At 47.9% G+C, this 144,179-nt stretch overlaps 1 protein-coding gene across 1 annotated transcript; it reads right to left on the bottom strand.

Moving 5' to 3' along the window:
- Window positions 1-34,510: 34,510 nt before the first annotated feature.
- Window positions 34,511-80,144, bottom strand: LOC123350547 (butyrophilin subfamily 3 member A2-like). The gene is made up of 16 exons (XM_044989177.1): window positions 80,075-80,144; window positions 78,091-78,438; window positions 76,280-76,564; window positions 52,555-52,656; window positions 52,272-52,328; window positions 51,199-51,225; window positions 49,153-49,179; window positions 48,357-48,383; window positions 47,302-47,328; window positions 45,997-46,023; window positions 44,426-44,452; window positions 43,621-43,647; window positions 42,063-42,089; window positions 41,351-41,386; window positions 38,926-38,952; window positions 34,511-34,602 (listed from the first exon to the last, which is right to left on the bottom strand). Exons 1-16 carry the CDS (start codon window positions 80,142-80,144, stop codon window positions 34,511-34,513), a joined length of 1,233 nt encoding a protein of 410 aa, XP_044845112.1.
- Window positions 80,145-144,179: the final 64,035 nt, after the last annotated feature.

The raw sequence follows: 144,179 nt of genomic DNA, 5'->3' as shown, positions 1-144,179 counted from the left end.
TGTAATGGGGCCTGAGCCTTCCGCTTGCCCCGCTTCCCCTGCACTAAGGACCAGCCCTCCATGGCATCATGCGGGTGCTGGCTAACAGGGGTCAGGTCTGGGGGCAAGGGCGATGGCTCAGAGACTCGGGGAATCAATGGAGGGGCAACAGGAATGAGGGAGGAGTCTCCCTGGGGTGGGCCCTCTCCCACGCCCAGCGATATCTCCGCCCCACCCTCTTCCACAGCGGTGGACTGAGAAGGAGGAGGGGCAGTTTCAGGTGCCGGGCGGCCAGGGGCACTGGCGGTGACAGGGCTGGCACTTTGCCGGGGCTCGGGGGTCCCGGACGCTCCTCCGTGCTGGGCCAAGGGGCAGTCCCTCCGGACGTGCCCCATTGCCCGGCAGAGGTAGCACCGGGCCTCCCTCATCAAATAATGCACCCGATAGCGGGCTCCCTGGTAGGGGACCACAAAGGACCCCTCGAGCGCCTCTCCGTCACGCGCCGCCGGCGGCAGTTGAAGCTGCACTTGCCGGCGGAACGAGAGGACGTGACGGAGGGCGGGGTCCTTGCAGCCCAACGGGAGAGGGCTGATGACGGAGATAGGGCGCCCCAGGGCAGAAAGGGCGGGCAGCAGGGCGGCATTGGGCAGGAAGGGAGGGACGGAGGTTAGGAGTAAGCGGACCCCCAGGTCTTCCAAGGGCTCTAGGGGCACGAACACGCCCCCCACCACCAGACCAGTCTCTACCTCCTCCTGGGCGGCTGCCTCCGATGCCAGGAAGAAGACCACCCTCCCGTACATTTTGGAGGCCGCCACAATGGCCGTGGGCCCCACCACCCTCGCCAACGCCCGCACGTAGGTCTCCACGTGGGGCGAGGCGGGCACCAGGAGGCAACGGACACCGTGCTTCCTGGTCAAGGTGGGGAAGGGGCCCCGGCCACTATAGATGGAAGTGGAAGCGGCGGTCGGAGGAGCAGCGGCGGGCAGGGGGGCTGCTGCCACCTGGGCATAGGCCCTGGGGGCCGGGGGAGGGACACCTGCGGAACTGGTAGAGGGAACAGCAGGGAGGGATGCCGTGGCCGGTAGCGGGGCCGTGGCAGCGGGGGTAGTCCCCGCCATGGAGGGCTTGGTCTTTTTAGCAGGGCCCTTACCCTTCTTCCCACCCTGACCTTTCCCACCGGCTCAGGGGGCTCCCCCCGAATCGGAAGGGGCGAAGGACATGGCAGCAGCGGACGTCTCCCCGGTACTCGCTACTGCAGGTGCCCCAGCGGGGGCAGCGGCAGGTAGACCGGCAGCGGCGGTCGAGGTAGAGGCTTGGGGAACGGACATAGGGGTTTCCGGAGGAGGGCTGGTGGCAGCATCGCGAGGAGTCTCCCCCGCCGTGTCCCCCGCCATAACGAGAGCGGGGAGGGGGACAAACAGCGAGGGGAGGGGAGGGAAAGGAGGCGACCACCCCTCCCCGCTAGGCTGCAGGCAGGGGAGGAGGGTGCCAGAAAGGGAAGGCTAAAGGGGCGAGGGGAGCAATCAAGGACCCAGGGGCAGGAGGGTGGCAGGCCACCGACCCAGAGGGGAATTCCGGCTCCTCTAGCTGCACTAGGGGATCAGGGGGGCTAACAGCATAGGGGGCGCAGTAAACAAGGGCAAAATCAAATGGGGGAAGAGCACAAGCGCATGGAAAGGGGCATGGGCGCACGAGGGGAGGGGCTAATCAGGGCTGGGGAAGCACAGGGAGGGGGGAAAAAGTTGAGCTAGGAGCGGGGCAGAGGGACCACGGGGCTAGCTGCAGGGCCGGGGCAGGACAATCAGGGCCACAGAGGAAATGGTTGGGGCAGACAAATGTGGCAAAGGAGAGGGGGCCAGTCCTAGGGGGTGGGGGTGGGGGTGGGGGTGGGGGTGCGCCCACGGGCACTTGTGCAAAGAGTCAATGGTAGCAGGCTGCTGCTGCAGGCCCAAACGGTGGAAGTGGGCGTGGTAAGCCAGGCGAGCAGCTCAGTCCCAGAGGCAGGAGGCCGAAGCAGAAGGAAAACTGCCAGTGGGGGCGGTGGAGGGGGCAACGATGGTGGTGAGGGCGAAGGGGGACACGGATGGACCGGGGGCAGGCTCCACGCCACACCCCCGGTGTCCCAACAGACACAGTCCAAACCCCCACCACAAGAGCACAGTTCGAAAAAATACTCAGTCCTCAAGTGCCCCCTCCACGGTGGTCTTCAGAGTCACCATGAGGTCCTCTAGCAGCAGGCAGCACTCTCCTTCTCCTCCTCCTCCTCGGGGCTCCAGCAGCTCCCCAGAAGCAAACACAGCAGCTACAGCAGCTCCAGGCGGTGGTCTGGTGGCCAGGCAGGAGGGACCCCGCTCAGAAGATGGTGGTGGTGGTGGAGCCCTCAGCAAGAAGGGCTGGAGTTGGGGTCCCTCACTCCCCTCCTCTGGGGAGCAGGCCAGCAGCCCCCCCCCAAGGGGCTGTGGGTGGAATAACAGCAGCAACTGAGATGGTCCTATTAGTATCCAGGAAGTGGGCGGGCGAAGCCCGCCCACTGCTAAAGGACCTCCCCCCAGCCTAAGGGGAGGATCCACAGGTCCGGGACACTAACTAAGTACGTGGGACAACCAATGAAAAAAACAGGAGCGGGAGTGAGGTCATAGGGCTAAACGAAGGGAACCGGATGGGGACACCGAGCAGAGAACCCCGGACAACGCCCACTGCTCCTCGAAGGCGTCAAGGGAGCCAGTGGACGCCGCCCAGAGGAACTCCGCCCGGATGCGTGAACGGATGGAGGAGCGGAAATAGGCCCCACAGTCGCAGGAAGTCCCATCGGCCAACCTCCTCTCTCTGGTTTTATAGATGGCCAGTTTGGCCAGGACTAAGAGGAGGTTGACAAGGAGATCCCGCGACTTCGTGGGGCCACGGATAGGGAGTGCATAGATAAACAGGTGAGGGGAAAAGTGCAACCAAAAACGCAACAGGAGATCCAAGAGGAGCCGGAACAGGGGCTGCAACCTGGCGCACTCTAAATAAACATGCGCCAGGGTCTCCTTCACGCCGCAAAAGGGGCAGGTGTTGGGGACAGGGGTAAACCGCGCCAAGTACACGCCCGTGCTCACGGCCCCATGAAGGAGCCGCCAACTGACATCCCCGGCGGGCCTCGGGACTAGGGCAGAATACAGACTGGCCCACCGGGGCTCCTCACCCTCGAGAGGTGGCAGGAGGTCCCGCCATTTCGTATCGGGGCGGGACGCGAGGGTGAGGTAGTGAAGCGTGTGGAGCACGAGCGTGTACAGATGTTTTCTTGGCGCGGTCTGAAACAAAACCGGCTGCAGATCGGGCAGCCGGCTTGCAGTGAAAGGGCGAGGGGGGTGATTGGGGCCACGGGGCAGGGGCCCGATAAAAAGATCCACAGGGCCCGGGGTGGAAGGTGGGCGGGGCGTGCCCTCTCGCAGGACCCGGTCGAGGTAAACCCGAGCAGCGGGCAGTAAAGCGGCCGTCACCTCCTGAAGTACGCGCCGGGGGGTACGAGGGCTGGAGAGCCCCATGCGCTGAGCGAGCGTCAGGGGATCCAGCCAGTCTCCCCGGTCGTAGTCCAGGAGGTCTCCGACCCTGGTGACTCCTGCCAAGACCAGCCTCTGGCGCACCGCGGGGGACTCCGCCACCTGCACACGGAGCTGGGGGTTGTGTAGCAGGGGCTCCGCGAGGAGATCGACCCCCACGGTGGCCGCCACGGACCTGGTCGTTGAAAAGAGCTTCCAGGTCCGGAGGAGGTCTTGGTAGAAGACCGGCAGCCCAGAGAGGTCTCGCGGAAGACCTCTCGGATGGAGAGAAAAGAGCTGCCGGTCGTATCGGAGCCCTCGGAAGCGACGGAGGAAGGTGTGTGCCAAGACGCTCCACGCCGGACTACCCACACCGTACAGGAGCCTCTGCAGGGCCTGGAGGCGGAAGACGTGGACCTGAGTGCGCAAGCACTTCAGGCCCTGCCCCCCCTCCTCCAGGGGCAGGTGGAGGACCCCTGCAGAGACCCAGTGCGTTCCTGGCCAGAAGAACTCCAGAACCGCCGTCCGGAGGTTGGCCAGGAAATCCGGGGCCGGGACCAGGGTGTTGAGCCGGTACCAGAGCATGGACAGGACTAATTGATTCAGCACCAGCGCCCTCCCTCGAAGAGAGAGGCACCGGAGTAGTCCTGTCCATTTCCGGAGCCGCGCCCTCACCCCGCCCTCTAAACCATGCCAGTTCTCCGGCGGAGACGGATGCGTGGCAGAAAGGTAAACGCCGAGATAGAGCAGCGGACCCGCGCTCCACCGGATGGCCTGAAGCGCGGGTGGGAGGGAGCTCGCCTGCCACCCGTCCCCTACCACCAGGCCAGAGCTCTTGACCCAGTTGACCCGGGCGGAGGAGGCCGCCGAATAAATGGCCTGGCAAGCCTCCACCCGCGCCAAGTCGCCCGGGTCCTGGACCACGAGGAGCACATCGTCGGCGTACGCCGACAGGACCAGCCGCAGCTCCGGCTCCCGGAGCACCAACCCCGTCAACCTCCGACGGAGGAGACAGAGGAAGGGCTCGATCGCCAGAGCATACAGCTGACCCGAGAGGGGGCACCCCTGCCGTACTCCTCGCCCGAAGCTGACCGGCTCGGTCAGGGTCCAGTTGAGCCTGACCAGACACTCCGCGGAAGCGTACAGCACCTGGAGAAAACCCACAAACTGGGGTCCGAAGCCTAACGCTTGCAGAGTGCCCAGGAGATACCCGTGATCCACCCTGTCGAACGCCTTCTCCTGATCCAGGGACAGCAGGGCGAACGACAGACCATCCCTACACCCTAATTCCAGAAGGTCCCGGACCAGATACAAGTTATCAAAGATCGTGCGGCCCGGGACGGTGTAGGTCTGGTCCGGGTGGACCACGTCCGCCAGCACGGACCCTAGCCGAATCGAAATGGCCTTCGCAACGATTTTATAGTCCGTGCTGAGGAGCGAGATGGGACGCCAATTCCGTAAATCGCGGAGGTCCCCCCTCTTCGGCAATAAGGCGAGCACGGCTCGCCTGCACGAAAGAGGGAGGACCCCGCTCCGCAAAGACTCGGCCCAGACGGTGACTAGGCCTGGGCCGAGGACGTCCCAAAACACGCGGTAGAACTCCACGGTCAGCCCGTCCATGCCCGGAGATTTATTGGTGGGCATGCGACGGAGGGCTTCCGAGAACTCGGCCAGAGTGAGAGGCAGCTCTAGCCGGTCCCGGTCGCCCGCGCTGACCGTCGGGAGTCCGTCCCAGAGCACCTTGCAAGCGTTAAGATCGGTCGGATCCGGGGAGAAAAGAGCCGCGTAGAAGGCCCTGGCCCTCCCGCAGATCTCCGCCGGATCCGTGAGGGGGGTGCCGTCCTCCGCCAGGAGGCAGGTGACGTGCTTTTTGGCCCCCCTCCTTTTCTCCAGGGCGTAGAAGAAGCGGGAGCCGCGATCCATCTCCCAAAGGAGGCGGATGCGGGATCGAACAAAGGCACCCCGGGCTCGATGATCCTCGAGGGCCCGGAGCTCCTCCCGCTTCTCCCGGCACGCTCCGCAGAGGGATGGATCCTCGGGGCTGGCGGCCAGACGCCTCTCCAGCTTCAAAACCTCCCGTTCCAACTGCTCTATCGCCGCATCCCTCCGTCGGCTGGCGCCCCGGGTGTAGTCGCGGCAGAAGAGCCGGGCGCGCACCTTCCCCAGGTCCCACCATCGCCGCGCCGAGGGAAAGGCGCGTCTCTGCCCTCGCCAGGCCAGCCAGAACTCCCGGAAGGACGCCACGAAGCCCACGTCCTCCAGCAAACTATTATTAAAATGCCAGTAGGCCGGCCCCGGCCTCTCCGCGCAGAGAGAGGCCGTCACGGTGGCAAGGTGGTGATCAGAAAAGGGGGCCGGCCGAACGCTGGAGGAGTGGGCTCGTGAAAGGTGGAAACGTGACAGATAAATGCGGTCCAGCCGGGAGTGGCGCGACCGATGGGCCTCCACCCGGACGAAGGTGAAAGTCGAGACGTCGTCCGGGTGGTGGTCGCGCCAGACGTCCACCAGGGAGTGGCGTTCGACGATCTCCCGGAGGACGTCCGCTGCGGCCGGGCACTGCTCGGTCCCCGAGCGGTCCCGTTCCTCGAGGGTGGTGTTAAAGTCCCCGCCCAGGACCAGGCACTCACGAGGATCCAGAGAGCCGAGGAAGGCGGACGCCTGCCGATAAAAACGCAACCTCTCCGGGCCCGATGTCGGGGCGTAGACGTTGACGAGATTAACCACAAGCCCCTCCATGCGGACCCGGAGGTGCAGCAGGCGGCCCGGCACAGCCTCGGCGACCCCCAGCACCTCGGGCCGTAGGTCGGGGGAGAACAGGGTCGCCACTCCCGCCGAGCGAACCGAGAGGTGACTAAAGTAGACCCTGTCCCCCCACTCCAGCCGCCAACTAGCTTCAGCGGCCGGATCCGTATGGGTCTCCTGCAGGAAAACCACAGAGTACCCTCCGTCCCGAAGGAAGGAGAGCACCTGGCTCCTGCGGAGACCCATCCTACAGCCCCGGGCGTTCAAAGTGGCAAAGATGATCGTCGCCATGAGGAGTGCTGGGGGGGATCCTCGCCGGCAGACACGCCCACGGCCTCCGTCGGGCCGCGCAGCAATCCGTGACCAAACCCGTGGGTGAGTAGAGAGTCACGGAAGAAGCAGACCCGCCGGTAGGCCGCGGCGGCCTGCTTCCCGGTCCCCTTACCCTCCCCCATGAGGGCCTTTGCGGCCCGGAGGATTAGATGGAAATCCCCCCACCGCTGGAGCGCAAGATGGACTTTGTTACGGGAGCCACGGACGTCCTCAAGGAACGCCCGCAGCTCCTCCCTCAGCGCATGGGGGGGCGGGGTAACGGATTGATGACCGTCCCCCAGCGGGGCCCCCGTCACAGCCCCGTGGCCCACCAAGGCGGGCAGGCAGGGGGCAGACCCTCGACGTGGCGTCCGATGGGCCGACGCCACGCGGCCCGCCCCGCTTCCCAGTTCAACAGGGGGCGGCGGAAGGAGAGCAGCAGCCCCTGATGGGTCAGAGCAGGGAAAAACAACTAAGGCGGCACCCTGGGGAGTATCCCGAGGGGCGGCAATGGCATCACGGGAGGTGGAGGGGACAGGAGTAGGGCCAGGGGTCGGTTGGCCCACACCCAAGAGGGACACCCCCTGGGAATCGGGTCCGGGCAGCGGGGCATCGGCCGTCACCTCGATGGGCTCGGCGGCCGTCAGCGGGGTGCCACCCGCAGCCGGGATGATGGAGGATCCCAGGGGACCCTCAGAGGCAGGAGCAGAAGCGGCAGTCAGGGGAGGGGAAACCGGGGACAGGGGGACCGAGGTGAGGTCACTCAGATCGAGGCCCGCTAGTAAAGGGTCGTCCTCCCCCTGCGTAACCGGGGTCAGACCCAGGGCCTCGATCTCCTCGTAGATGGAGGGGAGATCGCCGTCCGCCACCCCGGGGCCCTCCCCACCAACACCCAAAGCGACGCCCACCTCAGTCCTCGCGGAGGCTGCGGATGGCAAGCGGGCAAGAGGGGCTCCTTCAGAAGCTTCCTCGGGAAGGACCCCTGAGGATGGGCAGCGTCACCGTCCGGTGCTGCCACGTCGTGCCCAGCCGGCACCACAAAGCGGGTGTCATCAGGGGGCAAGGCGGAAGGCTCGTCATCAGAGACCCCCTTCCTGCTCTTCCGGGGGGGTCTCCAAATCTGAAAGATGTAATGGGGCCTGAGCCTTCCGCTTGCCCCGCTTCCCCTGCACTAAGGACCAGCCCTCCATGGCATCATGCGGGTGCTGGCTAACAGGGGTCAGGTCTGGGGGCAAGGGCGATGGCTCAGAGACTCGGGGAATCAATGGAGGGGCAACAGGAATGAGGGAGGAGTCTCCCTGGGGTGGGCCCTCTCCCACGCCCAGCGATATCTCCGCCCCACCCTCTTCCACAGCGGTGGACTGAGAAGGAGGAGGGGCAGTTTCAGGTGCCGGGCGGCCAGGGGCACTGGCGGTGACAGGGCTGGCACTTTGCCGGGGCTCGGGGGTCCCGGACGCTCCTCCGTGCTGGGCCAAGGGGCAGTCCCTCCGGACGTGCCCCATTGCCCGGCAGAGGTAGCACCGGGCCTCCCTCATCAAATAATGCACCCGATAGCGGGCTCCCTGGTAGGGGACCACAAAGGACCCCTCGAGCGCCTCTCCGTCACGCGCCGCCGGCGGCAGTTGAAGCTGCACTTGCCGGCGGAACGAGAGGACGTGACGGAGGGCGGGGTCCTTGCAGCCCAACGGGAGAGGGCTGATGACGGAGATAGGGCGCCCCAGGGCAGAAAGGGCGGGCAGCAGGGCGGCATTGGGCAGGAAGGGAGGGACGGAGGTTAGGAGTAAGCGGACCCCCAGGTCTTCCAAGGGCTCTAGGGGCACGAACACGCCCCCCACCACCAGACCAGTCTCTACCTCCTCCTGGGCGGCTGCCTCCGATGCCAGGAAGAAGACCACCCTCCCGTACATTTTGGAGGCCGCCACAATGGCCGTGGGCCCCACCACCCTCGCCAACGCCCGCACGTAGGTCTCCACGTGGGGCGAGGCGGGCACCAGGAGGCAACGGACACCGTGCTTCCTGGTCAAGGTGGGGAAGGGGCCCCGGCCACTATAGATGGAAGTGGAAGCGGCGGTCGGAGGAGCAGCGGCGGGCAGGGGGGCTGCTGCCACCTGGGCATAGGCCCTGGGGGCCGGGGGAGGGACACCTGCGGAACTGGTAGAGGGAACAGCAGGGAGGGATGCCGTGGCCGGTAGCGGGGCCGTGGCAGCGGGGGTAGTCCCCGCCATGGAGGGCTTGGTCTTTTTAGCAGGGCCCTTACCCTTCTTCCCACCCTGACCTTTCCCACCGGCTCGGGGGGCTCCCCCCGAATCGGAAGGGGCGAAGGACATGGCAGCAGCGGACGTCTCCCCGGTACTCGCTACTGCAGGTGCCCCAGCGGGGGCAGCGGCAGGTAGACCGGCAGCGGCGGTCGAGGTAGAGGCTTGGGGAACGGACATAGGGGTTTCCGGAGGAGGGCTGGTGGCAGCATCGCGAGGAGTCTCCCCCGCCGTGTCCCCCGCCATAACGAGAGCGGGGAGGGGGACAAACAGCGAGGGGAGGGGAGGGAAAGGAGGCGACCACCCCTCCCCGCTAGGCTGCAGGCAGGGGAGGAGGGTGCCAGAAAGGGAAGGCTAAAGGGGCGAGGGGAGCAATCAAGGACCCAGGGGCAGGAGGGTGGCAGGCCACCGACCCAGAGGGGAATTCCGGCTCCTCTAGCTGCACTAGGGGATCAGGGGGGCTAACAGCATAGGGGGCGCAGTAAACAAGGGCAAAATCAAATGGGGGAAGAGCACAAGCGCACGGAAGGGGGCATGGGCGCACGAGGGGAGGGGCTAATCAGGGCTGGGGAAGCACAGGGAGGGGGGAAAAAGTTGAGCTAGGAGCGGGGCAGAGGGACCACGGGGCTAGCTGCAGGGCCGGGGCAGGACAATCAGGGCCACAGAGGAAATGGTTGGGGCAGACAAATGTGGCAAAGGAGAGGGGGCCAGTCCTAGGGGGTGGGGGTGGGGGTGGGGGTGGGGGGTGCGCCCACGGGCACTTGTGCAAAGAGTCAATGGTAGCAGGCTGCTGCTGCAGGCCCAAACGGTGGAAGTGGGCGTGGTAAGCCAGGCGAGCAGCTCAGTCCCAGAGGCAGGAGGCCGAAGCAGAAGGAAAACTGCCAGTGGGGGCGGTGGAGGGGGCAACGATGGTGGTGAGGGCGAAGGGGGACACGGATGGACCGGGGGCAGGCTCCACGCCACACCCCCGGTGTCCCAACAGACACAGTCCAAACCCCCACCACAAGAGCACAGTTCGAAAAAATACTCAGTCCTCAAGTGCCCCCTCCACGGTGGTCTTCAGAGTCACCATGAGGTCCTCTAGCAGCAGGCAGCACTCTCCTTCTCCTCCTCCTCCTCGGGGCTCCAGCAGCTCCCCAGAAGCAAACACAGCAGCTACAGCAGCTCCAGGCGGTGGTCTGGTGGCCAGGCAGGAGGGACCCCGCTCAGAAGATGGTGGTGGTGGTGGAGCCCTCAGCAAGAAGGGCTGGAGTTGGGGTCCCTCACTCCCCTCCTCTGGGGAGCAGGCCAGCAGCCCCCCCCCAAGGGGCTGTGGGTGGAATAACAGCAGCAACTGAGATGGTGGTGGGGAAAATCTACCAGCCAGCCAGCAAGCAGATAGCAGAGAAAGGGGGTGGGGGGTGGTGTCTAGCCCAGCCAGGAGAGCAGCCGGAGCAGCAACAGCAGCAGCGAGGGCCCAGCAGGAACAGCAGCAGCAGCCCTCTCCCTACTGGCCTCTACAGCAGAGAAGTCAAAGGGAGGTCTTCTGGCCACTGGAGACAGAGGTTTCTGTTCCCTGAGTGACCAGAGCAGGGTCTGCACTAGAGTAATCAGGAACCTGCTAGAACCAATTAAGGCAGACAGGCTGATTAGAACACCTGCACCCAATCAAGGCAGGCTAATCAGGGCACCTGGGTTTAAAAAGGAGCTCACTCCAGTCAGGTGTGGGGGAGCCAGAGGAGAGGAAGTGTGTGTGAGGAGCTGGGAGCAAGAGGCGCAAGGAGCTGAGAGTGTGTGCTCCTGGAGGACTGAGGAGTACAAGCATTATCAGACACCAGGAGGAAGGTCCTGTGGTGAAGATAAAGAAAGTGTTTGGAGGAGGCCATGGGGAAGTAGGCCAGGGAGTTGTAGCTGTCATGCAGCTGTTACAGGAGGCACTATAGACAGCTGCAATCCACAGGGCCCTGGGCTGGAACCTAGAGTAGAGGGCGGGCCTGTCTTACCCCCAAACTTCCCAACCCCTGATCAGACACAGGAGAAGTTGACCCAGACTGTGGGGAAGATCACTGAGGTGAGCAAATCTGCCAATAAGTGCAGGACCCACCAAGGTAGAAGAAGAATTTTGTCACAGTACATACATCATGCTGTGTGATACCTTATAACTGTAGCAATTATACCCGTTAACCATCTGAGAAGAGAAAGCAAGCAGGTGCCCCCGGGCAATCTGTCTGTGCCGGGAAATACACAGTGAAGGCAGGGAACTGTGCAGCCCGGAAATAACCTGGTGAGAAGGGACAGAGAGACGTGGGTTTCTATCCAAGAGAGGTGATGGCTGGGGAGCCAGAAGCTGGAGATTGACTATTCTTGCTGGGCTGCTGAGGGGAGATACAAGTGCAGTTGCCCTGAACTGTGACAGTCATAACTGACCATCCCCACAAAGGGACACAATTGTGAAATGTGTTGTGGATGAGGTGCCATAAGGACAGCTGGTGTTCTTAATCACCAGCTCCCATGACCAGTATATCATCCAACACTGAGTTCCAGGAATATCCTTTTAATATCTAGTAATGTATTGTCTTCTAAACTAAACAATTGTAGAGATGTTATAACATTCTCAGTGGACCCTATGTTGTCACCTGCAAGCTAATGCATCTGAAATCCTCTGGTATTGTTGTTGTGTTGTAATTATTGTGCATTGCTCATGGACTCCATATTTCAGTGTGAGCCCCCATTGTTGCAGTTCCTACAGGTTTTGTTCTTAAGCCAACAATCAGTTGTGCTGTGAGTCTGTTTTCCAAATGAAAGCACCCAGTCTTTGTGTTAGCACTGTCCATGTTGTGCTTTCCGCTTGACTGCCAGGTTGTTTATTGCTCAAGTCACATGATGTGATTGCAGCTCCATGGCATCTTCAGTAGCAGATTCCATTGATACAGCATGTTCTAGCAAATGTTGTAGGGTCCAATCAGCCTCACTCAATAACTGGTTTGGATTCCTTCATTTTCCTTATTGCACAATAACTCTCCACACTGGTCATACTCTGTTAATATCCTTAAACCAGCCACATATTCAGGAATTGTTTCATTTTCTTTTTAATTTTGTTTATAAAATCAGAAACACTCTGCAATTGCCAGTGGCTTTGGCGAGAGGTGATTTTGGACAATTTCCATAATCTCAGCAAATGTTCTGTTTGCTGGTTCAGCAGGAGCTGTCAGGCTACACAACAGGTTATAGGCTTTAGTCCCCATTATGCTAAGTAAAACTGATATATTTTGCTCAACATTGATATCATTAGCTATCACTAAGGATACAATTCTGTAATGGAGGCCACATATTCCATGACTTTCCAGGACATCCATGACTTATTCCAGGGAAGGGCTGGAGCAGCTGTCAGTGTCCTGCAGTCAGCCCCGGTGCCACCAGAACAGTGGTCTCTGGGCTGCTGGAACAGCAGCCAGGAGTCAACCCTGAGGCCGCCGAAGCAGCTCGCCAGTTGGCTGATGGACAGAGCAGCAGTTCCCAGCCCCTGAACCAGAGGGCCCTAGGCTGAAGCAGTGGGCCTCCTGGGGCTAGATCAGTGGTGGGACTGGAGCAGCTGCTGGAGGTCAGCCCCCAGCAGTGCTCTGTTAGTCTCCCCAGCCCCGGGGTATTTTTAGTAAAAGTCAGGGATAGGCAGTGGGCTTCAGAGAATTTTTGTTTATTGCCCAAACCTGTCCCTGACTTTTTTACTAAAAATACCTGTGACAGAATTTTAACCTTAGCTCTTATACTCTGTTCCACTCACCCAGCACAGCTCAGTGGAAGACTGACTCATTTTATCAAACAAGTCAATTTTCCTCAAACAGCCAGACTTTTACAAACCTTTCCCCCGCACTCTGAATGATCCGTTTTTCTCACAGTCCCAGTGGCTGCAGTTTCCTTTTAGTCTAGAACTCTGCAGTTATTCTCTGTTCCACTGTACTCTGGGATTGGGCTTCCCTCCTTGTTACCAATCATTGTCATCTGCTCCTTACAAAGCCAAAACAATATATATTTTAAAAAAACAGGCACAGTCGATTCCAAATAAATGAGTTTACAAAATCTATACCGCCTAGGTGTATACATATTGCTGCTCTGACCAGTTTTTGCCAGTTTCTAGTTCATAGACTATGGTGACCACAAACAGAAGGCTCATAGACTATTTAAAGTGATATTGCTCTATTTCTACAAGCTATTCAACTGCTAAATAAAAATACTTAGGATTTAAAAGGCTTTTGGCCAGTTTCATTGGTCACAGTTTCCTGAATGGAGGATCAAGAAGGTGCCCAGTCTAGGAATGGACTGAAGGGTGATAAGTAGATGGTATGGCTGAGTTACTATAGTCAGATCCCCATCTAAGAGTTGAAGACTCATAAGATTCTATCCTGAGACAGGTGAGAGCAAGAGGTCTCAGGGTGGGAACTCTCAGAGGGACTGGGAAGGGGACAGAGGTGCAGCTGCCTTGTAACTATGACAGTAAGTCCTGTGTGGCTGTGTAGAGGGATGGGGGGTATTTTATATTCCCTTACCCTGCTGTGTAGTTACACAGGCCAGATGGATTTTTCTTTCATTAATATCCACCCAGCAGCTCCCATGGGACAGTTTTTGTCGGATTGCTTAAGGATTTTCATGCTCGGTAAATGGCAGCTGAGCTCTTGAAACTCTTGAAAACCTAATTGTGGGCACTGACTTGTATTGAAAATCTACAACACAAATATCCTTTCCTTAGCAGCCTAGTCAAATAACAGTATTTGTCAGAAGTAACAAAAAATCATTTGTTGTTGAAAGCAAGTAATTAAGATGGCAGCTCACAAAGTACAGAGTAAAAACTACAGTTTAAAGTTTATTGGAGGGAAACTTGATGTCCTTTGTTCACAGCCATAAAATGAATAACAGTTCTGTTCTAGAGACGGTACCACAGAATTAATAGAGAGGCAAAATGTAATTCAAATTCATTGATGGGAAATTGGATTTCAAAGATACAGTGGGATAAGTGAGTGACGGTGCCACTTTAAACTCATTCATCTTCTCTCATAGAACAAATTCCCATTGATTTTTTTTTGTGGGAATTTTTACAGAATGGATAAACCTCTCCTGAGAATGAACAATCATTAAATGTGAACAACACAGACATGTCAGTTATATTGAAAAAGGTCACCTGCCCTCTTGGTAACTAAGGTAAATTCCAATTTTTTCGGGCTTTTTTTGCACCATGACCTGGTGTAGGAGGCTAGGGAACCACGGAAGATTTTGTTACGGCCTAGTTTAGGCAGTTCCGCTTTCTCAGCCTCTGGTTATTGTAGGACACAGCATGTTAGTTTTAACCTGCTGTAACCGGCTGGAATTGCTGCGTGGCAAGCCCCTAGGCTGTTGGCCAAGGGGGCAGCCCCGGAGGGTGGAGAGTTCCTATTGCATTATGTATGAGCTGGTTTGCTGTTGTTTGTATAAATATGAGCATGTTTTGTGTTTGCTTTTGGACTCCGTACCAGGCTGAGCTCCAGGGCGCTGGGTTCCCCACCTCCGTGACAGCAACGCTTGGAGTCCCCGTTGCGGATGTGTCACTTTACTTTCATTAAAGCCAATAACTCACAGTGACTGTGGGCCTTGTTCTTACAGAGCACCCTGGGAGGGCCGAGGCCCCCCTGGAACACAACACCTGGGTCTGTGGATCTGTTTTTGCCCAGTAATTTCTCCCATTCAGACCCAGAGCCCAGAATCCGTCTTTAGGGGACAGGGAAGGTTTTCCTTTTCTCACCATTGATTTTCTTGCTATTCCCAGGTCCCAGTCAGTGCTGCTCACAACGTCCACCTCCCAATACTGCTTTCCAGAGAAGAATCCTTCAGAGCCCAACACAGAGACAGTCGAATCAAACCTCTCTGGATTTGATGGAACTTTTTGAGGTTGGGGTTCATGAATAAATTTCTTCTTATCCTCAGAAATGGAGAGATTGGGTTGGGCTGTGTCTGGATTAAGAGTGATGTTGTCATAAACAGATAGTTAAGGGTTAAGGTCTCTTTTACCTGTAAAGGGTTAACATGCAGTACCTGATGACCACCTGACCAAAGGACCAATCAGAGATAAGATTTTTTCAAATCTCTGTGGAGGGAAGCTTTTGTCTGTGTTCTTTGTTAGTTCTCTTTTTGGATCTAAAAGAGACCAGTCATGTCTCCAAGTTCTCCTGGAGTAGTTTCTACTATTTAATAGTGAGTATTAACTAGAAAGGTGGGTTAGTCTTATAATTTGATTTCTATATTTGCAATTGTGTGTTTGCTAAAGGAAATTCTTTATTCCTGTTGGCTGTTACTTTGCTTTCACTGAGAAAGAAAGGGGGAGGGGGGATTCTCTCCAGAACTTAGCAAGGTTATCTCCTATGAGTGTCCAGCTTGGGCTCATAGAGATTCTGTATTTTCTTTTTGTTCTCTTAATAAATTCTTTTCTTTTCTTTGGACTTGGTTAATTCCTTCTCTTGTGGAGATTCAAGGGAAGGGGAGGAGGGAAGAGTGAGTTCCTCCTGGGGGTGATTCACAGAGTTGAATCGGTGTACATCTCTCCAGAGTGGCTAGGAGAGAGGGAGGGGGGAAGTGGGCTGCTTCCCTGTGTGTAGAGATTCAAGGAGTTTGAATCAAGGTATCTCTCTCTCCGGAGCAGGCTGGAGAGAGTGTTGCCAGCACAGAATGCTTGAGGCAGCAACAGTGGTTCGTTGCCCGGTGTGCTTTGCTCCCAATAAACACACCAAGGTGGAGAATGCAGAAAAAGTTTATTTGAGCCCAAATAAGGTGCAAGGGAGACATAGCAATCTCAAATCCTGCACACAGACATAAGCTGTGTGTCTCTTCTTATACATGACTTCAGCTAGGCATCTCTATTACCCCCCATTACCTACCCCCCTTCTACCCTCTAGTCCCCTCCCATATAGTAGACATATTGTATAGCTGGCGATTACATTAAACAGATTAAATCATTCTTGACAGCAAACAATTCATCTCGTTAGTAACTTTTCAAGGCTGTTAGGTTGGTTTACTTTCAGATTTATTACTTTGCTCCCCCTCCCCTCCCCCTAAGCCAGATACAAACAGGCTTTTAGTGTTGCACTGATAAGGAGCAGTTACACATTCCATTCTCAATTTTGACTCGCAAGGTTAATCAGAGTCCAACATGGAAACGTTTGGGCAAACATAGCACCAACCTGGGCTCATTCAGGCCTGGTACAGAAAGGCTTCATTAACACTGTGGTTTTCCACCCTCCTGTGTTACCTAGGGCTATGCCTAATGACACCAACAAGAGGGAAGAGGAGGGGGGAGGGGAACTGGCTGTTTCTCTCTCTCTGGTGAGATTCAAGGGGTTTGAATCTGGGTTCCCCAGGGGAAGCTTGGGGGACAGGCAGTGTGTCAGACACTTTAACCTGACTGGTGGCAGCGACAAGGAGACCTACCCTAGGATTTTAGGGTGGGGGAATACATGCTGGTCCTCACTTTGAAACCCCCCAGTTTCAAGTGAGGGTGCAGACCATGACAGATGTTATCTGCAAAGAGAGAATTTAAGAAACCCTTGTCTAATTGCAATATAAACTGAAACATGGGAGAAATGGCTTGTGGGTCAATCCCTGCTGTCCTTACTCAGGCAAAATGCCGACTGATAACGAGTTTTGTTCTATTCTGACAATTTGGTTACACTGAAGTATTTCAGAGATTTGATATTTGATTGACCATGTCTCAAAAATGGAAGGGATCCTGGAATGTTTATCTTATTGATGTTCAAATATATTTTGCCAGATTCTGATATAAGTTACACTCATTGAAGGAACTGAATGGAAAAGGGCTGAGATGAAATGGAGTAGGGCCTCAGATTTCATCTCTGTGATCGCAATATGTTCTGTTCCTAGTTTTTTAAAATATGTTTTTTTTTTTATTACCAGGAGAGATGTGTATTCTGTTACCTGCATAGGTGTGAGCCCTTCTCCACTCTGAAATCAAAGTAAGAAACAACAGACATTGAATTCAAAGAGGCACATACTAATTACTTGGTTATCTTTGTGCAAGAATATTTTTATCTCTCTTCCACTCATCACCCTTAAACTCACTCCCATCTTGGTTATTTTCACCTTTGGGCAGCAGAAATGCCTCAGGTTGAGGATAACTGAGGATGTCAGACACAATAAAGAATGATTTACTTGTGCAGAAAAGAGAAAGTAAAGCACATTAATGGTACACACACACACCACACACACACACACACACACACTGGTTATTGTACTTTTTTGGGGACCATTTGTGGCTCTTGTGGAATCACCAGGTCCATTCCATGCTTCACTCACTTCTCAGCTTGAGACAGAGACAGCAGATCACTAGGAAATATGTGTGGTGAGGCTGGCAGTGTTGGGGACTTCACTGTCTCTCCCTGAAGCTGCTGGCTTCCCTGCTATGAGAGAGATGAAAATGTGCTGCAGCAACAAGGGAGCTAGGAGAGGAATGCAAGAGAAAGCCTACTCCCTCCAAATAACCAAGATGGAAGTGAGTTTAAGGGTGATGAGTGGAAGAGAGATAAAAATATTCTTGCACAAAGATAACCAAGTAATCAGTTGTTTGTGTGATAATGTTGTACCTGTACTTACTGATATTTCAACTGAGTGAAACCCTTCAAAGTCTAATTGACTTAGACCTGCCAGCTCTGTGGGATTTCAGATGGCCCCTAATTTGCCAGGTCTATGGGATTTCCCCATAAGACCTGAGTTTTCAGATGTTTCTGTAGAGTAACCCCACTATGATTGGCTACCAGCCCAATTCCTTTAGCTTGTAGCCAGTCAGAGCTGCTGCACACACTGAGATGAAAAAGGCTTCTCCCTTCCCATTTCCTTGTCCCAAAAAGATGGGAGTGTTCTTGAAGTTCTCAGCCCTTTCATCACCATGCCTGCTAGGAAGGTGTCAATCCATGGTGGCTCTGCTACTCCTCTCCCCTCTCTAGCTCCACCAAGCCCCTTAAGTCAGGAGTGGAAGTGAGGAGATTCCCTCTCTACCAGCCCCCCAAAACATGCAGTTGCACCAGTCAGGCCTGGCCAGTGTAACAGGCTTTGGAGAGGCTCCTACATCCTTCAGATTGGCAGGAGTGTATGTCTGCCCTCCCCAGGCCTCAAAGAGGGCAGGAGGGTGGTGGTGGAAAAGACAAAATTGACAGGTACACCAAAAAATCAGCCAGGGTAACAGACAGTTCATATTTTGAATGTGGGACACCCACACACAGTCACTTTCTCAAAGGGTGTGATTCTACTGCCATTGTTGATGTCATTGGCAAATTCCAAATCACATCTTTGGAGACATGTTGTCAGGGACTAACTCCTTTCAAAGACATATAAGGACTGATTTGGGGTGAAATTAATCTCTTGACAGTGAGGAAGCACTAGGATTATGCAGCACGAGATACTCATGTATGCCCTATTTTGAAGGGATAGGTGGGGTTTTAGTAACACATAGCCCATTGCATAAGTGAGATTTGCACCCAATGGAAGCGGGAACTGGTCTGTAGCATTCATCTGTCCATCCTAGCAATCCCTCTATATATGACCTCTCAGACCTCATCCTCAAAGGAAACCTGCACAACACTTTCAAAAAATGATCCTGGGAGCTTAAATTCATAACTTTGCTGGGCACTAAAAGTCCTGGTCTTAATAAAGACACTGGATTTATGGCTTATTACAAGAATCTGTAACCTAATAAGCTCCCTTTTTATCGACTGCAGAAATGTTAATGGGCCTTTTCACTTTGAATGGTCTCTTGCACTGTGTGTTAACCACTTATGCTAAACAATTTGTTACACCTTGTATTTAGCTGTGACACTCCCAGACCTGAGGAAGAGCTCCGTGTAAGCTTGAAAGCTTGTTTCTCTCCCCAATAGAGGTTGGTCCAATACAAGTTATTACCTCACCCATCTTGTCTCTTTATTCTTTTTACTCATTCTGGTGATGCACAGGCATGGGCCAGAAGCATGGCATTGACTAGATTTAGAGGTGGCCTAACTAGGTCCAGATCATTCCATCAACTCATTATCGGCAGGTCCTTCCGGTCCATAACTCTGTGCATGGTCCTTTAGAGCACTGGGAGGCAGTTTTGGTCCTGAGTCTGCAGTTAGTTCTAGGTGAGTGAGACCAGTAACCCTGCGGAGTCCAGCTGACTGCAGTGGAAGTCTGAACAGGTGTGAAGGTTGACAGCAGAGATCCCATTGCAGGATAGGGGACATAGGGGGAGAAAATGAAGGAAGAGGATCTCTTTAGCCACATCCTGAAGAGGTCTGGAGCGATTCTGCTGAGAAGGTGTGACAAATGTGGATTTTCTATAATATTTTCATGACTGATATATGTGGAAGTGACTCCTTTGATTTGGGATTGCTACCCAGTGGGTGCAGAAGAGTTAACATGCTGCTCCTGGGGCAGAGCAGGAGACATGAGGTGTGTGTGTATCATGTAACTGTCTGGGGTGGTATGAACGGGTCACTGAGGACAGGCTGAAACTGACCCATATCAACAGAGGATCTGGGAAGACAAGGGGAACCCCAATTATTCAATAGCTGGCACCTAATGAATGGAAGTTCCAGCAGGTGGAATGCGTGAGCTCCACATGGCTTTGCAGAGGAGGACTATGGACCAAGAGGTGACAGGAGGTGAGGTGAGGATAAGGCCTAGACTTTAAAGAGACACAGGACCTCATCTGAAACTGGGAGACAAGAGGACAGAGATACAGAGAGGAAACCACGATGCTTTCTTTAGCATCAGGGTTCAAGGGAGCCCTGGCTTTGTCAGTTTGGACAATGTCTTAACCTTTAAATATCTATGCTAACCTAACAACTTCCTGGTGGTGTGTTCCAGCTGACTAATAAACCCTATTCAGTTTTGAAAAGGCTGCAGGTGTCATTTCAAATACTTGCTGAGGTGCCAACAGAGGTTTAATTTGGTGGTCAGAACTCCCGGTATGAAATAGGAGGGCTGAAGCTTCTTGTGCTGCCTCAGTGGACAGGGAGAACAATAGATTGTCTTCTTTATAAAAGCCTATATTTCAAAACTGTTATCAGGTCTCTCCTCAGGCTTCTTTTCTCATGACTAAACCTGCCCATTTTTGTTAACCTTTCCTGATAAGTCAAGTTTTCTAAACCTGTTTGTTGTGTTGTTCTCTCCTGGACTCTTTCCAATTTGTCAACATTAATGCTGACAAAGAGGTTTAAACCATATGTGTGTGTGTTTGAAGAAAGCAACTTTCTACAATTAGCAACCTAATGTGGTAAAATAGTTTGAAAATTAGCAAAACAGACAAATCTCTGCTTCCAGAGGGATTCACTCTGTTAAAAGCTCAGCATTCCCATACAGCACCTCCTTCAGCTGCAGTGGCAGATGTCTTCAACTGGCATCCAAAATATCTATTTGCCTGCACCTTTCTCTTCTCTCCATATGACTGAGTGAGATTTGACTTGCCTAAAGGGCAAATAGGATTCTGGGAAACCTTACCTTCTTCATTTTCTTTCCCATCTCTATGAATAGAAAGAGAGAACATTTCTCATTGGTTAAACAGAAGTGCTTCTCAGCTCGATGCTCACACACATTTACTCTCCCAATGTGCCTGATCTTGAACCCATTCAAGAGATTAATGGCAAATTCCAATCTGACACCGTTGTGAAGTCCATTCTAAAAAATTCCCAACCAGACTCAACTCCCAACTGTAAAACTTCCCCCATTACTACAATAAAGGAAATCCTGAGCATTACCACTGCTTTAGAGATCCTACATGTTACTTGTTTCTGGAGTTCAAACACATCCCATGAGATAGATTAAAAAAAAAGATTATTGGAGAAAAAACAATTTTGCTCCCATATTTCTAAGAGTAAGTTCATCATATCTCTTTATACATATATTTAAAGGGGTGGTGGGTGGTGGCTTTCCACAAAGGGGAATATGAAAGGTGGCTGAGGCCTGCTTTGAGACACAGATTTCAGGGGGAATATCTTGCAGACCTGGAATTAAAATGGATTCTTGTACATTTGCTGAATATTTTGGACACACAGAAAACAATAAAGAAACAACAATGGCAAAATATATTGAGGAGGAATCCATTCAGGGTTCCTTTTTTCTGCCATGATGTTTATTTCTTACTGTAGCCTCTTTGTATGGCACAAGGGGACTGGCCCCATGGGTCTCCCATTTTCCTAACCACCAGGTTACAGAATAAGTCTTATTTTCTCTCTCTCTCTCTCTCTCTACTGCCCAGTAACTGTTTGTTTAGTTATCCAAAGTGCACCAGGAGAGATTGAGAGAGCACCATGTTAGAGTATCCCTTAGCACAGTGGTTACAACACTCATCTGAAAGGTAGGAGTCCCCGGTTCAAATCCTTTCTCCCCATTAGACAGAAGCAGGAATTGAACCTGTGTCTCCCACATCCAAGGTGAGTGGACTAACCACTTGGCTAAAAGTAATTAGGCAGTTGCTACTATCCTCTCCTGTGGTGTTTCTTGCAACAAACAGCTTCTGTACCTAGGGGCAGGTCTACACTTAAAAAGCTGCAGCTGTAGCACTGTAAGGAAGATGCTCTAGGGTGATGGCAGAGAACTCTTGCAGGGGTATAGTTAATCCACCTCCCTAAGGCTATTTCTACACTAGAGATCTTACAGCTGCTCCGCTATACAATGCAGCTGCACTGCTGTAAGCTCTCAAGTGTAGATTTCCTACTTCAGCTGGAGAGAGCTCTCCCATCAATGTAATTAATCCACCCCCAATGAGCGGTGGTAGCTATGTTGGGGGACACCAACACCCCTGAGTGACATACGTTATACCAATGTAAATGGCAGTGTAGACATAGCCTATGAGAGGCAGCAGCTGTGTCAGCAACAGAAGCCCTTCCCTCCACATAGTGCTGTGCACAGAGGGTGGTTAGGTCAGTTTAACTACATTGCACAGAAGTGTGGATTATTCACATGGTTGAACAACGCAATAATACCGATGTCAGTCTGTAGTGTAGACCAGAACTAGAGCTGGCTGCTGATTGCAAACAGACATTAACAACTCCCTGAAGCCTGGACTTAGATGCATCTTTGTGAAAGGAGTGGGGTTTAGCACACAGCTTTCTCATTGGCATCCCCCATTGTCTGACTTAGGCACCTTCAAATGGGTTCCATAAAAGCCAGCATTATAGGCATGGAATTGCCTATTTCTCCACAAGCATTGTGCAGGGAGCTTAGTTGTCTAACACAGGTTTAAGGGGATCCCATTTTTATCCCAGTGATTTTCTAGGTGCCTAAAAGTCAGGTTTTGTGATGCTCAGGGTACGTCTACACTACGGGATTATTCCGAATTTACATAAACTGGTTTTGCAAAACAGATTGTATAAAATCGAGTGTGCGCGGCCACACTAAACACATTAAATCGGTGGTGTGCGTCCACGGTCCGAGGCTAGCATTGATTTCTGGAGCGTTGCACTGTGGGTAGCTATTCCGTAGCTATCCCATCGTTCCCGCAGCCTCCCCCGCCCCTTGGCATTTCCGGGTTGAGATCCCAGTGCCTGATGGGGCAAAAATCATTGTCGCGGGTGGTTCTGGGTAAATGTCGTCAGTCACTCCTTCCTCTGGGAAAGCAACGGCAGACAAGCATTTCGTGCCTTTTTTCCCTGGATTGCCCTGGCAGATGCCATAGCATGGCAATCATGGAGCCTGTTTTGCCTTTTGTGACTATCACCGTATGTGGACTAGATGCTGCTCACAGAGGCGATTCAGCAGCGCTACACAGAAGCATGCTTTTGCTTTGGCATGACAGCAGAGATGGTTACTAGCCATACTGTACCATCTACCATACCATAGATTGGTAATAAGATGGTCATGGTTACTGTAGTAAGAGGAGGCCCTAAGATATAAACCTTGGTATCAGAGGCCTGGTATGAGGCCGGAGGCCTGAACTAAAGTAATGGTCAAGACTTTGCTAACATAAAGCAAAGTTAAGCTGTGAGCCAGAGGCAGGCCCTGCTCACAGGAGCTGGCAAGGAAAGGGCTGATGCTGCAAGAAGATCAGTACCTTTTAGGTACGTAACATTCACATACTTGCACATTCCACACAGATAACAAGGAACAGGCTGGCCCATCCCAATGACAGGGGCAAAAGGGTAAAATGATGAATAGAGTTGTTTTGTTCGAACCAACATGTACAAGGTAGAAGGCGGCACCTTAATACGTAGAAAGGTTGTAACTTGCTACGTAGAGAGGTTGTACCTCAATACGTCAGGTGTGATGTGTAACTTGTTTGTATCGGTGTATAAGAATGCATCCCTGGGGAGGTGTCTTTGTCCGGCCGTAGGGGGAGTGGAAAGTCCCGCCACTAAGCCGGGTCCTTGCCAAGAGGCACTTTCTCGTAGTATGCCCTGAATTAGGCTAAGAAACCTACAGGGAACTGCAATTGTGTCCGAGGTCGCAATAAACCTAGCCCGATGTGGCTTTGCATCTTACTGGACTCTGTGGTCATTGGGGATTCTCGTCGGGTCTGCTGTGTCAGCTTCTGCAGAGCTGGGGCAGCACACAGAGGGACTCACACACGCAGCCGAGTGATATCAACAAGGAGACAGCAGAGCACCACACCGGTACCGCTCTGACAACAGTTACCAGTCCTTTTGCACTGTGCCATTTGCTGCTGTCATAAGTGCCCCTGGCCAATCAGCCAGGGGCGCAAAAGCCAAAATTGGGAATGACTCCCTGAGTCAATTCCTCCTTTTTGGTATCTAAAAATAGAATCAGTCCTGCCTAGAATATGGGCAAGTGTACTAGAGAACCACTATATCATAAAACCAGAGAGCACAGCTGCTCTGTGTCAGATCCTGCAGAAATTATGATCTGTATGCTATTCACAGGAGGTGTTCCTGCAACAACCCCACCTGTTGATTCCGTTCTTCCCCCAGCCTTCCTGGGCTACCATAGCATTGTCCTCCCACTTGTGTGATGAAGTAATAAAGAATGCAGGAATAAGACACATTTTGTTAGAATGAGTGGAAGGCAGCCTCCAGCTACTATGATAGTCCAGACAGGACAGTAAGGAGTGTGTAGAAGAGAAGCCCAGCATCCCTCTGCTAATCCAGGGGCAATTGAATCTTCTTTTTACACATGAAGGGTGGGGGCTGATGGAGCTCAGCCCCCTGTTGCTATGATGAGGATGGTTACCAGCCATACTGCACCATCTACCAGGAAAAATTAGGGCCAGGTGCCCTCAATTGACCTCACTGATGCTAGTCAGCATGGTTACCAGTCCTTTTGCACTGCCCCATGTGCCAATAGGCTGATGATGACGATGGATATCAGTCTTATTGCACCATCAGCCACCCATGGCGGGGGGGGGGGGGAAACAAGGATATTGGTGTTGAGTGCTGCAGCATCGCATCTATCTGCGGCATTCAGTAAAGATAGGGTGACATGAAAAAGAGTCAGCAGAGGATTGTTTTCCCTTTCACTTCTGGGGGTGGGGGGGGGTTGCGTAAATTGCCAAGCTATGCCCTGACCCATCGCGGACACTGTGTTTGGCCCTAGAAGCATTTGGAGCTCAGCCAAGAATGCAAATACTTTTCGGACACTGCAGGAACTGTGGGATAGCTTGAGTCCTCCAGTCCATGAGCGTCCATTTGATTCTTTGGCTTTCCGTTACGCTTGTCACGCAGCAGTGCGCTGAGTCCCTGCTGTGGCGTCTGTCTGGAGATTTTTTAAAAATGTTTTTTAATTCGTCTTCTGTAACGGAGCGCTGATAGAACAGATTTGCCTGCCCTTACAGCGATCACGTCCGCATGGTCCATGCAGGAGCTCTTTCTTTATTTTGATTTTTAACTGCATCACCACACGTGCTGATCGGAGCTCCATGCTGGGCAAACAGGAAATATTCAAAAGTTCGCGGGGCTTTTCCTGTCTACCTGGCCACTGCATCCGAGTTCAGATTGCTGTCCAGAGCGGTCAGTGGTGCACTGTGGGATACCGCTCGGAGGCCAATACCGTGGATCTGCGGCCACACTAACCCTAATCCGATATGGTAATACCGATATTAGCGCTACTCCTCTCGTTAAGGAGGAGTACAGAAACCGGTTTAAAGAGCCCTTTATACCGATATAAAGGGCCTCTTAGTGTGGACGGGTGTGGCGTTAAATCGGTTTAATGCTCCTAAAACCGGTTTAAACGCATAGTGTAGACCAGGCTTCAGTGTCACAACCCCTCTGTGGATACTTGTGTAGGTACAAATTAATAAACCTGTAAGTGTAAAGAGAAGATTTGTTAAGCAGAGGCCTAGGAAGAGAGGCCTGTGTGAGATATGCATATTAACAATCCCCACCAGTAATGGATGTCTCAAGATTTCTCTGACCATGAGGCGCATGGGTCTGCACAAAACACAACAGCCTTATGTTCTACAAGCTCCTCCACTAATGAATAAAACTGGCAGAAACTAAATCAAAGAAGAACTTGCACAAGCCTGGCCTGCAGAATGGCCTGCTAGCAAACCTTGTGGCCAAACAAGGGCTTGCCTACATGAGCACTGCTTTACTGCATTATATCTGAATTCGTGTTATATCAGGTTGCGTTATATTGGGGTAGAGGTGTACATAAGAATTAATATCCAGTTCCAAAAATCTTAGGGGTTTAGAGAGGGTCCCATATGAGGAAAGATTAAAGAGGCTAGGACTCTTCAGCTTGGAAAAGAGGAGACTAAGGGGGGATATGATAAAGGTATATAAAATCATGAGTGATGTTGAGAAAGTGGATAAGGAAAAGTTATTTACTTATTCCCATAATACAAGAACTAGGGGTCACCAAATGAAATTAATAGGCAGCAGGTTTAAAACAAATAAAAGGAAGTTCTTCTTCACGCAGCGCACAGTCAACTTGTGGAACTCCTTACCTGAGGAGGTTGTGAAGGCTAGGACTATAACAATGTTTAAAAGGGGACTGGATACATTCATGGAGGCTAAGTCCATAAATGGCTATTAGCCAGGATGGGTAAGAATGGTGTCCCTAGCCTCTGTTCGTCAGAGGATGGAGATGGATGGCAGGAGAGAGATCACTTGATCATTGCCTATTAGGTTCACTCCCTCTGGGGCACCTGGCATTGGCCACAGTCGGTAGACAGATACTGGGCTAGATGGACCTTTGGTCTGACCCGGTACGGCCGTTCTTATGTTCTTATGTTATGTTCTTCTTGACCTGCCCAACTGCATGAACAGAGGTATTGTAACATCTTAGGCTTTGGCTTGACAACAGAATGTCATTTGTCTCCTTGTAAATCTATTGAATGAACTTGAATCCACACACAAATGTTGCAAATAGCCCTCCACACCACAAGGGGGTGGCATTAGTCATTTGGCTTCACAGCTGCCTTATCTCGTGAATCTCCAACAGTTCACTGGTTTAGAATCCCCTCTTACCCTCCTTGGCCATACCTCTAAGCCATCCCCACCTCCACAAACAGTCCCCTACTTCTGCCCCTGCTTTCCATGCCAGCTTGGGACTCCAGCACCCTGTCTTGCTGAGCCAGACATGCCAGTCTGCTCCAACACAGATGCACGTGCCCCCAAATCTGCAGGTTTAATTGAAAGCAAGTTACAGAAGTGTTCCTGTCTTTAACACTCAGAAGCCCAACTCCCAGTAGGGTCCAAACCCTAAATAAATCTGCTTTACCCTGTATAAAGCTTATGTAACCCTTCTGCCCCTGTGAGTTGGCAGCAACAAGGGCCGAGTTCAATATCCAGGGGTTCCGTTTCAATAACGCAATGCAAAACCGTCTGGAGCCCCCACCCAGTGACCTGGGACAATTACATACCACCCCCCGGGTGCCTCTAGGAGGCAATACTTCCCCTCTCGCAAGCACAGAGTCTGAGTGTAGCAAAATCCTTTTAATAAAAGAGGGAAACAATGTGGCGTCATATTGGGGAAACACCACAAACAGGATTCATAACACAAACCATGTGCAAAAGATCCACTCCCAAGTAAGTTTGGCAGTGTCCTTTCCCCTTCAGGGCCTGAAGTCCAATCACCCCAAAGTCCAACAACCCAAAAGTCTCTGTCCCTGGTCAGTGCCACCCCAGAGTTCAAAAGTTTATCTGCAGAATTTTACCCCACCCCAGCCTGGGTGGAAATGGGGGGGGCACACACAGGGTGTTAAGGGGCCCCTTACGTGGGCCAGGGCCAACTGCTCCGCCTCTCCGTGGAGTTCTGCTGCAGCCTTCACCACAACCAACTCCACTCCATCAGGTGCACCACTCCTCCAGCCAACCCATGAGCTGCTCCAGCCATCCCCACAAACCGCTCCACTCTGCGGTCTATGGACTGCTCTAACCGTGCTGCAAACTGCTCTGCTCTGCTAGCTGCTTAGTGATAGATCTTCAGGCTCCCTCACTAGTTAACACAGCACCAGCTCAGTAAGTTCAGCTCTTAATGATTTCAGCTTATAGTAGGGGAGTTCCAGTGCTGGTACACCATTGGCCCAAAGTGAATTCAGCTCAGCAGCCTCTAGGTAGATTCCTAATAGAATCAAAATTAGCTCTGTTTTTCAATGGGGGGGGGGCAAGGGCAGGGAGAGGCATAATTGGAATTCCAAGCCCTCAAAAGGCACCTATACCATCAGGTACACATACCAGCCCCCAACCTCTCTCAGTTCACTGGGCTTTGGAACCCATGTCCCTTGTCTAGCAAGTGCTACTTAGTTGATGGTGAGATCGTCTGTCATAGAACAGGTTCATAGTCCCTCATTCACATAATCAGGGTAACAACACTTTATTCCTCCTGCCCCAATAACAGAGAAATTGAGGATCCCACAGCTGTCAAAGTGACCATTTTAGGCTGCCATGGGCTATGCTAGGCGGGGTGGATGTGCCTGTGCAAACAAGATCAGCCCCTGAAATTCTTTTCCACACTCACCATAATTCACCACCAGATGTCAGGGTAGAGCTCACCCAGACTCTGCTTACACCTATACAAGGTAAACTAATGAATTGTTCACCCTCTATAACACTTATAGAAAGATATGCACAGCTGTTTGCCCCTCCTCCCAAGTATTAATACATACTCTGGGTTAATTAATAAGTAAAAAGTGATTTTATTAAATTCAGAAAGTAGGTTTTAAGTGGTTCCAAGTAGTACCAGACAGAACAAAGTGAATTACCAAGCAAAATAAAATAAAACACGCAAGTCTAATCAAACTGAATACAGGTAAAACCTCACCCTTAGAGATGCTTCAATAAGTTTCTTCACAGACTGGACATCTTCCTAGTCTGGGCCCAACAATCACGCACACTCCCTGTAGATACTGTCCTTTGTTCCAGTTTCTTTCAGGTATCTTTGGGGGTGGAGAGGCTGTTTCTTTAGCCAGCTGAAGACAAAATGGAGGCGTCTCCCATGAGCTTAAATAGACTTTCTCTTGTGGGTGGAGACCCCCTCCTCACTTCTATGCAAAATCCAAATCCAAGATGGATTTCTGGAGTCACCTAGGCAAGTCACGTGTCCATGCATGACTCACAGTTTTTACAGGTAGAAGCCATTGCCTGCATGATATCTTGTATGTCTCCCAGAAGACTTCTAATGTGGATTGGAGCATTCCAAGATACTTTACATTGTTCCTTAAGTGCTTCTTGATTGGGCACTTAACTTTGTGAATTCCTTTCTAAAGAAGCCGACTAAATGCCTTACAAAGCTTACTTAGAAATCAAACAAGTATACAGGCAATATCCATAACATCAAGTACAAAAATGATACATGCATACAAATAGGATTAATAGATTCAGTAGATTATAACCTTTATATAGATATGTTACATGGCATATGTAGCATAGAACATATTCCAGTTATGTCATATATATTCATAAGCATATTTCCATAAAGCCTTATGTGGGGGCACTGTCACAACCCTAATCTCAACTCTCCTAGAATCAGCCCTGCTCCTTGGAGTGCCTTGAAATTTGGTGTGCCATATAGGGGAGCTGGCTCAGTGACAGATCCAAATTTGGGGTAATTTGATCAACAGGTTTCCACAATACAGCAACCATTTAGGGCTTGGCTACACTTGCAAGTTACAGTGCAATAAAGGAGCCCCGGGTGCACTAGTTCACTACCCACAAGGCACTAGTTCACTACTGACTCTGCAGCTACAGCGCCGCTGGTACTCCACCTTGGCAAATGGAATAATGTTTGGTGTGCCTCTGCTGGAATGCTGTGGCGCCAGTGTGGATGCCCTGGTCCTATAGTGCACTCTGATCAGCCTCCAAAAGGGTCCCTCAATGCCTGTGCTAGCCACTCTGGTCATCAGTTTGAATTCTACTGCCCTAGCTTCAGGTGACCAACTGCCAGACCTGCCCTTTAAATTCTCAAGGGACATGATGGAAAGGGGCCATGACCGGGACGCAGTGCAGTGCAGGGTTAAAGTGAAGGAGCTGTGGATTGCCTACCACAAAGCCTGCAAGGCAAACCGCCGTTCCGGTGCTGCCCTCACAACCTGCTGTTTTTACAAAGAGCCGGACACGATACTTGGGGGCAACCCCACCTCACGGGGCATTGGGACAGGATCCAGAATGCCCCGCACTCACTGTCCCCTTCACACAAGCCACAGCACCAGAATGGGAAGAGGTGCTGTGTGGGATAGCTGCCCATAATGCACCGCTCCCAATGCCTCTGCAAGTGCTGCAAATGTGGCCACACCAGTGTGCTTGCAGCTGACAGAGTGAACACACTGCAGCGCTTTCCCTACTGTGCTGAACGAAGGCAAGTTTAACTCACAGCGCTCTATATCTGCACGTCTAGCCATACCCTTAGAGAGCCACTGAAACTGAACCAGTGCTGATAGAAGCAGCTCCTGGGTTCAGCTATGAATATCCTCATTGCTGATCCTGTCCTGACACTTGATATGAAGCAGCTGATAAAGATAATAAGAATAAAAAATGTCTATCTGCCATTCTTCAGCCTTCCTCGGATCCCATGTTTCACAGCAGTACTGCAGGGTTGATATAATAACCATGGTTCTATATCTTCTCACCTTTGTAGCAAACTTATGGCAACTTCCCTACAGATCCAGCTAAAGATCCCAAAACATAACAACAGCTGCAGATATATGAGTGTCTGCATGTTTTGAATATCCTCCAGCACTGACCGTGATGCTTCCCAAATTTTGCAACTCCATCAACTGGACATCTGTTATGTGGGAGTTGGGAACTGGCCCAATTCCGATTGTCTGATTTGGGTTGCACTTGCTCAATTTCTTATATGTGAGTTTACACATGTTTCTTTTGAGAGTTTTCCACTTTCCCTGTCCTCAAAAGACTGCTGAGTGCCTGTGAGTGGTGGGGAAATGCCTATAAAGATGACCAGGACAGTTTTATTTTAATTTATCAGAACCAGAAATATCAGTAGAACCTCCGTGGGCCTTGAGGCTCAGTTTTATTTAGCTTAGAAAGGGACACCTAGACAGATTGAACTCAACCCTGGTTGCTGCCATTGGCACTTGCCAGAAAACTCACACTTTCTTTTGTATACATAACTGGTCCCTTAGTGTAAAATTTCAGCTCTCTCTAAATTTGCAGTCCTCTGTTAATATCCTTAAATCAGCCACATATTCAGGAATGGCTTCATTTTTGTTTAGATTCCATTTATGAAAACAGAAGTGCTCTGTAATCACGAGTGGCTTTGGGGATAGGTGATTTACTAGAATTTCCACAGTCTCAGCAATAGAGCTGGGCAAAATTTTTAAGCCAAATCATGTTTTGGCGAAATATGCAGATTCAGCATCACTGAAACATTTCGTGAATTTGTGTTGGTTTTACTGAAGTTTTTCAGTCAGAAGAAAAATTGAAAGATGTTCTGAAAAAAATAAAATAAAAATGTTTCATTTTGACACTTTCTAAAGAAAATGTTTCAATTTTTCAGTTCAAAACAACTTTTCATTTTAAAAATTCCTTTAATTTAATATAAAAATTGCACAATTAAAAATGGCTAAAATCTGAAAAGGAGCATTAGGATTTTGTCAAAGAAAGCAAAATGTTTCTTTTGACTCAAAACCATTTTTGGGGGGGGAGGAGGAGGAATTTTTGGAATTGCCAGTGTACCAAAAAGTCTGTTATGCACACATCTCCAGGCAGCAGATGTTTTGTCTGTGGGTTTAATATGAGCTCTTAGGGGAGACAGCAGGTTATAAATTTAAATCCCCATGACACTCAGTACAACCACCACCTTTTTCTCATCATCTGAACCATTAACCATTATATAAACTTCCAGTCTTTCAAAAAAAGGGGACTGGTCCTTTAATGAGCCTGTAAACAATAGCAATTTCCTAAAACTGCCAGGTGTTTTAATGGTTTTCCCCACACTGAGCAGTTTCATGCCCAGTGGATTCAGTTTCCTTTTACTTCTACTTTCATTAGGCCTCTCCAGTCACTCTCTGTTTCACTGTATTCCTGGATTAGGATCCCAGCCTCATTGCAATTTATTGTGTCTATTGCTCTTTGCATAACAATTGCAGTATGGAGAAACCACATGGCATAGCTGGATCCCAAATAACTCATACATAATGCTGCCCTGAGTGGTTTCTGGTTGCTTCAGATTTATAGAACATAAGGAGAACCACCAGAGGGCTCACAGAGAATTTAAAGGGACACTACCCTATTATTACATACAATAACATAGGCATATCAAAGTAATATGGCATTGCCGACCCAAAAGGTTAAAAAAAAATCACAAATACATCCCCTCCACACATAAAAACAACAAACAAACAAAAACAAACAAACAAACAAACCAAACAACCTCACAGGATTAAAAAACAAAACCCACATTTTTTGGCCTGGTTTCTGGACTCCCCACCATCACCCATGTGGGTGACAATCAGTGTTGCTAACACTCAGATATATATAGTGCGTAAGATGATTTTGTCCCTGCTGCAGGAGCGCTTGCCAGAATATCCAGCTGAGATCAGTTTTCACACACTGGTGTAAAGTGCTTCTTTACGGTGTAGAACTTCCAGCTTCTCCTAAAAATCAGAATAATTAATTCTGTGCTTCCTCCCAGCCCCACATCAATTCATTTTGTGCTTCCCAGCCACACAGCTATACCATCCCCTCCATCTCTGCCCATTCCCCACACATCTTTTCTGTACTCCCCACCTCCCCAACTCCCCTGACCAGCTCTGCTCCTCCTGCAGCTGCAGATGTTCTACGTACCCCCAAGCACCAACCCCACTGGGAGTTCTTGGTCACACGGCACAGACTGAAGGGGTTTCTAGAAGTTGTGCTGTTCCAGACCTGCTCTCAGCGTGACATACAGCCAGCATAGGTTATACAGTGGGCACTTGACATAGTTAGTTTACAGGGAGTACCAAAAATTAAATATGGTATCACTTCCAGGGTGTTATTCTGTGTGCATGGAAGAGACACAAATCAGTGAGGATTTTCCTATTTTGCCCAGCGCTTTATCTGAGAAAGACAAAAGTGAACTTTTCAACAGAGGAACTTATTTTAATGTACAAGTTGAGACAATTGGTCAAGTTAAGAGAATAATTTCCCAGAGTGAGAAATCAGAGTGGACTTACCGAACTGAGCCATCAATTCATCTGAAAAAAAAAAGTGATTATTTTTTTAAATAGGAACTGATTTTAGTGTCCAAATTGAGATAATGGCTTAGTTTCCCAGAGTGAGAAATCATTCTGCCTGACCCATTGCCATTCAAGTTCCCCGATCCCTCCCCAATACTAACTGTCTGTCCCTGCCAACAGCCCCTGTCCAGAAAGAGAGTCACAGAAATGCAGCAACATTTGAGATTTCACTCAGTAAATTTCCTTCTCATGAGGGTGCCAGGCTGACATCCATGGAGTTGGAATAATCATTCTTTGATCCACAGAAAATGTGGAGCATGGGCAGGGACCTCTCACAGCCCCGCCAATGTGCTTTCACCTGCCCTGGGGAGATGCCTGCTAAGTGTTGAAGAAGAGTACAGACTCCAGGACTTATTCAGTTCTAGATCTGAATTCTGAGGCCTTAAATGCGGTTCTCTCTCTCTATGTATCGCCATAGATTCATATATTTATATGGAGTATTTGGGGCAAATGGTGGAGCAGTCAGAATGGTGGTCAAGGTCCAGTGGAACCCTGCAGATCAGAGCATTTTCAGAAGCCCCTTAGGCTCATGCAGGCAGTGGGATGCCTCAAGTCTTTAGTGCCCCTGATAGTCCTTTGAAAAGCCCCCGTGACACAGATGCTGAGTCTTTGAATGTCAGGGACAGGGCATAGCAAATCTGTGTTGGTCTCTCGTGTTCCCAGTCTAGCTCTTCAGTGGTGCTGGATGGCTTCAGGGCAAGTCTGCAGCTTTGTATGGCCTGTGTCTCACTGAGGAAAGATATCACAGTCTCAGAGACTCTGAAGTTCATAGATTTTGATATGGGGTGAGGGAGCCTCTTCCTTTGATCTTTGGCCTCCCTTTCCTGCTACTTCCTTTCCCTATGTTGTACCTGCTGCCTCTTGATGCTTTTGTCCCTGTCTCCTACTAGTCACCCAGTGAATTCCTGCCCTGAAATCCTGATATATGAGCCCTGGCCCTTTCCCCATCCACAGCTCTACTTCTTCAACCCCCAAGAGCAGGGCTGACTCCCCTCTCCTTTCCCTGATACAAGATCCTGTCTCTTTCAAATGTATCAGTGTGTGAATGCATGAGAGAGGGGGATGATTTTCCTTATTGCTGGGCTCACTGTTTTAAGGGTGCACAGACTATAGAGCAGCCTACAAAGGGCTGCTGCATGCACCCCCTACACTGCACTGTGATGGAATACACCCCAGGATTCACTCCCAACACACTATTGTAATAATAAAAAAAATCTTGTAAGGTATCTTTTGAAAAAACATATAATTTCATAGTCAATATTATCCTGATCAAATGTGAGTGGCAACATTTTACGTAAGGTTATAAGATTCCCCTGTAAGATGTCATTAGCACATGTTCCACACATGTAAATATGTATATATCCTGTTGATCTTCTCTGAGTTAAACTGCTGAAAAATCCATGCGGACTTACTCCTCCCCATCTTGACAAATACTGAAAAAAAAGAAACTCATCGAAGTGTCAGCACTTTGCTTTATCCAGACTATGTCATTATAAAATCTAACCTGATTTTGTCAAATAGAAATTATCCTAAATTATGAGCTACAGAAGAACAATACTTTGGGGATTTTTACTAAATAATATTAAAACATTATCACCATACACTCCTATTATGGAGGCATACTAGTTCCAAAATAGTTAAGGGTTGAGACTTTTCTTTAAAAGGTGATTTTTCTAACTGCTCTAAAATCCAAATATGATGTTGATGGTTCTTCTATACCTTATCTGTATTTCCTGGTTGTCAGATGTTTAAGTATAATTTGCATGTGACAATGGTATGGAATGGAATGGTATGAGACACTATCTGCATTCACAAAGTCTTTGGTCAGTGAATAGTGCTCTTCCAGCAGTAGGTGTCACAGTGTTTTATAAAGGTGGGTAAGAAATGTTTAAAACTCAGTGGTTGGAAGTGTTCCACTCCCAGGCTCCGAGAAAATGTGAAAGGTGTTTTCAAGAGATAGGGGTGACTGGATCTTGGGTAGTAATTGGTAGATTGTCCTCAATCAACTTGTCAGAATAAGTGTTTCGAGGAGACAGAGTGTTGTGGGGATGACTGAGAGTCATGTGGAGAAGAAAGATGGTGGAGGTGGCTTACACCCGAACCCCTTGTTCGTCCTTCTCCACTGCCGGCTGGGCATAGAAATGCCCGTAATGTTGTGGACTACACCGTCTCGTGGTTTGTGCTGGAGAATGCAGGCCCATGGACTTTAGTGTTACCCTGGGGCTTTTTAGGCCATGCAGTCTGGCATCAGTTTGCTCTGAAAATAGCAAGTGTCCCTCAAACAGCAGGTCCTGTAAAGTTTTTTGTACTTCCTGCAGGGACCCTGATGCATGAAACTATGAGCTCCGTCACTTGGTGACTGCTGTGGCCATAGATCTAGCTGTGGAACCCCTGGCATCCAGGGCTGCCTGCAGAGAGGCCCTGGTCACTGTCTTGCCCTCCTCCACAAGGGCTGAGAACTCCTACTGACTGTCATGGGGAAGTCTGTCCTTGAACTTGTTCATTGCTTCCCACATGTTAATGTCATAGCAACCCAGCAGTGCCAGCCGGTTCGCTATGCAAAGTTGAATCCCCCTGTTCAAGCAGGCTTTCTTGCCCAGTAGGTCCAGCTTCTGGGGCTCCTTCACCTTTGGAGCGGACCCTGTCTGGCCCTGACAGTCCTTGTTAGCAGCCACCACAAGTGATCCAGAAGGAGGCTGAGAAAATAAAAGCTCACATCCCTTGACTGACCCAGAGTACTTCCACTCTGTCTTCTTGGCAGTAGGAGGGAGGGAGGCTAGGTTCTGCCAGAGAGTCTTAATAGGTCCCATAATGGCCTCATGGAAGGGGAGAGTGAACTTTGCAGGAGCCGCCACCAATAAAAATTGCCAAGAAGCTGTCAGAAGGCTCTTGACAACTTCAGCCTGCAGGCCCAGATTGGATGCCACCTGCTTTAATAAATCATGATGGGCCCTCAGGTCATCCTGTGGCAGGGATGTCCCTTTCACCATTAACTTGTCATCCGGTGAAGACGAGGAGGAGGCAGGCACCTCCAGAACTCCTCTGTATCCTCCCTGCTGGCACTCATTGGTACTGGTTTCAGTACCAGTTTTGGTACCAGGATGCCTCCTGGGCTTGGCAGTGAGCACGGTGCTGAGGCCAGTCCCACAACGGTACTGGAGTCTGACTCCATTGTATCACAGTGTGGTACTGGCGGTACCCTACTCTCAGAGTATACTGAGTAGGAACACCTAGAGATTGTGCTTTGACCTGGGGAAACCCGCACAGATTCCAAAAAGGCCACTGCACCAGAACCAGCCCCCTTGGGCTCAGGGACCAAGCGATCTGGGGGATCACGGCTTGCAGAGCATCAGATGACAATGATGGGAGGTGTGTGTGGTCTCGGCTGTGGTGGTGAGGAGCCAGATCCAGAGTCTGATTCCAAAAAGGAGAAGGAGGAGCGGGGGGATCAAGGCGGCACCGACCCTCCCAGACCGGAGAATGACGTCATGGCGATGCATCGGGTGATTAGGGGATTCCCTGGAGAGCAGCCTTGATACCGGCCTGAAGCTGGACTACATCTCAGAGCTGGCAGGCGGTGCCTTCAGTGCTGCTTCTTGTACCCCTGGAGAACCGGGTACTGGCAGAATTAGTATGTTTCTAGCCGCTGCATAAGCTTCCGGGGTGGATGGTACGACAAACTGGTAAGCACGCTGGCGGGAAGGGGGTCGCACCTGCCTTCACAAGGTTTGTGGTGCCGGCGCAGATGACTGTGCCGGTGGCTACCACAGTGTCAGAGAGGGAGAGTGGCCCAGTGTAGGTCTCGCCTGTCCCTGTCCACGGGTCTTGCCTTGTTCCTGTCCACTCTTTTATCTCCCTTTGGTGCAGGAGAACGGCTCTTCTCACGGTGCTCCCAATGTTACTTCTTGGGCACTGGAGACAAGGACCAGTGCCGTGAGCTTCTGGCAGTGTGAGGTGTGCTGTGCACTGAAGTTGATGTGCACAATGTTGAGTCAGATCTTGGCTCAGAGGCAAGACTCAATGCTGCCTCCATCAGGAGGTCTTTCAGTCTCACGGCCAGGTCTTTCTGAGTACGTGGTTTAAACTCACAACAAATCTCACAGTGATCTTTTCTGTGGCCTTCTCCCAAATACCTGGAACAGCTCAAGGAAGGATCACTGTTGAATAGAAGTTTCAGAGAGGTAGCCATAATAGTCTGTATCAGCAAAAACAACGAGGAGTCCTTGTGGCACCTTAGAGATTAACAAATTTATTTGGGCATAAGCTTTCATGGGCTACAGCCCACTTCATCAGATGCATGGAGTGGAAAATACAGCGGCGACGTATAAATATGCAGCATATGAAAAGATGGGAGTTGCCTTACCAAGTGGGGGGGGGTCAGTGCTAATGAGCCAATTCAATTAAGGTGGAAGTGGGCTATTCTCAACAGTTGACAAGAAGGGAGGAGAATTCACTTTTGTAGTTCTAATGTGTTCAATGTAATCAAGGTGGCCCATTTCAAACAGTTGCCAAGAAGGTATGAGTATCAGTGGGGGTGGGGGGGGCGGGGATTATTTTTAGTAGTGACCCAGCCATTCCCAGTCTTTATTTTGGCCTAATTTGATGGTGTCCGGTTTACAAATTAATTCCAGTTCTGCAGTTTCTCATTGGAGTCTGTTTTTGAAGTTTTTTTGTTGAAGAATTGCCACTTTTAAGTCTGTTACTGAGTGTCCAGGGAGACTGAAGTGTTCTCCTACTGGTTTTTGAATGTTATAATTGCTGATGTCAGATTTGTGTCCATTTACTCTTTTGTGTAAAGACTGTCTGGTTTGGCCCTCTGCCATGTACATTGTGGAGCCCTCTGCCATGTCCTGTGGAGCCAATGGCAACTGTTGTAACTACAGTAACCCTCAGGGAGAGGGCACTGGACTGGCTCAGCATGTGGAAATGCAAGAACTGGGGAAATGCAAAGCTGAGCCTCACATCACCTCATTTGTACATTACATTTGGCGTTGAGTCTTGTACTCCTTCGCTGTAGCCAAAATACAGGTGCATAAATCAGAGTTTCCCCAGATCCCTAGAGGCCTTAATGCTCCTGCAAGTTGGATTCTGTCACATAGCAGGCCATGCTAATGCCACGTTTTATCATTGAATCATAGAAATTTAGAGCTGAAAGGGACCTCAAGAGGTCATCTAGTCCAGCTCCATGAGCTGAGGCAGGGCCAAGTCAACCTAGGCCATTCCACCAGGGGAATACGAAAGGTGGCCGAGGCCTGTTTTGGGACACAGATTTGAGAGAGAATTTCTTGCAGACCCAAAATGAAAATGGATTGTTGGACAGAAAAAATATAGTAAAAAAGAAACAACAAAGGCAAAATATATTGAGGCGGAATTCATTCAGAGTTCCTTTTTTTTCTGCCATGATGTTCATTTCTTAAGTTTACACTTAAAAGGCTGCAGCTCTAGCACTGTAACAAAGAGGCTCTAGGCTGATGGCACAGAGCTCTCGCAGGGATATAGTTAGTCCACCTCCCTAAGGCTATGTCTACACTAGAGATCTTACAGCTACTGTGCTATACCAACGCAGCTGCACTGCTGTAAGATCTCAAGTGTAGCCACTCTACACCAACAGGAGAGAGCTCTCCCATCGACATAGTTAATCTGCGCCCAATGAGCGGTGGTAGCTATGTTGGTGGGACACCAACACCTTAGAGTGACAAAAGTTATACTGACTTAAGTGGTAGTGTAGACATAGCATAAGAGGCAGTAGCTGTCTCAGTAGAGGCCCTCCCCTCCACATAGCACTGTGCACAGGGGGCGGTTAGGTCAGTTTAACTACGTCGCTCAGGGATCTGGATTATTCACATTGCCGAGCAACATAGTAATACCAAGGTGAGTCTGTAGTGTAGAGCAGACCTAGAGCTGGTTGCCAATTTCAAACAGACATTGACACCTCCCTGAAGCCTGGACTTAGATGCCTGCCTTTGTGAGAGGAGTGGGGTTTAGCACACACCCCTCTTATTGGCATCACCCATTGTCTCACAGCCCTTTGAAGCATCAAAGTTATGTGCTCCAAATACAACTAGGGGATGGACGTGCTGATTATTGGAGCTCACATCTGGGATCTGGTCTTGGCAATAAAGCATGGAAACATGAGTCTGACTCTGGTTTCTTGTTCATCTCCACTTGCTGGGAAATGGCCCAGAAGAGCCTGTATTGCAGCAGTCATCTCTAGAAAGTAGCTGACACACTTATCCTCCATCAGAACAATGTGTTTGGCTTTGAATTGTCAAAGACCAGGTGACACCTGTCTGTCTATCCAGACATGACAGCACGTTACCCCGTGTTTGCTGCAGAGAGCTCACAGTGCTGCCAAGGGACTGGGGTTATTGTAATGTGATTTGTATTTTCGCCCAAACTTCACTCAGCCCTGCCCTGCAGTGTTGGTGCTTCTGTATCTGCTCAGCACCGTGTGTGGCTGGGATCCTCTGCCCAGGGACTCTAATGGGGAGGTGGAAAAACTTACCAATTGTCTTACGCAGCTTGCCACACTCTGGGGAGAGAAGAAAAAGAGACCATCATGGGTTCAGAAAGAGTCATTTGAGCAGAGTGAGATGGATTTAATTCAATCTGTGGGCATATGTGCACTGCATCAGGTAGTGAGCTTCACATTTTGGGCATGCAGATTAGCTGTAGCGCCGCTCAAAATAGTGTGCTGAAAATTGCAGAGTAGGTGGGGGCAGCATGTGCAGCAGTTTGGGCTTGCTGCTCAAGTAGAAGCCTTCTTGGAAGCCCTGTGTACCAACTCAGATGGCTACCCTGAGCTACAGGCCCTGTACACTAGCCACACTGCTGCTGTTAATGCGCTAGCTCACGCAGAGCACAGGGAAAATTCACAAGCTACAACAAAAGATAACCTAACATATTTCCTTACTATTACTTACTATTTCTGCTTAGTTCAGATATGGCTTAGGGAGATGTATTTTCCCTGCCCTGGTTCCTTGCTGACTTGGAGAGAACAAAGGAACACCAAAACAAAAACCTTCCCTCACAGATTTGAAAGTCTCTTCTCCCCTTATTGGTCCTTTTGGTCAGATGCCAACCAGGTTATCTGAGCTTCTTAACCCTTTACAGGTAGGGAGGGATTTTATGCTACCCTTAGCTGTATGTTTATGACAGGCCTGCACTGCTGCAGCCTGTCACCCAGCCTCAGACCTCTTATTTCTGTGCCATGCCGAATCCCTTTGTGGTTCTGATTTGCAGAAGTGTGTAACTCTAGGGTCAGTGGCTGGCAGGCATTTAGCTGGGGAATGGCTCTGTGTCGCTGTGAGCCCCTGGAGTTACTCTTCACCCTTAGAGATGTGGGGTCAGGTTCTGTCTCCGCTCCCAGTGGAACAAGGTAGGCAGTGGCTGCCATCAGAGTGCACCTCACAAAGACCATATAGAGCATAGAAGGGTTTGGAGGCTCTGGTCATTTGAGGCCCAGGTCTAGAAGAGGGGTGGGGAAAACAGGACAGGACTAAGGAACTGAGGGCTGGGATAGCAGGGAAGCTGTGGGTGGGGACTGAGGGATGCCAGCAGAGCTGGGGCTGGGGAAGGAACCCCAGGCCTGGAATACCAGGGGCCTGCAAGCAGCGGTGGTGTTTTCCCCATGGGGACCCCCTTCACAGATCAGATCTGGGCCCCCTACCAGTCACCTGGCTTGTATGGTGTGTGCAAGGTCACGCTGTGCAGAGGACACCATTCAGAGTCCTTGGCAGCATTGCACAAGATGGAGCTGCTGACACTTGGCAAGTGAGATTTGGCTTTCAGGGGGCTCCTCGGTGCCTCAGGGTTCCCTGCAAGTGTACGGCTTGCATATGCCTAATCCCACCACTAGCTGCAGGTCAGGACTGAGGGTCACTGGCAGAGCTGTGGGGCTGGAGAGCCCAGGGATGGGATAGCAGGGGGCTGCAGGTCGGGATTGAGGGGCCCTGGAAGACCTGTGTATACGTGGGAAACCAGCCACTGGGATAGTAGGGATTTTGCATATTAGAATTGATGTCTATCCATATAATTGCATGGATGAAATTTGTCCAGACCCTCATCAAGTCCCACTAATCCATATGCACTAATCTCACTCTGTCATTAAGGATGATACTCAAACGTGAGATGCAAAGACTGTAGTGTTTGAATATTTCCAGGGGTGGGGGAGGTGATCATGAAGGTGACTGAAATCCATACATTGTGTGTGCTCATTTTCCTATCATATTATAGTCTGAAAGCACACGTTTACGAGGGTGTAGCAGGGTGGACCCTGCTCCGGGGTTTTAAGGGGTTTAAAATGTGGCCTGACAGAGCTGAGCTGATTGGGGAAGTGGCTGCAGCTGGGGGCCACGCCCCAAACTGAGGAGCAGGGCCTTATAAAAGGCCAGATCAGCCAGGAAGCCAGAGAGTCTCTCTCTGTGGTTAGAGAGAGATGGGCCTCGCTGCTTAGATGCTAAGATAAGTACCTAGGGTGAAGCAGGACGGGGAAAAGGCTGAGGGGCTGGGGAAAGCTCCAGCCTAGGAAAGCCCCAGGCCTGCGGCCTAGTACAGGGCTAAGAGGTACTGGGATTTGCAGGGGGCAACCTAAGGATAGGTAAAGCAGCAGGTCCGAACCCCGTTGCCGGTGATGAGAAGGCTGACACTGCAGTCTGTCCCAGGATATGGGGCTCGATAGTGACTGAGCAGTAGCCATTCTGAGGCAAGTGGGGATAGCGTGGTGGCGGGGGCTCCCCTGAGAGGGGGAGACCCAGTTAGAGTAAAAGGGGCACCGGGTCCAGGGAGGGACACGGGGCTGAGAGTAAAGCAGGTGGATCACCAGCCTGCAGAGGGCGCTCCGGACTGGAAAAAGAGCTAAGTTGCGGAGTAACCAGTAGGAGGCGCCGCAGGGGTGAGTCCAACCGTTTACAGAGGGATTATACTAGTACCTGATTTCAACTTCTTGTTCTCCTTTTCCTGAGACTCTGAAATGGCAAAGAGAAAAGACACAGGAGCTGTGTGATGCTGTGTGCCCCATAACCACTTGGGTTAGTTACAGACACTGCACAGCCTCACTCCCAGCCCCAGTACAGGAGCCAGCAGCTTCAGTAGGAATGCGGCTGGCGGTTAGTGATACCGACCAACACAGGAGCCCTTGGATTTGCAAAGCATCTAACCTTGATGGAAAACGTGGGTCTGGATCCCAATACAGCTCTGACATTCTCAACCCTTCTGTCTCAGGGGAATTCCTTTTCTGTGTTACTAACAAGCTACACACTCCAGGTGTAAGTAGGGGATGGACGTGCAGATGATTGGAGCTCACATCTGAGATCTGGTTTTGTCAACAAAGCATGGAAATATGAGCCACGTTCCAGGGAGTGGCCCAGAAGAGCCTGCGCTGCAGCAGTCATTTGCACAAATCGGCTAGTCCCTTTCTGCTGCATCAGAACAATGTGATTGGCATTGGATTGTCAAAGGCCAGGTGACACCACATCTATCCTGTGTCACGGCGCTGCAGTGGATCTGGAGTGATTGTTATGTGATTTGTATGTTTGCCAAAACTTCACTCAGCCATGCTGTGCAGTGTCTGTGTCTGCTCAGAACCATGTGTTGCTGGGAGCTTCTGCCCAGGGGCTCTGTGGGGCAGTTGGATGAACTTACCAATCCTTTCACGCAGCTTGCTGCACTCTGGGGAGAGAAGAGAAGGAGACCATCATGGGTTCAGCAGGGGTCATTCTGAGCAGAGTGTCATGAGGCTGGAGTGACGGAAGCTCCCTAAAAGTGGGGGGCCACCTGCAGCCGTACCGTGGACCCAACCCACTGTGGCACCCCTCCCCCTGCAGTCCTGCACTTGTCCTGCCCCTTTCCCTGAGCCCCCTCTCCCATGTACTACCCAATCCCCCTGAAGACCCACCCTCACACTGCCCCTTCTCCCCAAACCAGTGCTCTTGCACCACCCCTTCCCCCGAGACCCCATTCCTGTGCCACCTCTTCGCTCGAAAACACACCCCTGCACTAGTATGAGCATTCCATATGAATTATCCCAGAATGCCCGGACCAGCATTGACCAGAGGCTTCACTTGACAAGGGACTGATGATAGATGTCTTGAAGCCGAGCCCACAGGCTCTTCTCACCCAGGAACTTCCAACCCACCTCCCACTGACCTGCTGACAGGTGCCAGAACTACAACCTCAACTTTCTATTTAAACCAAGAACAGGAGCAGGATGTTGTCCATGCAAATAGGCTTTTCCTTGCCCAGTTCTGCTTCCCTTGTATTTCCTGCTCCTACCCCCCACTCCTATCTTCTGGCAACCTGACTCTGCTGCTTTCTCACACCTGACTCTTGTTCCAAACACAAGGCCTGACCACCATGCCCTGGTCATGACACTCCAGCAGAGCTAGCACGAGTCGGCTACCTGGGCTGAGACGCTCGCTCCTACCTACAGTGTAGACGTATCTGATGAGCCAAGAGTGTCAGAACTGACAGGACGTGTCAGACAAAACTGTTGTTAATGAACAAGAAGACAGGGTCCCAGATCAGCCCTGAAACAGAGCTCACAAATTGACACTGGGGGAAGCACCGCCAGCAGGTGGCACTGCCAGGAACAAGGGGAGGGAGCATCACACCAGAAAATGTGTCACATAGAGAGAGGCCTTCACTGCTGCAGCCTGTCACCCAGCCTCAAACCTCCTCTTTCTAGGCTGTGCAATCCCTTTGTGGTGCTGATTTGCAAAAGTGTGTAACTCTAGGGTTAGTTGGGGAAGGGTCCATGGGGCTTTGTGGTACTAGATTTACTCTCCACCAGTAAAGATGTGGGGTCACATACAGTCTCTGCTCCCAGTGGAACAGGCTGGGTGGTAGGTCCCATCAGAGTGCACCTCACAGAGCCCACACAAAGCACAGAAGTGTTCGGAGGCTCTGTTCATTCGAGGCCCAGACCTAGACTAAGATGGGGGGAAACAGGACAGGACTGAGAAGCTGAGGGCTGGGATAGCAGGGAAGCCAGGGTGGGTTGGGGACTGAGGGATGCCAACAGAGCTGGGGCTGGGGGAGGAAGCCCAGGCATACAGCCAATTCTGCCGCTTTTTTTACTTCCAAGGGCAGGGAGGGATGATCATGAAGGAGACTCAAGTCCATACATTGTACAGGGGATTTTTCTTTATTGTGACAGTGTGAAAGCACAGACACACGTTAAGTAGGGGGTTTAGTGAAGTACCTGCTTCAAAGGCCTTCCTCTCAGCATCTGAAATAGAGAGGAGAAAATAGTTAGAGACAGAGACAGGCTCCATGTGATGCTGTGTGCCCCATAACAACTGGGGTTAGTTACAGACACTGCACAACTTCACTCCTAGCCCCAACACGGGAGCCCTCAGCTTTGATAGCAGTGGGGCTGGTGGTTAGTGTTACGGACCAACACACAGGAGTCCTGGGATTTACAAATCATCGAACATTGATGGAAGACGGGGTCTGGATCCCGACACAGCTCTGACATTCTCATCCCTTCCATCTCAGGTGAATTCCTTTTCTGTGTTACTAACAGGCCTTCGTAGCAATAAAGCTACGCACTCCAAGTACAACTAGAGGATGGACGTGCTGATTATTGGAGTTCACATCTGGGATCTGGTCTTGGCAACAAAGCATGGAAACGTGAGTCTGAGTCTGGTCTATTCCTCATCTCCACATTTTTGGAAGTGGCTCAGAAGAGCCTGCACAGTGGCAGTTATCTATAGAAAGTGGCTGGCCCTCTCCTGCTCCATCAGAACAATGTGATTGGTATTGGATTCTGAAAGGCAAGGTAACACCTGTCTATCTATCCAGACATGAGAGCAGGTAACCCTTTGTCTGCTGCAGAGAGCTCACAGTGCTATGGTGGGACTGGGGTGACTGTAATGTGATTTGTATTTTTGTCCAAACTTCACTCAGCCCTGCCTTGCGGTGTCAGTGTTTCTGTGTCTGCTCAGCACCATGTGTGGCTGGGATCCTCTGCACAGGGGCTCTGCCAAGGAGGTGGATGAACTTACCAAGCTTCTTACGGAGCTCCTGACACTCTGTGGAGAGAAGAGAAGGAGACCATCATGGGTACAGCAGGGGTTGTTCTGAGCAGAGTGTCATGGGGCTGGAGAAACGGAAGCTCCCTACAAGTGGGGGGCCACCTGCAGCCTTACCATGGATCCAACCCACTGAGCCACCCCTCCCCCTGAAGCCCTGCACTTGTCCCGCTCTTTTCCCTGAGGCACCCCCATGTGCTACGCAATCCCCCTGAACACCCACCCTCATGCTGCCCCTTTTCACTCAGCCAGTGCTCTTGCACAACCCCTTCCTGGAGGTGCCTTTCCCACACCAACTCTTCCCCTGAAAACACACCCCTGCACTAGTATGAGCTTTCCATAAGAATTATCCCACAATGACCAATACAGCATTGACCAGAGGGTTTCACTTGGCAAGGGACTGATGCCACATATCTTGAAGCCTGACCCACAGGGCTCTTCTCACCCAGGAAGTTCCAGCTCACCTCCCACTGACCTGCTGACAGTTACCAGAACTACAACCTCAACTTTCTATTTAAACCAACCACAGGCCCAGGATGTTGTCCATGGAAATAAGCTTTTCACTGCCCAGTTCTGCTTCCCTTGTGTTACCTGCTCCTTCCCCCTGACTCCGATCTCCTGGCAACTTGACCCTGCTGCTTCCTCACACCTGACTCCTTTTCCACCCTCTAGGCCTGACCACCCAAGCCCTGGTCATGATACTCGAGCAGAGCGAGCATGAATCAGCTACCTGAGCTGAGAAGCTCGCTCCCAGCTACAGTGTAGATGTACCTGATGAGTCAAGAGTGTCAGAACTGACAGGACGTGTCAGACAAAACTATTGTTAATGAACAACAGACAAGGTCCCAGATCAGCCCTGAAACAGAGCCCACAAATTGACACTGGGGACAGCACCTCCAGCAGATGGCAGTGCCAGGAATGAGGAGAGGGATCATCACACCAGAAAACATGTCATCTAGAGAGAGGCCTGCACTGCTGCAGGCTATCACCTGGCCTCAAACCTCCTATTTCTAGGCTGCGCAATCCCTTTGTGGTGCTGATTTGCAAAAGTGTGTAACTCTAGGGTTAGTGCTGGCAGAAGCTTAGCTGGGGAAGGGCTCAGTGGGGCTTTGTGGTACTGGATTTACTCTCCACCCCTAAAGATGTGGGGTCACATACAGTCTCAGCTCCCAGTGGAACAGGCTGGGTGGTGGATCCCGTCAGAGTGAACCTCACAGAGCCCACATAGAGCATAGAAGGGTTTGGAGGCTCTGTTCATTCGAGGCCCAGACCTAGACTGGGAGGGGGGGGGAACAGAACAGGACTGAGATGCTGACAGCTGGGATAGCGGGAAGCTGTGGGTGGGGGACTGAGGCATACCAACAGAGTTGGGAGTGGGGGAGGAAGCCCAGGGATACCACAAATTCTGCAGCATTTATTACTTCCAAGAGCAGGGCGGGATGATCATGAAGGAGACTCAAGTCCATACATTTTACAGGGGATTTTTCTTTCTTCTTACAGTGCAAAAGCACAGACACATGTTAAGTAGGGGGTTAGTGAAGTACCTGCTTCAAAGGCTTTCCTCTCAGCATCTGAAATAGGGAGGAGAAAAGAGTCAGAGACAGAGACAGGTGCTGTGTGATGTTGTGTGCCCTATAATGACTGTAGTTAGTTACAGACACCCCACAGCCTCACTCCAGGCTCCAGCACAGGAGCCCTCAGCTTTGATAGCAGTGGGACCAGGGCTGCCCGGGGGGGGCAAGTGGGGCAATTTGCCCCAGGCCCCGGGCCCAGCAGGGGCCCCCATGAGAGTTTTTTGGGGCCTCTGGAGCAGGGTCCTTCGCTCGCTCCGGGGGCCCCGGAAAATTCTCACGGGGCCTGGGTCCCCGGAGCTTCTTCGCTCCTGGTCTTCGCTGGCCGGGGTGTCCTTCCTCTCCGGGACAGAAGGACCCCCCACCGCTGAAGCGGGACCCGCCGCCACAGTGCAGCCGGGTCTTCAGCAGTAATTCGGCGGCGGGGCGGGGGTCCTTCCGTTCCGGGACCTGCCGCCGAAGTGCCCCGAAGACCCGTGCTGGGGGCTGCACTTCGGTGGCGGATTTCGCTTCGGCGGAAATTCAGCGGCAGAGGGCCCCCACCGTGGGTCTTTGGGGCACTTTGGCGGCGGGTCCCGGAACTGAAGGACCCCCCACCGCTGACTTACCGCCGAAGCAGGGGCCCCCTGCTGCCGAAGACCCCGGGCCCCTGGAATCCTCTGGGCGGCCCTGAGTGGGGCTGGCAGTTAGTGATACATACCAACACACAGGAGCCCTGGGATTTACAAATCATCTAACCCTGATGGTAGACGTGGGTCTGGATCCCAATACAGCTCTGACATTCTCATCCCTTCCGTCTCAGCCCTTTGGAGCAACAAAACTATGCACTCCAGGTATAATGAGGGGATGCATGTGCTGATTATTGGAGCTCACATCAGGGATCTGGCCTTGGCAACAAAGCATGGAAGCCTGAGTCTGAGTCTGGTCTCTTGCTCATCTCCACATTTTCAGAAGTGGCCCAGAAGAGCCTGCACTGCAGAAGTCATCTATAGAAAGTGGCTGCCCCCTCCTGCTCCATCAGAACAATGTGACTGGCATTGGATTGGCTAAGCCAAGGTGACACCTCTCTATCCACACATGAGAGCAGGTCACCCTGTGTCTGCTGCAGAGAGCTCAAAGTGCTGCCGTGGGACTGGAGTTACTGTAATGTGATTTCTATTTTTGCTCAAATGTCACTCAGCCGTCCCCTGCAGTGTTGGTGTTTCTGTGTCTGCTCAGCACCGTGTGTGGCTGGGATCCTCTGCACAGGGGCTCTGCCAAGGAGGTGGATGAACTTACCAAGCTTCTTACGGAGCTCCTGACACTCTGTGGAGAGAAGAGAAGGAGACCATCATGGGTACAGCAGGGGTTGTTCTGAGCAGAGTGTCATGGGGCTGGAGAAACGGAAGCTCCCTACAAGTGGGGGGCCACCTGCAGCCTTACCATGGATCCAACCCACTGAGCCACCCCTCCCCCTGAAGCCCTGCACTTGTCCTGCCCTTTTCCCTGAGGCACCCCCATGTGCTACGCAATCCCCCTGAACACCCACCCTCATGCTGCCCCTTTTCACTCAGCCAGTGCTCTTGCACAACTCCTTCCTGGAGGTGCCTTTCCCACACCAACTCTTCCCCTGAAAACACACCCCTGCACTAATATGAGCTTTCCATAAGAATTATCCCACAATGACCAATACAGCATTGACCAGAGGGTTTCACTTGGCAAGGGACTGATGCCACATATCTTGAAGCCTGACCCACAGGGCTCTTCTCACCCAGGAAGTTCCAGCTCACCTCCCACTGACCTGCTGACAGTTACCAGAACTACAACCCCAACTTTCTATTTAAACCAACCACAGGCCCAGGATGTTGTCCATGGAAATAAGCTTTTCACTGCCCAGTTCTGCTTCCCTTGTGTTACCTGCTCCTTCCCCCTGACTCCGATCTCCTGGCAACTTGACCCTGCTGCTTCCTCACACCTGACTCCTTTTCCACCCTCTAGGCCTGACCACCCAAGCCCTGGTCATGATACTCGAGCAGAGCGAGCATGAATCAGCTACCTGAGCTGAGAAGCTCGCTCCCAGCTACAGTGTAGATGTACCTGATGAGTCAAGAGTGTCAGAACTGACAGGACGTGTCAGACAAAACTATTGTTAATGAACAACAGACAAGGTCCCAGATCAGCCCTGAAACAGAGCCCACAAATTGACACTGGGGACAGCACCTCCAGAAGGTGGCACTGCCAGGAATGAGGGAAGGGAGCATCACACCAGAACACGTGTAACAGAGAGGGGATTTTCCTTCCTTGTAACAATGTAAAAGCAGAGACACACGTGAAGTAGGGGGTTAGTGAAGTACCTGATTCAATGGTCTTCCTTTCAACATCTGAAATAGGGAGGAGAAAAGAGTTAGAGACAGATACACACTGAGTGATGCTTTGTGCCCTATAACCATTGGGATTAGTTACAGACACCCCACAGCCTCACTCCCAGCCCCAGCACAGGAGCCAGCAGCTTTGATAGGTGTGGGGCTGGCAGCTAGTGAGACTCACCAACTCACAGGAGCCCTGGGATTTGCAAAGCATCTAAGCTTGATGGAAGGCGTGAGTCTGGATCCTGATGCAGCTCTGACATTCTCAACCCTTCTGTCTCAGGGGAATTCCTTTTCTGTGTTACTAACAGCCCTTTGGAGTATCAGAGTTACGCTCTCCAGGTACAGCTAGGGGATGGACGTGCTGATTATTGGAGCTCAAATCTGCAATCTGGTCTTGGCAATACAGAATGGAAATGTTAGTCGGAGTCTGGTCTCTTGCTCATCTCCACATTTTCGGAAGTGTCCCAGAAGGGCCTGCACTGCTGCAGTCATCTACAGAAAGCGGCTGGCTCCCTCTGCTCCATCAGAACAATGTGATTGTCATTGGATTGTCCAAGCCAAGGTGACACCTGTCTGTCTATCCAGACATGAAAGCTATAACCCTGTGTCTGCTGCAAAGAGTTCACAGTACTGCTGTGGTCACTGTAATGTGATTTGTATTTTTGCCCAAACTGTTCACTCAGCCCTGCCCTGCAGTGTTGGTGCTTCTGTGTCTGCTCAGCACTGTGTGTGTCTGGGAGCTTCTGTCTATTGGCTCTAATGGGGAGGTGGAAAAACTTACCAGTTGTCTCACGCAGCTCCTGGTACTCTGGGGAGAGAAGAGAAGGAGACTATGGTCGTTCAGTGTGGGCTGTTCGAAGCACAGTGATGTGGGATTTTTCCCAACTCTGGGTACATCTCCACTGCAGATGGAAGCAAGCTTCCCAGTTTGGGCAGCAGACATGTGTTAGCTCTGCTCAAGCCAGTGAGCTAAAAGCAGCAGAGTAGCCAGTGGCAGAGCCGCTGATGAGGGGTGGGGGTCAAAGGGCGCAATTGCCCAGGCTCCGGGCAGCGGCAAAGGCAGCCTCGTGGGCGTGTGGAAGCCCTGGCCATGCCAGAAGAGCCCCCATTGACTGTTCTGCCCTGTGGCCTGGAAGTGCTGTCTGTGGGCCTGGCCAGGAGTAGCACATGCAGCAGCTTGGGCTAGCTGCTCAAATACAGACCCGCTCAGAGCCCCTTGGTATGGACTCAGGCTGCTACCCTGAGCCACTGCCCCTGCGATCCTAGCCACACTGCTACTCTCAGTGCACTAGGTCAAGTGGAGCTAGTTTGTGTTTAGCTACTGAGCTGGGAAGCTCACTCCCAGCTCCAGTGTAGACGTACCCACTGAGCCAAGGGTCACATCAGACAAAACTCTTGTTAATGAACAACAAACAAGATGCCAGATCAATCCCTAAACAGAGCCCACAAATTGCCACTGGGGGCAGCTTATGGGACTGCAGGGAAGAAGGGGAGGGAGAGTCACACCAGAACTTGTATCACATAGAGAGAGGCCTGTACTGCTGCAGCCTGTCACCCAGCCTCTGACCTCCTATTTCTGAGCTGGGTAATCCCTTTGTGGTGCTGATTTGCAAAAGTGGGTAACTCTAGGGTCAGTGGTTGGAAGGAGCTTAGCTGGGGCAGGGCTCTGTGGGGCTGTGTGGAACTGGATTTCCCATCCACCCCTAGATACATGGGTCAGGTCCTGCCCCAGCTCTTGTGAGAACAATGTGGATGGTGGGGCCCATCACAGTGCACCTCAAAGAGCCCATATAGCCTATATAAAGTGTATTAGTGTTTGGAAGCTCTGTTTCTTTGGGGGCCAGGCCTAGATTAGGATATGGGGAAACAGGACAGAACTGAGGAGCTGAGGGCTGGGATCGCAGGGAAGCTGTGGGTGAGGATTGAGAGATGCCAACAGAGGAGGGATGGGGGAGGCAGCCCAGGGATGAGATGTGTGTGTGTGTCGGGGGGGGTGCGGTGCAGTCAGTGGTGGTGTTTCTCCTAAGGGGACTCCTTGCAAAGCTCAATTCCAGGACCCCTTCCCCTGACCTTGCACATATGTTGTGTGCAAGGATGGTGGCGGAAGTAACAGAACTGGACAGGACTGAGGAGCTTGGGGCTGATGTAGCAGGGAGGCAGTGGGTGGGGATTTAGGGGCACTGGTGGTGCACTGGTGCTGTAGGGAGGCAGGGAGGCAGTGGGTGAGCACTATCGGGCAGTGGTAGAGCTGTGTGCAAGTGGGGAGCCCAGCATTGGGATAGCAGGGATTTTGCAGGTCAGAACTGAGATGTAACCAGAGACCTGCATGGAGGAAGCTTGCCCAGCCCCTGGCTCAGGGCTTGTTTATACAGCCCTGTAGTCTGGCCTGTGAGGGTCGATTTGCAGCAGACACAAAAATGCTGCGCTGTAACTGAACATTGAACGGTACCTAGTTGGTCCTCTTCAGATATGATTATAGAAATGTAAGCTAGGGGCCTTTCAGTGCACACCCACTGCATCCACACGGGGTTGTTAGTTACCAGGCAGCGCTTTGGTGTGTGTTGCTCTTCACACCCCCGTAATCTGACCTGTTGGGCAGTGTAGACATAGCCTGAGTCCTGCCATCATATATGCATTAACTTCATTCTTTGTTGCTGAGGATGATACTGAAATGTGAGCTGCAAACGCTGCAGTGTTTGTTTATTTCCATGACAGGGGGAGATGATCATGAAGGTGACTAAGGTCCCTACAGAGCATATTGTGATATTTCTATCTCATTATAGCATGAAAGCGCAGATATATATTTACTGGGGGTTTATCCAAGTACCTGACTCCCAGGTCTTTTTCTCAGTCTCTGAAATGGGGAAGAGAAAAGAGTTAGACCCAGAGACACACACTGTGAGGGGCTGAACACTCCCTAATGACTGGGGTTAGTCACAGACATCCCACACCTGCACTCTCAGCCCCAGAGCCAGAGCTAGCAGGTTTGACAAGAGCAGGGCTGGTGATCAGTGATATACAACAACAGGCAGGAGTCCTGGGGAGTTTCTCACTCCTTAGCCCTTGTCTAAACACACACGAGAACCAGGTTAACTAATTAGGTTTGAAAACACGCCTTGAGTTAAACTGGTGCAGGGCTGTGTGTAGCGCGGGCCTTGGGCTGATGCCGCAGGGCTAGTAGACCCATGGGGTGCGGTCAGTTACTCCACAGTGATCCCTCTGGCTAGTTACAGAACAGCACGGATTGCTAGGGGGAGTCCCATGCAAGCCTCCCCAGCTGGAGGAATGGTGGCCACAAGGGGGCATGGCAGAGGGCAAAGGAGGTGAAAGAGGGGGAGCCTCAGGGCTTTTTCTGGCTGTGACTGCCGGGAGAATCCCAGTCACTGCGCTGGCATGTTATATCCATTCTCTGCACCTTTCATCTGTATTTCCCTGCATGTGTGTGCAGTGCCCAGCAGAATGGGTCAGCACCAGTCAGCTCCATCATAGTTCAAACCAATATTGTTACTAAATATTGAAAAGTTCACAGTGGAATACATTAGACATGTGGACTTTCAAAAATGGCACTGCTGTGTCTATTAGCACAGCTCAAGAGAATGAATGTCACAGATTCATAGAGTATAAGGTCAGATGGGACCATCAGAACATCTACTCTGACCTTCTGTGCAACACAAACCAGAATCTCACCCACTTTCCCCTGCACCAAGCCCAATAACTCAGATTGGCTACAGCAGCTTCCAGAGAGTTGCCCAGGCTGGATCTGACACCATCAAGAGAAGGAGAATTCACCATGGAGAGGAGGAATTACTAGACTGAGACATCTCAGCTCCATCCCTGTCATTGCACTGAGCTCACGAGTAACACCAAGCAGTCACAGAGCTCACAGAGCAGCAGACCTACCAAGATTTATCAGAGTCTCACATTTAGAGCGTTTCTTCTGAGAGGCCTTTCGCTTCGCTGTAAGACAGAGAATCGGACATTGCAGTGAGACAGGGAAGGAAGGGGAAACACTGAGCAATACACTAATACAAGTGGAGCCGGGGACCCCGGTGTGTTTGTTAGTTTGGTTTATTTCCTTAAAACCAACACAAGTTAAATATCTGAACAATAAGACGTTCCGATGCCCCAGCCCAGTGCCCTCTAGGGCTGGGCTCTAAACATGCAAATAACACATTCCCATTACCTGCATATCCAAGATATGCACAAACTCCAGCAGCAATGAGAACCAGAGTGAACATCACCCAGAATGCAGCCAGCCAGGGAGACACACGGGGGAAGACATCTCCTGCAAACAGAGATCACAGTGTGTGAGGAGCAAGGTCTCCGGGAGCTGGAGAATGGGGTTTGCCACTGGGTTGGACACCTGAGTCCCAGCTCAGGGTGCCCAGAAAATCACAGGAATAAAGGGAACATCCCCTCTGTCATAGGTTTCACCCCCACTCTGAACCTTAGAGTATAGATGTGGGGACATGCATGTGAACCCCCCAGCTCAGATCTGGTCTGGCTGCCACCACCCAAATATTTGAGTGATTTGGAAAACACTGTCTTCCCCCCAAAAACCTTCCCCTCCCTGGATAGCCTTGAGAGACTCCTCCACCAATTTCCTCATGAACACCGATCCAAACCCTTTGGATCTTAAAACAAGGAAGAATTGCTCATCCCCTCCCCCTTTTTTTCTTCACCAATCCCTGGTGAGTCCAGATCCAATCCCATTGAATCTAAACACAAGGAAAAATCAATCCGGTTCTTAAAAAGAAGACTTTTAATGAAAGAAAAGAAAGGTAAAAGAAAAACCTCTGGGAGACAGCATACAAGCTGATCTCACAGACAACAGATTCAAAACATAGGATGTTCCCCTGGGTAAAAACCTTAGTACACACAAGAATACCCAATTTGATTATCCCCCTAATGCCAAGACAAGTTACAAAAAGAAAATAAACATAAACCTATTTATTTCCTTCCTTAATACTCACTACTCTGGTAAGAGGCTGATTCCTTGATCTTTTCCACTCTGGCCAAAACTGAAACTGACCTTAAACAAAGGAAACTTCCCTCCTTCCTTTTGAAACATCTTGTCCCCCCATTGGTTCCTCTGGCCAGGTTTCAGCTAGGCTAGGTGAACTTTTTAACCCTTTACAGATAAAAGAGGCATTAACCCTTAACTATCTGTTTATGACACCCTCCATTCTCAAATCACAGTCACAAATGGGATCCACTGAAACTGGAGAAGCCAGCGCAGCATCAGTTACAAGAACCAGGACTCTGCTCTGCCCAAATCTCTTCTGTTGCTTCAAGCCGACAGCCAGAGGCTCCGTGCCCAGCCTGCCCAGCCCTGCCCGCGCCAGCTGGCTGTTCGGATGGTCACTGACACACAGATCCCAGTTCTCAGTCACCACCTCCAGTCCAGATACGTTCAGCAGAGAACAATTGTTTTCTTAGCTGGCCCCAGTGTGTTATGAGTTCATGGATTCATAGATGTTAAGGCCAGAAGGGGACATTATGGCCATCTAGTCTGGCCTCCTGTATAACCCAGGCCAGACACCCTCCTCCATTGTTCCCTGCATCCAGCCCAGAACTTCTGATCCAGCCGGAGCGAATCTTAGAGAAAGAGACACCCAGTTTGGATTGAAAGATTCCAAGTGATGGAGAATCCACCACATTCTTAGGGCAGTTCTTCCAATGATTAATTCCCCTCACTGTTAAAATCTGCACCTTATGTCCAGCCTGAATTTGTCTAGCTTCAACTTCCAGCTGTCAGATCTTGTTCTGCCTTTGTCTGCTAGATTAGAGACCTATTGACTGTCAGAAATCTCCTCCCTCTGTAGATACTTTCAGACTGTGATCAAGTCTTTTAACCTTCCTCAGAGAAGCTCTATAACTTTAGATCCCTAAGGGCCTTCTCTTGGATATGCTATGTCAGGGGTTTGCAGTCTATTTACCATAGTAAGCCACATATGCTGCTTTCTATGTGTTATGTGGGCTGCATCCACCTGCTCCTGTCTGGGAGGGCTTGAAATCAGCCCTGGCAGAGGGCTGTGGCAGAGAAAAGCTGGGCTCATGAGGAAAGCAGCCACAGATGTAGCTGTAGCTGGACCCTGCTAGAAATATCCCTGTTGGAGGATGATTCCACATTACAATTACTTTAAGATCTATCAGTTAGCAAGTTTTTAATCCATTTACTCTGGGGTTAGAACAATGAGTTAGTACAATGACGTGGACTGCACTCTCAGCAAGTTTGCAGATGACACTAAACCAGGAGGAGTGGTAGATATGCTGGAAGGTCAGGATAGGATACAGTGGGACCTAGACAAAATAGAGCATTTGGCAAAAAGAAATCTGATGAAGTTCAACAAGAACAAGTGCAGAGTCGTGCACGTAGGACGGAAGAAGCCTATGCACTGCTACAGACTAGGGACTGAGTGGCTAGGCAGCAGTTCTGCAGAAAAGGACCTAGGGGTTACAGTGGACAAGAAGCTGGAAATGAGTCAAGAGTGTACCCTTGTTGCCAAGAAGCCTAATGGCATTTTGGGCTGTATAAGTAGGGGCATTGCCAGCAGATTTAGGGACATGATCATTCCCCTCAATTCGACATTGGTGAGGCCTCATCTGTGTCCAATCCCAGGACCAACCTTTGGGGCACTCCGTTTGAAACCAGCTGCCAACTAGACATGGACGCACTGAACACTACCCTTTGAGCCTGATGGTCTAGCCAGCTTTCTATCCACCTTAGAGTCCATTCATCCAGCCCATATTTCTTTAACTTGCCGGCAAGAATACTGTGGGAGACCATATCAAAAGCTTTGCTAAAGTGAAGGAATAACACATCCACTGCTTTCCCCTCATCCACAGACCCAGTTATCTCCTCATAGAAGGCAATTAGGTTAGTCAGGAATGACTTGACCTTGTTTAATCCATGCTGACTGTTCCTGTGCTCATCCAGCTTTTTTAAATAGTCCCAAACCACTTCTTTATCCACAGAGGACTGGTCCAGGGGCGGCTCTACCAATTGGGCCACCTCAAGCAGTCATGCCTGTGGGAGGTGCACTGGAGCCCCGGGAGCAGCGGACCTCCCGCAGGCATGACTGCGGAGGGTCCGCTGGTCCCGCGGCTCCAGTGGACCTCCCGCAGCTGCGGAGGGTTCGCTGGTCCGGCGGTTCGCTGGTGCCTGCGGGAGGTCCACCCGAGCCGCGGGATCAGCGTATCCTCCGCAGTCATGCCTGCGGGAGGTCCGCTGCTCCCGGGGCTCCTGTGGACCTCCCACAGGAATGACTGCGGAAGGTCCGCCGGACCCGCCTGCTGCCCTCTAGGGAAAAAAGCGCCCCACGCGCACGCTTGGCACGCTGGGGTCTGGAGCCGGCCCTGGACTGGTCACCTCCTCCCCATACTGTGCTGTCCAGTGCAGCAGTCTTGGAGCTGACCTTGTTCGTGAAGACAAAGGCAAAAAAAGCATTGAGTACATTAGCTTTTTCCACATCCTCTATCACTAGGTTGCCTCCCTCATTAAGTAAGGGGCCCACACTTTCCTTGACTTTCTTCTTGTTGCCGACATACCTGAAGAAATCCTTCTTGTTACTCTTCACAACTCTTGTTAGCTGCAACTCCAAGTGTGATCTGGCCTTCCTGATTTCACTCCTGCATGCCTGAGCAATTTTTTTTATATTCCTCCCTGGTCATTCCTCCATGGTCATTTGTCAAATCTTGGATATTAGGAAAAACTTGTAAGTGTCATTTTGTGTTTAAGATCAGCAAGGATTTCACTGTTAAGCCAAGCTGGTCGCCTGCCATATTTACTATTCTTTCTACACATCAAGATGGTTTGTTCCTTCAACCGCAATAAGGATTCTTTAAAATACAGCCAGCTCTCCTGGACTCTTTGCCCCTCATGATATTCTCCCAGGGGATCCTGCCTATCTTTTCCCTGAGGGAGTCAACGTCTGCTTTTCTGAAGTCCAGGGTCCGTATTCTGCTGCTCTCCTTTCTTCCTTGTGTCAGGATCCTGAACTCAACCATTTCATGGTCACTACCTCCCAGGTTCCCATATACTTTTGCTTCCCCTATTAATTCTTCCTGGTTTGTGAGTAGCAGGTCAAGAAAAACTGCAACTAGTTGTTCCCTCCAGTACTTGCACCAGGAAATTGTCCCCTTCATTTTCCAAAAACTTCCTGGATTGTCTGTGCACCGCTGTATTGCTCTCCCAGTAGATATCAGAGTGATTAAAGTCTCTCATGAGAACCAGGGCCTGTGATCTAGTAACTTCTGTTAGTTTTTGGAAGAAAGCCTCATCCACCTCATCCCTCTGGTTTGGTGATCTATGGCAGACTCCCACCATGACATCACCCTAGTTGTTCACACTTCTAAATTAAACCAGAGACTCTTCCGTTTTTCTGCAGTTTCATATCAGAGCTCTGAGCAGTCATACTGCTCTTTTACATACAAAGTAACTCCCCCACCTTTTATGCCGATGGGACATTGTGCCTCGTTGTGACAGTTGTAAAAAACAGGGGTGGGTGCACCCATAGAGTTTTAAATTCTATCCTCAGTAGTCAAATCCTTCATAAAAAGAGACCATGTTTATAGATTCATAGATTCTAGGACTGGAAGGGACCTCGAGAGGTCATCGAGTCCAATCCCCTGCCCTCATGGCAGGAACAAATACTGTCTAGACCATCCCTGATAGATATTTATCTAACCTACTCTTAAATATCTCCAGAGCTGGAGATTCCACAACCTCCCTTAGCAATTTATTCCAGTGTTTAACCACCCTGACAGTTAGGAACTTTTTCCTAATGTCCAACCTAAACCTCCCTTGCTGCAGTTTAAGCCCATTGCTTCTTATTCTATCCTTAGAGGCTAAGGTGAACAAGTTTTCTACCTCCTCCTGATGACACCCTTTTTAGATACCTGAAAACTGCTATCACGTCCCCTCTCAGTCTTCTCTTTTCCAAACTAAGCAAACCCAATTCTTTCAGCCTTCCTTCACAGGTCATGTTCTCAAGATTTTTAATCATTCTTGTTGCTCTTCTCTGGACCTTCTCCAATTTCTCCACATCTTTCTTGAAATGTGGTGCCCAGAACTGGACACAATAATCCAGTTGAGGCCTAACCAGTGCAGAGTAGAGCAGAAGAATGACTTCTTGTGTCTTGCTCACAACACACCTGTTAGTTCATTCCAGAATCACGTTTGCTTTTTTTGCAACAGCATCACACTTGTTGTTTCATATTTAGTTTGGGGTCCACTATAACCCCTAGTTCCCTTTCTGCCGTACTCCTTCCTAGACAGTCTCTTCCCATTTTGTATGTGTGAAACTGATTTTTCCTTCCTAAGTGCAGCACTTTACATTTAGTAGACCCGACTTACACCTGTACCAGTCTCTGTTTTGTGGGTGGGCTGTTGGCCTTTATGTCTGACCGTAAACCTACGGACGCAGAATTGTTAGCGGGGGTGATAAAATTGCATGGGAAACTGGGGTGGTCAGATCAAAAAAAGATTGTGCTCAGTGACATAGCAACGTTTGAGCAGCATTTAGGAGTCAACATACAGGTGGTGCTTTATGCGGCGAAAGGCAGATGGGGCTTTTTTAAAACAGGGGACCAAGTGTACCCCAAGACTTTTTTCATCCTGTTGCACAATGAGCATTACTATAGGGTTCTGAATGCAAAAATGTTGTTCGGTATGAAAAATTTTTGTGAGTTTTGCCACACGGTGTACAACCACAACAACTCTTGCAGGCATCGTTGCTGCCTCTGTTTGAGCACAACGTGCTCAGACAGTCTGGGCGTGCAGCTGCGGTGTCCTAGTTATAGACTGTATTGTCAGGCCAAAGAGTGTTTAGACAGAAACATCGACTGTGCATCGAAAACACCAGTCGAATGCCTGTCTAAAACTTTGTGTGATAAGTGTCAGTCTTATATAAGTGTCACAGGTGTAAAGGGAGGCGCTGTAAGCAGTGTCAGTGTTTGATTGTTGGTGATGTAGACAGCCACCTCTGTTTTATGGACAGCATTAAAAAGCCCGAATCATCAGAAAAGTATATTGTTTTATTATTTTGAATGCACGCAGGAGACTGGGTTGCACACGCCCAATTACATTTTTGCTATTCCCCTAAAGCCAGAAAAATCCTGGGAATTTAAGAGTGACGAGTGTCTTTCTATATTTGTTAAGATTTTTATTGGCAAAAAGTTCTAAGACTACACATTCCTAGTGCACAATTCCAAAGGTTATGATGCGTACTTCATCGTTAGGCAGTTATTGAAGGAAAAGATGTGCATAGAACTAATCACTCAGGGTAGTCAACTAATGTGTGTGGAAGTTAAGGCCCTGGGCATTAGTTTTATAGACTCTTTAAACTTCTTGCTCATGAAGCTTAGCAAGCTCCCACAGACGATGGGGTTTGAAGGGTGCAAAGGGTATTGTCCACATATTTTTAACACTTTAGAAAATCAAAATTTCATGGGGCCTATGCCCGGTGTGGAGCATAATGGTGTGGAAAACATGATGCCCAGGGAGAAAGCAGAGTTTCTCGACTGGTATTGAGATCACAGATATGAGATCTTTGACTTAGAATCATAAAATCATAGAATCTCAGGGTTGGAAGGGACCTCAGGAGGTCATCTAGTCCAACCCCCTGCTCAAAGCAGGACCAAACCCAACTAAATCATCCCAGCCAGGGCTTTGTCAAGCCTGACCTTAAAAACCTCAAAGGAAGGAGATTCCACCACCTCCCTAGGTAACCGATCCAGTTCTTCACCACCCTACCAGTGAAAAAGTTTTTCCTAATGTCCAACCTAAACCTTCCCATCTGCAACTTGAGACCATTACTCCTTGTTCTGTCATCTTCTACCACTGAGAACAGTCTATATCCATCCTCTTTGGAACCCCCTTTCAGGTAGTTGAAAGCAGCTATCAAATCCCCCCTCATTCTTCTCTTCTGCAGGCTAAACAATCTCAGTTCCCTCAGCCTCTCCTCATAAGTCATGTGCTCCAGCTCCCTAATCATTTTTGTTGCCCTCCGCTGGACTCCCTCCAATTTATCTACATCCTTCTTGTAGAGTGGGGCCCAAAACTGGACACAGTACTCCAAATGAGGCCTCACCAGTGCTGAATAGAGGGGAATGATCACATCCCTTGATCTGCTGGAAATGCCCCTACTTATACAACCCAAAATGCCATTAGCCTTCTTGGCAACAAGGGCACACTCTTGACTCATTTCCAGCTTCTTGTCCACTGTAACCCCTAGGTCCTTTTCTGCAGAACTGCTGCCCAACCATTCGGTCCCTAGTCTGTAGCAGTGCATGGGATTCTTCCGTCCTAAGTGCAGGACTCTGCACTTGTCCTTGTTGAACCTCATCGTATTTCTTTTGGCCCAATCCTCTAATTTGTCTAGGTCCCTCTGTATCCTATCCCTACCCTCCAGCGTATCAACCACTCCTCCCAGTTTAGTGTCATCTGCAAACTTGCTAATGGTGCAGTCCAAACCATCCTCCAGATCGTTAATGAAGATATTGAACAAAACCGGCCCCAGCACCAACACTTGGGGCACTCCACTTGATACTGGCTGCCAACTAGACATGGAACCATTGATCACTACCGATTGAGCCCGACCATCTAGCCAGTTTTCTATCCACCTTACCGTCCATTCATCCAGCCCATACTTCTTTAACTTGCTGGCAAGAATACTGTGGGAGACTGTATCAAAAGCTTTGCTAAAGTCCAGAAATAGCACATCCACTGCTTTTCCCTCATCCACAGAGCCGGTTATCTCCTCATAGAAGGCAATTAGGTTAGTCAGGCATGACTTGCCCTTGGTGAATCCATGCTGACAGTTCCTGATCACTTTCCCCTCCTTTAAGTGGTTCAAAACTGATTCCTTGAGGACCTGTTCCATGATTTTTCCAGGGACTGAGGTGAGACTGACTGGCCTGTAGTTCCCTGGATCTTCCTTCTTCCCTTTTTTTAATAATGGGCACTACATTAGCTTTTTTCCAGTCATCTGGGACCTCCCCCGATCACCATGATTTTTCAAAGATAATGGCCAATGGCTCTGCAATCTCATCGGCCAACTCCTTTAGCACCATCGGATGCAGCGCATCCGGCCCCATGGACTTGTGCTCGTCCAGTTTTTCTAAATAGACCCGAACTACTTCTTTCTCCACAGAGAGCTGGTCACCTCCTCCCCATACCGTGCTACAGCGTGCAGCTCTCTGGGAGCTGACCTTGTCTGTGAAGGCAAAAAAAGCATTGAGTACACTAGCTTTCTCCACATCCTCTGTCATTAGGTTCCCTCCCTCATTCAGCAAGGGACCCACACTTTCCTTGACTTTCTTCTTGTTGCTAACATACCTGAAGAAACCCTTCTTGTTACTCCTAACATCTCCGGCTAGCTGCAACTCCAAGTGTGATTTGGCCTTCCTAATTTCACTCCTGCATGCCTGAGCAATACTTTTATACTCCTCCCTGGTCATTTGTCCAATCTTCCACTTCTTGTAAACTGTTTTTTTGTGTTTAAGACGAGCAAGGATTTCACTCTTAAGCCAAGCTGGTCGCCTGCCATATTTACTTTTCTTCCTATACATTGGGACGGTTTGTTCCTGCAACCTCAATAAGGTTTCTTTAAAATACAGCCAGCTTTCCTCGACTCCTTTCCCCGTCATGTTATTCTCCCAGGGGACCTTGCCCATCAGTTCCCTGAGGGAGTCGAAGTCTGCTTTTCTGAAATCCAGGGTCTCTGTTCTACTGTTCTCCTTTCTTCCTTGTGTCAGGATCCTGGACTCAGCCATCTTATGGTCACTGCCTTCCAGGTTCCCATCCACGATTGCTTCCTCTACTATTTCTTCCCTGTTTGTGAGCAGCAGGTCAAGAAGAGCTTTCCCCCTAGTTGGTTCCTCCAGCACTTGCACCAGGAAATTGTCCCCTACACTTTCCAGAAACTTCCTGGATTGTCTGTGCACTGCTGTATTGCTCTCCCAGCAGATATCGGGGTGATTAAAGTCACCCATGAGAACCAGGGCCTGTGATCTAGCAACTTCTGTTAGTTGCTGGAAGAAAGCCTTGTCCACCTCATCCCCCTGGTCTGGTGGTCTGTAGCAGACTCCCACCACGACGTTACCCTTGTTGTTCATACTTCTAAATTTAATCCAGAGACTCTCAGGTTTTTCTGCAGTTTCATACTGGAGCTCTGAGCAGTCATACTGCTCTCTTACATACAACGCAACTCCCCCACCTTTTCTGCCCTGCCTATCCTTCCTGAACAGTTTATATCCATCCATGACAGTACTCCAATCATGTGAGTTATCCCACCAAGTCTCTGTTATTCCAATTACCTCATAATTCCTTGACTGTGCCAGGACTTCTAGTTCTCCCTGCTTGTTTCCCAGGCTTCTTGCATTTGTGTATAGTCATGTAAGATAACTCATTGATCATCCTGCTGTCCCAGTATGGGGCAGGAGCCCTCCCCTCTTGCACTCACCTACTTGTGCTTTCTCCCGATAACCCACTTCCCCACTTACCTCGGGGGTTTGGTCTCCTTCCCCCGGTGAACCTAGTTTAAAGCCCTCCTCACTCGGTTAGCCAGCCTGCTTGCAAAGATGCTCTTCCCTCTCTTCGTGAGGTGGAGCCCGTCTCTGCCTAGCAATCCTTCTTCTTGGAAGACCATCCCATGGTCAAAGAATCCAAACCCTTCTCTCTGACACCATCTGCGTAGCCATTCATTGATTTCCACGATTCGACAATCTCTACCCTGGCCTTTTCCTGCCACAGGGAGGATAGACGAGAACACCACTTGTGCCTCAAACTCCTTTATCCTTCTTCCCAGAGCCACGTAGTCTGCAGTGATATGCTCAAGGTCATTCTTGGCATTATCATTGGTGCCCACGTGGAGAAGCAGGAAGGGGTAGCGATCTGAGGGCTTGATGAGTCTCGGCAGTCTCTCTGTCACATCATGAATCCTATCCCCTGGCAAGCAGCAAACCTCTCGGTTTTCCCGGTCAGGGCGGCAGATAGATGACTCAGTCCCCTTGAGGAGAGAGTCCCCAATCACCACCACCCTTGTAGAAAGGGCTTGCATATTACTGTCAGCAGGATGTCAAAATTTTGAGACAGGTTTGTATCCTATTCAGAAAAGAAATTATGAAAATGATGGAGATGGAAGATATAGTGGAGAAAGAACTTGGTAAATTCACCAAGATAAAACTGTATAGATCCATTCCGGTACATAACGCTGGCATTGTCTGCATGGCTATGTACATGTTTAGGTTTTTGGAGCCTAACATGGTAGCTCTTCTCCCTCCAGACAACTATCACAGGCAGAAAAAGAGATATTCGACCCATCTATTCAGTGGCTGCTTTATACCTCTCATAAAGAAAATATTCAGGTAGGGAACGCTTTACAGGAGGGGGAACTACAAGTAGGCCTCTCCTTTTTAGACGTTTATGCCCATGTAGACAGAGAGCTTGCAGATTTTTTAAACTGAGCCCAGTTGCTCCCTCCTCTCATGCCTAGGGATGTTCTTTTTTGGGGGAGGACAAACGCTATCCACCTGTATTACAAACCTGGGGAAGAAATTCATTATTATGATTTTACCAGCCTGTGCCTTTTCATAAACAAAACCAAAGAACAGCCTATCAGACACCCCAATATAGTTTATGACAACTTTGGACCCCTTGCAAATTATTTTGAAATTGCAAAAGTTAAAGTGTACCCCCCCACGAGGCCTCTTTTTCCCATTGTTATCTGTCAGAGTGGGTGGCAAGCTTATGTTCCCGCTATGCCGAACCAGTGCAGAAACCGAGCAGTGGGAGACATGCACCCACCTATACTGACGAGGAGAGGGCCATCCTGGGGACTTGGTATATGGTGGAATTGAACATGGCCATAGCGAAGGGGTACACAGTGCCTAAAATCAATGAAATCTAGCATTTTAATGAAAAATCTGATGAACTCTTCTCAGAGTAGATAAAATTACACCTCCGCCAGAAACAAGAGGCTTCAGGTTATCCCAGCTGGTGCACAGATGAAGAAAAACAAAATAAGTAGATTAACAATTTCTACTAGAAAGAAGGCATGTGTTTACACCAACACGAGATCAGGTCGAACCCCGCTAAATGCCAAATTGCTAAACTGTTTTTAAATTCTCTGTGGGGTAAATTCGGCCAAAGAACAAACCTACCCAACACCAGCATCGTGAGACACTCTGATGAACTCTTTCAGTACTCGTTTCCCGCCCAGTTACGAAGTTTCAGCCTGCAAGTTTATTGACAATGAAACAGCATGTGTGTCTTGGAAGCATGCAAAAGACAGGTACTCTGTCTCTGGCCATACCAAAGTCTTCATAGCCTGTTTCACCACCACTTATGTCCGCTTAGAACTACACAACCTCCTAAACAGGTTGCAAAAGTGATGCCTGTACCACGACACTGACACGGTGACATTTGTGAAAAGGGAGGGTGACTGGAATCCCCCTCTGGGGAATTATTTAGGGGACCTCATGAGCGAGATCCCGCCCGATGAACACTTCACCGAGTTTGTGTTGGCAGGCCCGAAAACATATGGGTATAAGCTGTCAGGAGGAGAGGCCTGTATGGAAGTCAAAGGTATTACCCTAAATGTAGCAAACTGTGAAAAGATCAACTTTGAAAGATCTAGTCCTGGACGATTGCAGATGCCTGCAAGAAAACACCAGCAAAAAGATAGAGGTGCAGCAGCCCTCTATTGTAAGGAACAAAAATCAGTGGCAAATAGAGACAAAAACCCTTAAGGAAACACAGAAAGTCATTTACAACAAGAGGGTCCCTGGAGAAGGGTTTAAAACCCTGCCCTCAGCTTTTAAAAATGGATACAAGGTGGAAACACCCGTTTTCTGCAATTCTTGTGGGGCCTAGCAACTGTGGGAAAAATTACCTTATAAAAAATGTGTTGGATAATGCCAAACAAGCATTGTCTGTTATGCCTGAGAATATTGTGTGGTGTTACAGTTGTTGGCAACCTCTGTATAAACAACTGTTCTATAAATATCCCTTTATCAATTTTGTGGAGGGGCTGCCTGATGCTTTTGACTATGACCGTTTGTTTCCTACCAATAAAGTAATCATAGACGATCTGGTGAACTGTGCTTGTGAAAGTGATGAAATCAAGAAAGCCTTTACCAAGTACGTGCATCACAGAAACCTGAGCATTATGTATATAGTTTAAAACATATTTTGTCAGGGAAAAAAGAGTCACACGATTAACCTAAACACAAAGTACATGGTTCTGTTCAAAAATCCTAGGGATAAATTACAAATCGCTATGCTCGCTCGGCAAATGTACCCCGGCAAAGCTCAATCCTTTCTAGAAGCTTTTGAGGATGCTACCAAAAGACCTTATGGCTACCCGGTGGTGGATTTAAATGTTTCCACACCAGAAGCTTATAGACTAAGAACTGGTCTTTTCCATCCAGACTGACTGGTGGTTTATACTTTGAAAAGAACAACAGCTGGGTATAAAAAGAGATGATTTTTTGTCAGCCCCCTTTTTAACAGCTGGGGTTGCTGACTGAAAACATGTCCAGCTGGGTGAAGAAAAACCTGGTCCTTTTAAAGTTACTAAGCAAATCATCCCTGCAGTGAAGGAGGGCTATACTGTGTTCAGCTTCTGATGATTTAGTAGCGGCCATCTCAGAAATAGCGCTCAATACATACCTTTGACACAGAATCAAGTGCACGTGCTGAAAAAGAGACACACGCTTATCAAAACTTTGTGTAATAAAGAAGAAATAAGAAAGAAGCATCTGGTGAAGCAGTCTTGGGGGTTTATTGGACCTCTGTTAAGTTTTGCTATCTCTCTGATAATGGGGCTTTTGACTAATTGATAATGGAGTATGGAGAAAAAATTTACCCGGTGCCCAGCTGCCAATTGGAGCAATTAAGGGCTACCCCTCCGGCAGAGGAAAATATCAGAATGACCATAACTCACTTACTGGATGCTGAAATGAAGTCTGTTCTTCAAAGAACTAACTTGGCCGAATACGAAAAGGCTAAACTTTACAGAGCGGTACTTCAAAGCTACCTAATGTACGTGAAGCAAAGCAATGCAGATAAAGGGAAAATAAGTCTGTTTCTACCAGAACAGGAACAGAGTGTGACTGCCAAACCCCCAGAAACACCAAAGACCTCACTCTGTTGCTCAGGAGGTGATGAATAATGTGAAAAAGTGTTATAAGAAAAATGCATTAGTATTGCTAAATAAGCTGGGACAAGATAAAAATATCTCTTCATGGAACGATAGAGGGGCTTTTGTGTACAAAGTTAATGGTTCAAACATGCTCAACTTAGTCAGGGCCATCACCCAGACGTGCTCTGTTCCTAGCAGACATGTACTTAAAGGATGGGATGTGTTTATGAATGCCATGGTGGAACTGAACGTACCATCTTCAATCATGGGCAACACAACCAACAGAGATCTATTGGAACACCTGAAGGCCTTGACCACCGACACTGGGGTGGATCGAGGAACCGTGGCCCCTTTTTTGCCATTTAAAAAATGAAAATTGGATAAAAGATCTCTATGGATCAGTGTGTAATGTTTTTCTCGTACTAAAATTTTTAAAACTGGTAACATTTTGCTTTAAATAAAGCATTTCTATACTTTTTAAAAACAACAACAACAAAATCTGTGTATTTTATCTGAATTGGTCATTGTTGTTGTTGTTGTTTTTTAAAAGAACAAAAACCCACCAAACATCAATTGTCTTTAAACCCCTCACTTGGAGTGCTTTATTGGGTAACATGGCTATGAAAATCATTGCAAGATACACAGGTCTGGGCTTGTTGAAACATGTTTTGAGCAAGGCTAGGCATGCCCAAGAATTTAAATTTATTTTTTACAAAATTCATCACAATCCAGTCATTTTGCACTAAGTTGTTAGAATACAATTTTAAAATCCGGTCAAAAGATAAACCCTTACTCTGATGATGTAAGGAAACCATGCAGTGATAGCCGCAGGCAATGGAGCAGGGGTCTTGTAATTGTCTATTGTGAAACACGTCTGTGATATTTTTGTTTAAAAATTTCATAATGCTTTTAGGAAACAACACACTGTTTGGGGAGTGCCCGTATGAGTCAACTCTCCAAGGTTACGCTCTGCCAGATACAAGGCGAGCCAGTGTTCACCTGGTTGGTTGTGTGGATGCGTGTTCACCACCAAAACTAGGAATTTCTGAGACAGCTTGCCTTCAGGGAGCCAAGTGCAAGGGAATATGTCTAAGAAATTCTTTTTTGTGAAAGGGTCAGTTGATAAGACACATGAGAGCTGCACAGTGTTCATATTCACATGTAGTCAAACAGAACGTTTCTCCTCTGATTTATCTCTATAATGCTGTCAAAACCCCATGCACAATCATATTGTCGGTGATCATTAAAGCCTTCCCAAAACGTATTTCTGCTCTCAGGTTCCTGGTTTTAATCAGGGCATAGTGATCAGCGCATTCCTGGTCAGGAGACAGGTCAAAGGCAAACAAGGTGTAACCCTGTGCAAACTCCTCACAGTCGATTAATAGAGAACAATCTTTCATGTGTTTACCATCCCTCTGTACCAAATTCATGTATTCTCTCACACAGCGTCCTGCCTCGAAGTCCGGTTGCAGAGGCTTGGTTGGTATCTGTTCACCATCCATATACAAGACCATAAAATTAATATTGTGATGTTTAAAATGAAAGGGATTTTTAGTGTAATTAAAGGTATCATTATCCACAAACCCTAGGACAAGCATTTTGGGTAACTGTCCCAAGAACAGGTTCTCCTGGTTATTGACCCTGCTGCCTGCGGGGATGCTAAACACTTTCATTCCCACACGGTCCATGGGGTAATTAGCATTAGCACTAAGCAGGGCCTCTGCGTGCCCCAGACGGACACTTGGGGACAGCCATACTTTCTTCACAAAAAGGGACGCTGATACAATGTGAAGTTTAGAGCCTTTACTGCGCATCAGTTTAATTTTCACATCCACTCCGTTCAACAAAAGTTTTTCTTGAAAAAAACAGGTTGCAGTGTAGATGACCCAGCACCTCTACTATCCTGCTCTGGGCCGTCAGCTTTGCATGCCTCACAAACCCTAGATTCCCTCCATCCAGCTCCGTTTCTTCGTGTTGTCCGGCAGTGTCTTTGTAAAACAGGCTGGCGATAAATTGTGTTGCAAGGGTGTCAGCGGTGTAATTGAGCGCCGATTCTATAAAGGCCCTGTAAGGGGAACAGTTGTTGCTTTGACTTATGGGGCGGTCTCCCAGCATGACATCCAACTGACTGAAAATAGAGGCCATGGGGTAATTCACCAGACCCACCTCAGCATCCTTGGTGAGTTCCACTCCATCTCCTTTTACAATCTTGCAACATACGTACAGCAGCGTGTTGTTTAAATCCATATAATCTATGCCATTCCCTGCTATAAAAAAGTAAATGGGGGCACACTCTGTAATGGCCGATAGAGGCGGCACCCCGACGTAGATGCTTTTCCTGATGCTGGTCTGCATAGGGGCTATTTGGAACAAGTCTAGTTCGGATTTGGTGCACTCTTCAGACCCGCAGTGAACAAAAGCCATGTTGATTAAAATATGTCTCTTTTACCGAATGGAAAGCGTCTTCTCTTTCACCCAGGCTTCCTGTTGGACTTTCGCTTATGGCCGGCCCTGTGCGTCAAAACCCTTCTTTTAAAGGGTTTTGAGGGACCAGTGCATTGCGGGTATGACACATTTCTCTTTTTCTTCCTCCTTTTAATGTAGATCAGCCCCGATCCTTCCTGTGAAGCTGTATTCCCCACCTTCTCCAGAACAGTGCGGGAGATGTGGCCTACCACTTCTTTAGTATGTTTTGAGCGGCGTTTTTTACGTGGGGTTTAATAATCTCTACCCCTGTTCTCAAAAGTGGTACAGCTTTTCAAAAGAGGCTACGGAACATTCCACCCATGCCAGCCCCGTACATCACGGGGGCCCCATGATATTCAGAAAGGGCGTATCCAGCCTGGGTTTTGTAATAGTTCCTGTAGATGGTGGGGTCGCTGTAATTTTTTACGATTGCCATTGTAGTGTTTTGCTTTTTAGAAACCACGCTCTCTCCGCGGACGCAGATGCAGCTTGACGATCACCTTGCCGAAGTGAAATAAGAGGTGTCTGTTCTGATCTGTCTTTATTTCAATGCTGATGGTGTCGATGTAGTGTTTACTGACAGGGACGTAATGAGGTTTATCATAGGTGATGGTGACAAACTCGTTCCTTCCTCGGACAGGAATGCAACATAACAGGGGAACATAAAAGTCCCCCACAAATTGGTGTTGTATAATATCCATGTACAGATACAAGGAGTTAAAACCCTCTGTGATATCTGCCGAGAAGGGACATTTTTGGACATTGTGTTTGGGGCCCAAACCCAGAATATTAGCTAGCTTCCCAATGGTAGAAAACATATACGTAAAATTGGCAGATTTAAGTCTAACTTTTCTACTCACAAGGGTTGTAGTTCATGACCACCTCAGGCAGTCTGGGATGACGAGCCATGGTGCTGTTCATATGATATAGTAATTCGGATATGGTCAAGTAATAACCTCGTCGTAGCGTGAAATTCCACGTCATATCACCAAAAGTGACTTTGAAAGGGTTGTCTTTGTTGATAGTGTTCCAGCTGTGTGGGTATTGTATTTCCACTAACCCCACCTCCTAGGAACCCGGGACATCCAAGGGCTTAATTAGCCATATTGTAAAGTTCGAGCTGGTGTTTTGGGGAAAAACTGCAGAGCTGGCATTGCTGGGCAAAGTAAAGTAAAAACTGCCAGCACCCATTTCTCTCTGTCTATGTCTTTGCCGGAGAAATCTTGTTGCTGTTGTTGTTTGTGATTAAATGTCACAGAGTTGAGAAACTCCCACCCAGATGTTAAACTTATCGGGCCACCCCAATCATTTCACCAGTAGCTGCTTTTTTCTTCCTTTTCCTTTCTCTGCTGGGAATTTTTCAATCCTGTAAATCGTGTTTTGTTTGGGATTTACTTTTTGTAATTCTTCAGGGTAAAAGATCCAGTAACTGTCTCACCCTCATAATCTTTTAATCGGTATACAGGTCTCTGCCCCCATTAAGGCTTCATCCATTATGAATATCTCATTGGTAAATGTCTGTTCATAACCTCTTTCAAAAGTGCATTTGGTTTCAGATAATCTCATGTGGTCACCTTTTCTAAGGCCTGGTCTACACTAGGAGGTTATGTCGAATTTAGCAGCATTAAATCGAATTAACCCTGCACCCGTCCACACAACGAAGCTATTTAGTTTGACATAGAGGTCTCTTTAGTTCGATTTCTGTACTCCTCCCCGACGAGGGGAGTAGCGCTAAATTCGACATGGCCATGTCGAATTAGGGTAGGTGTGGATGGAATTCGACGTTAATCGCTCTGGGAGCTATCCCACAGTGCATCACTCTGTTGACACTCTGGACAGCAGTCCGAGCTCGGATGCTCTGATCAGCCACACAGGAAATGCCCTGGGGAAATTTGAATTCCTTTTCCTGTCTGGCCAGTTTGAATCTCATTTCCTCTTTGGACATCGTGGTGAGCTCAGCAGTAGTGGCAGCGATGCAGAGCTCTCCAGCAGAGAGTCCATGCAATCTCAGAATAGAAAGAGGGCCCCAGCATGGACTGACCGGGAAGTCTTGGATCTGATCGCGATGAGTCTGTGCTTTCAGCGCTGCGCTCCAAAAAATGGAATGCAAAGACCTACGAGAAGGTCTCCAAAGCAATGGCAGACAGAGGATACAGCCGGGATACAACGCAGTGCCACGTGAAAATCAAGGACCTGAGACAAGGCTACCAAAAAATCAAAGCGGCAAATGGACGCTCCGGAGCCCAGCCCCAGACATGCCGCTTCTACGAGGCACTGCATGCCATTCTCAGTGGGTCTGCCACCACTGCCCCACCAGTGTCCATCGACTCTGACGATGGGATAGTGTCGACGGCCGGTTCTTCGGCGATGTTCGCGGACAGGGAAGATGAGGAAGGAGATGAGGAGGACAAGGCAGTCGACAGCGCTTACAATGCTGATTTCCCCGACAGCCAGGATCTTTTCATCACCCTCATGGAGATCCCCTACCAACCCTCCCCGGCCATTAACCAGGACCCTGAATCAGGGGAAGGATCAGTCGGTAAGTGCTTTAAACATGTAAACATTTATTTTTAATGGAACAGGAATCTGAACTATGTGAAAAGAAGGTCAATATATATGGGGATAGAACAGAAATCCTCTTGGGAGACCTCCGAGAAGCTCTCCTGCAGGTAATCAAAAACCCTCCGCACGAGGATCCTGGGGAGAGTGTCCTTATTGGGTCCTCCAAGGTAGGACACTTTTCCGCGCCAGGCTATCAGCAGGTACTCTGGGAGCATTGCCTCGACGGGCATGGTGGCATAGGCCCCTGGTTTGTGCTGGCTTTCACGCAGCATGCGGTCTCTATCTCTCTCAGTGATCCTCCTCAGGGTGATCTCACTCAGTGCCTCCTGCATTGAATTAGGGGCATGTTAGTATTGGGAGTGCTTGACTGTTCCTTTACATAACAATAAGCAGCGGTTTACAGCCACGTGGTGGAGTCAGTAGAGGGGCAGCATACAGGGATCTTTCCCGGGGACAGCCGCAAGAGGGTGGAACAGGGGCAGAGTTCATGCTTTCCCGATTGTCGGCAGCAGGAACTTGCAAACGCTGTGACCATTGCTTTGAGCATGAAAGGAGGGCACTGCTATACATTAAGTTTTAAGCAGCCAAAAGTCTATGGCTTACCATGCCTGCCTGCTCCACGGATTCTGCTGTCCTGCCCCGCTTGTCTGATCTCCACTGCAAGACCCCAGGCAATGAATGCGAAGGCCGAAAATTCGAACTTGTCCTGAGTGCGCATGAGATAGGTGATGTGCATGGTCTTGTTCACAGAGACAGACTAGACTATGTTCATTGTTCGCAAAAATGTATCTTTGTAAGGAATTCACTCCCTTTTTCCCATCACACAGCTGCGACTGTCTCCCGACCTACCCTGGCTGCCCCCTCACAGAGGCTGGCGCAGATTAGGCAGCGAAAGAAAAGGACACGGGACGAGATGTTCGCTGAACTTATGGGCTGCTCCCGAGCCGAGGCAGTCCAGCAGAGCCAGTGGAGGGAGACCCTCTCTCAGTACCAGCGCTCACACAGCGAACGGGAGGACAGGTGGCGTCAAGAGGACCAGCAGGCAACTCAAACACTGCTTGGACTAATGAGGGAGCAAACGGACATGCTCCGGCGCCTTGTGGATGTTCTGCAGGACCACAGGCAGGAGGACAGAGCCCCCCTGCAGTGTATCTGCAACCGCCCTCCCCCGCCACAAAGTCCTATACCCCCCTCACCCGAAGTAACAAGAAGGAGGGGCGCCAGGGACTGTGAAAACTGTCACTCCACCCCTGCAGAGTGCTCAATTAACAAAAATCTCTCATTCCCTAAATTTTGAGAAGTCCTTCCCTTCCTGACTCACCCAAGCCCCAATTCCAGTTTCATCCCCTAACTGTCTAGTTGATTATTAAAAATACTGTGCTGTTAATTACTGTTTCCGTCATGTTCTTGTACTGAAGACTGTGTTTGAAGGGGGGGAGAAGGGGGTTGGTAATTGCATAGGACAGTCACCTTTACCAGGGTACAGACACGGGGGCAGGATCAGCAGCAGGTCACACACATAGTGCAGTCAGTAGGCACCCTGGTTGGTCTGGGAGGTGGTTTTCATGTTTTGTGTGTGGTGGGGGTGGTACGTGACTCTGTGGCATGGGAGGGCGGTTACAGACCTTATGCAGCGGTCCTTGTCCTGGACCACAGAGCCACGCAGCAGGGGAATCTGTAACCGTCCTCCCCCACCACAAGGTCACATAGCCCCAGCACACAGAGTTCCGAAAAGGAGGGGTGGCAGGCTCCGTTGAAACAACCAGTCCGGCACTGCAGACCGCTCTAGGAGCAGGAGCCTGTCATTCCTTGAGTTCAGAAGCGGTCTTTACATCACTACACACCCTACCCACCACAGTCTGCGTCCCAGTTTCAACCCTTTACCGCGAAATCAGTAATAAAGAAAACGTTGTTAAATTAACAATGTTCCATGTATTTTATTTTTAAACGTGTGTTGGAAGGGGGGAAACGGGGTGAACGGGGTATGTAACTGCAGAGGATAGTCAACAGTAACTGGGTAAAGAAACAGGGGCAGGTTCAGCTTCTCTGTAAAGAAACTGAACAGTCACAGGTCACGCTGCTTGCTGAGGAAACTTGCTTTCAAAGCCTCCTGGATGCACAGTGCTTCCCGCTGGGCTCTTCTAATCGCACGGGTGTTTGGCTGAGCATAATCAGAAGCCAGGCGATTTGCCTCAACCTCCCATCCCGCCATAAAGGTCTCCCCTTGCTCTCACAGAGATTGTGGAGCACACAGCAAGCAGCAATAGCAATGGGGATATTGGTTTCGCTGAGATCCGAGTGAGTCAGTAAGCTCCTCCATCTCCCCTTGAGATGTCCGAAAGCACACTCCACCACCATTCTGCACTTGCTCAGCCGGTAGTTGAAGAGTTCCTTGTCACTGTCCAAGGCGCCTGTATAGGGCTTCATGAGCCAGGGCATTAGCGGGTAGGCTGGGTCCCCGAGGATCACTATAGGCATCTGCACATCCCCAACAGTTATTTTGTGGTCCGGGAAGAAAATACCTTCGTGCAGGCGTCTAAACAGACCAGAGTTCCTGAAAACATGCGTGTCATGAACCTGGCCCGGCCACCCGACGTTGATGTTGGTAAAGCGTCCCCTATGGTCCACCAGTGCCCTTACACATGCGAAAGTTTCGCAGCCACTGTGATTCATCCCAGACCTGCAGCACTATGCAGTCCCACCACTCCGTGATTGTTTCCCGGGCCCAGAATCGCCGTTCCACAGCATGAACATGACCCATTGTCACCATGATGTCCACGGCGCGGGGTCCCGTGCTTTGTGAGAGGTCTGTGCCACTCTCACACTTCATGTCCTCACCGCGTTGACGGAGCCTCCTCGTCCGATTTCTCAGCATCTGTCTGTGAAAAAGGTAGATGATAAGGTGCGAGGAGTTGACAACGGCCATAACTGCAGCGATGATCGCAGCGGGCTCCATGCTCGCAGTGCTGTAGCGTCTGCGCTGTCAGTGACTAGAAAAGTGTGCGAACAGATTTCCCGCCGGCGCTTTCAGGGAGGGAGGGCGGGAGTGACGGTTGAATGACGACAGTTACCCAAAACCACCCTCGACACATTTTTTCCCCCAGCAGGCATTGGGGCTCGCCCCAGAATTCCAATGGGCAGCGGGGACTGCGGGAACTGTGGGATAGCTGCCCACAGTGCACTGCTTCCAATGTCGACGCTTGCCCCGTTAGTGTGGACTCACAAAGTCGAATTACTGTCCTTAGTGTGGATACACAAATTCGACTTTGTAAGGTCGATTCCACAAATTCGAGTTAAATTAAATCGAACTACTCTGGTAGTGTAGACATACCCTAAAAGGGACAACAACGGGTTTTATTTTAAAACCATCTCCGTAAACTGTTTTCCACACCTTCAAAGAAGTTGAAGGGTTAACATCAGTAGGTCTGGTATGTATACTTCTGTGAAAGCTCTGGTTGTAACTCTTTATAAAGTCAGGTAACACATCAATGTAGCGAAAGGTGTTATGGGCTATATCTCCACATCCTAGTTTTTAAAGTTCTGTTAAATTGCTCCACAACCCCTGTTTTGACTTCATTATTAGTAACAAAATGGTGAAAATCATGCCACTTTAACAATTTGCTTAAAGGTTTGTTTAAAAAATCTTTCCCCCAATTGGTTTGTGATTTTTGAGGCATGCGACCTTCGCTGAAAATAGCTTTAAAGGCCTTGGATACCTCACCACTCATCTTGTCTTTTAGGCCTAAGGCCCAGGCATATTTGGATAGAATGTCTATCACTGTTAAGATGTACTTAAAACTGCTGTTGTGTTTGGAGAACTGGTGCATATCCACCAAATCTGCCTGCCATTGTGCATCCACATCTGAAACAATGGTCTTGTTTCTTTTTAAACATATTCGAGCCAGTTTTTGTGAGTGTGAGCATCCTGGTCTGAAAGCCAAGCTGTTACCTTTCTTCGATTTAAAGTTTTACTATGCTTTCTGGCCACTTGAAAAAAGGGTTCATCCCGCCGAAGCTCCCAACTTCCCAGGGGGTGTAATATATTTTCTTTAAAGAGCTATCTGTGTAGACATGACTGTTACTGGTACCGTCTTTTACTAACACAAGTATGGAGGGGGACACATTAATTAATCGCCTGGTTTAACACAACCTTTTACAGCGGCCTGTAAAAATGGACGCCATGACCCCTACCATAAGGGAGTCTGAGCTGGTTCATTCTTCCATTTTGTTCTTTTCCGGATTTTCCTCTTGAGATCTGTGTCTCAGACATGAGCAAAAACAGCAGATGCCTGATACGTTTATTCCCACAGGACTACTGATGTGTAAGCTCTCAAAGGCCTCTAGAAAGGCATCGTCGAGCTGTTGAGAGATTTTAGGAAAAGAAACAGTGTAATCACCCCTTTGCTCGTTTTTAGATTTACACAATCCCAGGTCGGTTCCTAACTCCATTACACCAGATCCTCAGCCATCACTTTTTAATCATTCATTTACCTGAGCAACATCTTTTCCGTTCACTTTGTCCGCCGGTGACTCCTCCAAGCTATGATTGCCTTCCACCTCTATGGGGGTGGACAATGAGAGGCTGTCACACTCATCAGGGTGCCTCACAAGGGTTTGAGTTTCAGGGATTGGGTTCCTGCATATCCATTAATGGTTGAGTTAAAGGGCCCTCAGCAGAACTGTCGCTCAGGTAGCGCTTTATCCAAACAAGTCCAAAGGTGCTCAGGGTTAAAACAAAGTCCAAAGTTTTCACGGGGATGGTGAAGGAGTCCATGTTTCCATGATTTCTAAAACACCTTTTCTTAGAGTTTCCAGCCTCTTCTGCCCAGCGCTGGAACTTATGATGTGACGGTGTTGCGCTCTGATTAGCAGAGAGTCCTGGGAGGAGTTCTTAGAGGAGTCACAAGACTCTCTTCTGGGCGGTTCACACCATCCCAGAATCTGACCTATTTTGGTCAAATCTGCTATTGGAGTGGTCCTATATGACCAAAATCCATCACGATTGGTAGACGGCGGTGGGAGGAGTTCTTAAAGGGGTCACATGACCCACTTCCGGCCTGGTCATCCCTTCCTGAAACTCCCCCCCCGATTGGTCAAATCTCCTCTCGGGGTGGTCCCCAGTGACTGAAACCCCTCCTGATTGGTAGCGGGAGGTGGGAGGAGTTGTTAGAGGGTTCATATGATCCATTTCTGGACGGGTCACCCCACCCCGAAATTCCCCCTGATTGGTCAAATTTTCTCTTGGGGCAATCCTACAGGGGCAAAACCCATCCTGATTGGTAGAGGGCAGTGGGAGGAGTTCTTAGAGGGGTCACATGAAACACCTTGCTTCTGGTCATGTGTCCACCTTGACCCCGGAAGTAATACCCCCATGGGGCTGGACTTCCAGTAACAGGTGGGCAGGGTTTAAGGGGTCAGGAGGTGGGGTTAGGGTTTGATTGATGGTAGGGCCCTTATATTACTCAGTGTCTATTAGATCTGCCCAGTTACCTTTATCAACCAAATGTGTCATCTCCTCAAAGAATGATATTGAGTTATAAGACTCAGCCTAGCTCCTGACAGGTAGTTTGTCCAGAGAACAGAAACCTCCATTACTAATGGCCCCACAGAACAGGTTAGAAGGACAGTTCCTGTCTCAGTATGAGAAATAGGCCCTAGCCAAGTGCAATTCCCAAGAGACCCAGTGCCCCTCCCCCATTCCCATGATGAGTTCTTCTGCATGGGGGGACTGACCTGAGAGGTGAATGGCAGATTGTTGCACAGTCTCCAGCAGGCCATTCCGCACTATGCAGCTGATTTCTTCATTTTCTTCCCGTTCTGTGACCGTGACGTGACTCACAACACTATACAGGTTCTCTCTGTCCTGAGTCATGCTGGTCACAATCTCCATCGACAGGTTCTGCCAGTTCTTTCCAACCCACTGGAGTTCGGGTTTGGGGAACCAGCCTGTGGATCTACAGGCCAGTCCAATCCCCTGGTCCCGGGGGCCCAGCACATCAATGAACACTGGAGCCACAGCTGCAGGAAAGACAGAGAGTGCGCGTATCAGGAAATCATGTCTTTGGTAGCACCTTGTGATTCCCCAGCTACCTCTGGGTATAAGGGCTGGAAAGCTCCATTCGCCTATGTGCAAAGCCTCCCTGGGTCCCTCATACTGATGACTGGGGAAATTAAATAATATAATCTTGCATTTCCATAGAGCACTACGTAAGAACATAAGACCAACCATACTGGGTCAGACCAAAGGTCCATCTAATCCAGTATCCTGTCCCTCGACAGTGGCCAATGCCAGATACTTTAGAGGGAATAAGCACAACAGGAAATCGTCAAGTGATCCTTCTCCTGTCACCCATTCCCAGCTTCAGGCAAACAGAGGCTAGCAAAACCATTCCTGCCAATCCTGGCTAATAGCCATTGTAGGACTTTCTCTCCACTGTTTTCTGCAGCCTAAGAGAGGAATTGTTCACAGAGATTTCTGGACCTGATGATGAAATGCAGCCACTTCTGGGGTGGAGCCCAGCAGCTGTCAGGATCCCTTCAGTACAGAGCAGGAAGTGAGAGATGGTGACCCCACCTACATCACTGCTTGAACTTCTCCTATGCCACCCTCCTAAATACTGTTCCCTCTAGTGTCCTTCTCTCACACTGATAACAGTGCCCCAAGCCAAGCCATACTCATGCTTGAATTTTCCTCTCCCAGTTCTGCACACAAATCTCTCCCTAAAAGCGCACATGTCCTGCAGAATCTTTGGACTAGGAGCCACCAAAGATGGGAGATGATTTAAAACAACCTCTATGCTCTGCATTATTGCGGAGGGAGGAGGGAGACTCACCTGGGGCTTGACATTTCTGAACTGTATTGTCTGGGGCTAGGTTACTCAGGCCTTGGCTACACTGGCGCTTTACAGCGCTGCAACTTTCTTGCTCAGTGCTGTAAGCTAATCCCCATGGGGAGGTGGAGTACGTGCACCGCTGGAAGAGCTCTCTCCCAGTGCTGGCGCCACGACCACACTCACACTTTAAAGCGCTGCCGCGGGAGCACTCCCACAGCAGCGCTGTACAGCTGCAAGTGTAGCCATACTCTCAGTGAGCTAAATGGGCAGAGACCATCCCTTCCATTGCCCTTGTGCAGCACTGAACATGGGGTCAGTGCCCAGGAAAAAACAAGCAACATCCCAGCCCTTGGAAACCGCAGGGGGAGTTTCATGGAGACCAAACATAATTATCACCTGAGCTGGGATTTGGGCAAAACATGGGGGTAAAGGTCCCACTCCCTCGAACAGCATCACCATGAGCATGAGTACGGAGTGCTGTAGCTCTCTGTCTCATTGAAAAGAGATTGTTTAATGCAGCACTGATCCTGCTAGCACCACAATGGGGTCAGCGCTGAGTGTGAGAGAAGAGCGTCCCCTACAGAGTCCTGGACACCACTTCCTGCAGCTCAGGACCCTACTGCCATGCTGGGCTCAGTTTGGGGGCAGACCTAGTGTCAGAGGAGGCTCTGGCTGCCCAGACACACAGTGACCCTTAGTGCCATGTCTCACCTGCGACCTGTAACTCAGTGGTGGCTTCACGGCTCCACTCTGGGTTCCTCACAAAGCACTGGTATTTCCCAGCATCCACCACTAGGAGCCGTTTCAGCTTCAGGGAGACGTTCCCGCTGCTGAATTCCTGCAGGAACAGCTCCGTCCGGGTCTGATAACTCTCCCCCGACATGTCCTGGGGACCATCATCTGAGTACTCGTGAACTGGGATAAATCCTGATCCAATTTTCCTCCACCGCACTTCCATGCTGGGCAGCCGGGCCGGGGGAGAGAGCTGGCAGGGTAACACCACATCCCGGCCAACTACCCCCACCACGGGGTGCAGGGAGCCAACCAGGGAGAACTTCTCTGGAACAGAAAACCCCAGGAGCAGAGTGACTGAGAGGAAAGAGGAGAGGGCATCTCTAAGCCAGGGCCCACCAGTTACAGACATAAAGTGAGTGAGAGGAATGGACGTCACTGAGCTAAATACAAAATTCCTTCAATCATGAGTCACACGTAGTTCAACTGAGTTACTCTCCGGGCAAGTCTACCCTACGGCGCTACATCAGCATAGCTGCACTGATAGAGGTGCGCCACTCTAGCACATCTGGTGAAGATGCACTGTGCCAACAGGAGAGCAATGTAAGTTATATCGACTTGGGGTGTTGTGTAGTGTGCCCTCAGTGTGAATGCAGGGCAGTGCAGCCAGACTACAGCTGACACAAGCTAGTCCTCGATTGCTGTCCTACAATCCCCCAGAAACTCCTCCAAAGGTGCCTGTTTTGCAATCTATCTACATTCTATTAGCAAGGGGTGGCCCCAGTGGGAAGCCACCTGCCAATTCATAGCACCCTGCACAGCCCCATTGCACCCAGTTATGAGTTCTTTCCACTGCAAGCAACTTCTTTGATGAACGCATTTCTGATCCACATAGCCCCACAATGACTGCTGAGAAGCCACCTCAGAGGGCTTCTGCCTGGCCCGAGGGTATCAGGTCTTTGATGGCCCTTTGGGACAATGAATGTCCCTTCCATGGACTCAGTACCTGAAACAGAAACTGGCTCAGATAGAGAGTTACTGTTCTCAGTATTGGTGTCTGGTGGGAATTAATCATCTGAAGGTGAGTTATGTCTGTAACAAAGCAGTTTCTGAAGGATCTCCACGGTCATTTGTCACACCATGCAGCATTTAGAAGAATTACTGTGGAGCTGCAGCACCTGATACTGGCTACAGAGGGAGGGATTAGGGTGAGATTTTCAAAGCCACCACAGAGATATTGATACCAGCATTCCCAGCTCTTGGGCTACTAAGTGTTTTTCATAAAGCCCCAGCTCCTGGAGGCATGTGTTTCTGTGAGAATCTCAGCTTTCATTTAAAATAAAAGTCAGTTTCTAGCTTTAGTGGTTGAAGAGAAAATATTTAAAACTTGACTCGAATTTGACCAAAGGTTCAAAAAACAAGAGAAATAAGAAAACCCCAAAAGGTGATTTTTTTTCCCTTTGTTTTTTAAATCTTATGCTTGTTTAGTCAATCTTCTGATTTTTGAGGCCTGACACCTGGCGTTTGAAGGTTTGGGCAACGCTGCAGCTAATGCTAATGGGAACTGGGCTTCCCAATCCCTCAGGCAGCTGGGAAGATCTCAGCCTTGCAGGCCATAAGAATCCAGGTTCCCAGTGGTGCCTTTGGGTCCCATGGCAAGACAGGAAGGGATCAGTGTCAGGGGGCTCTGGGATCCTCTCTCAGGGGCAGCAGGAGCTGAGTGACTTGATGCAAGATCCAACAATCCTGCCGACTACCGCTAGGATATGCCCCTGTCACCCCAACATCATCCCTTCCCCACAGCTTCCTGGGCCTGACCTCTACAGGACTATGGCAGTCGAGGAGTGTGTGTGTGTGTGTGGGGGGGGGGTCATTGAGCCTCTGATGCCCCGACCCCGGCCCTGCAGAGGGCAGTGTACATGGGGAATAGAGAAAGAAATAATTGGGATTCAAACATTTTTACCAGAGAGAGAACATGGTGCCAGGAGGAGAATCCTCAGGCTGTACACACAGAGCCGCCACTGCATCACCATGGGGACACCCCGGGCAGAGACCTGTGAGGAAACAGCAAGGATGGTTAACACTCCCCAGACTGTGTGAGGGGCCGGCAGTGCAGGAAACATGCCCCATCCATCGCCGGACCTGACCCACTCTGCTCCCAGGCAGAGCATCTCCCCAGGGACAGGAGAGGATTTCACCCCTCCCAGGTTGCTCTGTTTCCTGCCCAGGCATGGCACTAGGAATTTCCACCCTCAGGAAGTGCTGTGTATCCACCCCCATTTCCTCCCCTTGTCGGTTCTCTGACCATCCATTGGTGCAGGTGCCCCCTGATACCAGTGCAGGGTGAGCCTGCAGCAGAGCAGGGCCACTTACAGGTAACCCCAGTGGTACCCACACCGCTGTCCCCCCTGCAGAAGGGGCCTGCTCTGTGCCTGCCTCCACCTGGGACAACACAGCAGATGTGTGACCAGGGGCTCTCCACAGCTCACTGCATAGGGCTCTACAGCGTGAGCTAAAGAGCCAGGCTGTGTGGCTGGGGCTGTGACAGACTCACATGCTGTGTGGATCAGACCCAGAGGGGACCCGTCTCACACCCTGGACAGTGGATGACATCTGGGCACCTTTTGACGGGGTCAGCTTGGCCGGAAGCCACCCGCCTTTGTAAGTGACACTGCCAAGTGACAGGGCAGTGGCTGTCACAGACACCAGTGGGCACTATCAGATACCCACTCCCCTGCCCTTGATATCACTGGAACACCATCACAGATCACATCAGTAGACATTGCAAGATACACTTTGGGGGTCAGCAGGGTCCATCACAGCTTTGCTCAAAGCCTCAGGCCTCCTGCCTCCAGTTCTCCGGCCTGTGTACAGAGGGTCAGACTGGATGGACACAATGGGGTCTTCTGGCCTTAACATTTGTGAATCTAATTCTGTTTCACTTCCAGTTCCCTCCAAGTCCACCCATCATGTTCCTGGTGCATTGAAAACTGTATTGGAACTGTAAACTGTCACTGTGAATGGGGGTTTTCCTGGTCCTGCTCGCAGGCAGGGGGCTCAGTAGGGAAATGTGTGATCTGAGTCCAGCAGCAGGCAGTTGTACACAGAGCAGCCTAAAGGAAAGTGGGATGACCTTGGCCTCTCTGCGTTAGAGAGCAGCCTGCTTTGTCCCTCTCTGTTTTGAGTCCTTCTGTGTTATTGTTCCGGATTATCTAACTCAGGAGTGGGCAAACTTTTTGAGCCGAGGGCCACATCTGGGTAGAGAAATTGTATGCAGGGCCGGGGCAGGGGGTTGGGGTGCGGGAGGGAGTGTGGGGCATGGGAGGGGGTGAGGTGTGCAGGAAGGGGCTCAGAGTAAAGGATTGGGGCAGAGGAGGGGTGTGGGGTGTATGAGGGGGCTCAGGGCAGGGGGTTGGGGTGCAGAAGGGGGCTCAGGGCAGGGGTGCAGAAGGGGTTCAGACTGTGGAAGGGGGCTCAGGGCAGGGGGTTGGAGCGCAAGAGGGGTGCAAAGTGTACGACAGGGGTCAGGGCAGGGAGTTGGGCTATAGGAAGGTTGTGATGTGCAGGCAGAGGGCTCAAGGCAGGGGGTTGGGGTGAAGGAGGGGTGCGAAGTGTATGAGGGGGCTCAGGGTAGGTAGCTGGGGTGTAGGAGGGCTGCAAGGTGCAGGCAGGGGGCTCAGAGCAGTGGGTTGGGGTGCACAGGGTTGCAGGGTGCAGCAGAGGTTTACAGCCTGCCCCACTGCTGTGTGGAGGCTGCCAACCCCATCTAGCAAGGATTGTGTGTGTAAACGGGGGAAAGCTCTGGGGACCCATCCCCCACTAAGCACCTCTGTAATGATCTTGGGATTCACTAAACAAAAAGCAGTGAATGAGAGAGGAATATAACTTTTATTATAAACAAACTAGAGCATATTTGTGATGATGTGCTGTGCACTGTCCGCCACCCTGCTTCCAGACACGGCTCAAAATTCCTATATTCATAATACTGTCTCTTATGAGGGAGCATCTCTAAATTACAATTTGGCACAAACATATCTCTACATCTTCCCTCTTTAAAAAGACCCATTAGCCGTTTATATGTGTGTACATAAGAGCTAACTATCTAATAACACTTACATTAAATTCTCCATCCAGCTAAGTAAATTTCCATAACCCTAATATGTCAATGACTTAGAGAGGAAAGGTTACCAGCATTTCACTCTGGAGTGAGTTTTTACCACTCACTTTCCTCAAATACCCCTTCTCCAGGCAGGTTAGCACATCTCTCAGTCTTTCGAGGTGTTTAATCACCCTCTCTGATCTTCTCAGTATCAGCCTTTCAGTACCGTCTTAGTTGTTCTCTTCTTGCTTGCCAGTTTCTCCTTTGTCCATTGATGATAAATGACCAGTCGATTGGGAAATGCCAGCGTCCACATCTACTGTCAATGTTTTGGAGCTTTCTGTGATTTCTCTTAGATCCCTTCAATTACATCAAAATATGTTCCCTTGGTCTGCTTGGGCTACAAAAGATTTTGAATGCAGCTGTTCTTTAATGGCAATCCCTTGGCCCCAAGTATTAGAGACGTGATTCCCCAGGTACACTCCATCAACTGGGTTAAGAGATGGAAGATCACAGGCCAAAATAATATTTCTGCTTCCACTTCTGATTTTCGTTTATCTTCTATATGGATTCATTATGATGCAATTTCAGCAAATTATCCATGATTAGTAAATTAGATCTGATCCTTCTTCCCATTAATAGCTGTGCTAGAGAAGAGCCATTTTCCAGAGATGTATTTTGGTAAGCCAATAGATTTATGCAAATCAACCCCACCCTTGAAAGTCTTTTTCATACGGTTCTTTACCATCTGTATAGGCCTTTCCACCTGTCCATTCGATTGGGAGTAATTTGGACTTGATGTTTTGTGATGAAAATCTCAATCTATGGCAAATTGCTCAAAATCTGCATTGGAAAATTGCGGCCTCTTATTTCTAAAGACTTCATCTGGAATTCTACATCTGGAGCAGATTCCTTTCATGTCAGCTGTCACTGACTTACTATTACATACTATACTATTACTATTATAGTAACCTACTATCCCATCTATCACAGTTAGTTCATGTCTGCAACTCCAATAGTCTCTCATACTTGGACAGCAGCTGTTTATTTCTCCAGGACACCGTTTAATTATCACTTCTTTAAGGATCTCCATTAATTCATCTTTCTCCATTTCCTCTCTTATTTGTTGCAGTTTCCTGTTCAGTACTTGAATTTACATTTCAATCAATCAGATCTACATAGGCTTGCAACTCTATCTCTAAAGTCTCAGTCAGTGATTTGGATCTGTATGCCACTGGTTGCCAACAATCCTCATGCTACTGTAAACTAACTGCACCTATCCCAGACTGTGAAGCATCTGTTCAAATTTTAATAGGGCTGCCTGGAGCATAGAACTGCAACACCCGCTCTTGTATCAGTTGTTGTTTCAAAACTTCCCATGATTCCTCCCGTTCTTCACCCCAGTACCACTGATATTTATTTTCTAGGAGTTGCCTCAAAACTGATGTTTTTGTAGATTAGGTATGAATTAGGGCTGTTGATTAATTAGTTAATTCACACAATTAACTCAAAAAATTAATCATTTATCACAGTTTTAATTGCACTGTTAAACAATAGAATACCAATTGAAATGTATTAAATACGTTTGGATGTTTTTCTACATTTTCAAATACATTGATTTCAGTTGCAACAGAATACAAAATATACAGTGCTCACTTTATTTTTTATTACAAATGTTTGCAATGTAAAAATAACAAACAAAAGAAATAGTATTTTTCAATACATCTCATACAAGTGTAGTGCAATCTCTTTATCATGAAAGTGCAATTTAAAAATGTAGATTTTTTGTTACATAACTGCACTCAAAAACAAAACAATGTAAAACTTTAGCGCCTACAAGTCCACTCAATCTGATATCTTGTTCAGTCAATAGCTAAGAGAATGAAGTTTGTTTATATTTCTGGGAGATAATGCTGCCCGCTTTTTATTAACAATGTCACCTGAAAGTGAGAACAGGTGTTCACATGACAGTTTTGTAGTTGTCATTGCAAGGTATTTACGTGCCAGATATGCTAAACATTTGTATGCCCCTACATGCTTCAGCCACCATTCCAGAGGACGTGCTTCCATGCTGATGATGCTCGTTAAAAAAAAATGTTTTAATTACATTTGTAACTGAACTCCTTGGGGGAGAATTGTATGCCTCCTGTTCTGTTTTACCCACATTCTGATATATATTTCATGTTATAGCAATCTTGGATGGTGACCCAGTGTATCAACAACAGACTCTGGCTGTCAGAGGGCAGGATCGAATGGGGGACTTCAGGAGCTTAGTGCATGAGCTGCTACTGCATAAATTAACAGGTAAGTGGCTCTTAGCTAAGACTGTTGAGCAGAGTCATTAATCTGTCTAAGTGATCTCCATGTGTCTTTAATGTGTTAATTAAATTTGACTGAATTCCTTGGGGGAGAATTGCATGTCTCCTGTTCTGTTTTACATGCATTCTGACATATATTTCATAGTATAGTAGTCTTGGATGATGACCCAGCACGTTTGTTTTAAGAATACTTTCATTGCAAATTTGACAAAACTTAAAGAAGGTACCATTGTGACATTTCTAAAAATAGCTACAGCACTTGACCCAAGGCTAAAGAATCAGAAGTGCCTTCCAAAATCTGAGGGTATGGCTATACTTGCAGCTGTACAGCGCTGGGAGTTAAACCTGTCTTTGTACAGCTGAGTAGGGAAAGCACTGCAGTCTGTCCACACTGACAGCTGACAGCGCACTGTTGTGGCCACATTTGCAGCATCTGCAGCGGCATTGGGAAGGGTGCATTATGGGCAGCTATCCCAGCGTTCAAGTGGCTGCAACATGATTTTCAAAAGGGGGCGTTGGAGTGGAGTGTGACTGGGAGCATGAGGGAGAGAGAGAGAGTGGGGTTTTGGAGCCGACATTGTGTCAGCAGCTGCCTTGCAAGTTCCGACCCCCTCCCTCACCCCCTCTCACTCACTGAAAACAAATAGCATCTGTTTTTTCCTCACAGACCATATAAGCAGCCACTCTGAAATGGACACCCGCCTCCCTCCCGCATGCTGCTTCTCTCCTCAAGCCCCCTCCCTCCCCCTCTCTTCAAGCATACACTAGCTGTGGGCATTCCAAAGGAAGCCCCCCTGCCTCTGCTCATTCACTGCAAACAGGAGCTGTGTTTTGTTTTTTGATAAGCAGCTCCGGGAGCCCGGAGTTCACGACAAAACAAAGAGTGGAACCTTTACTTAAAAGGATTATGGGAAGCTTCCAGAGGTCAGTCACAGCGTACTAAGATTATTTCCTGTTTACACTGGCACCCCAGTGCTGCAGGAGCAACGCTATGCTCTTTATTCCTCTCAGGGAGGTGGAGTACAAGCAGCGCTGTAGCCACAGAGATACAGCGCTCTATGTGCCTTGCCAGTGTGGACAGGGAGTGAGTTACAGCGCTATAAAGCCACCAACAGCGCTGTAACTCTCAAGTGTAGCCAAGGCCTGAGAGGTACAAGGTGTGGAGCATGTTTTCAGAAGTCTTAAAAGAGCAACATTCTGATGTGGAAACTACAGAACCCAAATCACCAAAAAAGTAAATCAACCTTCTGATGGTGGCATCTGACTCAGATGATGAAAATGAACATGCATCAGTCCACAGTGCTTTGAATCGTTATTGAGCAGAACCCTATCATTAGCATGGATGCATGTCCTCTGAATGGTGGTTGAAGCATGAAGGGACATATGAACCTTTAGTGCATCTGGCACATAAATCTCTTACAACACCAGAGACAACAGTGCCATATGAACGCCTGTTCTCACTTTCAGGTGACATTGTAAACAAGAAGTGGGCAGCATTATCTTATTTGTCTGAGAGACTGGCTGAACAAGAAGTAGGACTGAGTTGACTTGTATGCTCTAAAGTTTTACATTGTTTTATTTTTGAACACAGTTTTTTGTACATAATTCTACATTTGTAAGTTCAACTTTCATGATAAAGAGATTGCATGACATTACTTGTATGAGATTAATTGAAAAATACATTTTTTGTTTTTACAGTGCAAATATTTGTAATAAAAATAAATATAGTGAGTACTGTACACTTTGTATTCTGTGTTGTAATGGAAATTAATATTATTATTCATAATCATTAATTAAAATTAATAGCATTATTATGTTTTTAATCATGTGATTAACAGTGATTACTTTTTTAAATAACTAGACAGCCCTAGTATGAATTTTCCAAGATGATTAACTATTCCCAGGAATCATTAGTCATTATCCTTGACTGGGGATGTGGCATCATTTCAATGGCTGACATCCTCCTCTTATCAGGTTTTACGCCTTCATTGGAAATAATATCTTGAACAAAAGTCAGTTCTGTTACCCTGAAAACATGTCTCCCTTTTTAGTTTCAAAGTTGCTGCTCAAGTTGCATCCAAGTCTTCCCACAGTCTACAACTATTCCCCCACTTTGTTGGCCCCCAGATGATGTCTTTTCAGGCTGAGCAGAAACACTGCCCCATCTCGAGTGAGTTCTAGCTCTTAGCCAGCAGGGCAGTACATAGTCCTACCAAAACTGGTTTCAGCTCTTTAACATAACAAAGAGGTGCCTAATGAAGCTTATTTAGCTTTTTCTTTGAATAGCGTGGGGGTGGGGGGGGAGAGGGAAGAAGAGAAGAGAGGAGACAAATAGGTTAAATCAGCCTAGGGAGAACTCTTGGGAAGGGTTTGCAGTCTCCCAGCTAAGACATGGGTCCTCAGCTCTTTTTTCCTAGGGCTCTGCCATTTGAACCTCTGGCTTAATGAGGTTCTTTCAACTGAGGGTGAACCCCTCATTTGGGACAAGTTAAGCACGGTCCAGCTTTCCTGTACTCCCACAATAATTACAACATTGGTAACCATATTTCCCTACCCCTACATTCAGTACTAAACTGATTTGTACCCAACACCAGCCAAAGTTGATTACTTGACACCGCTCTATCTGCTGAATATGTGAGCAGAGCAGGATCAAACTGTATTTACATCAACACACCCAAAGTCTCTCCCACTCCCAGCTAGCTGTCAAGGAAACATTCATTCAGACCCTGCTTACAGGTAAAAAATTGGTGTCTCTCAAAAGTCTCATTCCTTTTTGGCATGCAATGTTCTTCAAACTTAAAGGTGTCATGAATATCCAGTGTTTTCTCCCCCAAAACATGGAAGAACATTGATAATTTCAGCAAAAACAACAAGGACTCCTCATTGTTCTGGCCGATACAGACTAAAACGGCTACCATTCTGAAACCTGTCACTGATGATTTCACTTTGTCACTTTCCTCCTCTGCCTCTGTGGCTGCTAAATACAATTCAAATCTCTGTTGGAATGTCTCTGCTACATTGCCTGAAAATCGCAGACTGGATGGAGGTTGTGACACATCCATTTTTAACTTTGTTCCCTTCTTAAGCTAGTCTGGCTATTATTGTGCTCGTAAAACATATAAAACCTTTTATTTCTTCTCTGTTTCCTGCTTTACCTGCTCTGCTTGCCTCGGCTTTCAGTTTCAAACACAGGAATTAACCTCAAAATGACTTCTGCAGTCTCTTTCTCAGACAGCACTTCTGACACCAAGATCTCGGGATTCATTAAACAACAAACCAGTGTGTAAGAAAGGAATAAATCTTTTATTTAAAACAAACTAGAGAGCGTCTGTTGGGAACTGCTCTGCACAGCTACACTGTGTTCTACTGGGCCCTGCTTCCAGGTGCTAGCTCAAAATTCATAATACTGTCCCTCTAATACTGACCTTTGAAAATTATATTCCTGCACAAACATATCTCTACAACCAACACCCCGCTGCTGAGGGAAGAAGTGAGGATGAAGGGGAAAATCCTTGTTGATGCCCCAAGCTTTCTGGGGGTAGAGGAGGCCCATGTGCTGGCCCTGTCTCTCTAGAAGAGGAAGGGAAGGACTCTACCATTGCTACTCCAATGGCTAGGGGGCAGGTCTATGGGGGCCCCATGTCAGGAAGAACCCAGGGCCTGGCGTTGTCTTAATCCAGCCCCACACTCTGCAGAGTTCCTGGCCCTTCCTATCTCCAGCCCAGCCCCAGAGCAAAGGGTGAGCGTAGGTTCTGAGCCATTTTATTACCTGTTTGCTCTTGTGCAAAGCGGGGCTCTGGGAGAGTCACAGATCTGTGTCATGGCAGGCGCTGAGCATTCTGGGAAGCTGGAGAAAATGGGGAATTTCTGACAAAAATTTTCTGTTTATTTAAAAGTTTTCCCAAAGTCCTCCAATATTCTGACACCATGATTAAAAAAAACAAAAAACAAACAAAAAAATAGTTTAAACAAGAATGGAAATACAATTAAAATAAAATGCAATCATAATAATTATTTTTTAAAATTCAGTTCTTAGTCTTTTCCTCTTTAAACATTTTTCATTCCAACAGAGTGGAATCGAAATGAACATTTTTTGTTATGAATTATTTTCTTGAAAATTTTCACATGAAATGAAATTGTTTGGTGAAAATATTCCTATACTTTTGAAAGCCATTATTCATTAGAAATGGTTTTCATGAAACATTCTTGACCAGCTCTAGTTCCCTGCTTCTTTACAGGGCTTTGTTCAGCCTAATACCAGAGGGTAAAATACTGAAAAAGCACCTAAGTCCCATTGACTCTCAATAGGAGTTAAGGGCCAGATCCACAAAGGGACACAGACAGATTAAGGGCTAGCTGCTCTGAGAGCACCTACCGGTTCAGACCCTGCCCTAAAGACAGCTGAGAGCAAGTCTCTCTCAAAGACAGGGAGAGCTGGCATGTGGTAGAGTCTGAGGTTGAAGAACTCACCTGCCTCAGATTTGGGGCAGGAATTTGACCCCAGGTTAGGAATGGTCTCTCACTGTCTGTATGTGCAGCGCCCAGCACAGTGGGGCCCTGATCTCAGTCAGGGTTTGTGTAGCGCTTGGCACAATGGGAGCCCAGACCTACATAAGGGTCTGTGCAGCACCAAGGACAATGAGGTCTAGATCTCGTTCAGAGTCTGTGCAGCAGCTGGCACAGTGGGGCCTAATCTCTGTTGTGATCTGTGAAGCATCCAGCACAATCGGGACTCCAACCTCAGCTGGGGCCTCTAGGTACTATTGTAATACAGATAATAACAACCAGGGAGATGCCTGAATTCTGGGCCAATGACCATCCCCACCCCACACACACACTTCTGGCCTGGCAGCATCTCCTCTTAGGGGCTCAGTGGAGCAGGGTGGGGCAAGGCTGTGTGTATGGTGACCATATTTTCCCAAAGGAAAATGGCACACCCCACAGGCTGGCCTGAGGACCCCTCCTTCCTCCATGGGGCCAGCCCGAGGTCCCCCGCATGGAGTGTGAGGCCAGCCTGAGCCCTCCCTGCCTCCTGCCCATGCAGTACCAGTCTGAAGTCTTCTGTGCACGGGGCCGGCCTGAGTCCTCGCCCCACATCTGCGCATGAGGCTGGTCCAAGCCCTGCTGCTGCCTGACTGCATGTGGGGCTGGCCGGCCTGAGCCACTCTCCCTAACCCTCCCTCCAGCGTGGGGCTGGCATTGCCACTCCCTCCTCCATTCCTCCAGGCCCCGCTAGGGGTCACACCACACTTTTTGGACAAAATTGTGCATTTGTCCAGTTTTCTCTTGCCAAGTGATGATCAGTCAGCAAGAGAAAATGGGGAAAATGTCCTGTTTTGCCAAAAAATTCAAGATAGCTGGGACAGGGCTTAAAAGAGGGATTGTCCTGGCCAAAAACAGGACATATGGTCACTCTTGCTGCAAGGCCCTTTTGAAGAGGCATCAAATCACCCATGCACCCTATCACACCCTCTGGGTAAAGGCCATAAGGAACCCCAGCTGGCCACACCCTGCAGTGAGGGGACAACGGGCTGAGCAGTGAATCACACCCACCATCGGGGTTTGCCCAGCACCGATAGGAGGTGGGAACAGCTTGTGGTATGGGGGGATTTGTTTTTGGGTGGCAGGAGAGTGAGCAGCCCCTGAGAGTGAAGGAAAGGAGGCAATAATGGGGAGGGACCTACCTTAAGGATTCAGCATGTCCCAGGAGATGCCATGCAGCAAGTAAGGAGCCTGGGGTCCCAGCACAACACAGAGCGCCCAAGGAACTAAATGGCTGTTCTGGGGAAGACGGGGAAATGGGACCCGGAGCTGTGTGTGAACTCTGACCAAGGGAAAGTGAAAGCACCAGGGCACCTGTCACACATTAACCTGGCAGAGGTATTATCTGGCCAGGATCCAGGGCAGGTGTTTGGTTATCTGTGGAGACATGGTGAGCTGTGAGGAGTTTGTGACATTGGGTTACCCATTCATCTTCCCATCACTCAGGAAGGGGGGGAGGGATAGCTCAGTGGTTTGAGCATTCACCTACTAAACCCAGGGTTGTGAGATCAATCCTTGAGGGGACTGTTTAGTGATTGGTCCTGCTTTGAGCAGGGGGTTTGATTAGACAATCTCCTGAGGTCCCTTTTAACCCTAATAATCTATGATTCTAGAAGACCCATTATAATTCAGCACTGAGTGCTGATATTCCTCTGCTCCTGACTCCCATCCCATCCTCTTTCCCCACCACTAAACTGCCCTTCTTGTCCAAGCCTTTGCAGCACTGTAGGGGCATTAGCAGGGTGGGACATGCACAGGAGACAGTAGCCCAGGGGTCTAAGGTTCAGTGCAATATAATGCAAGTGAATTGAAAGTGGGGCAGGAAGCACAGAGTAGAACAGCCCCTGTGACTCTTAATGAGGAATCACTGTGACGGTGGGTACAAGTGCTTCTATATGGGGTCATAAGTAGGTTTCAACCCAGAATCTGCCAGACCACAAACTAGGGTGACCAGATGAGGGAAAGAAAATATCAGGACACATGGGGAGAGAAAGTGGGGTGCAAAAAAACAAGTTGGTCCTGCCAGCAGAGCAAAAAAAAAAAAACAACCAATCAGCACTGCAGGTGGATATCAGGACATGGGACAAACCCTGAAATATCAGGATGGTCCCAAATTTATTGGGACATCTGGTCACCCTACCACAAACACAGGCCTCTGCCATATGAGCTAAGGAACAAGCTCTGTTATCACTTCTTATCTGTTTATCATTTGAATAACCATTGGATGGGATGCAGTGATTGAACCTAGATCCTACAGAGCAAGATACCCTGTGTTATTATCACCTACTATTTCTGCCTGTAGCCACCCCATAAACCCAATTCCTGTTTCTCTCACTACAGGAGCCCAGAGATCCACGCTGGGCTAGCAGGGGTTATACGGATACAGCTCATCCTGTGTCACAGCCTGGTTTATAACTGGCTGGCTGTGCGATTCTGGGAGTGTGTGTGTGATCCAGACACATCCTGCCCAAGGCTGATGGGAATGTTGGCCCAGTGACCAGCTTGATGCTGGGAAGGGAGGCTGCTAGGGAACGGTTGTCAGCCCTGGAGTCCTGCAACAGTTCAGTGTCCTCCAAACCAGTCATTTGCAGGGGGAAGTCTTCCTGAGAGCTGAGACTCTTCAGAACCAGGGAATAATTCACAGGCAGGCTCTGACCCTGACCCTGGTCCTGGTCCTGCTCCCCTCCTGCTGCCCCATCCCTCCCAGTCACCCACCTCTGGGGTGGATCCATGCCGCTGGGCTGCTCTTATGGAGAAGGTGGATGAGGATGAAACAGCTGAACCCTCCCGTGAGGCTCCTGCAGGACCTCACCTGTCTCTGAGACTCAGCCAGCGGGAGCGTTGGGATCTCTGTATCCATTGATCTGGGGTCTGGCCAGCACACAGACAAGAGAGCAAGTTTCCCACCAGGCCCATGTACACATGCCCTGATCTATATTTGACTCCAGAACATCAATTCAAAGCTTCTCCCAGGTGTCACTGGGGATCACAGCATCCTCTGGGCTAGAGGGGAAAAGCTCTCATAGATTGTTTAGCTAGTGCCCGTTAACCCCTAAGAGGTCACAGGGGCCTCCTGTAGGACAAAGGGCAGGATGGAGGATTGGGAGGTGAAAGATGGTTTTTTTCCCCTGTGGAAAACTGAGATGAATTTCCATTGAAACTTTCAACAAGAACATTTTAACTTTTAATTAGAGCTGACAAGTTATTTAAAAAAATAATTGTGATTAATCGTGTGATTAAAAATATTAAAATATTAATTATTGTTTTACAGTTAATAATACAGCACCATTTATTTAAATATTTTTGGTTGTTTTCTATATATTCAACTATATTGGTTTCAGTTATACCACAGAATACAATGTGTACAGTGCTCACTTTATATTTATTTTTATTACAAATATTTGCACTCTAAAAATAAAAGAAATAGTATATTTCCATTCATGTAATACAAGTACTGTAGTGCAATCTCTTTATCATGAATGTTGAACTTACAAATGTAGAACTATGTACAAAAATAATTGCATTAAAAAATAAAACAATGTAAAACTTTAGAACCTACAATTCTACTCGGTCCTACTTTAGCCAATCTCTTAGACAAACAAGTTTGTTTACAATTTGCAGGAGATAATGCTGCCCAAGTCTTGTTTACACCTGAAAGTGAGAACAGGCATTTGCATGGCACTGTTTTAGCAGGCATCGCAAAATATTTACGTGCCAGATGTGCTAAAGATTCATATGTTCCTTTATGTTTCAATCACCATTCCAGAACATATGTGTCCATGCTGATGATGGATTCTGCTCGATAACAATTCAAAGCAGAGTAGACTGACGCACATTCATTTTCATCCACTGAGTCAGATGCCTCCAGCGGAAGGTTGATTTTCTTTTTTGGTGGTTCAGATTCTGTAGTTTCCACATCCGAGTGTTGCTCTTTTAAGACATCTGAAAGCACGCTCCACACCTTGTCTCTCTCAGATTTTGGAAAACACTTCAGATTCTTAAACCTTGAGTCAAGTGCTCTATCTATCCTTAGAAATCTCACATTGGTACCTTCTTTGCATGTTGTCAAATCTGCTGTGAAAGTGTTCTTAAAACAAACATGTGCTGGTGTAACCCCCACACCTCCTGGATGTGGTGTTCTGTCACATCTAGTGGCACCAAGACCACTTAGAGAGAGACATTAATGACTCTGCTCAACAGCTTTAGCTAAGAGCCACTTCACTTTTAGATCATGCGGTAGCGGCTCATGCACTAAACTCCAGAAATCCCTGGTTTGATCCTGCCCATCCACAGCCAGAGTCTGTTGGTGTTACACTGGGTCACCATTACTATAACATGACTGCTATAACATGAAATATATGGTAGAATGCGGGTAAAACAGAACAGGAGGCATACAATTCTCCCCGGAGGAGTTCAGTCACAAATATAATTAACACATTGTTTTATTAATGAGCATCATCAGCATGTAAGCATGTCCTCTGGAATGGTGACTGAAGCATGAAGGGGCATACAAATGTTTAGCACATCTGGCACGTAAATACCTTGCAATGCCAACTACAAAAGTGCCACGTGAACACCTGTTCTCACTTTCAGGTGACATTGTTAATAAAAAGTGGGCAGCGTTATCTCCCAGAAATATAAACAAACTTCATTCTCTTAGCTATTGACTGAACAAGAAGTCGGACTGAGTGGACTTGCAGGCGCTAAAGTTTTACATTGTTTTGTTTTTGAGTGCAGTTATGTAACAAAAAACCCTACATTTGTAAGTTACACTTTCACGATAAAGAGATTGCCCTACAGTACTTGTATGAGGTGAATTGAAAAATACTTTGGTTTATCATTTTTAAAGTGTAAATACTTGTAATAAAAAATAATATAAAGTGAACACTGTACACTTTGTACTCTGTGTTGTAACATAAATCAATATATATCAAAATGTAGAAAAAATATCCAAAAATATTTAATAAATGTCAATTGGCATTTTATTTTTAACAATGTGATTAATCATGATTTTTTCTTAATTGCAGTTATTTTTTTTAGCTAATGGCATGAGTTAACTACAATTAATCAACAGCCCTACTTTTAATTTAAAAAATGAAAACCTGAAAAGTGGGGGAAACTTTTGATCTGAAAATTTCCAAATAATGAAATATATGGGTATTGGTGCAGAGGAGAGTTTGTTTTCCAATGAACATTTGAAAATGTCCGAGAAAAGCAGACACTTTACATACATAAACACATATACAGAATTGTATAGTCAAATATCTAGTCTTCAATCAAAAAAGATCTTGTTGTAAAATATTCCTTTCCTGTCTACCTGGCCAGTGCATCTGAGTTGAAAGTGCTGTCCAGACTGGTCACAATGGAGATAGCTCTGGGATAGCTTCTGGAGGTCAATACCAATGAATTGCATGCACATTACCCCAAATTTGACCCTGCAGGGTTGATTTCAGGGCTAATATCCTAGCCAGGGAGTAGTACAGAAATCAATTTTAAGAGCCCTTTAGGTCAACAAAAATGGCTTCGTCATATGGACAGATGTAGGGTTAAATCAATCTGATGCTGCTAAATTTGACCTAAACTCATAGTGTAGACCAGGGCAGAGGCAACTCCCCTCGTGCAGATGACTAAAGAAACACTTTCACTTTCCCTAGCCAGGAAAGGAAGCACCCTCGTCCCTATCCATCCCCTCAGGGTTACATCCCAGGTGGCAGGGGCCGTTGCCTCTGGAAGCAGCAATACTTTTTAGAAGAATAACACACATACACCCTCCCCACCCCGATCCAGCCCAGGAAAGTAACTCAGTTACAGTATTTTGGTGAATCACACCATCATTTACAGATTATTTTACGTTTTAAGTAGAAAACTTGTTTTAAAACAGGCTTTTCACTTAATGAATACCATAATGTCAGTCTGCTCTTATTATTTACATTGTAGTAGCATCTTAAACCCCAGTCATGGACCAGGACCCTATTCTGCTAGGTGGTGTACAGACCCAGAATGTAAAGACAATCATCACCCATGTAGATCAGCAGCAGGATTTGAACACTTAAGTGTCCAATGCCCAATTCAGGCCCCTTTTAATCTAGGCCAGCTAACGGACATATCAATAGCCTTCTCAATGGGCAGCACAAGTATTCTCTTGTCTGCAGTCATAGGTGCCGACTCCATGGGTGTTCCGGGGCTGGAGCACCCACGGGGAAAAATTGGTGGTGCACCCACGGGGAAAAATGCAGTGCTCTGCAGCCACTGGCAGCTCCCCGCCCCAGCTCACCTCTGCCTCCACTCTGTCTCCACCTCTGCCTCCTCCCCTGAGCACACCGTGTAGCCGCTTTCCCCCCCAACTCCCAGCATGTGTGCCATAAAACAGCTGTTTCGCGTGGCAAGCACTGGGAGGAGGGGGAATAAGGCTCGCTCAGGGAAGAGGTGGGGCCAGGGCAGAGATTTGGGGAAGGAGTCCAATAGGGCAGACGTAGGGATATTAAAGAAGGTTTATATTAGAAATGAAAGTGATTCCCCATAATTGCTCTCCCATAATTTAAATTCATAATTTAAATCTCATAGCATTGTCAAGTAAAAGATCTCTTGGATGTATTGTTAATTTGCAAGTTACTGTCTATGTAAAACTTGTAAGCCATTGATTGCATTTGTTCTCATGTAACCCTTCTGCACCTCTGAGTTGGCAGCAACAAGGGCCAGGTTCAGTATCTAGGGGTTCCGTTTCAATAACACAAATGCAAAACCGGCTCGAGCCCCCACCCAGTGACCTGGAACAATTACATACCACCCTCCCGGGCGCCTCTAGGTGGCAATACTTCCCCTCTCACAAGCACAGAGTCTGAGTGTAGCAAAATCCTTTTAATAAAGGAGGGAAGCAATGTGGCATCATATTGGGGAAACACCACAAACAGGATTCATAAAATAAACCATGGACAAAAGACCCACCAAGTAAGTTTTGGCAATGTCCTTTTCCCCTTAGGGTCTTAAGTCCAATCACCCCAAAGTCCAACAACCCAAAAGTCTCTGTCCCTGGTCAGTGCTGCCCCAGAGTTCAAAAGTTTATCTGCAGAGTTTTACACCCCCAGCCTGGGTGGAAATGAGGGGGGGGCGGCAGCACACAGGGTGTTAAGGGGCACCTTACATGGGCCAGGGCTGATTGCTCTGCCTCTCTGTGGAGTTCTGCTGCAGCCTTCACCACGACCAGCTCCATGCCACCAGCTGTGCCGCTCCTCCATCCGTCCCATGAGCCGCTCCAGCCATCCCCGCGAACCACTCCCCTCACTATTCCGGGGGCTGCAAACTGCCCCGCTCTGCCAGCCGCTTCGCCATAGATCTTCAGGCTCCCCCACTAGTTAACACAGCACTCAGTGATGTCAGCTCAGTAAGTTTAGCTCTTTTAGTGATTTCAGTTCATAGTAGGGGAGCCCCAGTGCTGGTGCACCATTAGCCCAAAGTGAATTCCACTCAGCAGCCTGTAGATGGACACCTAATGGTGTTGTCAGATGCTACCGGTGTGGTGCTCTGCTCTGTTCAGTGTTGATATCACTCGGCTGCGTGCGTGTGTTCCCTCTGTGTGCCGTCCCAGCTCTTCAAAGATAGCTGACACAGCAGACCCGAAGAGAACCCCCAATGACCACAGAGTCTAGTAAGGTACGAAGGCACATTGGCCAGGTTTATTGTCAAACAAAGCACAATGATAGTTCCCTCTAGATTGTTACTCTACAGGGCATACTATGAGAAAGTGCCCCCTGGCAATGTATTCAGCTGTGTCAGTGGCGGGACTTTCCACTGCTCCCTCGGCTGGACAAAGACACTGCCCCAGGGATACATTCTTATACACAGGTACAAACAAGTTACACATCACTCCTGACATATTGAGGTGCAACCCTTCTACGTAGCAAGGTACAACCCCTCTACCTAGTAAGGTGCCGCCTCTCACCTTGTACATGTTGGTTTGAACAAAACAACTCTATCCATCATATTACCCTTTTGGCCCTGTCATTGGGATGGGTCAGCCTGTTCCTTGTTATTTGTGTGGAATGTACAAGTATGTGAATGTTCTGATATCTAGTGTTTAGTACCTTTTAGGTACGTATCTTCTTGCAGCATCAGCCCTTTCCTTGCCAGCTTCTGTGAGCAGGGCCTGCCTCTGGCCCACAGCTTAACTTTGCTTTATGTTAGCAAAGTCTTGACCATTACTTTAGTTTAGGCCTCAGGCCTCATACCAAGCCTCTGATACCAAGGTTTATATCTTAGGGCCTCCTCTTACTACATTACCCCACTTTTTGTCCTGTTACTACAAATGGAATCAAAATTAGCTCTGTTCTTCAACAGTGGAGAGAGAAGGAGGTGCAATTGGTGTTCCAGGCCCGCAAAAGGGGGGGGGGGGCTACCATCCAGTACACACACCAGTCCCCCAATCTCTCTCAATTCACTGGGTTTTGGCACACATGTCCCTTGTCTAGCAAGTGCTATTTAATTGATGGTGAGACTCTTTGTCATAAAGCAGTCTCATAGTTCCTCATTCACATAATCAGGGTGACAATCCTTTATTCCTCCTGCCCCAATAACAAATAAATTGGGGATCCCAGAGCTGTCAAAATAACCATCCCAGGCTGCCATGGTCTATATTAGCCAGGATGGGTGTGCAAATGCAAACACCTGAAATTCCTTTCCACACTCCCCATAATTCACCACCAGATGTCAGGGTAGAGCTCATCCTGACTCTGCTTACACTTTATTGCTATGTAAAACTTGTAAACAGTCAATTGACTCTGTTCTCTAAGCATACTCTGTAATTGATACTTTGTAACTGATACTGTGTAAACAAAAGCGGCAAGCCGGTAATTAACTCTCCACTCAAAAGGATACATTGTAAAGGCCCTCCCTCTGTAATCAAAGGGCAGGGAGTCTCAAAGAAATTAGTAACACCCCAAAAGTGCTGGAGACAGTAAAATAAATTAGATTAAAAGAAGGAATGTATGTGAATGAATACTTGGTTTACATAGAATCATAGAATCATAGAATATCAGGGTTGGAAGGGACCTCAGAAGGTCATCTAGTCTAACCCCCGATCAAAGCAGGACCAATTCCCAACTAAATCATCCCAGCCAGGGCTTTGTCAAGCCTGACCTTAAAAACCTCTAAGGAAGAAGATTCCACCACCTCCTTAGGTAACCCATTCCAGTTCTTCACCACCCTACTAGTGAAAACGTTTTTCCTAATATCCAACCTAAACCTCCCCCACTGCAACTTGAGACCATTACTCCTTGTTCTGTCATCAGGTACCACTGAGAACAGTCTAGATCCATCCTCTTTGAAACCCCTTTTCAGGTAGTTGAAAGCAGCTATCAAATCCCCCCTCATTCTTCTCTTCTGCAGACTAAACAATCCCAGTTCCTTCAGCCTCTCCTCATAAGTCATGTGCTCCAGCCCCCTAATCATTTTTGTTGCCCTCCACTGGACTCGTTCCAATTTTTCAATTTTTACATGAATGATCAGGGAGGTCCCAGCCTAGGAATGCAGTATCCATCTGCGGAAGAGGGCGTCAAGTGGGAACAACCAGATGACCCCCCGGAGGGTAAACTGTAATCCACCCCACCATCTCAAAGGATAAGAAAAAACAACATCTGACAGAATGGAGCCACCAGGAATGTGCCACCTGCTGATTGATTCAGCAACAGCAGGATGAAGCAATTCCCATAGACTGACATAGGAATAAATCCCTATAAAAATGGACTCTAAAGACTAAGAACTTTGAGTCTCTGGTTCTGCTGCCACCCTCCAGGAGCATCAGGTGCACATCTGACAAAGACTCGGCTCCACTCTCGTGGACAGGTTACCGGGCCAGTATTCTGTCATGAGCAACTTCCAGGCTGGTAACTATAACTGATTAATGCAGAATCTGTGTGAGTGTTTTTGTGAATGAATGAATGAATGTAACAATTGTCTGTTGTATTTGCAGTAAATGTGGCATTTTGCCTTATCCCTCTTATAAGATCCTGTTGATATTATTTTATTAGTGTAACACAGGGAGGGGGCAGAGTTGGGAGGGAGACTTTGGGGAAGGAGTTGGAATGGGGGTGGGGCAAGGAGAAGGTGGATTTGGGGCAGGGCCAGGGGCGGGGGGTCCCAAGTACCCACTGGCGCCAGGGAAAGTTGATGCCTATGTCTGCAGTAGTATATTTGTGATCAGGAATTGTGGCTTTTAACCCCTAGATCTGGGAGAGAAGTGTGGCTTACAGTGGTTAGAAAAGTTGTGACATATTAGTCGCTCAGAGTGTGATTTGTTATTTTAAAGACCTGGGTCTCTCTCTTTCTCTATTTTTGCCACTGCACATTTTTTGTCATAGTAAAATTTGACAGCTTTAGACTGGCACACAAACTTAAAATTATCATTTTAATGTACTTTTAAAAAACAAAAATGCTGTGTGTTAACCTAAAACTGGCACTCTTGGAATTCCTATTACAGAAGGAATGATATATACAGATGCGGACCATATCTCTGACTGGATCTTTCTGCTAGAGGAGTATGTAGAAAAGTGAGACATTTCCCAGGGGGAAAAAAAATCACCAACACACCTATTTTTCACCAGCTTATCATAAACTTTCCTGAACTACAAATTGTATAATGAATACATCAAACAGTCCATCACTAGCTAAAAATTATAACCCAGGTTTTGTTTTATTAAAACTCACTTAAAAACACAAGATAGTCACCATCCTTTCCATTGTCAAAACACAAATATCTTTAACACAACCCCAGCTCTGGTGTAACTACCACTGCACCATAACCCAGAGAGATTCCAGTCCCTGGTTATGTTTTGCTTCCATGCCCAATGGTGTCAGTTCAATCCACTGACAAGATGTAATATTTTCTATTACAGAAGGTTGGAAGAAGGATCTTGGGTCTAACCTGCAGGGTTTGGTGAATTCCTGGGTTCTATTCCCAGCTGTGCTACTGACTCACTGTGTGAGCTTTGTTAAGTCCCCTCAGGTCTCTGTGCCTCAGTTTCCCCCTCTAAAGCCAGGGCAAATAACACTTGTGTGTGTCATACAGGTATTAACACACGCAAATGTGAAAGCAGGCATCAAAATGATAAAAAGCCAGTGTGTGCACAGAACCAGTATCTGACCCTACAATAACAAAGCAGCATATGCGGCCCCAGCACTCAAAAGACAACCACAAAATAAACAAGCCAGTGTACAGAAGCAGCATTATTTCAAAAAAACCCAAACAAACATTGTAAACCAGCACTGATGTTGCCAAACATACCCAGGATAAAAACTAATAGAAAAAGGTTATTTGAAAATCCGGTGCACTCACCTCACTGCTTCTGGTAATATTAGCTGCAGCCTCCGGTATGTGGGCTGCTGCTCACCAGCATTTCCTGACATCTCGGTATTAAGATCCTCTACTCTTGCTCCAGGGAATAGACACAGGAATGAGTCTCAGCCTCCTTTTCTCCAGCAGCATGTGTGTGTCCATCATTGTGATTGCCCCCAATCCCCTCAGTCACATGACACAATATGGGGGGTCCTGACTTAAGGGGGCATCCAGAGGGATTGCCTGCTTCCTCCCCACCCCCCAAGCTATAGGTTGTTTCATTTGTTCTCTCTCATCTGTGGAAATAGAGGGATCTTGGGGGAGGGGGAAAGGGGGGAGAGTCCAAACCCACAGACCTGCCCTTATCCCAGCAGTGGGGTTTTAAAAAGAAACCAACCCTGCAAGGAATGTCTTTGGGGGAGATAAGAAGTTTCTGCTCTGTGGCACAGTTGGGGAAACAAAGCAGAGAAATACAGGGAGGTCTCCCACAATGGTGAAATCACCTACCCTGCCCCATAGAACAACCTCACCCCATGTAAGGGTTTCATAGAATCATAAAATATCAGCGCTGGAAGGGACATCAGGAGGTCATCTAGTCCAACTCCCTGCTCAAAGCAGGACCAATTCTCAACTAAATCATCCCAGCCAGGGCTTTGTCCTTAAAACAAGGTTTTCCTTAAAAACCTCTAAGGAAGGAGATTCAACCACCTCCCTAGGTAACCCATTCCAGTGATTCACCACTCTCTGAGTGAAAAAGTTTTTCCTAATATCCAAACTAAATCTCCCCCACTGCAACTTGAGACCATTACTCCTTGTTCTGTCATCAGGTACCACTGAGAACAGTCTAGGTGCATCCTCTTTGAAACCCCCTTTCTGGTAGTTGAAAGCAGCTATCAAATCCCCCCTCATTCTTCTCTTCTCCAGACTAAACGATCCTAGTTCCCTCAGCCTCTCCTCATTTTTGTTGTGCTCCAGCCCCCTAATCATTTTTGTTGCCCTCCGCTGAACTCTTTCCAATTTTTCCACATCCTTCTTGTAGCGTGGGGCCCAAAACTGGACACAGTACTTCAGATGAGGCCTTATCAATGTCGAATAGAGAGGAATGATCACATCCCTCGATCTGCTGGCAATGCCCCTACTTATACAGCCGAATATGCTGTTAGCCTTCTTGGCAACAAGGACACACAGTTGACTCATAACTAGCTTCTCGTCCACTGTAACCCCTAGGTCCTTTTCTGCAGAACAGCTGCCTAGCCATTTGGTCCCCAGTTTGTAACAGTGAATGGGATTCTTCCGTCCTAAGTGTAGGACTCTGCATTTGTCCTTGTTGAACCACATCAGGTTTCTTTTGGCCCAATCCTCTAATTTGTCTAGGTCCCTCTGTATCCTATCCCAACCCTCCAGCAGATCTACCACTCCTCCAAATTTAGTGTCGTCTGCAAACTTGCAGAGAGTGCAGTCCATGCCATCCTCCAGATCATTAATGAAGATATCGAACAAAACCGGCCCCAGGGCCGACCCTTGTGGCACTCTGCTTGAAAGCAGCTGCCAACTAGACATGAAGCCATTGATCACTACCTGTTGAGCCCGACGATCTAGCCAGCTTTCTATCCACCTTATAGTCCAATCATCCAGCCCCATACTTCTTTAACTTGCTGGCAAGAATATTGTGGGAGACCGTATCAAAAGCTTTGCTAAAGTGAAGGAATAACACATCCACTGCTTTCCCCTAATCCACAAACCCAGTTATCTCCTCATAGAAGGCAATTAGGTTAGTCAGGCATGACTTGCCCTTGGTGAATCCATGCTGACTGTTCCTGATCACTTTCCTCTCCTCTAAGTGCTTCAGAATTGATTGCATGAGGACCTGCTCCATGATTTTTCCAGGGACTGAGGTGAGGCTGACTGATCTGTAGCTCCCCGGATCCTCCTTCTTCTCTTTTTTAAAGATGGGCACTACAGTAGCCTTTTTCCAGTCATCTGGGACCTCCCCCGTTTGCCATGAGTTTTCAAAGATAATGACCAATAGCTCTGCAATCACATCCGACAACTCCTTTAGCACCATTGGATGCAGCTCATCCGGCCCCATGGACTTGTGCTCATCCAGTTTTTCTAAATAGTCCTGAACTACTTCTTTCTCCACAGAGGACTGGTCATCTTCTCCCCATACTGTGCTGCCCAGTACAGCAGTCTGGGAGATGACCTTGTTTGTGAAGACAGAGGCAAAATAATCATTGAGTACATTAGCTTTTTCCACATCCTCTGTCATTAGGTTGCCTCCCTCATTCAGTAAGGGGCCCACACTTTCCTTGACTTTCTTCTTGTTGCTAACATACCTGAAGAAACCCTTCTTGTTACTCTTAACATTTCTTGCTATCTGCAACTCCAAGTGTGATTTGGCCTTCCTGATTTCACTCCTGCATGCCTGAGCAATATTTTTATACTCCTCCCTGGTCATTTGTCCAATCTTCCACTTCTTGTAAGCTTCTTTTTTGTGTTTAAGATCAGCAAGGATTTCACTGTTAAGCCAAGCTGGTCGCCTGCCATATTTACTATTCTTCCTACACATCGGGATGTTTTTTTCCTGCAACCTCAATAAGGATTCTTTAAAATACAGCCAGCGATCCTGGACTCCTTTCTCCCTCATGTTATTTTCCCAGGGGATTCTGCCCATCAGCTCCCTGAGAGGGTCAAAGTCTGCTTTTCTGAAGTCCAGGGTCCGTATTCTGCTGCACTCCTTTCTTTCTTGTGTCAGGATCCTGAACTCGACCATCTCATGGTCACTGCCTCCCAGGTTCCCATCCACTTTTGCTTCCCCTACTAACTCTTCTCTGTTTGTGAGCAGCAGGTCAAGAAGAGCTCTGCCCCTAGTTGGTTCCTCCAGCACTTGCACCAGGAAATTGTCCCCTACGCTTTCCAAAAACTTCCTGGATTGTCTGTGCACTGCTATATTGATCTCCCAGCAGATATCAGGGTGATTAAAGTCTCCCATGAGAACCAGGGCCTGTGATCTAGTAACTTCTGCTAGTTGCTGGAAGAAAGCCTCGTCCACCTCATCCCACTGGGTCTGGTGATCTATAGCAGACTCCCACCACCACATCACCCTTGTTGCTCACACTTCTAAACTTAATCCAGAGACTCTCAGGTTTTTCTGCAGTTTCATATCGGAGCTCTGAGCAGTCATACTGCTCTCTTACATACAATGCAACTCCTCCACCTTTTCTGCCCTGCCTGTCCTTCCTGAACAGTTTATATCCATCCATAACAGTACTCCAGTCATGTGAGTTATCCCACCAAGTCGCTGTTATTCCAATCACATCATAGTTCCTTTACTGTGCCAGGACTTCCAGTTCTCCCTGCTTGTTTTCCAGGCTTCTTGCATTTGTGTATAGGCACTCTCTCTCACCAGGGTGGTAATAAACAATTGGGGATTCTCATTCCATTTCCCTGTTGTTATTAGCAACAAACCCAGCATTCATGAGCAACCCTACAGTAACAATCCAGTGCGACCCCGACCTCAGCCCCTGTACTCACAAGCAACCCTATAACAACAAGGCAGTAGGGGTGATCCCCACAGCTGATAAAAAGACTCCTTGATGACGAACCAGTATGCATGCAGACCCAACATATGAGTAGACTCAGTACTTATGGAAAACCCTACAATAAGAATCCCACATGGAAAGTGTCCCAGGGCTCATGGATGCACCTATAAAAATAAATCAAAATGCAACTCCAGCAGTCACAAACCTCGAAACAAACTGATAGGGAATTTGCCAGACCCCAGACCCCACCTATAGAGTCAGAAGCGGACTGCACCCTAACCCTTGCTTTTAGGCCCAGGCCTTTAGCATAACCCAACTGCTATATGAAGACAAAGGTTAACTTCTGCAAAACATGTTTGTCTGTATAAAGGACACTGGGGAAAAAATGAGAAGAGAGGAAAAAGGGAACTAGAGGAAGGGACAAAGGGGACCCTGGGGTGCCAGCTCAGCTTATGACAAATAACAATGTGGCAAGAGTTTTTGCATAATGTAACCGCAAAATATGGGTCGTTGGAACAGCCAGACCACCAACATAACTGGGCAAGAACAATAACAGGAAAAACCGTATATGGAAAACATTAAGATAGCTTGCTTGATTTGCACGTGTTTATTCCAAATAAGGTAAATTATATCGAGTGATGGTTTGTGGTTTTAGCCTTTATAAGCTTAATAAAATTTGTGACAGGCAGAGAAGCTACCCCTTGCATGGGGCCACACTGTCTCTCCCTGCATGCATGCTTGTACAACAATAAAGTGCCTCAGGCTGTCTGATCCAAAATCAACGGTGTGGTCGATTTTCCACAACATAAACTCCTTTGTGTGCAGTTCTGGTAGTCACCAGCAACCCTATGGCAACAAACTAGTTTGTCTTCTCACAAGTAGAGATGGGTGAACATTTCTGGATGAATAGTTTACTCACTGAACAATGCAGCTTTGGCCAACTCAAAACTATTCACGAATTTAGCCCAATGAGTTTTGTCTCAGCAAAGGTTTCTAATATGGCTTTCAGGCCAGCTTCAGAAGTGTGTGTATAACCCCTAAGTGCCCCATTTGGGCTCTTACACACACACACACACACACACACCCTGCTGCCTTCTCTGTTCCTATCCTGCTCCTCCCTCCTTCCCCCATCCTGTTTCCATCCCCTGTTCTCCTCCCCCATCTTCACCCGCTTCCCTTCTCCTCCCTTCCCCATTTCTACCCCCCTTCCTCTGCCCAAACCCCATTCCCTTGCTCCATCCCACTGGCCCCCTCTTATCTGAGGGCTTTTCCTGACCCTACCCCCGCCTATTGACATCCTCCCTCAGGTGACAGTTGAGCTCCCCCCACCTCCCCCAGGTGACTTTTGGCTGTTCCCTCCCCACCCTGATGGTCCTGTCGCTGACTCTGCTCACCAGGACCCTCCCCCCACAGGCATTTCCCAAGTTGTTGCAGGCGGCTCCGGCCCATCCCTCGAGCTCGCCGCACCCAGAGCTGGAGGGTTCGGCCCGTCCCAGCAGGGCCCCACCAGGCTCCAGCAAGTCTCTAGCCCATGGAGCAAAGGGCCACGTAGCCCCTGACTGTTTGCTCCCCAGTGACATCACTGCGCCCTGAAATGCAAACACGGGGGTTACGCTGGCATTGCTCAGCTGTGGCCAGACGCCCGAGCGAGCGTGGGGAAGAGACGGGCTCTGCCTGCTGAGGCGCCCGCACTGGAGAGACACCAGGCAAAATTCCCACCTTTGTGAGCCGGCCTGGAGCCCAGCTGGCCCAGGGACTTCCACAAATAAATAAATAAGTAAAATAAAAAAAAATCAGTTTGTCACAAGTCTAGTTTTGTATTGAGAAAGATCTTTATGTAAAATTATCAGTCAGCCCTGGGGCAGTTGTCACTGTAACTGTGTTGTTTCCTCACTGCCATTGGTGTGCTTGGTGCTACACTGTCTGTTATTATACGGCACAGTCCCTGCCCTGACAACGTACTGTAGGTTATACACCTGACTAGGTGTTAAACTTCCCAGCATCTTTTGCTAAAGTCTTGGGTATGTCTGTGGCCTGACCTAGCTGTTCAGTCAGTCTCAGTCAGTCAGTCAGTGTCAGGCTTTCGGTACATAGCAGATCTGGACCCTCCATTAAGCTTCCTGAAATCTATGCTAAGACCAATAGGTCCACCTTTTACCACTTCCCCATTCAGCATTAGGTGGTTCAGTCACCCCAGATCTGGCATCTTTTCCCCCGCCTCTGCCAGGCACTGAACCATCATCTCTGGTACCTATTGTGCTTTGGTCTCAGAGGGAGAGTCCCTACTCCCCCCGACTTTAGGGCTATCACTATAATAAACCCAAGATGGAACTCCAACTCCACACCCCAAACACCAGGGAAGGTCAGATTAGGATCTGCAGCTGGAGCTAAACTTCATGGCTCATCTCCAGTTGCTCCAGCATCTCCCTTCCCACTCGCCCCCTCTTTCACTGATCATCCACAGCCATCTTAATGTTTAGAAATGTGAGCCAGTTTGGAGTCTTTGAACCAACAGGGGACATCTCTTTCTACCAGACATGCACTAGCTCAGCCAGAAGTTAGCAGCTCAAGGCAGGGATCCCTGCGGGAGGCTCTCTGGCCTGGGCTGTGCAGCTGCTCAGATTAGATGGTCACATTGGTCCCTTCTGGCCTTTAAATGTATGACTATGAAAATAAACTGCCCTGGAAACCTCATGAGAACAAACTAAATGGAGAGGGAGCAGGGGAAAAGATGTCTGTACAGGAGACTCCATCCCAGTGGTGAAATGTGCCCAGCCACCATCCCAATAAAAAATAGACTTTTTATTTAGTAAAAATTGAAGTATTCTTTTTATCATTATAAAATATTATAAAATTAATTCCTAAAAATGAAGTTCTTTCCTTTTATTCTTTTTCAATTAATTGTATAAAGTTTAACCCAGTGCAATCATTGCTGAAAAACCTCAGTAACTAATTTTTGGCTCTGAATGTGTTCTTCTATAATAATTGTGTTAAAGCACTTAACAACACCACACACACAGGCCCTGCCAGCATAGTAACGTGGTTACAGTATTTTGGTAATTCACACCATAATTTACAGATTTTCATAATTTAAGTACAAAGCCTGTTTTTATATGGGCTCCTCACTGAGTGAATCCCTATTATAGTAGTGCCTAGGACCTCAGTCACAGACCGGAACCCCATTGTGGTAGGCACCCAGTTCAGACACCCAGTTCAGACCCTTGTTATCTGAACTACATGAATAATTGCTGGCTTCTTTTTAGACCAGCTACTGGAGAAGGACGTGACAAACCCTTTTTCAATGGGATATTCAAGTATTCACTTGTCAGCAGTAATACATGGTCGGTCAAGAATTGTGGTTTTTCCTACGGCTCTGGGAGAGGAGTGTGGATTATGTTCAATAGAAATATGTGAACCCAGCCTGTGTTAGTCACTCTGAAAGGTGGTGTGTGTGACCAGAATGGGATTTGTCAACTTAGAGACCTGGATACTAGGCAGAGCCGTAACTAGGAATTTTAGCTCCTGTTACAAGCATGCCCCCCTTAGACTTTATGGTTGTGCCCCCCCACCCCCACCCAAACTGGCTGAGTGGCCTGCTAAGTTGAGTCAGGGAGTGGAGGTGGTGCATCCTCCCCGAGCCCGGCCAAGTGACACTGGCCTGAGTGACCCCCAAACACAAAGGGTTTTGGGTCACCTCTGTTCCTGCCCCATTTTTCCACCCCTGCAGTTTTGCCCCCTGTGTGGCTGCCCTTCTTGTCCCGCCCTGGTTACAGCTCTGGGCCTCTCTCTCTCATTTTTTATTTTTTTGCCATGCCACATTTTTTCCAACAAATTAAAAATCAGCAGCTTTAGATGGCATACAAGTTTAACATTACTGCTGTAAAGTACTTTTTATATGTCATGTGTGATGGGTTGTCACCCCTGGGGTGTAATCTGTGAGCTGTGGGAAGCACTGTGCCCCTGTAAGACACACAGCGGGGCCAGCCCTGCTCACCCTGTTCTGTTGGAGATTTATAACCAGCCTCACCAGGCCCTGTTATCATCCAACACAACAAGAAGGTGGCACCACACACTCAAACTGAGCTATCTGAGTGCAAACAGCAGACACTAGCCTGTTTCCCAGCTCCCCAGGCATGCACACCCACCCACACCCTTCCCCTCGCTAGAGTATAAATCCAGCATTATACTGTCTTACATTGCACAGGGATCTGTGTAAAGTAAGCTCATTAATATGATTGCCCTCCCCTTGATGTGGGAAAGATATGCAACCAGCTTGTGTTGACCAAGCTGAGATTTTTCCCCAGACACTTCACTCAAAGGCACACTGGTTTAGATAAAACAATGAACAAGTTTATTAGCTGGCTGATGATACAAGCAGTCTACCAGGTTTCCGTACACAGGCTAGAAATCCTTCTAGCCTGAGACCAGCACTTGCACCAGTTCAGCCTTTGTTCCTCAGGTGTTTCCAGGAGTTCTCTTTTGAGGGGAATGAGGTCTTTTGATGTCACACCCCACTTGATGTAGCTTTACCATATGGCAGGAACCCTTTGTTCCAAAAACAGTTCCCAGGCCAGTTTGTAGACATACAGGTACCCAAAATGGAGTTCAGTATCATGTGATCTGGTCACATGGCCTCACTGAGTCATAGCACCCATTTCTTCCATGCCAGCTGAAACCTTTACAGGAAGGCTAAGCTGGCCACCAGCCCATTGTCTTTGTTGATGAGCCATTAGACTGTCTAGCTTCAGGATGGTTGAACCTAAAAGACTAGCTGTGGGTGTTTTCCAGAGTAAGCACATTTTAAATGCAGAGTCAATATTTAGATGCAGAGTCAATTTAGATGCAGAGTCAATATTCATAACTTCAGATACAAAAATGATACATGTATACAAATAGGATAATCATATTCAGCAAATCATGACTTTTCCAATGACACCTTGCATGACATTTCTACAAGATGCATTATAACTATGTTATAATCATACCATAATGATACCACTATAATGAACGTGGGATGTAGTGTCACACCATCCATTAACCTAAAATTGGTATTCTTGGAATTTCCATTATAAAGCAATGATATATTCAAATGTGGACCATATCTGTCATTGAAGCTTTGTGCTGGAGGAATATATAGAAAAGTGAGACATTCCCCAGGAAAAAATTAAGCTGATAGAGATAAGCTTAGGGGATCTTTCATGCGAGTTCCCACATCTGTCCCCCATAGTTCAGAGTGGGGAGGGAACCCTGACAAGGTCCGTGGCTAATTAGTTTGGTGTGGGCAAGTCAGCTGTTGGTGCTGTGGTGATGTATGTTTGCAAGGCAATTATTGGTGTGGTTCATTCATGGGTGGTGAAGATTGCTAATGTTACCCAAATAATGGTTGGCCTTGAGCAAATGGGCTTCCCGAATTATATTAGGCTCATCAAATATTGTCTCCCAAGCCCATATCCACCGCCCCAAACACACACCTGCCCAAGGTGAACATAAATATGTAAACAAGAAAGGTCTCTATTAGCTCAGTTTGCAGGGCATGGCTGACCATAGAGAGTAAGGTTCATGGGCACCAATATGGGACTTTCTCCCTGATCCTGTACATGGACAGGACCTCTGGCCCACCTAGGGCCCCAGTTCTTAAGGAAGGATTGAAAGGACTTGGTCTAATGTGGCCACATAAGACTGAGCGCTTACTCTGGGAAGAAGCTGTGATTAATTTATGACCACAATGGAATCCCCTAGGGTGGGGGTTTGAAGGACAGCTCCTGCCAGAATCCATGTTGGAGTTGGGGGTGATCACTGATAAGATTCCTAGCATGTGTGTGAGTTGTTTTATTATTTTAATGTGTTCTCTCTGTAATATTTCTACCTTATGGATAAAGTACATACATCATGCTGTGTGATATCTTATAACTGTAGCAATTACACCCTTAACTATCTGAGAAGAGAAATCAAGCAGGTGCCCCTGGGCAATCTGTCTGTGCTGGGAAATACACAGTTAAGGCAGGGAATTGTGCAGCCTGAAAATAACCTGCGGTTTCTGTCCAAGAGAGGTGATGGGTGGGGAGCTGGAAGCCTGAGATTGGGTGTCCTTGCTGGCCTGCTGAGGGGTAATACAGGTGCAGTTGCCCTGAACTGTGACAGTCATAACTGACCATCCCCACAAAGGGACACAATTGTGACACATGTTGTGGATGAGGTGCCATAAGGACCTGGGGCAGCCCACAACATTTTGGCACCTGAGGTGGGGAGATCAAATGTCACCCCTTTGCCCCCTTGCGTTCTCCGCCGGCAACTGTTACAGGAAGTGTTAGAAGTATGTGCAGAGCAACAAAAGCATTTGGAAAGAGAGTGGTCATCTTACTTGTGCACATATATTCCAGAACAGCCTTTGGAGTTGATCCTGCTGAAATTTATCATGAAAGGGCTTTCAGTTCATCACCTAAATCACTCACATCAATATCGTGCATGTCATCATGTGTCAACACTATCTCTAATGCCCTGCATTGCTGGTTTATACCTGCTTCTTCAGGTATAGTGAGGAGTTTTGGAATATCATACAACATCCCAAATTTACTGCTGCATGAGTTACTTGAGCTTCATGAAAACTACTTCAACTGACTGTATTGCACAATCTAGCACCTGGTTAAAGAATTCAACTTTGAATTGTTGTTTGGGGTCTCTTATGGGATTATCTCATGCCTTGTAATCAAAATGTCTTCTTCTTCAGTGACTCTTGTATTCTTGAATGGGTGGGAAAATAGCTTCAGTGTGAAGTTCCTCTGCCAACTTCTGTGCACGCTTCATCTCATCTGAAATCCCTCATCTGACCGGTAAGACTGTAGGTATGACTTTGCTTTGTCCAGGTGTTGCATTGCTCCAGATATTTCTGGGAAACATCTTGGAGTCTCTTGCTTACAACATCTATTTCAAACAGTATGTCATGCCACAACACTAAGCCACACAGAAATTTGAAGTTATGTATGTTTCTGGTGATTCCATTTCCCTCTGCCACTGTTCTCCCATGAAGTTCCTGTCATAGTATTATCCTCCATAATGGCAACTATGGCATCATCTATCTTCCCAATTTGGTGTTTGATAGGCTTTATCGCCTCCACTCGACTTTCCCATCTGTGCCACTCAATGGTTTCAGTGTCAGAGAGGATGTTCCCAGATGTTGCTTCAAAATTTGTCATTGTTGAGTTGATGGAGGAGAAAAATACATAGATGCTTTGAATTATATTTAAAAAGCTCAGCAGCCTCACTAGAAGCTGATGCTGCATCACTGACCATCAAGTTCAATGAATGAGAACTTCATGGGACAAAAAAAGCTCAAGGGTTTAACTCTCGGATCCGTGTCTGCACTCCTCTGTTCTTTCCTCTCATGTTGGCAGCATTATCATAGCCCTGACCTCTCATGTCAGCTATCGTAATTCCCATATCTTCCAGCTTTTTAAGGGCTAATCTACACTTACGAGCCGGGTCGACGCGGTGAGTTCGACTTCTCGGAGTTCGAACTATCGCATCTAATCTGGACGCGATAGTTCGAACTCCGGTACTCCACCACTGCAAAAGGCGGTGGCGGAGTCGACCTTATAGCCGCGGACTTCGATTCCGCGGCGTCTGGACGGGTGAGTAGTTCGAACTAGGGTACTTCGAATTCAGCTATGCTATTCACGTAGCTGAATTTGCGTTCCCTAGTTCGACCCCGATTCTTAGTGTGGACCAGCCCTAAGAAGCTCATTTGTCATACCAGCTCCTGTAGTATCATCAATGTCAATAAATTCTAGAAAATGCTCTCCGACAGTCACCATTGCAGGCACATTTTCACTAGGTTCTGTTGTTGGTACAAAACATACCTTTAAAGTCATTTGTTCTGTATGGCTGATGTCAGGTGTTCAGTCCAGAATAACAGAGTAATATCTTGCTGACTTCAGATCTGCCACAATCTTCTGTTTGACTTTTGTTGCCAGTAACTTTATGATCTCATTTTGAATTGTTTTTCCAAGCTAGTGGTGTGTGTACATTTCTTGGGTGGTGACTCTTCTTAGATGCTCCTGGAGTACAGCATCAAACTCAGCCATCAACTCCACAATTTTAAGGAAGTTTCCATTGTTTGGCACATAGAGCTGATCTGAAGAGCCACACAGTGCTAGGGTTTGGGTAGCAAGCATTCTTACAATGACAAGGAGACATTTCAGAACATTTTGCCAGTAAAGAGACTCTGATGCAATCTTCTCTTGATGCTGATCATCTATGGTGGCCTTTAACCTTAGTCTCCTCTCAAGCTCTTTCCACCTATTGAATGCGCTTTGCTGATTTGCTGCCTTCTCATGGCATGCCAGATTTCTAGCTAGAATTTTCCAGTCTTTTGTTCCTATAGAACCCAATGTGGCTGGAACATTAGACTGGAAGAGTTTGCAACAGAAACAGTATGCAGCATTCTGGGTTTTTGAGTATCTAAGCCATGGCCTCTCCACTTTGTCACCATTGGGGATTTCACACCAGGAATGTGTTGGATAGAAACTTCTATTTTCATTGTCTTTGGGAAACACAAAGTTTTTCACTTGCTGTGGCTCATGCAGTACAAGGAAGTCCCTCAGTCTACTGATCAAGTGGGTCCACAGTCCTGGATCATCTAGACTTAAGGAACTAAACTCAGCAGCAGCTGTTTCTTTCGCCTCCACCACACTCTTCTCTTATCTACACTTTTATTCAGGAATGTGCATGGTTACATGCATTTGAGATGGAGATATGGATACTGCAGTAGCTGTCAGATCACCTGCACTCTAACGAACTGAAAGATCAGGCATCTCCTCACCACTCACATCTTCAGTGGGCCAGAAGGCTCACCGTGAACATTTGTGTCTGTGTATCTCAGCAGAGCTCCTTCCTGCTTAGATAGAAAAGCTTATTTTGCTTTCTTTCTTTTTCCGAATGATGCCCCAAAGAGGCGTTTTATTCTTTCACTCATGACTGCTGTTCTGTGCCAGCTAGAGTGGCTCTCAACACTCATTTGAAGGGGACAAATAAGCAGACTGGTAGCAGGGTCTGAGTGAGGGAAGATATCAGCGTCTTAAGGGCCTAACTGGCTCTTACTATGTCAGTTGACTCTCTGTTCTCCTCAAGTGGGTTCAGGGAAGCAGCAGGAAATAGGAAGCTCCCTGAGAAGCTGGTGTTAATCAGTCCATGCTCCTGGGGGTGCTAGAGAGGTATATAAGAGGCTCCTCCTCTTCTGTTATTCCCTCTTGCCTTTTTTCTGCCCGCCTTTTATGTCTCTTGTGCCCTCCTTCCTCCAGCACAGCACTCCACCATCTCTGTGCGTCTAGAGAAGAGAGAATACATATGCAGCATATGCACTCTGTGTCCTAGTGGCGCCTCCCCCGCCCCAACCCCACAGTCTGTCATTTGAGGCAGCCACCTCAGTTCACCTCATGATAAGGCCAACCCTGGTAAGGACAGCTTCCACTCCTTGCTGTGATTAACACAGATCATCTCTATCAATGGTGTGCACGCAGTATCCAATTGAATCTATAAATATCATATGTCTCCTTGTTTGATCTAAGCCCACACTCAGACAGCCTTGCTGGTACCTGGGAGGTGTCTGTGGTGTTGTTAATCACCAGCTTCCATGACCAGGATATCATCCAACACCCAGTGCCAGGAATACCCTTTAATAGTCATTTTTGTCTTCTAAACTAAATAGTTGTAGAGATGTTATAACATTCTCAGTGGACACCACGTTGTCACCTGCAAGCTAATGCATCTGAAATCCTCTTGAATTGCCCTCCTGTTGTAGTTAGTGTGCATTGTACATGGACCTACATATTACTGTGTAAGCCCCCGTTTGTTGCAGTTTCTTCAGATTTTGTCCTTAAACCTACAGTCAGTTGCACCGTGAGACTGTTTTCCAAATGAAAGCGCCCAGTCTTTGTGTTAGCACTGTCCATATTGTGCTTTCCACTTGACTGCCAGGTTGTCTATTGCTCAAGTCACATGATGTGAATTGCAGGTCCATGACATCTTCAGTAGCAGATTCCATTGATACAGCAATTTCTAGTGCATGTTGTAGGGGCCAATCAGTCTCAGTCAATAACTGGTTTTGGATTCCTTCATTTTGCTTATTGCACAATAACTCTCCAAACTGGCCATACACTGTTAATAGCCTTAAATCAGCCACATATTCAGGAATTGTTTCATTTTCTTTTTAATTTTGTTTATAAAATCAGAAACACTCTGCACTTGCCAGTGGCTTTGGAGAGAGGTGATGTTGGAGAATTTCCATATTATCAGCAAATGTTCTGTTTGCTGGTACAGCAGGAGCTGTCAGCTACACAACAGGTTACAGGCTTTAGTCCCCATTACACTAAGTAAAACTGATATATTTTGCTCAACATTGATATCATTAGCTATCACTAAGGATACAATTCTGTAATGGAGGCCACATATTCCATGACTTTCCGGGACCTCATTCCAGAGGGCTGATGGACGGAGCAGCAGTCCCCGACCCCTGGACCAGAGGGCCCTAGGCTGAAGCAGTGGGCCTCCTGGAGCTGGAACAGCGGTGGTCAACCCATACCACAGGAGCAGTGGTAGGGCTGGAGCAGCTGCTGCAGGTTAGCCCCCAGCAATGCTTTGTTAGTCCCTCCTCCACGCACCCTGGGGTATTTTTAGTAAAAGTCAGGGACAGGTAATAGGCTTCGGAGAGTTTTTGTTTATTGCCAAAAAAATACCTGTGACAGAATTTTAACCTTAGCTGTCATGCTCTGTTCCACTCTCCCACCACAGCTCAGTGGAGGACTGACTCACTTTATCAAACAACTCAATTTTCCTTAAACAGCCAGACTTTTACAAACCTTCCCCACTCCCAGCCCCACCCCGAATGATTGTTTTTTTCACAGTCCCAGTGGCTGCAGTTTCTTTTTAGTCTAGGACTCCGCAGTTATTCTCTGTTCTGCAGTACACTGGGATTGGGCTTCCCTCCTTGTTACCAATCATTGTGTCATAGAATCATGGACTCATAGAATATTAGGGTTGGAAGGGACCTCAGGAGGTCATCTAGTCCAACCCCCTGCTCAAAGCAGGACCAATTCCCAACTAAATCATCCCAGCCAGGGTTTTGTCAAGCCTGACCTTAAAAACCTCTAAGGAAGGAGATTCTGCTTCTGTCATCTGCTCCTTACAAAGCTAAAACAATATAAAGAAACCACACAGGCACAGCCAATTCCAAATAAACGAGTTTACTAAATCTAGACAAGTCTAGGTGTGTACATACTGATGCTCTGACCTGTTTCTGGCAGCTTCTGGTTCATAGACTATCGTGACCAGAAACAGAAGGCTCATAGACTATTTAAAGGGCTATTGCTCTATTTCTACAAACTACACAACTGCTAAATAAAAGCACTTCAGTTTTAAAAGGCTTTTGGTCAGTTTCATTGGGTCACAGGTTCCTGAATGGAGGATCAAGCAGTTGCCCAGTGTAAGAATGGACTGAAGGGTGGTAAGTGGATGGTATGGTCAAGTTACTATAGTCAGATCTCTGTCTAAGTGTTGAAGACTCATGAGGTTCCACCCTGAGACAGGTGAGAGCAAGAGGTCTCAGGGTGGGAGCTCTCAGAGGGAATAGAAAGGGGTCAGAGGTGCAGCTGCCTTGTAACTATGACAGTAAGTCCTGCGTGGCTGTGTAGAGGGATGGGGGGTAATTTATATTCCCTTACCCTGTTGTGTAGCTACACAGGCCAGTCACAAGCCCTACATTAGTTATACGTTTGGTGTGTGTGTGGGGGGGTGTCTCTAAGAGAAAAATGAATGTGTGAGACAGGATGGATTTTTTTGCCCATTAATATCCACCCAGCAGCTCCCACTGTGACAGTTTTTGTCAGATTTTCTAAGGATTCTCATGCTGGGTAAATGGCAGCTAAGCTCTTGAAAATCTTGAAAACCTAATTGTGGGGACTGATTCCTATTGAAAGTCCACAACACAAATATCCTGTCCTTAACAGCCTAGTCAAATAACAGTCTTTGTCAGAAGTAACAAAAAAATAATTTGTTGTTGAAAGCAAATAATTAAGATCGCAGCTCACAAAGTACAGAGTAAAAACTACAGTTTAAATTTTATTGGAGAGAAACTTGATGTCATGGGTTCACAGCCATATAATGAATAACAGTGCTGTTCTAGAGATGGCACCACAGAATTAATAGAGAGGCAAAATGTAATTCAAATTTACCGATGGGAAATTGGATTTCAAAGATACAGTGGGATAAGTGAGTGGCAATCTGACAGTTTCACTTTAAACGCATTAATCTTCTCTTAAAGAACAAATTTTCATTGTTGTTTCTTTGTGGGAATTTTTAAAGAATGAATAAACCTCTACTGAGAATGAACAATCATTAAATGTGAACAACACAGACATGTCAGTTATATTGAAAAATGTCACCTCTCCCCTGTCTTGGTAACGAAGGTAAACTCCAATTTTCTTGGGCTTTTTTTGCACCATGACCCGGGTCCATTGACTAGTTTTTGTCCAGCAGTCTCTCCCACTCCAACCCAGAGCCCAGAATCCCTCTTTAGGGGACAAGGAAAATTTTCCTTTTTTTCTGTATTGATTTTCTGGCCACTCCCAGGTCCCAGTCTGTGCTGCTCCTGACATCCACCTCCCAGTAGTGCTTTCCAGAGGAGAATCCCTCAGAGCTCAACACACAGTCGTTGAACCTCTCTGGAGTTGGTGGAACTTTTTGAGGTTGGGGTTCATGAGCAAATTTCTTCTTATCCTGAGAAATGGAGAGATTGGGGTGGGCTGTTTCTGAATTAAGAGTGATGTCATCTGCAAAGAAAGAATTTAAGAAACCCTTGACTAATTGCAGTATAAACTGAAACATGGGAGATATGGCTTGTGGGCCAATCCCTGCTGTCCTTACTCAGGCAAAGTGTCGACTGATATCGGGTTTTGTTCTTTTCTGACAATTTGGTTACACTGAAATATTTCAGCGATTTGATATTTGATTGAACATGGCTCAAAAATGGAAGGGATCCTGGAATATTTATCTTATTGATACTCAAATATATTTTTGCCAGATTCTGATATGTTACACTCATTGAAGAAACTGAATGAGAAAAGCCTGAGATGAAATGGAGAAGGGCCTCAGATTTCATCTCTGTAATTGCAATATGTTCTGTTTCTAGGGTTTTTTTTAATATGAATATGTTTTTGATTACCAGGAGAGATGTGTATTCTGTTACCTGCATAGGTGCGAGCCCTCCTCCACTCTGAAATCAAAGGGAGAAAAAACAGACATTGAATTCAAAGAGCCACATACTGCTGATTTTCCACCTTTGGGCAGCAGAAATGGCCCAGGTTGAGGATAACTGAGAATGTCAGACACAATACAGAGTGATTTCCTTGTGCAGAAAAGAGAAAGTAAAGCACACTAATGGTACACACACACTGTGGTCATTATATGTTTTGGGGAGCATTTGTGGCTCTCGTGGAGTTGCCAGGTCTGTTCCATGCTTCACTCACTCCTCAGCTTCAGACAGAGACAGCAGATCACTAGGAAATATGTGTGGTGAGGCTGGCAGTGTGGGGAGATGCATTGTCTCTCCCTGGAGCTGCTGGCTTCCCTGCTATGAGAGAGATGAAAATGGGCTGCAGCAACAAGGGAGACAGGAGAGGAGACAAGAGAAAGGCCTGATCCCACCAAATAACCAAGATGGGAGTGAGTTTAAGGGTGGTGAGGAGAAGAGTGGATGAGATATAAAATATCATTGCACAAAGACAACCGAAGTAATCAGATGTTTGTGTGATCAGTAAGTACAGGTACAACATTATATTTTAAATGGGTGACACTTTCCAAAGTCTAATTGACTTAGACCTCCCAGCTCATTGGGATTTCAGATGGCCCCTAATTTGCCAGGTCTATGGGATTTCCCCATAAACCATAGGTTTTCAGATGTTTCTGTAGGGTAATCCCACTTTGATTGGCTACCAGCCCAACTCCTTTGCTTGCAGCCAGTCAGAGCAGCTGCACATACTGAGAGACAGCCTCTTCCCTCAGCTAATGAAGAACCCATCCCCCTTCTCAACTCCCTGTACCAAAAAGGTGGGAGTGATCCTGAAGTGCTCAGCCCTTTCATCACTGTGCCTGCTAGGAAGGTGTCAATCCATGTGGTCTCTGCTACTCCTCTCCCCTCTCTAGCTCCACCAAGGCCCTTAGATCACGAGCGGTAGTGAAGAGATTCCCTCTCTACCAGCCCCCAAAGACATGCTTTGGAGGGGCTCCTACATCCTTCAGATTGGCAGGAGTGTATGTCTTGCCCTCCTCAGACCTCAAGGGGGGCAGGAAGGTGGTGGTGGAAAAGACACAATTGACAGATATACCAAAAAATCAGCCAGGGTAATAGACAGTTCATATTTTGAATGTGGGACACCCACACAGAGTGACTGTCTCAAAGGGCGTGATTCTACTGCCATTGTTGATGTCATTGGCAAATTCCAAATCACATAATTGGAGACACGTTGTCACGGCCTAACTCCTTTCAAAGACATGTAAAGACTGATTTGGGGTGAAATTCATCTCTGGACAGCGAGGAAGCGCTAGGATTACGCAGCACAAGATACTCACATATGCCCTGTTTTGAAGGGATAAGTGGGATCTGAGTGACATATAGCCATTGCATAGGGGAGACTTTCATCCAATGGAAGTAGGAATTGGTCTGTAGCATTCATTTGTCTATCCTAGCAATCCCTCCATATATGATCTCTCAGACCTCATCCTCAAAGGAAACTTGCATACATTCAAAACATGAGCCTGGGAGCATTAAGTCAGAACTTTGCTGGGCACTAAAAGTCATGGTCTTAATAAAGACACTGGATTTATAGCTAATTACAAGAATCTGTAACCTAATAAGCTCCCTTTTTATTGACTGCAGAAATGTTAATGGGCCATTTCACTTTGAATGGTCTCTTACACTGCGTGTTAACCACTTATGCTAAACAATTTGTTACACATTGTATTTAGCTGTGACACTCTGGGTTTCCAAGACCTGAGGAAGATCTCTGTGTAAGCTTGTTTCTTTCCCGAGTAGAGGTTGGTCCAATAAAAGTTATTACCTCACCCACCTCGTCTCTTTATTCTTTTTACTCATTCTGGTTATGCCCAGGCATGGGCCAGGAGTTGCGTTGTATGTAAGAGAGCAGTATGATTGCTCAGAGCGCCGGTATGAAACTGCAGAAAAACCTGAGAGTCTCTGGATTAAATTTAGAAGTATGAACAACACGGGTAATGTCGTGGTGGGAGTCTGCTACAGACCACCAGACCAGGGGGATGAGGTGGACGAGGCTTTCTTCCAGCAACTAACAGAAGTTGCTAGATCACAGGCCCTGGTTCTCAGGGGTGAATTTAATCACCCTGATATCTGCTGGGAGAGCAATACAGCGGTGTACAGACAATCCAGGAAGTTTCTGGAAAGTGTAGGGGACAATTTCCTGGTGCAAGTGCTGGAGGAACCAACTAGGGGAAAAGCTCTTCTTGACCTACTGCTCACAAACAGGGAAGAAATAGTAGAGGAAGCAATAGTGGATGGGAACCTGAGAGGCAGTGACCATGAAATGGTCGAGTTCAGGATCCTGACACAAGGAAAAAAGGAAAGCAGTAGAACAGAGACCCTGGACTTTAGAAAAGCAGACTTTGACTCCCTCAGAGAACTGATGGGCAAGGTCCCCTGGGAGAATAACATGACGGGGAAAGGAGTCGAGGAAAGCTGGCTGTATTTTAAAGAAACCTTATTGAGGTTGCAGGAACAAACCATCCCGATGTGTAGGAAGAAAAGTAAATATGGCAGGCGACCAGCTTGGCTTAACAGTGAAATCCTTGCTCGTCTTAAACACAAAAGAACAGCTTACAAGAAGTGGAAGATTGGACAAATAACCAGGGAGGAGTATAAAAGTATTGCTCAGGCATGCAGGTGTGAAATTAGGAAGGCCAAATCACACTTGGAGTTGCAGCTAGCCGGATATGTTAGGAGTAACAAGAAGGGTTTCTTTAGGTATGTTAGCAACAGGAAGAAAGTCAAGGAAAGTGTGGGCCCCTTGCTGAATGAGGGAGGGAACCTAGTGACGGAGGATGGGGAGAAAGCTAGTGAACTCAATGCTTTTTTTGCCTCTGTCTCCACAGACAAGGTGTCATGAATAGTTAGTAAAGGGTTAAAGCATAGTACCTGGTGGGCATCTGACCTGAGGACCAATCAGGAAAGAGAATTTGAAACTCCTAGGAGGGAACTTTTCCCTCTGTTTGGGGGGGTCTTTGTCTTTTGCCGTTTGGAGTTCAAGAGACCAGACGAGTTAATCAAGTCCCTACAAGTTCCACCTTTCTGAACTAATTTCTTCTAGTCAAGATAGTGAGTATTAGAAAGATACTTTGTGTCCTTATCTAATAATCCTATGTTTGCAATTCTGTGTGTTTGTTATTGATTATTCTTAATTCTGCTTGTACTGGTTGTACTGAGAAAGAGAGAGGATTCTCTCCAGAACTTAGCAAGGTTATACCCTATGAGTGCCCAGCTTGGATTCATAGAGATTCTATATTTTCTTTTGTTCTCTTAATAAATTCTTTTCTTTTCTTTGGACTTGGTTAATTCCTTCCCTTGGGGAAATTCAGGGGAAGGGGAGGGGGAAGTGGGCTGCTTCCCTGTGTGTGTGAGATTCAAGGCGTTTGAATCCAGGCACCTCTGTCTCCAGAGCAGGCTGGAGAGAGGGAGGAGGGGGGAGGTTCCTCCTCTGTGAATTGATCTGTGTTCCCAAGGGGGGAAACAGGGGTGTCCCGGCCCACGGAATTGACCGGGTGGTGGCAGCCGAAGGGGAGACCTACCCTAGGATTTTGGGGTGGGGGGAAGACATGCGGGTCCTCACTTTGAAACCGCCCAGTTTCAAGTGAGGGTAGACTCCTGACATGGTGGCAGCGGAGTTTCGAATCCATTGTTACAAGCAGTTTTTTTCAGCTGGGCTACGCTGAAGGGAGCTATTCTCTTCTTCTAGAGCAGGAAAGCAACCTGACAGAAGAGGGAGTTTACAGTTTCAGCCAGGTTGGCTGGAGGGAATTAAGTTTCCAGCAGGCTTTGTTGGGAAACAGATTTTCTTTCTTGAAGCAGTTTTCAGGGAGGAGTTTTTTTTTTTCTCTGCTGGCTATGCTGAGGAAAAACTCTTCCCTAGAGGTGTGTCCTTCCTTTGTGATATCAGGTATCACTCAGGATTCCTAAGGTGGGGGGAAGTGCTCGACAAAGTACATTCCCATCCAACAGGAAAAACAGGTTTGGGGGGGGAAGAGACAAACCCTCCAGCCAGGTTTTTTTTTCTCCCTGTGTCTTTTGAAAAGATCAGAAGACAGGAGAACACAAATCCCTGAGGAATAGCCCAGATTTTTCTCAGGGGTATTGTTAGCAGCAGCCTTTCAGCTGGGCTGCTGGGTACAGCAACTCAGAGCAGAGGGAGACAGAGAAATTTTTTTTTTACTCTTTCCCTCTTTCTCAGTACAAAGCAGTAACATTACACAAACCACAGTTTGCTATACAGAGGATTGCTATATCTTTCTGTACTCAAGTTATCATAGCCAGGGTTAGGGACTGTCAAACACCACAAACAGTTCACGGACTGCAGAGGGGTGTGGCCAGCGCCAGGACACAGACACAATGAGTGCCAAGGCCGCATCTAAACTGGAAACAAGACACAAAGAACTGCAATTACAAGACATGGAATTACAATTAAAACTCAAGGAGATTGAAATGAAAGAAAAAGCCAAACAGGCTGATCACAAGAGAGAAATGGAGATAATACAAGCCAAAGAGGCTGAGCACAGAAGACAATTAGAGTTAAAAGACAAAGAACTGGAAATCCAGAGACAGGCTCTGGAATTAGAAAAAACTAAACAGCAAACTCCACCCAATCCAACCCCTCTTCAACCTACTGATCAACCTTCTCGGAGAAAATTTCCCGCCTACAGGGCAGGTGAAGATGTTGAGGCCTTTTTAGAAAACTTTGAGAGGGCCTGTATTGGATACCATCTTCCTAAAGATCAATACATGCTGGAGCTGAGGTCACAGCTCAGCGGACAATTATCCCTGGTGGCAGCTGAAATGCCTAGAGACCTGATGGACGACTTTCCACTGTTCCTAACCAAGGCCAGACTCAGAATGGGCATCACCCCTGATCACGCCCGTCAGCGTTTCAGAGCCCAGAAATGGAAACCAGAGATGTCATTTCCAGAGCACGCTGCTTACCTGGAAAAACACTATTTCTCCTGGATATCAGGATCCAAGGTTAAGGAGCTAGACGACCTACACCTCCTGATATTGATGGAACAGTTCCTAGATGGTGTTCCTGAGAACATTAGATGCTACATCCAAGATGGTAAACCAAAAACTCTCACTGAGGCAGGAGAGATTGGAGCCAGATGGATGCCATCGGTAGACAACACGACAGCTACTGCCAAGGGGAGCGAATCCAACAGGGTACACACCGACACTAAACCCTACCGTCGCGGACCAATCAAACCCACACCTACAACCCACGGACAGTCACACTCTACCTCTTCTTCTACCTCACCAGTCGCCAGTAGACCAACACAAACCGGTGACCCATCAAGTGGGCGATGTTTTCAATGCAATGAATTGGGGCATATCAGAGCCAAATGCCCAAAGAACCTAAACCGAGTGCAACTCCTTGCACCTTCACACCAAGGAAAGCCGGACATAGATGTATCTCAAATACCCTTAGAACATAGGGAAACTTTGAGAGTGGACGAAAAGGAGATCATCGCATGGAGAGACACTGCAGCACATGTGTCAGCTATCCACCGAACCTTCGTGGACCCCAAATTCATCAACCAGAAAACCAAAGTGACAATTCGACCCTTCATGTCAAAACCTGTAACATTACCTACAGTGCGTTTACCTGTCCAGTACAAGGGCTGGTCAGGGAAGTGGACTTTTGCTGTCTATGACAACCATCCGATTCCCATGCTACTGGGGAACGACTTGGCCCGACACATTGAACAGCAAAAAACAGAGGGAGTGGTTACACGCAGCCAAGCCAGACGAGCTGCCGGACCCATCCCTGTTCCTGAGCCATCCACCGGGACCCCGTCTGTGTTACCAGAGACCCAGACAGAGGTGGTGGAACCGGATCCCAGGCCAACATCGACAGCAGCCATAGTTCATCCAGTCCCAGAACCGGAACTGGAAGGGCACCCAGCGCCAGCACCGGCGCCAGCTATTACAACTCCACCGCCAGAGGGCGACAACGGGCCAGAACTGGAAAAACCAGCAGACAACCCTACCCAAGAGGCTCAGCCGGAGCCTGAAATGACGCCTTGTGCACCAGCGGAGAGCGGTTCACAGTCAACGGAAACAACCTCATCACCTACATCGCTCCCAGAGGAACTGGTGTCTCCCGCCTCAAGGGAACAGTTCCAAGCAGAGCAGGAAGCCGATGACAGCCTCAAGAAAGCATGGGCGGCGGCACACAGCAACCCACCGCCTCTCAGCTCTACTACCCGATCCCGGTTCGTTGTGGAGAAAGGACTTTTATACAAGGAATGTCTTTCTGGTGGACACCAGGAGGGCTGGCATCCTCAAAAACGGTTGCTAGTTCCGACCAAGTACCGGGAAAAGCTCTTAAGCTTAGCCCATGATCACCCTAGTGGCCATTCTGGGGTGAAACGAAGCAAAGACAGGTTGGGAAGGTCCTTTGACTGGGAGGGGATGGGCAAGGCGGTAGCCACTTACGTCCGGTCTTGTAAGGTATGCCAAACGGTAGGAAAACCCCAAGACCAGATCAAGGCCCCTCTCCAACCACTTCCCATAATGGAGGTCCCATTTCAGCGAGTAGCTGTGGATATTATGGGTCCTTTCCCAAAGAAGACCCCCAGAGGAAAGCAGTACATACTGACTTTTGTGGACTTTGCTACCAGATGGCCGGAAGCAGTAGCTCTAGGCAACACCAGGGCTAACACTGTGTGCCAGGCCTTAACTGACATTTTTACCAGGGTGGGTTGGCCCTCTGAAATTCTTACAGATTCGGGAACAAATTTCCTATCAGGGACCATGAAAGACCTGTGGGAAACTCATGGGGTGCATCACTTGGTTGCCACCCCGTACCATCACCAAACTAATGGCCTAGTGGAAAGGTTCAATGGAACTTTGGGGGCCATGATCCGCAAATTCGTCAATGAACACTCCAATAATTGGGATCTAGTGTTACAACAGTTGCTATTTGCCTACAGGGCTGTTCCACATCCGAGTTTAGGATTCTCACCATTCGAGCTGGTGTATGGCCATGAGGTTAAGGGGCCATTACAGCTGGTAAAGCAGCAATGGGAGGGGTTTACACCTCCTCCAGGGACTAACATTCTGGACTTTGTAAGCAACCTTCAAAACACCCTCCGAGACTCTTGGGCCCTTGCTCGAGAGAACTTAAGAGATGCTCAAGCGGAGCAAAAGGTCTGGTATGATCGACATGCCAAGGAGCGGTCCTTCAAGGTAGGAGACCAGGTCATGGTCTTGAAGGCGCAACAGGCCCATAAGATGGAGGCGTCCTGGGAAGGACCATACATGGTCCAGGAGCGCCTGGGAGCTGTTAACTACCTCATAACATTCCCTGATTCCTCTTTAAAGCCTAAAGTGTTTCATGTTAACTCTCTAAAGCCCTTTTATCCCAGAGAATTACAGGTCTGTCACTTTACAGTTCAGGAAGGAGATGACACCGAGTGGCCTGAAGGTGTCTACTACGAAGGTAAAAGAAATGGTGGTGTGGAAGAGGTGACCCTCTCCACAACCCTACAACGTCTACAGCGGCAACAGATCAAGGGACTGTGCACTGACTTCGACCCCTTGTTCTCAGCCATCCCAGGACGGACTGAGCAAACCTACCACTCCATTGACACAGGTAATGCTCACCCGATTAGAACACCACCCTACCGGGTGTCACCTCATGCCAAAGTTGCTATTAAACAGGAGATTGACAACATGTTGGAGATGGGTATCATCCGCCCTTCTACCAGTGCATGGGCATCTCCAGTGGTTCTGGTTCCCAAACCAGATGGGGAAATACGCTTTTGTGTGGACTACCGTAAGCTAAATGCTGTAACTCGTCCAGACAACTATCCAATGCCACGCACTGATGAGCTATTGGAAAAGTTGGGACGTGCCCAGTTCATCTCTACCATTGATTTAACCAAGGGATACTGGCAGGTACCACTAGATGAACCCGCCAGGGAAAAATCTGCCTTCATCACCCATGCAGGGGTGTATGAGTTTACTGTGCTTCCGTTCGGACTGCGGAATGTACCTGCCACCTTCCAAAGGCTGGTGGATGGTCTACTAGCAGGATTGGAAGACTGTGCAGTTGCATACCTCGATGATGTGGCCATTTTTTCTGATTCATGGCCCGAACACCTAGAACATTTGAAAATGGTTTTAGAGCGCATCAGGCAGGCAGGACTAACTGTTAAGGCCAAAAAGTGTCAAATAGGCCACAACAGAGTGACTTACCTAGGACACCAGGTGGGTCAAGGAACCATCAACCCCCTACAGGCCAAGGTGGAGGCTATCCAACAGTGGCCTGTCCCAAGGTCAAAGAAACAGGTCCAATCCTTCTTAGGTTTGGCCGGATATTACAGGCGATTTGTACCACACTACAGCCAAATCGCTGCCCCACTAACTGATCTGACCAGGAAAACCCAGCCAAATGCAGTTAAGTGGACTGATGAGTGTCAGAAAGCCTTTACCCAGCTTAAGGCGATGCTCATGTCGGACCCTGTATTAAGGGCCCCAGACTTTGACAAACCCTTCCTAGTTACCACTGATGCATCTGAACGTGGGGTAGGAGCGGTACTAATGCAGGAAGGACCGGATCACAACTTCCATCCTGTCGTGTTTCTCAGCAAGAAACTGTCTGACAGGGAAAGCCACTGGTCCATCAGTGAAAAAGAATGTTACGCCATTGTGTATGCCCTGGAAAAGCTACGCCCATACGTTTGGGGCCGGCAGTTCCAGCTACAAACTGACCATGCTGCGCTAAAGTGGCTTCACACCAACAAGGGAAACAACAAGAAACTTCTCCGCTGGAGCTTAGCTCTCCAAGACTTTGACTTTGACATTCAACACATTTCAGGAGCTTCCAACAAAGTTGCTGATGCACTCTCTCGTGAAAGTTTCCCAGAATCAAGTGGCTAAAAACTGTTCTTAATATGTTTTCATGCTTAGTAGTCGATGTAATAGTGCATGTGTTTTATTACTCTGGTTGTTTTACAGTTCTAGGAGGAAATCGCCGCCAGTGGATCCCACTGTGACGATTTGGGGGGCGTGTCATGAATAGTTAGTAAAGGGTTAAAGCATAGTACCTGGTGGGCATCTGACCTGAGGACCAATCAGGAAAGAGAATTTGAAACTCCTAGGAGGGAACTTTTCCCTCTGTTTGGGGGGGTCTTTGTCTTTTGCCGTTTGGAGTTCAAGAGACCAGACGAGTTAATCAAGTCCCTACAAGTTCCACCTTTCTGAACTAATTTCTTCTAGTCAAGATAGTGAGTATTAGAAAGATACTTTGTGTCCTTATCTAATAATCCTATGTTTGCAATTCTGTGTGTTTGTTATTGATTATTCTTAATTCTGCTTGTACTGGTTGTACTGAGAAAGAGAGAGGATTCTCTCCAGAACTTAGCAAGGTTATACCCTATGAGTGCCCAGCTTGGATTCATAGAGATTCTATATTTTCTTTTGTTCTCTTAATAAATTCTTTTCTTTTCTTTGGACTTGGTTAATTCCTTCCCTTGGGGAAATTCAGGGGAAGGGGAGGGGGAAGTGGGCTGCTTCCCTGTGTGTGTGAGATTCAAGGCGTTTGGGAAACAGGGGTGTCCCGGCCCACGGAATTGACCGGGTGGTGGCAGCCGAAGGGGAGACCTACCCTAGGATTTTGGGGTGGGGGGAAGACATGCGGGTCCTCACTTGAAACTGGGCGGTTTCAAGTGAGGGTAGACTCCTGACACAAGGTCAGCTCCCAGACAGCTGCACTCTGCAGCATGGTATGGGGAGGAGGTGACCAGCTCTCTGTGGAGAAAGAAGTAGTTCGGGACTATTTAGGAAAGCTGGACGAGCACAAGTCCATGGGGCCGGATGCGCTGCATCCGAGGGTGCTAAAGGAGTTGGCCGATGAAATTGCAGAGCCATTGGCCATTATCTTTGAAAAATCATGGCGATCGGGGGAGGTCCCGGATGACTGGAAAAAAGCTAATGTAGTGCCCATCTTTAAAAAAGGCAAGAAGGAAGATCCAGGGAACTACAGGCCACTCAGTCTCACCTCAGTCCCTGGAAAAATCATGGAACAGGTCCTCAAGGAATCAATCCTGAACCACTTAAAGGAGGGGAAAGTGATCAGGAACAGTCAGCATGGATTCACCAAGGGCAAGTCATGCCTGACTAACCTAATTGCCTTCTATGAGGAGATAACAGGCTCTGTGGATGAGGGGAAAGCAGTGGATGTGCTATTTCTGGACTTTAGCAAAGTTTTTGATACAGTCTCCCACAGTATTCTTGCCAGCAAGTTAAAGAAGTATGGGCTGGATGAATGGACGGTAAGGTGGATAGAAAACTGGCTAGATGGTCGGGCTCAACGGGTAGTGATCAATGGTTCCATGTCTAGTTGGCAGCCGGTATCAAGTGGAGTGCCCCAAGGGTCGGTGCTGGGGCCGGTTTTATTCAATATCTTTCATTAACGATCTGGAGGATGGTGTGGACTGCACCCTTAGCAAGTTTGCAGATGACACTAAACTGGGAGGAATGGTTGATATGCTGGAGGGTAGGGCTAGGATACAGAGGGACCTAGACAAATTAGAGGATTGGGCCAAAAGAAATATGATGAGGTTCAACAAGGACAAGTGCAGAGTCCTGCACTTCGGACGGAAGAATCCCATGCACTGTTACAGACTAGGGACCGAATGGCTGGGCAGCAGTTCTGCAGAAAAGGACCTAGGGGTTATGGTGGACGAAAAGCTGAATATGAGTCAGCAGTGTGCCCTTTTTGCCAAGAAGGCTAATGGCATTTTGGGTTGTATAAGTAGGGGCATTTCCAGCAGATCAAGGGATGTGATCATTCCCCTCTACTCAGCACTGGTGAGGCCTCATTTGGAGTACTGTGTCCAGTTTTGGGCCCCACATTACAAGAAGGATGTGGATAAATTGGAGAGAGTCCAGCGGAGGGCAACAAAAATGATTAGGGGGCTGGAGCACATGACTTATGAGGAGAGGCTGAGGGAACTGGGATTGTTTAGTCTGCAGAAGAGAAGAATGAGGGGGGATTTGATAGCTGCTTTCAACTACCTGAAAGGGGGTTCCAAAGAGGATGGATCTAGACTGTTCTCAGTGGTAGAAGATGACAGAACAAGGAGTAATGGTCTCAAGTTGCAGAGGGGGAGGTTTAGGTTGGATATTAGGAAAAACTTTTTCACTAGTAGGGTGGTGAAGAACTGGAATGGGTTACCTAGGGAGGTGGTGGAATCTCCTTCCTTAGAGGTTTTTAAGGTCAGGCTTGACAAAGCCCTGGCTGGGATGATTTAGTTGGGTTTGGTCCTGCTTTGAGCAGGGGGTTGGACTAGATGACCTCCTGAGGTCCCTTCCAACCCTGTGAGTCTATGAGTGTAAGTGTGGTTTGATGAGTTTTAGAGGTCGCCTAACTAGGTCCAGATCATTCCACCAACTCATTATCTGCAGGTCCTCCCGGTCCACAACCCTGTGCATGGTCCTCCAGATAACTGGGAGGCAGTTTTGGTACTGAGTCTGCAGTTGGTCCTAGGTGGGTGAAACCTGTAACCCTGCAGAGTCCAGCTGACTGCAGTGGAAGTCTGCACGGGTGTGAAGGTTGACAGCAGAGATCCATTTGCAGGATAGGGAACATGGGGGAGAAAATGAAGGAAGAGGATCTGTTTAGCCCCACCCTGAGGAGGTCGAGAGCCATTCTGCTGACTCAGTGTGAAAAATGTGGATTTTCTGTAATATTTTCATGACTGATGTGTGGAAGTGACTCATTTGACTTGGGATTGCTACCCTGTGGGTGCAGAAGAGTTAACATGCTGCTTCTGGGGCAGAGCAGGAGACATGAATTGTGTGTATCATGTAACTGTCTGGGGTGGTATGAACGGGTCACTGAGGACAGCTGAAACTGACCCATATCGACGGAAGATGCGGGAAGACAAGGGGAACCCCAGTGATTCAATAACTGGCACTTAACAACTGGAAATTCCAACAGGTGGAACGTGTGAGCTTGGCATTGTTTTGCAGAGGAGGACAATGGACCAAGAGGTGACAGGGGATGTGGATAAGATCTGGCCTTTGGATAGACATAGGATCTCATCTCAGACTGGGAGACAACAGGACAGAGATACAGAGAGGAACCCATAATATTTGCTTTAGCAGCATGGTTCAATGGAACCCTGGCTTGGCCAGTTTGGATGATGTCTTAAGCTTTGTATCTCTGTGCTAACGTAACAACTTCCTGATGTTCTGTTCCAGTTGACTAATAAATCCTACTCAGTTTTGAAGAGGCTGCAGGTGTCACTGCAAATACTTGCTGAGGTGCTGACAGAGGTCTGTCTTAATTTAATTTGGTGGTCAGAACTCCCGGGGTAAAATAGGAGTGCTGGAGCCTGAAACCTCAGTCTTGGAGGCACTGAATCCACATGACCTGCCACTGTGGAATAGTCCCTTGAGGGTCTGGCACATTAAAGGGGTGCTCCCAGGAGACTATGTACTCTGTGGCATAGCACAGATCCTATAAATCACTGAGACTAGTTAGAATCATGGAATCAGAGAATCTCATGGTTGGAAGGGACCTCAGGAGGTCATCTAGTCCAACCCCCTGCTCAAAGCAGGACCAATTCCCAACTAAATCATCCCAGCCAGGGCTTTGTCAAGCCTGACCTTAAAAACCTCTAAGGAAGGAGATTCCACCACCTCCCTACGTAACCCATTCCAGTGCTTCACCACCCTCCTAGTGAAAAAACGTTTTCTAATATCCAACTTAAACCTCCCCCACTGCAACTTGAGATCATTACTGCTTGTCCTGTCATCAGGTACCACTGAGAACAGTCTAGATCCATCCTCTTTGGAACCCCCTTTCAGTAGTTGAAAGCAGCTATCAAATCCCCCCTCATTCTTCTCTTCTGCAGACTAAACAATCCCAGTTCCCTCGGCCTCTCCTCATAAGTCATGTGCTCCAGCCCCCTAATCATTTTTGTTGCCCTCCACTGGAATCTCTCCAATTTTTCCACATCCTTCTTGTAGTGTGGGGCTCAAAACTGGACACAGTACTCCAGATGAGGCCTCACCAATGTCGAATAGAGGAGAATGATCATGTCCCTTGATCTGGTGGCAATGCCCCTACTTATACAGCCCAAAATGCCATTAGCCTTCTTGGCAACAAGGGCCAGGGCCGTCCAGAGGATTCAGGGGGCCTGGGGCAAAGCAATTTCGGGGGCCCCTTCCATAAAAAAAATTGCAATACTATATTCTTGTGGCCTGGGCATGGGCAAATTGCCCCACTTGCTTCTCTCCATGGGTGGCCCTGAGAAAAATAAACCTTCCGCATCTTGGCACAAGCCCAGTTTTGAAAAAACTTCTTTACAAGGTATCACTGGTTCTCAGAATCAGCTAGTGCTAAAAGGCACTAAAGCTCATTAAAAGGGTTGGACAAATATTTTCTGTCAAAACTTTTTCTGGATCGAAAACTAGGGGTTTTTAAAAAGCAGAAAAAAAATCACGGACGATTTCTTCTTTCCTTCAATTTTTTTTTAATTGAAAAGCTGAAATTATTGTGCCAAAACCTGAATATGGTTTGGGGTTTCAGAAGTGTGTGGCCAAATATTTGCTGCTTTCTGTGTTTGTTTAAAGAAACAATAAAAAAAATTCTGCTTGAAAAAAATCCAAAACTTTTGAACCACCTCAGCTTGTGACCAAACCAAGCTGAGCTCATCCAGTCAGAGATTTTTCCAGGTTTATGATACTCTGCTGGCTTCCTTGACTCGTATCTGTCTCCATAACTTTGGGTTCATTTAGAACATAAGAACAGCCATACTGGGTCAAACCAAAAGTCCATCCAGCCCAGTATCCTGTCTACCGACAATGCCCAGTGGCAAGTGCCCCAGAGGGAGTGAACCTAACAGGTAATGATCAAGTGATCTCTCTCCTGCCAGCCATCTCCACCCTCTGACAAACAGAGGCTAGGGACACCATTCCTTACCCATTCTGGCTAAGAGCCATTCATGGACTTAACCTCCATACATTTATCTGTTTCCTAGAGAATGGCTTCATGGGGTCCCTCACAAACTGGAGACAGTTACTGTGGGTTTGTCTTTAGTATAGACTATGTACATACTCCATGAACTGAGCATTTGAGCTTGTTCCAGAATCTGTGTGAAAACTAGCACATGCATGTGAATGGACACAGGGTGCTAAAATTAAATTAACCCAGGGGTTCTCAAACTGGGGGTCGGGACCCCTCAGGGGGTCACAAAGTTATTACTGGGGGTCATGAACTGTCAGCCTTCACCTCAAACCCCGCTTTGCCTCCAGCATTTATAATAGTGTTAAATATATAAAGAAGTGTTTTCAATTTATAAAGGGGGGGCACACTCAGAGGTTTGCTATGTAAAAGGGGTCACCAGGACAAAAGTTTGAGAACCACTGAATTAACCCCTCTGAAGCCTCAGAGAATGCAGGGGAGGCGGGGGGGGGGGGTGGTCTCCCTTGGTAGGGTTGGGAAGGAGGTAGGTGGTGTAGGATATTGGTCTTTTCATGTGATCCCTCCCCCAGTGGCTAATTTTAAATGAAGCTACCCTCCCCTGACATGAATCTCCCTATGGCACTGAAATTAAATATACACTATAATTTGGCATTTGAGAAGTGAAAGGGATGGTAGCCCTAATGGAAAAGCTAACAGCTTGGCTCTTCTGCAAGCCTCAAACTGCTTAATGAGCTTTAGGGTAGACAGGGGCGGCTCTAGGTATTTTGTTGCTCCAAGCACAGCAGGCAGGCTGTCTTCGGTGGCTTGCCTGCGGGAGGTTCCCGGTCCCATGGATTCGGCGGTATGCCTGTGGGAGGTCCGCCAAAGCCGTGGAACCAGCAGACCTTCCGCAGGCATGCCTCCGAAGGCAGCCTGCCTGCTGCCCTTGCAGCGACCAGCAGAGCGCCCCCGGTGGCTTGCCACCCCAGGCACACGCTTGGCGTGCTGGTGCCTGGAGCCGCCCCTGACGGTAGGGAAGGCTGTGCCTCCCAAACATCCTGGCCCTGCCCCCTATCTGAACCCCACCCACTTCCTGCCCCCCAACTGCCTGCCCCCCCTTAGAATCCCCGATCCATCCTGCTCCTTGCCCCCTCACCATCCCCCAGAGACCCCTCAACCACCACCTCGGGACCCCACCCCTGATCCCAGTCCCCTGATTGCCCCAACCCCTATCCACCCCCCCCCCGCTGAGTCTTGACAGACCCCCAGAATGCCCACGATCCAACCCCCCCATTCCCTGTCCCCTGACCACCCCCCCAGCCTCTGCCCCCGCCCTGTCCCTGGGACTCCCTGCCCCTTATCCAACCCCTCCAGCCCCTTACCCCCGGCTCCTCCCTCACCTGGAGCCTCAGCGCATCATATCCAGGAGTGTCCCTGAACAGCGGTGCAGCGTGGCTCCGACAGGGCCTGAGCTCCCAGCCCTGCCCCCTCACCACGCAGCTCTGAGCGGGAAGGAGCTCAGGCCCCACCAGAGCCACGCTGCACTGCTGTTCAGGGACGGTCCTGGGTACGCTGAAGCTCCGGGAGAGGGGCGGAGGCGGGGTCGGGCCAGTGCGGGAGCCTCACCCGTTCTCTTGGGGGCCCCTGCAGAGCCCGGGGCCTGGGGCAAATTGCTCCACTTGCCCCCCCCCTACTCTGGGTGGCCCTGTTGACTCATATCCAGCTTCTTGTCCACTGTAACCCCTAGGTCCTTTTCTTCAGAACGGCTTCCTAGCCATTCGGTCCCTAGTCTGTAACAGTGAATGGGATTCTTCCGTCCTAAATGCAGGACTCTGCACTTGTCCTTGTTGAGTAGTTAATCTGAGCTAGGCCCTCAATGCAGGGCATTTCTCTTTAACAGAATAGCCCACTCTGCATTCTCAGTGTGTGATTTTCAACAGTTCAGACCTTGGCTTCTCTAGAGCAAGGCTGTACAATGCTCATCAGTGAGAAATATTGACAGGCTGCAGTTTCAAATTGCAGACTTCAGTCCTTGGCCTTTGGATCTTATCTTAACAACAACAACAAAAACAGATGGATAAATTGGAGTTTCCACAGATCCCTAGAGATCTTAGTGCTCCTGACACTGTCACATAGCAGGTCATGCTAATGCCACATTTTATCATTGAATCATAGAAATGTAGGGCTTAAAGGTACCTCAAGAGGTCATCTAGTCCAGCTCCCTGAGCTGAGGCAAGGTTTCTTTTCTCATGACTAAATCTGCCCATTTTTCTAAATCTGTTTGTTTTGTTGTTCTCTCCCAGACTCTCTCCAATTTGCCAACGTTAATGCTGACAAAGAGGTTTAAACAATATGTGTGTGTGTTTGAAGAGAGCAACTTTCTACAATTAACAACCTAATCCAGCAAAATAGTTTGAAAATTAGCAAAATAGACAAATCTCTGCTTCCAGAGGGATTCACTCTGCTATAAGCTCAGCATTCCCATGAAGCACCTCTTGCTGCTAGAGTGGCAGATATCTTCAAGTGGCATCCAAAATATCCATTTGCCTGCACCTTTCTCTAGTCTCCATATGACCGAGTGACATATGACCAGGCTGAAGGGAAAATAGGGTTCTGGGAAACCTTACCTTCTTCGGTTTATTTCCCACCTATGTGAATAGAAAGAAAGAGAGAACATTTCTCATTGGTTAAACAGAAGTGTTTCTCAGCTCCATGCCCATACACACATAGTCTCCCATTGTGCCTGATCTTGAACCCATTCAAGCGATTAATGGCAAATTCCAATCTGACATTTTTGTGAAGTCCATTCTAAAAAAATTCCCAACCAGACTCAGCTTTCAACTGTAAATCTCCCCCTGTTACTGCAATACAGGAAATCCTGAGCATTACCACAGCTTTAGAGATTCTACACGTTCCCTATTTCTGGAATTCAGACACATCCCATAAGATAAATAAAAAATCATTGTTAGAGAAAAAAATATTTTGCTCCCATATTTCTAAGAGTAAGTTCTTTATATCTCTTTATACATACATGTAAAGGGATGGTGTGTGGTGGTGCGGGGGTAGGGTGGCTTTCCACCAAGGGGAATATGAAAGGTGGCTGAGGCTTGCTTTGAGAGACAGATTTCAGAGGGAATTTCTTGCAGAACTGAACTTAAAATGGATTCCTGTACATTTGCTGAATGTTTTGGACACACAGAAAACAATAAAAAGAAACAACAATGGTGAAATATATTGAGGAGGAATCCATTCAGAGTTCCTTTTTTCTGCCATGATGTTTATTTCTTACTGTAGCCTCTTTGTGTGGCACAAGAGGGTCCCTGGGTCCCATTTTCCTAACCACCAGGTTACAGAATAAGTCTTATTTTTTCTTTCTCTGGCTCAGTGATCATTTAATTAGTTATCCAAAGTGGAACAGGTGCACCAGGAGAGATTGAGAGAGCACCATGTCAGACTATCCTGTAGCACTGTGGTTACAGCATTCACCTGAAAGGTAGGAATCTAGAGTTCAAATCCTTTGTCCCCCATAAGAGAAAAGTAGGAATTGAACCTGGGTCTCCCACATCCCAGCTGAGTGCACTAACCTCTCGGCTAAAAGTAAAAAGGCAGTAGCTACTATCCCCACCTATGGTGTTTCTTGCAACAAACAGCTTCCATGCCTAGGGGCAGGTCTACACTTAAAAGGCTGCAGCTGTAGCGCTTTAATAAAGACTCTCTATGCTGATGGCAGAGAGGTCCCACAGGGGTATAGTGAATCCACCTCCCTAAGGCTATGCCTACACTAGAGATCTTACAGCAGCTCCACTATACCAATGCAGCTACGCTGCTGTAAGATCTCAAGTGTAGCTGCTCTATGCCGACAGGGGAGAGCGCTCCCATCAACATAACTAATCCGCCCCCAATGAGTGGTGGTAGCTATGCTGGTGGTACACCAACACTCTGGAGTGATGTAAGTTATATCGATGTAAGTGGTAGTGTAGACATAGCCTATGAGAGGCAGTAGCTGTGTCAGCAGCAGAAGCCCTCCCCTCAACATAATGCTGTGCATGGGGCAGTTAGGTCAGTTTAACAACATAGATCAGGGGTGTGGATTATTCACATAGCTGAGTGACACAATAATACTGATGTCAGTCTGTAGTGTAGAGCAGAGCTAGAGCTGGCTGCCGATTGCAAACAGACATTGACACCTCCATGAAGCCTGAACTTAGTTGCCTGTCTTTATGAGAGGAGTGGGGTTTAGCGCACACCTCTCTCATTGGCATCCCCCATTGTCTGGCATAGGTGACTCCCTGCCTATCATGCTGGGTTTTGTAGATCTATTTTAAAGTGCCTATGTCTCCCAAGCATTGTGCAGGGAGTTTAGGTGCCTAACTCAGGTTTAAGGGGATTCCATCATTATCACAGTAATTTGCTAGGTGCCTAAAAGTTAGTGTTGTAATGCTCAGTGTCACAACCCCTAAGTCCCTGTGTGGGTACTTGGGTAGGTCCAAATTAATAAACCTGCAAGTGTAAAGAAAAGGGTTGTTAAGCAGAGGCCTAGAAAGAGAGGCCTGTGTGAGAGATGCAGGCAACTTGCCCTCCCTAAGGAACATATTAACAATCTCCACCAGTAATGGACTCCTCACAAGATTTCTCCCACCATGAGGCACATGGGTCTGCCCAAAACACAGTAGCCTGATGTTCTACAAGCTCCTCCAGTAATGAATAAAACCAGCAGAAACTAAATCAAAGAAGAACTTGCATATGCCCCGCCTACAGAGTGGCCTGCTAGCAAACCTTGTGGCCAAACCTTTCAAATAAGGGCTTGCCTACATGAGGAAGTTATCTTGGAATAACATAACATATGAATTTAAAGCTCTATAGCTATTCTGGGTAACTCCCCCGTGGACACTCTTTTTCCAGAAAAAGGGCCTTTTCACTTTAGCTTAATCCACTTCCAAAATAGAGCAAGTGAACCTGAATAAAAGGCATTTTTTCCCTCCAGAATAGAAGCGTCCAAATGGGGAGTTGTTCTGGAATAATTATGCCAGTCAATCTCCCCTTGTGGACAAGTCCAAAGAATAACTGTTTTTCTTGGCAATAGATTGAAAACTCTTCACCCTGAGCAATACTCTATTTTATGTATCTGAGTGGAAACTTGTCTGCCTCCAATATACCCAGCACATAAGTTTCACAGATTCCCTATGCCACGATCAGTCAGATGAAGCCTTTTCTGTAGATATGCCTGTGCCAGGTGCTTAGCAGATCCCTAGTATGTTCCTGCCTCTTTTTTACATACAGGACACCATTAAAGGTCACAAACCTCCCAAGTTGTTAAAGTGAGTAAAATGTTATTGCTATAGTGAAGGTACATAGTTCTCCTACGAATGTAACTGTCCCGATATCAGTTCAAACTTACTCTTCTTATTGTCCTTTCCTTCTGGAAAAGTAAAGAAAAGCCTCATGTTTAAGTACATTCACACACCACTTCTAATAAAACATGGGCAAACCAATACCATAATGTACTGCATCTAGTAGAGATTCTTGACATTCCCAAGTACATAAGAATTAATATCCAGTTCCAGAAATCTTCTTGACCTGCCCAACTGCATGAACGGAGGTAGTGTAACATCTTAGGCTTTGGCTTGACTACAGAATGTCATTTGTTTCCTTGTAAATCTATTGAAATGAACTTATATCCACACACAAATGTTGCAAATAGCCCAGCACATGACAAAGGGGTGGCATTAGTCATTTGGCTTCATAGTTGCAGTATCTGATGAACCTCCAACAGTTCCCTGGTTGAGAATCCCCTCTCACCCTCCCTGGCCATCCCCACCTCCACAAATAGTTCCCTACTTCCATTAATGCACCTCCCACCACCCTCAAACATAAAATATCACAGGGAAGCCCCTAATAATGTGACCACTGAACTGCCCTCCCATTTGTGACACCTGCAGGTCTTGGAGAACAAAAGGACCATGGGAGAAGAATGGGTTAACTCATGCACCTGGCCCTCTCTGGGGATGCAGTGCAGGGGGGAAGGAAGGAAGGACCCATGCTCAGTCATGTATTGGTTGTTCTATCTAGGTGAACAGTTAGTGCACAGCAAGCTGGGATATAAATTCACAGTGCAATAGCCTGTCATGTATTAAATGTCCGTGTACATCCTGCTGTCACACACTAACAGTCATAGAATCATAGAATCATACAATATCAGGGTTGGAAGGGACCTCAGGAGGTCATCTAGTCCAACCCCCTGCTCAGAGCAGGACCAATCCCCTACTAAATCATCCCAGCCAGGGCTTTGTCAAACCTGACCTTAAAAACCTCTAAGGAAGGAGATTCCACCACCTCCCTAGGTAACCCATTCCAGTCCCCTAGTGGACACTGAACTGCTTCTGCTTCAAAGCAGAGCATATCAAAGCACATTAGGGAATCATTAGTGTCTGCCAGCAGGGTCCACATGGACAGCTAATGCACTATCGATTTACACCCCAGCTTGCCAGGCACTAACTGTTCATCCAGACAAGCCCCTAGGTTGCCAACCTGGTGGGGAAGTGCAACACATTGTCTGAGAGAAAAATCACCAAATCATCTTTACAGCTTTTTTCACAGACATTGTTTTGAACTAAGATGCAATTCCCAAGGTAAAAAATTGCTGCACATGCATCCCTCAGCACCCACTGCCGAACTGTTCTCATTCTCCCCAACCCCTTGATTCATGGTCTGATCCAGCTCCCCTCACTGGAAATGCAGCAGAATCTCCCAAATCCACCTCAGACCTACATTAACCCTGAATCCCTGCTTTCTCACTGTCACAGATACTCCAAAATCCCACTGTGTTCTACACACAACCAGTTCTAGACACGATGCAGGCTTCTACTACTCCCAGGTGGGCAGTGTTACCCAACCAATAGGGGGTAAAACCTGACCAGATATTAACCAAATTCTTTGAAAAACATTCAGCAGATTTCAGAGTATTTCTTTCTTTCTTACCAGCAACATTTCCATTTACTAATCTTAGAAAAAAAAATCAGCGCGCAATCTCTCCACTATGTTAATAAACCCTTCAAATTAACTTCAGCTTGTGAAACAATTCACTCTTTAATCACCACACCCTGTGTATCACTGAAAACACTTCTGAGTAATAGACTATTTTTTGGGATAGCACAGGTGAGATGAAATCCCACATGGCTCATTGTTGTCGATCCTCTGTAGTTCGGTTTCTGTCCTCAGTTACAGTGAAGCACATGTGAGTCTGAGGGTATGTCTACACTACGGGATTATTCTGATTTTACATAAACCGGTTTTGTAAAACAGATTGTATAAAGTCGAGTGCACGCGGCCACACTAAGCACATTAATTCGGCGGTGTGCGTCCATGGTCCGAGGCTAGCGTCGATTTCTGGAGTGTTGCACTGTGGGTAGCTATTCCATAGCTATCCCATAGTTCCCACAGTCTCCCCCGTCCCTTGGAATTCTGGGTTGAGATCCCAGTGCCTGATGGGGCAAAAATTATTGTCACGGGTGGTTCTGGGTAAATGTCGTCACTCATTTCTTCCTCCAGGAAAGCAACGGCAGACAATCATTTTGCGCCCTTTTTCCCTGGATTGCCCTGGCAGACGCCATAGCATGGCAACTGTGGAGCCTGTTTTGCCTTTTGACACTGTCATCGTATGTGTACTGGATGCTGCTGACAGAGGCGATACTGCAGCGCTACACAGCAGCATTCAGTTGCTTTTGCACGATAGCAGAGACAGTTATCAGCTGTTCTGTACCGTCTGCTGCTGTCATGGGTGCCCCTGGCTGAGGTCGGCCAGGGGTGCAAAGACAAAAATAGGAATGACTCCCTGAGTCAATTCCTCCTTTATGGTATCTAAAAATAGAATCAGTCCTGCCTAGAATATGGGGCAAGTGTACTAGAGAACCCATGTATCAGAAAATCAGAGAGGGCCTCTTAGTGAGGATGGGCGCAGCGTTAAATCAGTTTAACGCTGCTAAAATCGGTTTAAACGCGTAGTGTAGACCAGGCCTGAGGGTAGAACAATGTAACTGTTCAAACAGGAATGAAAATTTACTCATTTCTATTTTGTGTGTATCTGCACCATTATATTATATTATATTATATTATATTATATTATATTATATTATATTATATTATATTCAGTGTATGCTTATTTTTCCAGATTTGGTGGATTCTTTAATGGCATTTTCAAGAAATTAGAAAATAAAACCACTAAGCAATAACATATCCCCATTAAACAGTGTAGTGGGAGAGACTCAAATAAAAGCTATTGAAAAGCCAGTGCAAACTTACCTTGGTTCCAGTTTTTTGAGGCTAGACAAACAAACAAAACACAGACTGTCAATATGCAACAATGTCAAGAGGAAATAAGTGTAACAACATTTGTATAAAACATTTTTTCTTTCAGCGGTAAAATATTAGAAGTAAATAAGTAGCTATTCTTTTAGTTAACTTTTCTTTTAGGAAGAATTGCCTCCTCTAGAGTGTGTACACACAAAATGATAATACTTATTATAGCCGATGGCAAGGTCTTCTTTAGTTATGGTTTAGACCAGGTTTCTGTTTATAGCTCGACTATGGTGACCAGACAGCAACTGTGAAAAATCTGGATGGATAGGTGAGGAGTAATAGGGTCTTATGTAACACAAAGCCATAATATTTTGACAGTCCCGATAAAATCAGGACATATGGTCACCCTAATCTCAACTGTCCTAGAATCAGCTCTGCTCCTTGGAGTGCCTTGACATTTGGTGTGCCATATGGGGGAGCTGGCTTGGTGACAGATCCAAATTTGGGGTAATTTGACCAACAGGTTTCCATATTACAGCAACCATTTAGACAGCCACTGAAACTGAACCAGTGCTGATAGAGCAGCTCCTGGGTTCAGCTATGAATATTCTCATTGCTGATTCTGTCCTGACACTTGATATGAAGCAGCTGACGAAGATAACAAGATTCAAAAATGTCAATCTGCCACTCTTCAGCGTTCCTCAAATAGCATGTTTCACTGCCATACAGCGGAGTTGATATAATAACCATGTTTCTATATCTTCACACCTTCGTAGCAAGGTTATGGCAAGTTCCCTACAGGTACAGCTAAAGAGCCCAAAACATAGCAACAGCTGCTAATATAGGAGTGTCTAAATGTTTGATTAATAGATTCATAGACTCTAGGACTGGAAGGGACCTCGAGAGGTCATCGAGTCCAGTCCCCTGCCCTCATGGCAGGACCAAATACTGTCTAGACCATCCCTGACAGACATTTATCTAACCTACTCTTAAATATCTCCAGAGATGGAGATTCCACAACCTCCCTAGGCAGTTTATTCCAATGTTTAACCACTCTGATAGTTAGGAACTTTTTCCTAATCTCCAACCTAAACCTCCCTTGCTGCAGTTTAAGCCCATTGCTTCTTGTTCTATCCTTAGAGGCTAAGATGAACAAGTTTTCTCCCACCTCCTTATGACACCCTTTTAGATACCTGAAAACTGCTGTCATGTCCCCTCTCAGTCTTCTCTTTTCCAAACTAAACAAACCCAATTCTTTCAGCCTTCCTTCATAGGTCATGTTCTCTAGACCTTTAATCATTCTTGTTGATCTTCTCTGGACCCGCTCCAATTTCTTCACATCTTTCTTGAAATGCGGTGCCCAGAACTGGACACAATACTCCAGCTGAGGCCTGACCAGCGCAGAGTAGAGCGAAAGAATGACTTCTTATGTCTTGCTCACAACACATTACTGCATCCCAGAATTACGTTTGCTTTTTTTACGTGGAGCACTTTGCATTTGTCTTTATTAAACTTCAGACCTCAGACCATTTCTCCAATTTGTCCAGATCATTTTGAATTTTGACCCTATCCTCCAAAGCAGTTGCAATCCCTCCCAGTTTGGTATCATCTGCAAACTTAATAGGCATACTTTCTATGCCAATATCTAAGTCGTTGATGAAAATATTGAACAAAGCCGGTCCCAAAACAGACCCCTGCGGACCCCACTCGTTATACCTTTCCAGCAGGATTGGGAACCATTAATAACTACTCTCTGAGTATGGTTATCCAGCCAGCTATGCACCCACCTTATTGTAGCCCCATCTAAGTTCTATTTGCCTAGTTTATCGATAAGAATATCATGTGAGACCGTATCAAATGCCTTACTAAAGTCTAGGTATACCACATCCACCGCTTCTCCCTTATCCACAAGACTCGTTATCCTATCAAAGAAAGCTATCAGATTAGTTTGACATGCTTTGTTCTTTACAAATCCATGCTGGCTATTCCCTATCACCGTAACACCTTCCAAGTGTTTGCAGATGATTTCCTTAATTACTTGCTCCATTATCTTCCCTGGCACGGAAGTTAAACTAACTGGTCTGTAGTTTCGTGGGTTATTTTTATTTCCCTTTTTATAGGTGGGCACTATATGTGCCCTTTTCCAGTCTTCTGGAATCTCTCCTGTCTCCCATGATTTTCCAAAGATAATAGCTAGAGGCTCAGATACCTCCTCTGTTAGCTACTGGAGTATTCTAGGATGCATTTCATCAGGCCCCAGTGACTTGCAGCCATCTAACTTTTCTAAGAGATTTTTAACTTGTTCTTTTTTTTTATTTTCTCTTCTAAACCTACCCCCTTCCCATTAACATTCACTGTGTTAGGCATTCCTTCAGACTTCTCTGTGAAGACTGAAACAAAGAAGTCATTAAGCATTTCTGCCATTTCCAAGTTTCCTGTTACTGTTTCTCCCTCCTCACTGAGCAGTGGGCCTACCCTGTCTTTGGTCTTCCTCTTGCTTCTAATATATTGATAAAAAGTCTTCTTTATTCCCATAGCTAGTTTGAGCTCATTTTGTGCCTTTGCCTTTCTAATCTTGTCCTTGCATTCCTGTGCTGTTTACCTATATTCAGCCTTTGCAATTTGTCCTAGTTTCAATTTTTTATATGACTCTTTTTTTATTTTTTAGATCATGCAAGATCTCGTGGTTAAGCCAAGGTGGTCTTTTGCCACATTTTCTATCTTTCCTACCAAGTGGAATAGCTTGCTTTTGGGCCTTTAATAGTGTCCCTTTGAAAAACTGCCAACTCTCCTCAGTCATTTTTTCCCTCAGTCTTGATTCCCATGGGACCTTATCTAAAAGCTCTATGAGCTTACCAAAATCCGCCTACCTGAAATCCATTGTCTCTATTTTGCTGTACTCCCTTCTACCCTTCCTTAGAATTGCAAACTATGATTTCATGATCATTTTCACCCAAGCTGCCTTCTACTTTCAAATTCTCAACGAGTTCCTCCCTATTTGTTAAAATCAAGTCTAGAACAGCTTCCCCCCTAGTAGCTTTTTCAACCTTCTGAAATAAAAAGTTGTCTGCAATGCAGTCCAAGAACTTATTGGATAGTCTGTGCCCCGCTGTGTTATTTTCCCAACATATATCTGGATAGTTGAAGTCCCCCATCACCACCAGATCTTGGGCTTTGGATGATTTTGTTAGTTGTTTAAAAAAGCCTCATCCACCTCTTCCCCCTGATTAGGTGGCCTGTAGTAGACTCCTAGCATGACATCACTCTTGCTTTTTACCTCTTTTAGCCTAACCCAGAGACTCTCAACGCTTCCGTCTCCTATGTCCATCTCCACCTCAGTCCAAGTGTGTACATTTTTAATATACAAGGCAACACCTCCTCCCTTTTTCCCCTGTCTATCCTTCCTGAGCAAGCTGTACCCATCCACACCAACATTCCAATCATGTGTATTATCCCATCAAGTTTCAGTGATGCCAACAATGTCATAGTTGTATTTATTTATTAGCACTTCCAGTTCTTCCTGCTTATTACCCATAGCCAATTTCCAGTACTTTCAAACTCAACAATTAATAAAGTATGAAGAGTGGCTGAAATCTAGACTTATATCTTCCATGTTCTCTGAAGACAAAGTGGCAAGTAAGAAGAGAGTTGCCTATTTTGATACAGTGAATCCATGAGTATAGACGAGTACTGGGAATGAACAAGCAGTCCAAATCTAAAGAATAACGAGTTGGAGAGAGCATGAAAGAATCAAAGGAATACAGCAGGCTGCAAAGCCAAGCAACTAAACACAGCATCTCAAGGGGAGGAGGCATCTACATTAGTGAAAAAGAAGTAGATGTTTGCTTTATTTTATTTTATTTTTTGACTGATAATGCTTTCTATTTATTGAGCCTTCTGCTAGAACTGATTGCCACAAGAAAAGTCACTGTAATTAAAAGCAAACACTTTGATACAGAAACGACTGCTTCAGAGGCCTGCTCCATCAATAGTTCCAGGACCAAATTCAGTTTCAAAATGGCAAGTTATTTCTGCCAGTATAAAAGCAAACTATTGGCTTGTGATGCAGTTATACGGGGGGAGAGGGGCAGGGGGAGGAGCTATTCAGTGCCAAACCCCTCACCTTTGGACTGTCTCAGTAAATGTTGATAGGCCTGGTCAGCCAACAGTCCATTGCAGACAAATGGAATAATGATGTATGAAAATAATTACCAAACATTTAAGATTGTACATGAGTTTATTGTGACTGCATTTTTGCCTTGTGTGCACACTTTCTATGAATATTCCAGCAAACAGGATTATTTGGTGGTCTGTTCAGTTCAACTGTAAATTTTCAGTTACCATCACAGAAAGTCATTTTCAGACCCAAGATTCTTCCTGATTCAGGAAGGTACATAAGCACAATGTTCTCTATGAATACCTCACCTAGCCCTATCATTGAATCCCAGCCCCCAGCTCTGCCACTAGAATAACCTTGCTGCATTCATCAAGACAACAATAACAATCAGATTTTCAATCTAGACCACCATAAATTGATATAAATTTAAAGATTCTGTGAAACAGTCTCTGCTAATTGACACTCTTCCTGTGAACTAATTTACAACAATGTCAAGAATTTCAACAATAGTTTTTGTAAAAGGAACCTGTAAACAATGATTATTTTTTTTTAACGGATAGGTTACCACATTG

This window comes from Mauremys mutica, chromosome 15 (assembly GCF_020497125.1).
Source record: "Mauremys mutica isolate MM-2020 ecotype Southern chromosome 15, ASM2049712v1, whole genome shotgun sequence".
Classification (NCBI taxonomy): domain Eukaryota; kingdom Metazoa; phylum Chordata; order Testudines; family Geoemydidae; genus Mauremys; species Mauremys mutica.
The sequence above is the reverse complement of the archived record's forward strand: the minus strand, read 5'-3'. Positions and strand labels throughout refer to the sequence as shown.

What these genes read in the sequence shown, in the direction of transcription:
- LOC123350547 (XM_044989177.1), bottom strand. Translation starts at nt 80,144, where the DNA reads ATGGTGATGCAGTGGCGGCTCTGTGTGTACAGCCTGAGGATTCTCCTC. An exon ending in CAAGCTGCGTGAAAGGATTG is followed by an intron (nt 41,387 to 42,062) that starts GTAAGTTCATCC and finishes TTGCCATTTCAG; the next exon opens with AGTCTCAGGAAAAGGAGAAC. An exon ending in CAAGCTGCGTAAGACAATTG is followed by an intron (nt 34,603 to 38,925) that starts GTAAGTTTTTCC and finishes TGCATTCTCCAG; the next exon opens with CACAAACCACGAGACGGTGT.